Source organism: Ptychodera flava, chromosome 14, assembly GCF_041260155.1.
Source record: "Ptychodera flava strain L36383 chromosome 14, AS_Pfla_20210202, whole genome shotgun sequence".
In the NCBI taxonomy this organism is placed as follows: Eukaryota; Metazoa; Hemichordata; class Enteropneusta; family Ptychoderidae; genus Ptychodera; species Ptychodera flava.
In genome coordinates this window covers 15347301-15463966 of record NC_091941.1, presented here as the reverse complement: position 1 = coordinate 15463966, position 116666 = coordinate 15347301, and the positions used below count along the sequence as shown (strand labels likewise).

Below are 116666 nucleotides of genomic sequence, written 5' to 3'. Positions count from 1 at the left end.
ACTGCTCTTTCCAAATGATCAATGGCATTGAAAAGAGAGTTCGTCCTAAAATGAAAATAAAGTGATAAATTGATGAATTATTGACATTGTCACAAGTAGCACATTTGTGCAATAATTTTCCAGTATGGTAGTATGTTTCACAATCTTCACACGCCACGTGTGCGCCGAGGAGATTCCAGTTCTTAATATCTTGTAAAAGGCTTCTGAACTCAATAATCATGTATGCTTACAATTCTGAAATTCACAAATATTTTCGAGAACTTCATTATTGTTGAATGACCATCATCACTACTTCGGTTAAAAGATCTGTAGTGGTACATATAAAATGTGAGTGAAAATTCCTCAAATGCTATTGTGTGTTTTGAACTGAACACGGGAGGGGTGAATGAACTGTTGGCTTTCGCAATTTTGTGCTTGGCATATATTACTAAAGATCAAAAAAATCATAGATCACTCTAAATGACATCCATGATATTCCCCCACAAGTTAAGAATATTTTGTTAGTTCTTAGTTTTATAGACTGCACATACACATAAAGATGTATATACACGGTACACATTACATATCCAGAGTGCTTGGTGTAAGAACCCCGGGTGCAACAAAATGTCAAAAGAATTGACTTTTCATAATTAAGCAGTCCTATTCAAGGTCAAAAAAAAGAATGTCATATTTTGCGGAGGATCAGACCAAAACACAAAAATCTAGATGAAACAAAATACATTGGTTTGGGTCAGTGTTACATATAATGCTCCATGGAAGTACAATCATCGATAGAATCATGATCTTTTCATAGGATGAGTGTGCAGAAAAGCAATAAACTATAACGAACATCACACTGAATCCTGATATAATATATGCATATCTCTTAACCTTTTCGGGCCTAAAGCAATATATCTAGGGAAAGCTCTGGTTACAGTTGCCATGAAGTCAGGACTGAAAGGATTAAAGTAACTTACTCAAGGAAACAATAGAATAATTTTCTTCATAATCACGAAATCTGGAGTCACTGGACAGATTTAAGAAATGAATTACCTAAATTTTACTGTTTGAAATTCAAAATGGCCACCATTGTCGCGTTTGAATTCTGTCAGGAAAAATTAGGATTCCAGTTTTCACAAAACCAAGACTGAAAATTTCATGAGTCCACGGGCAGCAGACAAGAACTGTGTTGTACAAAACTCAGTGTACGAAAAACTCTCTCCCACTACGCTGTACTTATATCTGAACCCTCTCACCACCATGGGTTTGGCCCAATCCTGTGGTGACTGTGGATTGAGGCTGAACACGTCAAACAAAGTGCTTCTCACATGATAACATAAAAACAAAACAACATTATCTATGAAAAAGAGGCAGAGACAGTGTGTAACAAACACAGTGGAGTCAGATCAGAGCATATATCAATTTTATTGATAAAACAACTCAAGGCGTAGTTAACAATCCAAACAAACAGATTCTAATCTGCAGTACCCGAATAAAATTACAAAAAAACTTTTATTATAATAAATTTATCAGAGAATTGTATTCTAAAATAATTTCACAGAAGTGGAAAAGATTAAGTATACACTGATCACCAGGAGTTTCTCATGAAGAAGGTAATATTTGGCGTTTCTGAGCATTTTGCTCATTACTCCAGTTACTCATATGCACTAAAATATCAACGAACATTGACAAATCCATAATTATTTTCATTTAAAACATACAACACTGCTACATCAACGTTCGAACCTATTGAAACGCCACAGGCAATCAACTTCCACGACTAAATAACACATAACTGGCCTTACTGTATCCCAAGTAAAGAGTCTTTCAATCGACCAATCACGGCTCTAACTGCCAAAGTTCAAAGGTCACATCATATCACCTTAGGTGTTACAATGTATTTCCAACGAATCAATGTGCTGCTGCTTCTGTAGTGTAGTCTGAATTGACAAAAATCTCAGCAAGACGTTTCACACAGTTTACCAGTGAACAAATTATTGATACTGGCCGCGCTTGTGCCTGAAACCCAAAAAATATCCACTTGGTACCAGCTGTTACATATGGTTACGCCCTGAGGTGGTTATGAGTTACATTATTATCATGGTAAATTTGAGATGACTGAATTTGTGAAACATTATGATTTTCTACACATTATTATGTTTTTGTAACATATTTACAAATCTTAAAGCTTTTTTGCAAAACAACACTGATTTACTTTTTGTTTCCCGAATTCATAAGCAGCGTGTTGGCTATACGACTGGAGTAAGTCAAAGAAAAAGGCTGAGAGCTCATTTCACATTGAAAGAAACTATGGCAACATTCATGAGTATTGTACACAGAAAACAGGGGTCCATCTGTGTATCTATTTAGTTGACAAGATCGGCAGTCTAACTGCTCTGTAGGAAGTACTGCACGATAGGTTAAACCTGGAAATCGAAAGGACCCGGGTACGAACAAAACTAAGTGCATGAATGCCCATAGAAACGTGTATTTCTATATGTGTTTGTACATGTGGGTTTGTTGTACCGGCATCATGTCATCTCTTGGGCATACCAAGTCCTTTTTTATTCCCAAGTAGAATCATTACTGAATCACTACTTTCAGAGCTACACATAATTGAAGATTTACACTACAGTACTGTTATAATATATCAGTCCACCGGATCATGGATTTCATTTCACATGTAAACAAATTTCTATGTGTGGCATCATCCCTTTCGTGACCTTTTTTTTTTTTTTTGCCATTTCAATAAATATCTCCATATTATCATCTTTGGTATTATCCGTGTCCAAAGCTTGGAAAAAATACTGCAACACTGCGCAGGTTGGCAAAGGAAAATTGAAGGTAAACTTTACACGCTCTAAACCTGGTTCACAACTTTTTTTGGTCTGTTGTATCTATTCTCCGTTCTCACATCCACCTTCCAAATTATTGGCCATCGGAAATGGGCCGATAAAATACTGTTGTGACAAATTTCTTGCGATACCGCTGAGTTGAGCTGAGCACCATGACACCGTCCTGAAAAAACAATCACAGAGAAAAACAGGCGAGTTCTTCTTGAGGAAACGGGGAGCTTGGCATCAAACTGTATGGTTTTTCTTGTTATAGTCACGGGTAGCACAAGGGGGAAGAAACACGGGAATAAAAGCCAGGAACTCAATCCGTAGTTGACAAAACAAATTATGTTTATTACTTTGTGCATACCGGATGAACAATGAAAGGGTGGTATGTATATTACACAAAATAATGGGAAACTTGTTCACAGTGTTACAAATCTCAACAGAAACAAACGAACAGAAGAATGGCAACATGCTGTAGAAAATTATATCTGTAAATCTGAAAAAATGCAATACTAGTTACATGGTTTTGACAGTAAGAAAAGTGGATGCATAGGTATACTAGTTAAGTTAGAACAGAATGGACTGATACAAAAGTACAAAAAGTTAATATGAAGGAACAGGAAGGACACATGGAACAAAACGTACACACGGTCCAACTATTGAGAGTAAATAAACTGTATTTTGAATATGCAAACCACATATACATAAGTGTAGATTCTCACCAATGGCATGTTATAACAGACACACCATTCATCCAAATTATTCATTCATTTGTTAACATACTACCCCTCCCCCACTCATTACAGTGTAGCCTTGCATGTATAAAACCTATATGGCGGACGTTTCCCCTTGCACATTAGACTTGCATGATAGTAAACAACTACATACATATAGATTTATTTCCTTTTCCTCAGAATCTTTTCTATTAGAATAATCAAACTAATTCACGGTAAAACGGTATGATGTCTGATTTTAATGTTTTAAATTGTTCACATTACAATATCAAAGGGGGTGTTATTTTACATCAGAAGGGCAAACAAGTAAATTTCACCATTTTCAATCACCAGACTCATCTCAACCATGGTCCCTATATCACGTGTCTCAACATAACACTACATATGCAGTTTTTATCGTGTGATATGAAACTTTGTCAGCAACTCACTAGAAGTTAGACTTGTCATCAGATGCATGTATTTTATCTTCACATGTGAACACTCTGTGGTATATGACGTTTAAAGAGTTACCATGACAATCAAGCTAAAGGGCGATATGTTAGTCAAGAAGGAAGGTGACAAATAGTATAAATGATACAACACCAAAAAGTTGAAAAAAAGGAAAACTAAAGAAAACATCTAGAGATGGTCACAGAGCAAGCAGTACCAGTCAGTTGTTATGGTGTTAAATAACTCTCTCCTTCATTCTGCGATAAAAAAATTAAACCTGCACAGTCAGTATTTATGAATAGAAACATGTAATTTACAATAAAAATAATGAAATAAAAAGCATTACATAGCAGCCATATTAAGATTGATAAAATTAACAAAGCAGAGAGAAAAACTATTAGTAAAACTGCCGTTTATGAAAAGAAACAACAGACGCACACTGCAAAAAATAAAATACATAGCACAGGCAAGAATAAGTTAGCTATCTACTGGATAAGGATTGTCCTAAAAGAACATATTAAATAACTGGAAATCAAAGATGGCCATTCCAGAATATTGGTACATGTTCGTACTTTATCGTCATTCAGAGAGCTGTAAAGAAGAAAACTTTCTTTTAAATAAGATTGAAGACTTTCTCGACAAGTCTTGGTGTTTTGTAATCACAGCTAAATACAAGTAATTCTACTGTCCTTCACTGTTTGGTACAATAAATAAATGATATAGCGACTTTTTTAGTTATAGATGTGGGAAAGGATTACGCAAATCTCCATAGTTTCCAGGATATAGTACACTGCTTGATTTCACTCTTTAGGAATGTTAGACTTGACAATGAAATTCAATGAGACTGAATATTGGCATGGCTAGCACGCTTTAATACATAAATAACTTTAAACAGCTGAATTTTCAGCTAATGAACTCCCATTATCACAAAGCATTTTTTTTTTTTTGCTGGATTCATAAATGACTACGTCTATTTTTCTTAGTATCTTCAATAATTGTTTTTTTTTCAGATAGAGATATCATTATGTGCTAGCTGATTCTATAAAAATTATACACAAAAAATTAGAACTATTTCTTTTGCTTTGCACATTTTCCCACCGGTGGTAATTATGTAAATGTTAAGCAGATTTTTCTTGATTCCCTGAAAACTCTGATCAAATGATTTTTTCCCTCTAAAATAACTACATGAAGTCACAAATTTGGTCAATAAGACTATATATACCGGTATATTAGTAAAGTGAAGCCATTTTTAAAATCACACAATAGAAAAACGTGTGGTAGTTGTATATCTGTTATTTTATATGACATACACTCACACATTCCTGGCGACACTTATCAAGTAAACTTTGTAATGTTTACATTTACGTTGTTTGAGATTTATAAATGCCTTAAAACCTAAGGAATGTACACATTGGTGAGTCCAAAAAAGGCAAACACACTGTACGTTCAAAATTACTTTGATTGTTTGACAATTTAGATTCCACAAAACAGTGTAATATGTATAAAATTGAACGAACTTCACTGCTCTGCGAACTGCATTATTACAAATATTATAAAACACTACAATGACAGGCAAACCAGATATTTTTGCGAACATACTTTAATCAAGAGATTGCCAGTGAAAGCACTTTGAAACTTCAAATCAAATGGTTGGGCAGTGATGTTAGTATGTGTTACTGGAAAACACCTTCGAAAGGATCTGAATATAAATTTGTGTAAATTTTAGTTCTCATTTCATAAAAAAAAACCATGAGCATTCATTTCTATAAAAACATAATTCCTCAAAATCACTGATTATCAAATTCTTCGAAAAACAGTCTCTCATCGAGCAGAACATGTATTTTTTTTTCATTTGTGATCCGTTTCTCAAACTGGTCTATACAGCAAGGTGGTGGTGAATTTCTTCCGATATCGTTGCGATATACTCAGAGCCATAACACCGTCCTGAAACAGGTAAAATCACTCAACAGTTGCCATAAAAAAAAGAAAATTATCAAAAAGGTCACCAAAAAAAGCTTGTTTTTTTTTTTCTAAATATGAATGTGCAGAGATGATAAACATGATGGCACAAACCATATTTTGTAATCTTTATTTCTCTAAATTGGCTTGTAGAACAATGTGGTGACAAATTTCTTCTTAAAACGATGAGTTGCACTAAGTGCCATCACGCCATCCTGTAGAGGAGGAGAGTTGTTGGGAACAAACAAACAAATCAGGACATCGAATAATACATATCTGGCACAACATCCACAGCAGTGCTACTCAATTCATAGCTTTGGAAGTAGCGGCGGAAAGTGGGGGTGGGGCATAAGGTGACCAGAAAAAAATAGCACAGGAATAAAAGATTGCGTGCATGTGTTATATGCTTATTGAGTTGTTCTGCAAAGAACACACTAGCACAAAGCTACACTGGAACAATTCTGCAAAAAGATTTTTTTTTTTTTTTTTTTTTTATAACATGCCTCTCAGTGAACCTGACACTGCAACCACAACAACTGTTCACAACGTTCACTTCCAAGTACAAAACTCAGCTCATGAAAACTTCGCCAAGCCTAGGTCACACTGCTGTTAGGAGGAAGATTTGCTTATGACTAGATTGAACATTCTATGCAGATGCAAAGCAACAAAATTTGACAAGACAGATTTTTAACAGTCAAACACACAATTATTTCACACTTTTTAGTGAAGAAAGCTTGCACAATCAGTGTTTTCTCCAGGGTTCTCTCATAAAAAGGGGCATGTTGCCCTCTGCCTGAAATTTGGGGGGGGGTTGGGGGTTGGTTCAGATATACAGGGGGACTATAATAAATTATTACAAGTTCATTCACGTTTCATTCATATAAGTTAAATCAAAGTTTGTAATCTGGAGGCAATCTCTGTATGGGTACCAACTATGGTTTAGAATGCCACTGTCAATAGTCTATGCTGAACCCCTTTTTTTTGTTTTGGTGACATAGCACTGTTATTTTTGAGGGGGATTATTTTGAGGGGGATTTTGATTTGATAAGGGGGATTAATAAAATTGCATGTTCTGGAGAAAACACTGCACAATGACAGTATTTACTGAATAATTATGATAAAATAGTTTTTTTTTTGAATGAGGTACAAAGATGGAGATGCAAATGATTGTTATGAGAGACAGTAAGAACTATGGCATGCACGTTTAAATTTTGTTTCTTCAATAATTCCTCCGGACTTTGTCCGGGGGAATAATTGCACAACTGTACGTAAAATCATGGAAAAATTTCCCTTTACTAAAATTAACAAGTAAAATGTAAAAAAAATGTAAAAAGTTGCATTGCTGATGCTAAAAATTGCAGCCAATGTGAAAATAAAATGAAGCTTGCATCTTCTTGTCCATGGACATGTTGCGTAAAGAAATCTCCAATTTGTCACCTGTTTATTGCAGTTCAAATGTTCATTTAAATTTGAACTCTTTCCTTCTCAAACATTCAGATTCTGTCATTTGTCTCTCCATATCTGAAAGCTACCTACCTCCGGATAAAATATCACAGGAGACACACACGCAGTGTCTCAGCACACTTGACAGGAAACTGCATGAAAAGTTATTATGGCAGCACACTCTTAAACTTTCAAATTTGTCAGGGAACACTGAATTTGCCTTACCTTTATCGACAGTGCATACAAGTGATTAAGCATAACATGGTTGGGCTCTGGGAGTAGTGAAGGCTCACACTGAAAAAGGAAAGACAAAATGTAATTGCATGGAGAACGTGAAAAGTACAAGAAAGAGACTGAATCAGGAAATGAAAACGTCTGTTTCACTACATGTACCGTTAAGAATATCGGCGCATACGATGCCGTGAGTACATCTACACAACTAGTTTTTTTTTCATTTGCAAGCAAACATGATTTTCTTCAACTTGCACAGCGCAATACCGAGATTTAGATTTGTACACCATCACATTAAGAGGCTTTGGGTCTTCACAACAGGTGAATGTCCTGTACATACTATTGCGTGTAATGGTGGCCTGCCATTTAACAGCAAAAGAGAAGCCAGCAGAAGGTGCAACAGAACCTTGATGGATCAATTTGTACACATGTACATGTTCCTTTAACTGTTTGTTTCCAAAAATCATATTATTAAATACTTAGTATTTCCAGGAATGACATAATTAAAAATAACGAAAACTACTGGACTATAATGTGAAAAAACTATTTCATGCAGACACACAGACAATCCCCTATCTAATTAAACACCCCTCACCACCCCTTCAATGCGCTACATGCAAAATCTTCGATAATGTAAATAAATATTATTACAGAATGCAAAGTCTAGAAAACCAGTTTATATCGGTGACTATTGTAGCTAAAAGGGTGATAACCAATACTTTCAATGTATCTAAAGCTTGTAAAGAATTTACCACAATCACAGCAGAGCTGTCGCTGGAACCTGTAACATGCATTTGCTCATAACCCTGAGCACTTTACCTATTATTGCACCCAAACGGATTGAAAGAAATACCAGGTTCTCTCTCTCTCTCTCTTTCATTATGAACACACCGCCAAAACATACCACAACATACCTGTAATGCAATATCTTTATTCAGTATAACTTGAAGTAAATGGGGCGGTAAAATCGGCGGGCCTGTCGTCTTCTCCTGAAGCTTTCTGGAGGGCATATCTTGGTTATATTCACCAGGAGGAGATCCTGAAATATCTGTAGGGGAGTTGTCCACACCAAAACAAAGTTTCAACACACTGTCCATTGTAGTTCTTACAATGACTGAAAAAGATTAACCCTGGATGTTCTAGTTGAAAGTCAGCTACTTTTGGCTGCAACTTAGGTTTGAAACAAAGTCATATAGCAATTTGTACTCATGGCTTCCTACTTAAACAGCCCATGTGAATTTGTTCATGCTCAAAATACATGGTGTATTATTCACACACACTGCACACTCAGATCAAGCAGAGCAACCATGCTCAGCTACGCCATCTATAAAATACGCAAACAGCTAATACCCATTGCACTTCCTTATATCACTTCTCACCCTCACTACATCTTTGTCTGTATCTCCACAACACTGTCAAAACTTTTTCCTTTTTTCCACAAGTCAGCCTTAAGTGCATCCTGTCACACAATCCCAATTTTTCCATTCATCAAACAAATCAGGACAACAATCCGCCAATTCAGGAAAACATCAGGGTATAATGTTACAATGACAACAACCGAGACGACTGGTACCGACTTCACATACTGTAACCACTGAATACAGCAGCAGCCAATTGTCAACACATACTCACACCCACAAAATAGATCTACCTTATCAATACAAAATGAAAGTAACACCATCCAGCATTACAAAGTATAGGAGTTCACAATAATTATTATTTTGTCCTTGAAAGATTCAAATCACCTGCACACATCTTTCAAAATTTTCCGTCCTAACTCCCACCCGTGAACCTTACACATACAAGAAATTTTTTGTTCACTAGTGTACTTCTTGGTCACCATATGAAATTTTCGTTTTCACTGATAGTTGTTCTCCTTCCCCTTTGGATAAAAGAAGTTGGTAACTGCACTGTAGAGAAATGGCTTCAAAAATCAATAATTTGAACACTACTTTATTTGGTCTGGATTCCCTAGTATTTGTTGATTCCAAACTTGTTAAGAATTTCATTCATACATGCTTTACAATGATCTTACACCACTGTGTTGTGAAATGGTACATTTCAGAGTTGCTCTGTACAACTGGTTGCCCTCTTGGGTCAAATAACTTGGTTGTTACTCGGTTTGTTCATAATTTGATGAACAAGTCCTTGGTTTCCATGACACTGGGATATTGAGCTGACTCAGTAAATCTTTTAATTCTGTATGGATTGACTGTTTACAGGAAATGTTGCATCCCCTGTCCAATCATACAGGAACAGACAGAACAGCGTAACTGGATTAAACACACAAATAACTTGGTCACAGAGACCTATATCGTTTGTTGCTTCAGTGCAAGAATGACAAAACTGATATTTTTGTTGTAATCAGTCTTCTTCCTAAAATAGCCCTAAAATGATTTGTTACATGGGTTCAAATTCACAGACAGTATGCTATACACTTAAAATCATTATTGAATATAAATTTGAACATATTTCACACTGACATTATGACCGACATCATAAAATGACGCTTTTTTAGGCACAACTGCAAAATGAAGAAATTTGCAGATACGCCCTGACACTGTGGTATTGGACAACGTATTCCAGAGTAGATATATGAATGCTTTTATTTTCAGATAGTCTCCCATTATTCAATCATCTGTTATTCGAGGTGGCGTCGAAACTGCTTTTTGATCTAAATAAGCAGCATTTCTTGTGAGAATTTTTCTACCTTTGCCAAAAAAGCACAGCCTGAAAGTAGAGTTTTGTGATCAAGTGGAACACATACTTTTGGCCTACCAACTGCAAATTAGATGTTTATGACGATTATGTCAGGGTGATCATGACACTTCTACTGTTGCTCTATTTCATGCTTGGGCACAGCAAGGATATCAAACCTACACAGGGTCGACATGAATTTGTTATACTGTGTGGGACTTCAACTTAAGTTTCACTGTATGGGATCTCAGTTGAAGTTGCAACGTATGGGAGTTGCATTGAAGTACTGTATGGTATGTCATTGAAACTGAACTGCATGGGAACTGCACTGACATCATAATGTATGAGAATTGCATTGACATTGCACTGTTTTTAAGTTTAATATTACTGGTAGGTGTATGAACGACGGGGAAGTTTTGCAAAGTCCTCTCATAAACTGAATTGGTAGGCAGCAAAGTCCATCTCCCTGGGACTTTTCTGTCATTGCTTATCATGGAGCAAATTCCATCTTGCCATTATCAACAACTTGCACCGAGCTCCTCTCTTACCATCACATTCTCTGAGATGAGTTATGGCTATTTTAAAGTAACTTCTTTCTTGCCATTTACAATCAACCTGCCCTATTTTTGTCATTACCACTACTACATCATAACATCCAGCAGGACCATGAAAAATCTTGCCGTTTTTTCCCAAACACTACGCCCGCATTTCACATTCTTGACGCACTCCATGGGCATTAATCAACTGTAAGCAGGTCACAGGAGTGAAAGTTCATTCAGGGTAGCATCTGCTGGTACGCAAATATTGGCAACTCACTACACAACCAAATATGGTCAAGTAATCTGCATATCAAAAGAACTATCAAATAGCCTGGTATCATGCATTTTCAAGAGGTGTTGATAACATTCTACATAGCATAATACTGGTTCACTGACCTTTTTCAGAACATTCATAGTTCAGGATACTTTTTGATGCATAATATGATGTTAGCAAATAAATGAAAATTGAACGAATCTTCAAGTTGCAAATAAGTGATTTTGAACCAAGTACGCTGTCTTATTTGCAACACCACCTTTGAGGGGTTCAACCTATCTACAGCTTGTAGACACACCATAACCAAACAAAGTTCAAGTCCTTAAGTATAAGTCCTTAAATATAAATCAATCCGATGTGAAAGCTGGCAACAAGTTCACAACCAAATTTCAATAGAGGCCCAATACCACAGGAGCCCAAAACAGTCATAATTAAACTACAGGGAATAAGAGAGAACAGTTACTTGACCTTGTTATCAATTTTTTTTTAAGTGTGAATTTTTTTTGCATGACGAAAAGTTTCTTTAATTTTTCACTGAGGAATAGTGTTATGTGTATGTGATTGTTTTTGCCTTCACAATGTCTATCTGCATGCCAAGTTGCGTTTTCATATCATCTTTTGACATATTTATGACCTCCCTCAACTATGTACGGGATGTGGTGCACCCTCTGATGGTGACTTAAAAAACCCCTCTGTCTGCACAGCCATCCAACATAGTTGTACTGACATGAGCTACAGTTGGCAACCCGAGGGCGCACTATATCCTGCTTATGATTAAGGCGAGGGCGCACTATACTGTAGCCTGCTTATGATTAAGGCAGGTCGTAGGCAGGTCAAAAGATGATACAGACAGGTATTATCCGAAGGCAGACATAACACACATAACACTGTATTCTTTATTCAAAAATTTAAAAAAAATATTTGTTATTCAAACAAAAGTGTGCATTTAAAAAAAAAATTGCTCTAGTAACTGTCTTTTTCAGAGCATTTTGGAGACCCTGTGTGAGTGAGTTTATTGGGTACGCCAGTCTTTATGCTATGTAGGATGTTAAAAGACAGCGGCAGACATGCACTGTGCATTTTCATCAGCTGCTTAATACCTGTAATACTAGATTGTTAGGTGCATGTTATACTGAATATTAATCTATGACAGACAAATCTGTTAGAAGGCACAAAATACTTCATAAGGTGGACACAGGGCAGAGCAAACGAGGCAAAGAACATGAGTGACAAAAACATCCATTTCATGCTCGGGTTGATGGTGTTGAACTACAACACACTCTGACATCGTGTTCAAACATTTGAAAATATTAGTTGTAATAACCTGACAACAAACTGGATGGTGGAACTGAAAGAGAATGAAAAAAAAAGGAAAAGAAAAGAAAAAACGAAGTCCACATTTTGTGAGCTGCTTCATTAACAAAACAGTGACCCAAGAGCACGACTGGATTGATAATATCCCAGTTGCATGTTAGAATGATGAAACTTGCAAGATGCTTTCCAAGCATGAAAAAATATGAGTCATGTGACATACTACAGATACTGTACTCTAGACAGTGAGACACCACAATCTAAATAAAACACTGTTAGTGCACATATGTTGATGAACAAAGTAATGGAACAAACTTGACAAAAACAGCAACACCATAACATTCTCCTTGAACAAGCTGATAGCATTACACATGTACAGACATCTACGATTTCAAAATCAACTAGGAGGTTTAAACATCCAGCTTGCATTGTCATTTGATTTGTTCTACTACTCAATCTCACCTCTTGGGGCTGTTCCGCTGTTCACAGAGTCAATGGCTAGGGCTTCAAAGACCTCAAAGTCGGATTTCTGCACTTTGATGACGTTGTTGTAAGAGCCATACTCATTGACGCAAGTCGGCTGAAACAAGAAATGAGAGGAGTTAGCAAATTAAACTTGGTAAAATTTCTACACTTACCAATACTTAACTATTGTCATTTCCTTTTCATTGGTATATTTTTAGCCCACATGCTGTGGCTATCATAGGATATTGTTTTGAATGACAACAATAAACAGACAGACTTACTAACAGAATTCCTGAATTTGGTCAGTACTTGTAACCCATTGTTTCAATCATAAATCAATTTTAAGTGTTGAGTGAGATGCACAATGTCACAGGTTGATTTACCATGGCACTGCTCATCATAAGATGAGTGAATATGTTCAATTTTCAAAACTCAACGCAGCAGTAGAGTTCTTAATGATTTCAATTTCATTGCGGTGAAATTTGAGCAAATTTTGCACATTTAGTAAGTAATACTCATCAATATAATTTGTATATATATAAATGCTGACTTGTTACACTTTTAGCATCATACAACTTTGAAAATAGCAGCAATTTGACATCTACCAACTTGTCGATAGCAAACAGAATACAGTATAAAATCACTGTTAATCTTTGTTGAATTGCTGAAGCTAAGACCTGCATACTTACCACAGTGTGGTCATGCACCCAGTTTCCGTCTACATGAAACTTATATTGATGTTCACCTTCAGCTAGATCAAGTATAACTGTAAAATCACCTTGACTGGAAACAAAAACATGCGGTTGTTTATTACTGATCATAGATGTCTTAAGAATTATCTGACACTTGTTCATGCAACTAGATTTCATTCAAAACATTGTGATAAAGAACAGAGAACTTGTTCAACAGGGAAATATTTTTTATAACAACTCATTCTCAATTATCATATTTACTTCCCCTCTCTCTCTCTCTCTCTCTCTCTCTCTCTCTCTCCCACTAGTCATTTACCTTTTTACCATTGGTATTTTTTTCTCCCAATTGTTAAATGTTCCTGAAATGTAGACATTCTTAGCATTCCCTTCCCAATGAAAGACTGTGGGTAGTGCGTTTGGCTGCAGAGCCGGCAGTGATGACTGGGATATAGTGCTAGCTCTCGGTCGATGACCTTCCTGAAGATCAGAGCAAGAGGAAAGAGAAATATGTGTGAGTTCAATTCAGAAGTTCCACAGCCAAATGACGCAATGGGACTGACCAAAATGTACCCAACGACTTTCAATAAAAGCTACAAATGAGCGTAATGGTGTAGTTATCAATGGAAAACTCAAAATCAAGCCTGGTTGTATTAATCATCTGTCCTCAGGACAATCCTCTATTTCATTTGAGTTGAAGCTTTGGAGAAGGATGGACGCGATGTACTTCTCTGACATTTTGAAAAGTGAATATCACAGTGCTAGTTATGTTCACCGGTATGTTTCTAAATTCAATATTTTCCAGTTTGATACTGTCTCCATAGAGCAAGATTTGGAGGAAGATTGTAAAGCATAACTTTAAAAAGTGCAAGAACAGCCATGTTTGCAAAAACCAGTTGCGAAGTTAGCTATGATTCAACATTTGTGTAAACCAAGAGATATTACGCGCTGCATAAAACATATAAATAAGTGTGGCAGTTTATTAATTTGCATGAGAACAATATGACTGCAATGGATTTACACGATTGAACAACAGCGAGAGCAAAAGATCACGTGGCCAAGAGTGGTATAATCCATGTTATTTTGTTCACTGAAACCATCTGAATATGTGGTCATCATAACTAAGCTTGCATGCGAACTACTCCAATAAGCAGTTGACGGTACATGATGAAAGAACCATGATTATACAAGCTCATGAGCACTTTGTAGGTACTTACCCTTGACGGGAATTCATATTCATCATAACTACCTTGCTGTATCAGCTGAGTGCTACCTGGTTTGAACTCGAAAGTGTTTGGGGATTCCTTCGGAGATAATGGTGGTCCATCTTTTCCCTCTCTCTTTCCTGAAGTGTTTCCCATTTTCCCCGCTGTGTATTGACAATAAAAATAATATATTGATTATAATGTGCCCATCATGTCTGCTCCCTGTAATAAATTTAATGAATTAATTAATTAATTAGTGAAAGTGATGTGAAATTACAGTTTTATTGAAGAAATGGAGTCACATGGATGTGATACTGTCCAAACATGATAGAAAGATATTGAGACAGACACATGTATTGTGTAAGTATCACTGTCCTCTCACAAAATGGTCGGTGCTCCATGTTAACGTTAAAATACTTTAAGAAACGTCAATTTCACATGATCTTGGCCCCCTTTTCTACATTCACTATCGCGAACAGCTCCAGCCCAGACAAATCTTGAGGGAAAACGTGAAACATGGCAATGTAAACATTATATGGATGACAAATACTAGTCTTTTTTACTTCATCTTTAGTCAAATTCGCGGGAGTTATACTGGTATAAACCGACCCAAATACCCAGGCAAAACCTCGCGCTACTGTACTGCAGCTATACCTCGGTGTACCTGTCTGTCAAAACGCTAGCCCACCGTCATGGAACTCTTCGACAGACAAGTACATAAACACATGCATAAATAAATCGTAAAGTAAACTAAATAACGTGTTCATATCGTGATGAGCTTACCTGCGACTTATCCGCTAGTTTCGCGACTTTGACGATATCGATAAAGCAGTTTATTGCTGAAGGGTTATTTGTAAATTGTAAATAACTTCGCAACACTGTCCCAATTTGGGTCGTACGACAAGGTCACCAGTACTTCGCTAGATACTCGCGGTGGCAGTCCCCTCTTGTCCGCGATTATCTCGAAAAATGCGTCTATAAAAACAAATAAACACGTCTACGAAAGTACAATCTTCTGAAGAGGCATATTTTGGTGCAACGATAAAAAATACATACAACTGCGAGAAGAGTCAGGAAACTGCGAGCGTAAATGATTCAATATGGCGGAAGAGCTACTTAACTTACAAAATATTTGTTAGATCTCATTCGCGATCCTCATCACAATCCTGAATATTTTACGTTTTAATAATCATCATGTCTGTTCACCAAGAGTCTACTTTAATTCTCACTGAATAGTAATATACACTTCTCGTGGATGGACGACCCATTCTGAAATGTTGTTTCTACCTTCTTTTCAAATAACAAGAAAGCTAGGGAGCCTTCATGAACCCCTCCATAGCTGTAGACACTGACACTATTTGGCACAAGACCACACGAAATTAATTTCCATGAATAGGCACGTACCACAGCAGTGTTATTTTCCAATTTTAAATCAAACAGCGGCACGAATCCTCTCGACAGGTGTTAGGTCAATGTCCGCTTGACCACTGATGAATTTTTCGTGTTGGCAAATCCACGGAAATTTTGGGATCGTGGTGAAAATAAGCGCCACAGTGGTGTTTTTGCAGGTTTTTCCAGAAATTCATGCTCAATGCTATTCCATGGGCATTAGGCCTATACATGTAACTCCCTATATAACAACAGCCTGCATTTCGATTCAAGCAGAAATTATCTTTACTAAAATGTATCAAATTAAAGTTCAAATAAGCACAAAGGTCCACACCATACGTATGTGAAAGTTTAACATTTTCTCTTGAACCGATTTTTTACAAAAGAAAGTAGGCCTAGGCCTACTAGTTAGGCCTATGCCATTACATAAAAGCTTATGTTGTATGTTCGTTGATAAAAATGTTTAAACATTTAGGCCTAATGAAAACAAAACTCTTCAGCTGCAACTCAAATCTCAGTAATTAATTTTATTTTCTGATATTCATTGCACATGTAACTGCAAGTTTCACCCTAACTTATCTTCATTGGTAACAAACCAGGTAGTGAATTAATGGTCTTGTCCAATTATAGTGAACTTTAAATTGACAAAAGTTCACGATTTTAACACCAATGAAAATACTTTTTAATCTGACTCGATCTCTAGCTGACATTTTAATCGCTAGGCCTACCTCAAAACATACAGCAACAGGCCCATCACCTTGTCATTGTACTAAGCCATATGAGATAAGATCACACTCCTGTCAAACAAAATTTTGTCCCAAGCACTCATATCAGAATACTTTTGCAATTGCTTGATTGTGTACTTCTTGTGTACTTACTTTTGATAATGTTTTCCCAAATGGCAATTCCCTAAAAAAAACATCCCGGTTTCAGGCCAATTTCTTATCTAAGTTTTACTAAAATTTGAAAAATAAACGTCTCTGTAGTAATATGTTATGGATGTATTTGCACAAATATTTGATATAAAAGAAATAAATTGTACATCTAGCCTAAACGATAAAAGTACTGGTTTGACAAATTAAGTTGAATTAGGAAAATGACTGTGAGTAGCTATGCCATACCCCTATCGCCGCCACCGGGGATTTGGTTCCCAAACGCTTATCAAAATTGATACCTGATGTGGTTTTCACAACTCTTTATATTTTCAGATAACATTCGTAGAGATAGAAAGAGCGAAAACTTGTTATTTTTCACCATAAGTCATATCACAGTATTGAAACATGTGCAGCTACACGGTTTTCCTGGGGCCGTCGAATTGGTACAAGACCATTAATTAATTTCCAATAGGCTGCCACAGTAGCAATGAGCTCAACTTTCCTAATTTAATTTATTCAGCGGCACGAATCCTCTTCATAGGTGTTAGGTCAATGTCAGCTTGATTCTACTGATGATTTTGTAGTGTGGCCAATATTTTGAGTTCCGATGAAAATAGCGCCCCCAGTGGTGTTTTTGCAGAAATTTATGCTCATTGCATTGCTTGACTTCAGCGCGGCATATTAAACTCCGTATATTACCACAGAATAACTCCCTATATTACCACAAGCATCTTTCACAATAGTTTGAATATCGACTCAAGTAGACGATTTCCTCTGTAAAAATGCTTCAAATTAAAACAAACAAGCATCAAAACTCAAAGGTCCGCACTATTTTCCACCCGAACTATCTTCATGAGATGAAACTAGTCTTGTGACATAGCCATCCATTACAGCAAGTTGTGCAAGTTATCAGCTTCAGATTTCGAAGGTAACACGAATCTCATCCAGGCGTACAAAGTCGACTCCAGAATCAGAGTAAGACTCAGAAGTTCCTCTCCCGTTCCGTTCATGAGACTGGCGTGACACGCGCACGCGACAGCATCAGAGACTAACATTTATCTACTAGGCGAATTAAAATGGAATTGCTTAAAGTATGCCACAAAATACTTGTCACAAGTCATTATGTTGATTAATCTCAGTTGTCGGTAGATGAGACGATGATGAGACCCTGTTCATAGCGAGAATCCCAATCAGAATACTTTGTAAACGAAGAAGAAAATTAGCATCTCTAAGTCTTCATCAAAGGGTTTCAGTAATTTGAGAAACGATAGAAGGGAACAAAATTAGATGAAGTGGTGGGAAACATCAAGGAAACGAAAATTTGCCTTTTCTACGTCTAATTACTTTAATTAGACCCGAGGATGGATAAAAGTCTTAAATTTACATTTGTAATTTATTTAATATTTTATTTCTGGGATTGTTTAATTATTGTAAGGGAGGTGAGGTTTGAACAAAATATAAAGCACTATATACTAATACGGAAAGATTTTGTTTAAAACTTGCCAAAGTCGTTAATATGGACAGGGCTATACTGCACGTGTCACTATGAATTAATACAAACTTAGGTTTGTATGCTTCACATTTGAACATTTGCACTCGTGCAGATGTGTTAGATGTTCCCCTCTGTATTTCTTGAAGAAAACTTGACAACTTAACTTGATACGGTGTAAAGTGTAATGCTGTATATTTTTCAAACGAATCTAACATTTAGATCGGTAAAACTACTTTTGACAGTATTGTTTATTATGGTGGCTAATAGTGCTGTTCGTATTCATCTTGAAGTTTGTAGTCCCTCTTCTTCGATTGAAAGATAGAATGAAGCCATTAAGTGGGGAGGGGGTCAATTAGCGGTCGACGCAACAATTTTGTGTGTTCTGCTGTAAGAATACATCTTGCGCTTTTCGTTTCAAAGAAATTGACTTTCATACACTTTCTTCAATTTAATGTTCAATTTTCTCTTGTATTTATACAAATACATTTATGAGTATTTTTCGAAAATGTGGGCAGTAGGCCTACGCCACAAAAAATTATGATAACGACGATGATGATAAGGCCAAAGATAAAAAATTGTGCTGTTCCGATAATCCGACCTACCCTATTTTTTCCCGCCGACCCTAAACTCTTTAGAGCTACAGTAAATTAGGCATTAAAAAAAAAAAAAAAAAACCGTAAAATCACGTGTTCGTTACCTGGCATTTTTTATTCCTTTTATATGTATGATACGTTTTTCTGAAAATGTAGTGGCCAGTGTTTGATCACCCTGAACCCCGGAAAAATGCATATTTAAAAATAATAATATTTTGGAAAAAAATCCCTGCCGACATATACCTACCCTATTTTCGAAAACCATGTTATCGGAACAGCCCAATTTTATTTATTTATTTATTTTTATTTTCTTTTCCTAAAACAATGATAATCTGCACAATCATTATCTCACGCTAAGAGACAGCAAGGCGGCCACAAAGATATACTATCTCTATGCTCATCTTCCAAACTTTCATCCACATTCATGATAGTAAAACACATGTGTGCGGACTATTCAAAATGTCCTTTTTTATTTAAAAATATAAATTCCAGAAATTACTAGTTTTCTTGTGGATTGAGAATCCAAGATTGAAAAACTGTCATTAACTTAAAATATGTGAGTGGCCTGTTTAGCGGTTAGCAGAAAATCGTTGATCTGAACTCGATCCCTCCACAAAGGGACCGTGGTCTTGATTAACTTCTCACCTAGAACACAGTCCATGCAATATAACGATATACGCCTAAAGGCAAAATGCATAGTTTCATGACAATAAAACAAAGGACGACATGGCGTTGTGAGAAAACTTTTACATGCTAGTACGAGAAAGATGTCAACGGCAAAGTTATTAGAATCATTGCTTCTCGGCCTTAAACTGATAGCTCGGCCGAGGCGTTATTGGTTTGACAACAATGTGTATTCGACGAAAATTGGACACAGAAGAAAGTTGCGGATAAAATAACTGTGATAATTAGACTTTTTACATTAAATATACATGACGTGTCATCATTACCAAAACTCAATTGTTATTGCTATCAATGATCATAACTGTTAATAACAAAACAACGCTACAACGGTATAGGGGAAAACAAGTTTTGGCGCTTTTGTGATTCATAAGATTTGAACATTAATTTTATAAAGTTATGAAGACTTCACGATTTATAAAGGTTTTTGCTAATTCTTAAAAGATTCAAAGGATCGCTTGAAGTGTTGGAAATTCTCGCTACCAGCATTGAATAAAAATTTAGAAAGTCTGTATGAACAAAGGAATGACTTGTAATCTGTATCAGTTAGAAAAAAAAACCACGGGCTACAACACTATTGCAGAGAGTACCATATAACGATGACTGCCACGTTGATATTATCTTCTGTAGTAGGAACTGACAATCCATCGAAGCACATCGAAAAAGTCGACTTGTGATGTCACTATATCATTGCTGAAAGAACAACAGAGGAAATGATGCTCATTGAACCTTTGAAGGGTAAACAGTCAAATATTAATATTTGTTCTTGCACTTTCATTAGTGAACTCTCGTTTCCTATATGTTGTTAATTTCAATATTACGGTGATCGACTTCAGGACGTTGTAATTAATTGTAATCCCATGGCAAGCTGTGTTGTTTGGGTGATGGCCGCGATGGATGAACACGCATTTGTATGTGTATCTTCACAGTTGAGCTGGCATGTACGAGAACTTCCATTATCTACGTTGATTTATTACTGATTTCCACAAAAAAAACCTGAAAAGTGACATATTACTTACCTTCCTCCATGATCTCATTCTGTACCCACTACCATTTACCCTATCATTCCCTGCAGCGTTCGATGTTTCAATCCCATAAGCCACGGTATTTGGAGACCGGGCTTCGACTGCTGTAGGACTCTCGTCGATTCTCTGCCTCGCTGAATAACCGCTGTGGGACCCTGTGAGAAATATTTGCCCAATTATCATAGAAAGAAAGTGCAGTTAACACAGTGTTAGGGCAATGGATTGTAGGACTGACGTACGTGAACCGTAATTTCTGCGTTTTGATGCTGAAACATCCCACTCTTCCCCGAAAATCCATACCAAGAAATGCTGTGCCATTATTGATGATGACAAGTGATGTCAGTTTGTTTTGCGCAAATAACAGCGCTGACTTCATATATAAATTGAACACGATCTTCTGTTGTCGAATCGTTTTATTATAGGTATACTGTCACTTGTTCCAATTTTGCCACAGCTACCATGGTAAAAGAAAATCTCACCAATCGAAGATTTTAAGCGGGTGGCCTCTTTTTATAAACAGCGCCCTCACACGGGCATTTTGAATACCAAGGAACGCCCCTTTGACCATATATGGGCATATTTAGATTACAGGTGACTGTATACCTTTAAAGCAGCGTGCTTTGTCACCATTTGTGCTGCATGGTATGTATGCTATGGCGATTTTGATAGACAGGTCTACCCTCTCTACAGAAAATTCGAAGGAATCACGTTTCGCATGTCCCCTGAGCTTCACAAAGGGCGGAAGGATACCTGTAAAACTTAATAACCCGGCCATAATTGAATTTAAAACGATAATAGTGTCGTGACAAAATACAGAGTTTCTCGAGGTGCCGTTACTTTTACCGTTGGAGATTTCACCACAGAGATTTTGCCTGTTTAATCTTCACACGACTTCTGAGATATGATATACTCACGTGATTGCCTTTCTTTCGCATGAAGTGGTTGGTGTCCAGACGACGATTTTGTGTCGTCCTCTGGAGTGTTTATCCCTACCTGTCTCACAGGGACACCCAACCTGTCGGGAGATGACAAACGATACGGTCCATGCATTTGATTTAATTTTACTGTCGCATCACTCGCAGACCAAGTCTCGGAGTTACCGCGGCTTGATAAGCCCCTGTTAATACTTTGGTCACTTTGCAACCAGCTGCGTGCTGCAGATCTAGTCCTTGGATCCGACATCGTCGATCCCGAGGACAATCTCTCCTGATTTGGCGGTTGCAGGTCCGGAGCATTGTCTTTCGACTGGTTGTTCAGGTATGTAGCACTACCGAGCATCGTGTAGTGTGGTCTGTTGCCGTAACGTAGTTCAAATGTTCCTTCGTTCGTTGGAGGCAAGGTATCGGACGGAATCGTCATCGGTCGCTTGACGGCCTTTCCTTCCCACGCAACCGGCAATGTGACTCTAGTTGACAGGAGAGAAATGTAAAAATTTCCTCTGAATGGGGGATTGAAAGTAGAACCATTCGCTATAAAATTCGTACTTATGACTCATAAATTAATATTGTTAAGTCAACGAAAACTTTCGGATCGATGGACAAACCCTCAAGGAGGCCTCAGGGAAGATCATGAGGGGAAGGTTTACAGACAAAATGCTTGCAGTGATGCTGGGTGTTATGAAAAAGAGTAAATGCACACCAGTTTTTGGAACCTGCCACAGGCTGCCATTAAATTGTGCATCAGAAAAGTATGACTTTGGTTCTGAATAAACCTTGCTGGAAAAAGTTGACAAAGTATAACAGCATTGTCAGCCTCATTAGCCCACTGACATGGATCTAAATCAACGCTGCATCAACTCACTGTACAACATGTTGACAAGGAAGTGTTGTGTCACATTTTACGTAGACTGGAGAGGAGACTTAAAGTTGTGCATTTCAAGTTTCACAGATGAGTTACCTGTCAACAATATAGAACTTACTGTGGGATGTCCTTCTTGTTTTCGACCTTCTCCTGTTTTTTGCACAGAGAACGCAACCGCCCTGTCGTCTTCTTGCAATCACATTGGTGACAGCAGCGTTTTAACAATCTCTGCCAGGACTGACGCTTCCGAAAGCAAAGGTAGACGAGGTAGCTGAACACTAACAACGACAATAGAATGATAACGCAGATCGTAGCGATGCCTTCCTTCGTGTCCAGCCACCAGTTGATGTCGTCCTTCCCGTACGTCGGTTCGACTCTGATCACCGGGAAGTCATCGAAGGCTGGCACCGACAGGATGTCGGATGGAGTGCCGTCTGAGTGAATGGTCATCGCTGATACCAGGTCGCTGTAATACACGAACTCTTTTGCTGCAGTCACATTACTCTGATACTCCGTGTTGTTATTCGTCAGGGCGTACATTTCGACGATCACAACCCTGGAGAGACAGCACAGAGCAGGAGTTAGTCCACGTGTGCGCTCTGGGTGAACGTCCCTGAACGTTTCTAAATGTTTTCGTGAATCTTGCATAAGCGTAAAACGGATTATGGTTCATTGTAAACCAATGTCATAGAGTGAGAAGTATCGTACAATATATCCCGACGGATGCGTCCATCTAATTACGCTTTCTAAATAATTCCCAATCTCTCAAAATGACAAGCTGTTTTTGCCATATGGCTACCCGCTGGTCTCGACTGCAATTCCTTCTATGTTTTTGATGGTTTATCATATTGTTGTACCTATGTAACTGGCTTTTTGTCGAGTTTAATAGTGCTTGTTTGCGATGCTTTGAAATATTTCATAGCATCATAAGTAATATAAATATGAAAAAATAAATAAATATGAAATGCGTTTTCGACAACCATGTGGATAGTCATAAATGCTTGGTCGAGACCTCCAGAGTTTAAACTTTCAAACTTTGCCAGGTCTGTTCAGACGGCAATCATCTGTAATAGAATAAATTTTCGCCGGTTAAATAGCAAAAGCCTTCTGGGAACATTGGACAGTCACACTCAGCGATATTGATAGTGCATATACCCTCTTGTAGAAAGCCGAAACAACTCGTCCATTAACAAGACAGTTTAGGTTTCCGAAAATGTCTGACCTTCAGTTTGTGATCTACTATCCAACGTAGCGGGAAGATTTGCTCAGAAGCAGTTGCCGTTTATACATACGGACAGACGATCTTAGTATACACGTCGGTGTTTTTATCGGAATAAAAATCGAAATGATTATATCACTTCTTATAACCACTAAGACTTATGAATTACATCGGATATAGAATCCAATTATGAGCTCTACGTATAGCTATTTATTGTAAGAGAAATATGATGAATATGGTTGAACAATATTTCAATCTCCGATACGATAACCACGTACTGAGAAATTTTTCAAACAGAATCTTTAGCAGGAACTCAGTAAATTATCGCAAGTCACTCACTCTTGTAGCAGACGCCTTGTTGGTGGATTTTGGTCACTCATGGATCTGACAGAAGAGATGCGGAAAAACCAAGGCTGATAGATGGAGTTTAAGGCTTCGATGAGCTCCTGGCGTCTAGTTGATGTGAGATCGTTCAAATTTGTCCCGATATAGACGTCAACCAGTACAAACCATGGAATGTATGTGTCGATACGAATCATAGTAACGCTGAAACGTGAATTGAATGACTAATTATAATGTGAACATTTCAACTATACTCAAGTCTCCTCTGTTACCTACTTTGTTCTTAATTTGAAGACATCCATGATATTATATTTTGTTTACCATAGGGTGGTGATTTTATCAAGTTATTTTTGAAAGTATAGTCGTAATACTTACTTCCATATAACAAATGGTAAACCACAACTATTTCAGGATATCCTAATATCTAGGTTCCTTAAGTATGAGTATTTCATTTTCCGCTGTTGAGATAGAATGCGCCTCGTGGACAGATGGTATTCGGAATCTCATATGTTTACAATACTGTCTTAGCCTACTGCTTTCGAGGTCTCATTTTGAAGCTCACTCAGTGAATATAATTTTCATCGGCCTTTTTTTATTTTGGTGAAATCGAAAATTCCCCTTTTAGAGTTAACCAAGGGATGGCGGCCATTTTGATTTTCAAGTGTCGGGATTTTGGATAATTTTGTCTTTGTCTGGTACCAAGTTTTGAACTGTGACCCTTGATTTTCATTCCTGATTTCGAAAGGGAATGGTTTAAAGTTCCCATATGGAAAGTTTCAGCAAAAGTTTAAGTCTTTCAAGTTCGAGGCGTGTGCTACCTTGACAACCTCGATTCGATTAATAGCAACAATTTGGACCTAATTTTAATCTAAGACTGTTGCTACCGTTTACTCACTGCGACACCTGTACAGGATTTCCATTGTCATGAGCATTGCATACCAGTGTATACTGATGGCTAGGTCTGAGATCCCTTTCAGTGTATACTTTACCGTCTTTATCTATGGCGAAGTCAAGATTTACCAGATACATCTTATATGTAATAGCACCATTAATACCTGTGAAAGTCAGAATTCAAATAACTTCAAAGTTAGCAGAGTAACAGGGTTTGTATGCCATATTTTCCCATTTCTCTCTCTTTTTTATTTTCAGGACGGAAACTTAGAAAGCTTCTAACCATCAGTTACTGCATGATGTTTGAGTCCACTAGACTCTAGAGCTACATGCCGCAGATCTCTACAGCTTGAACGCCTGTGTGATATCTGGGATTTGTGGCACAGTATGATGTGAACATATGCTGGATGATACTGGAAGCTTTTTCAAAGTTACTTGTAATTCACATTTGCGAACAGGATTTGCGCCTTCTGTTTTCAATCGTTCGCATTTTGTGAAAATCATTCAGGGATCATCATAATGGTAAATCATGTCGTTTGTTCGAGTCCATGATGTCGCAACGTCAAATCAAGTACTTACTTGAATCGGCATCTGTTGCCGTAACACTTTTTACATAGGAACCGGCTGTGGCGTCATACCGTATCTCCCAGTTCCAAAAATCCTTCTGGAATTTCGGAGCGTTGTCGTTGATGTCTACCACAATGACTTGGACATTTGCCGTTCGCGTCGACGGCGGTGATCGGTTATCCGAGGCAATCATGGTGAAGTGAATAACATCTCCGACTGTTTCTCTATCTATAGCCTGTTTCACTGTGACGTCACCACTTTGGGGATCGGCTGCAAAGAAAGGACTGGTTGGACTTATGTCGTACGTGACGGTGTCAGCAACATCGTCATCCGATGCGGAAACGTGAAGTACGGAAAAGCCGTAGGTTTCCATCTCGTAAACCGACCCGATGTACTGGGATTGGCTGAACACGGGAGAGTTGTCGTTAATGTCTAGGAGATAGACGTCCAGAGACAGGTAATCTCGTCCACCAGCCGGGTCAGTGACAGAGAACAGTACATTGAACGGCACTGGAAAGTTATCTTCATAATCCATGGTTCGAGCAATTTTCAGCTTAGGGTTTGAGCCTCCAATGAATCTGAAATACGGAGTGTAGGTTCCACCAATCATGTCGTACACCAAAGAGTTCAAGGGGTCATCGACGTCGATCACTGACCAATCGACAGACACTAACGTACCAGTAGCCTGAAATAACAACCAATAGGAAACCAGCTATATAATCTTCCGTCCCGTGTAGAAAATGACTGTTCTATCGTAGCCATGCAGAACTAAGAGTTAGAATTCACAGACAATATATTATAAATCATAATTTTCCTAAAAGGCCAGACTTGCTAACTTTTGATGATTTTTCATAATTTTTATTTTGTATATCAATTGCAACTTCTTATTCTACTCCCCAAAGAATGTCGAAACACCCACTATTTAGCTTGTCAACTTTGCGTCTATATGTGTAAAATGCATTGTTATTGTTTACATTTGAATAATAGTCCGGACCAGAAGTCATTTTTCAACAATAACGAATCATGCATGCAGTTTACACATGTACGGGCTCAGTTGACAAGCTGAACTCTGTGTACATATCAACATGCTTTGAGGAGTAGAATAAGGAATTTTTCACATTCAATACAAAAAAGGTGAAAATATTATCAAGTTAGCATAATTGGTCCTTTAAACATGGGCATTACAATTTACACGTGATACGTTATTATCAATTTGTATTAATAAATTAGATATGCACTATTTGTGGGGTACATAAAGGGACAGACAACAGTGACCGTGACACACCTGTTCTTCATCAAGCATTACTTCTTGATTGTTGTTAAGGAATCGAGGCGGTTCCTCTATATCCACTATGTCGACATTCAATGTTCCAGTCGCAGTCAGGGCGCCATCTGACGCTGACAGTGTGACAGTGTACTGAGTTGTGCTTTCAAAGTCGAAACCGGGATTGTCGACGATGCTAATCTGGGCATCGTTGGAGGCTTCAAATGTTAAAAATGACGAAAAGTCTGTCAAATCGGACCACGTCCTTCATGTATCATAGACATGATGGCTTCAGATTTCATTACCTATTGTAGTCACTTGTATATTGAATTTTTTGATAAATATATGTCTATCGGCCAACAAGCTTCATACAAATTTGCAAGCAACATCTCCCACTTTTAAGGGATGCCCAGTCTCCCATCGATGCGTTTATCGTTATTGTTGTTTTTAACGGAAATATTTATGATGCGAACAAATACCAGGATCATAGAAGAACATATAAACGTTTGACAACAAAGTTAACGTAAGGCAGAACCTATTGAGATGTTGCATTGCATGCAGGGAATGTTAGTACCCACACAGACTTGATTCTATCACACTACATATAGCTTACTGGACATGCATTACTGTCTTTAATAAGTTGAACCTTCTCAGGATTTTATCGACGAGACCTTTTAGACTGCTCAATGACAGCACTATTGCAAAAAGAACATGCCGCAGTGACAATGCCGACCGGCCTGTGAAACACTCTTCCAAATGATAACTCACCTGTGTTGGCTACAAAGAACTTGGCCAGACCGTGTGCAGGGGACACCGCGATGACGTAGTTGAGCTTGTCCCCATCAACGTCATAGCCGTCAGCTACGAAAATCGGCGACATGTTCACTGCGTCTTCGGGCACCGTTACCGTGGCTGGTAAATTTCGTATTTCAGGGTTTTCGTTTTCGTTGACGACCTCTACGGTGAGGTCTCTGGGTAGACCGCTGTCCACGTTGTCGTGACAGGTCACTGTCAAGGTGTAAGATGATGTCGTCTCAAAGTCTAGGGTTGGCTCATCGACAACGTAAATAACGTTTGCTGTGAGAGAATGAAATGTAAAACTTGTCATTAACAGACTATATGTAGAGTAAGAATGTGATCTTTAAGATAGAATGCGCCTCGGGGGCAGATATTCGGACTCTCAAACTTTTCCATTACTTTTCTAATCTACCACTTGTGGTGCTGATTCTGAAGCTCTTTGAGTAAGAAAGACTTTCACCGTCTTAGTTTTTTTGAAAATTGAAAATTTTATTTTTCCCCATAGAGTTAACGCAGGGATAGCGGCCATTTTGAATTTCAAATATCTACAAATCTTTGGTAATTTGTTTCTCTAGTACAAAAATTTGCACGGCGACCCCCGATTTTTATCCTTGATTTTAAAAGAGAAAGGTTGAAACTTTCCTTGAGGAAAGTTTGAGCAAAAGTTTGTCTTTCACTTTCGAGGCGCGAACTACCTTAAAGGGACAAAGTCGCCCATTTTTCATGAATTTTGCTTGATACGAGATACTACTGATATTGTTGGACATGTTGAAAGATACTGAATGAATGGGTGACCATTCATATATTTGAAGCCATACATGAAACGATCGCAAAAATGAATTAATGGTGATGACCATTAATTCATTTTCGCGCTGGTTTCATTTAATTTGTTTAAAACAGGGGTCGAATATATGCATGGTCACCCATTCATTCAGTATCTTTCAACATGTCCAACAATATCAGTAGTATCTCGTATCAAGCAAAATTCATGAAAAATGGGCGACTTTGTCCCTTTAATGTGTCACTAACTATCCCCCACAGTGACGTCCCGCTAGGGGTACAGTTGAAAGAAAAGTTCGCTCAAATCATAGACCCTCGAGAAAAACGTTTTTTCTCGAGGGTCTATGCTCAAATCAAGTTTGACCCTAAGGAATTTATGTTTCAGGAGAAAAGAGCAATATCTTACTTCATTTCACTTGAACTGATAGAAAAATAATGAAATCCTTACATGAAGAGTTTATAGCAAAGTTGCCATCGCTAGGATTGGTGAAGAGTGCACAGAAATATTCATCGGCGTCTTCATCGAATGCTTCTACGTTGAAGATGTCACTGCCAGCCGAGCTGAATTCTCCCACTTGGACGGTGATCCCAGCTGGCATGTTGATGATCTCAGGACCCATGTTCACATCGATGACTTGGACCTGAAGCTGGCCGCTGTCAGTCAGACCATCCGGGTCTTCGATGTAAACGTTCACCGTCCAATGGTTATTTGACAAATAGTCAAGCCCTGGAGTAACCATTTGTATGTTTCCTAAACAAACAAACAAGCAGAACAACAGAAATCAAATTAAAACCAAACAAACTTATTTTGTAAAACAACCGAAAGGTCTAGGTACAATCTAGTTTTGAGGTCAAACGACGTCTACAGCTTTCCAAAACCTGAAATATTGTAGATGGAATATTAATTAGTCAACACCAAAACTTTTCATATCAAATTAACGTATGACGGAATTTAACTGGATGTCTGTTGTTCTTCCGATTCTGCGATCTCCAAAGATTTTAAAGATCAATTTACTTTGTCATAAATCACAAAATATTAACGAATACATTCCCCTCTCCGTAATTATCCCATAAAATGTGTTCTGCCTACCTGATACGTCGACGCTGAACGGGCCGTTTGACGGCACGGTTGAGATCGAGAAGGTCGGAGTGCCGGCATCAAAAATATCTTCGTCATCCCACTCGACCTGAAAGAAATTACCAACGATGTTTTCCGACACGCTGGTGGTATCTGGCAGATTGGTGATTCGCACCGGCTCATTCTCATCGAAGATGGACACGGTCAAGGTTGAGGTCATCGCCAATGTACCGTCTGATACTGCAATGTACAGCTCGTACAGATCATTGAATTGGGTTTCATAGTCGAAGCCTGGATAGGGAGCATTTTGTATTTCCGCCACTGTCGATAAAAATTTAACGTAAGAGTTACAAATATGAACGGATTATATATATATATATATATATTATTATATATATATATATATATATATATATATAAGGCTCTGAAACTTTGCGTTCGTTTTCTTGATGACGTACTTCGTCTGAAACTCAAGGTCTATGTCAAGGTGTTCATGTACAGCTTAAGCACACGTTTCACGTAAGTTGTGACAAAGAGAAAGAGAAAACGACTAAATATAACGAGAAGTATATATAATTAAATCGTGTCGACCTGCATCTCCGGGACTGTAGATGACATTTCCGATCTGGAAAGGCGCACCAAAAGGATTTGTCCCCGCGATGCTGAAGCTTATTTCCGTCGGAGGGGAATCGTCGTCCATCGCAGTTACCAGTTTGAATGTATCCGGGACGGTGACAGATTCACCTATGCTGCATTGGCTTGGTAAATTGGTGAAGTACGGTCTTTCGGGATCGTCTGTCACGTCAACTGTCAGAGTTCCCGAGACAGTACCTGCCGGAGCATCGTTTAGGTCTACCACAGTGATGGTCAATTCGTATCGGCTTTCGACTTCGTAGTTCAGCCCAGGCGGAACGACGGCACGAACTTCAGCGGTGTTTGTATCGCTTGGTATCCCTGTAGAATGATTTAAAACAGCTGATGACAGAGGAAATCAATAAAAATGTTCGCGTATAAAGATGTTCGCGTATAAAGATGTTCCCATACTGTCTCTAGGTGGACGGGCGGACAGTTTTGCCCATCAGCACAATTTTTAATCAACAGCGGGAGTGGAACTTTAAGTCTTGTGCTAAGTAGGTTACTTTTAAAAAACCGAGGTTCTTGATTTGTTCGGAGAGGTTAGTCGAGAAGAAGGACAACACCGTCCGTTTAAAATAGGGTATTTTACGTTCTTTTAAAGGGGAGGGTCAAAGGGAGTATTCCTGGTTTGGAATGGGAGGGCAAAAACTAGCGGGGGTAATTTTCAAGGACTAACACCAGGGGTGTTACGAGCAGCTATCATTATCCTCAAAAATTTAACTTTGTTAAGAATGCATGAGGATGCATGAGGATAGTAAATTCACTACAGGTGAAAATTTGTCAGCTGGTGTGCGGATGACTAGGTAAAAGCTACAAGAGTGAGCTCGAGGGCCATGATGTGGGGCCCGATATCCAAGAACAATTGTCCCAGCTGGATTGATCGAAACAGGTGATAGTGTCTTTGGTAAACTGAGAAAAATTAGAGTAAGAGTAGAGATTTTGGGGTTGATATCCAAGCGCAGTTGTCTATGTAATGATATTATGAAGGTATGTCTCTTCAAATGTACGGTCAGTAGACAGAATATGACCATGTAACCATAGTAATATTGTTCCGTTTGATAACACAGATATCTCTCCTTATTTCTTGCAATGGCATATGTAACACGCTCTGTCAAAGGATAACAGGAGATGCCTACCTTGAACTAGTTCAAACGGGGACGTGAGTCCGGGGTCCGGCAGTACGGCAGTCAAGGCAAAGAAATACTGAGCACCGGCTCCTTGTCCGCTTGCACCGATGTTTGGGCAAATTGTTCCGCCGTGTAAAATTCCTTCATTCACAACCTCGACCGCTGGTATTGGTAAATCTAAATTGATAACTGAAATACAACAGAGATATTAAACAGTGGAGGAAAAGCTATATCTAGTCATTATTTTTTTATAAATTCTCACTGTGAAAGTAAACAACTCTTCCAGAACGATGTCTTCATGGTAAGTGCATGCACTGGTCGGTCTTTTTTTTCTACAAATTCTCAGTAAACAGTGACTTCTCATGCGTTTGACCAGAGATCTCGAGGTGAATGGGCAGTCATCTCAAAGTCAGAGAGATTCTAATGATCCCTCAATCCATTCGACATGAATTGAAGTAAAACCGTTCTTGGCTATGAATAGTTTGATAGTCAACAAGAGTATACTGACATGCTCATATAGAAGAAATAGTCTACGGTTTGACCTATATCTCGCGTTGTTTTGAAAAATGATATATTTTCAAGAACTATTTTGCGTGTGATTAGAATATGTAGAATTTGCCATTTAATGTTATAAGTAAACATGGTAACGAAACACGTGGTGACAATTGATTCGATCGATGCTGTCACCTATGCATCACTACTCATGGCTATTATAGATGTTGCAGTCTCTAAGGAAAAAAAAAAAAAAATTGTCAGGCATCAGATAGTGAGGTGCAAATGCACGCTCCATTAAAATATCCAAGCATTGTTTATTTCAATTTTTAGATCATTCATTTCTGAAATATCAGCAATCTGTGGGTAAGAGATACATTCTTTGCATGTCACGTTGCATGCATCGCAGTGAAATCAAAAGTGATATCTCCGTCTGTCGAAAAGGGCTTTCAAACGAACAAAAAGAGTTACGTCAGTTGGAAGCGAACTGACAAGATGAAATGCCAGCTCCTGACACTTCCGATAATAACAAAATGCTTTCACTTTTAAGTGCAAAGTATTGTCGTCTCTGGGAAACATTAGCCAGCAACAAAGATAATGGCTTCCTATCTCCAGTCTATCGAGAGTGTTTTAAATTTTGAAATTCGAAAACGTTCAAGAATTGGTTTCCCTATTTCCATCAAAGCGTAAAAGGCCTTTCTGTTAAATTTGTCTCCCGCTTCAGAAAACTAATCAAGCATGAAAGAAAGTCGGTTTGTTTCGTCTCTTTACAACTGAAAAGGTCTCAGCGTGAGGGCCTTGTCCACGGCTAGGCACTGCAAACTTTGTTCATGTATCTATTTAATACAAACATTTTGACGACACTGAAGGCGAGCCTGATTTCCAAAGTGTTTTTTGAACGAAAACTTGTCGATATGTTAGTACTTTCAGTCACCTCTTCTATTTAAAGAGCACAATGATAAATCTTCATTAAGATTGCTAATGAACTGCAGGAAGGCGGGGGATTTTTTTATAAATTTGTCTAAAGGTGTGGGCGTAAGGCATTAAGTCGTACTGAAAACATGCTATCGACTCTAAATTGGTTCTGTCCAGTTTATGAATTAGTCTGGTCTTTAACAATGATGTACGCTGACTGCTGTATATAAACTCATTCGTATTCATTTGCCAAACTTTATAAAGAAATGTTCTACTTTTGGAGCGAGATAAACAAATCATTTGGAATAATAAAGTGATTCCTGTAAAAAGAAGTAGGTCTTTAATAATGTTCTTTTCAAGAAAGGTATTGTATGTATTGTAATTTTCTTTTCAAGAAAGGTATTGTATGTATTGCAGACATATTTAATAAAGATAGCAAGTTTAAAAAAGAGAATGACTTATTAACAATGGGTTATAACTTGGACCTGAATTACCTAGGGGTATTGCTATCAACAATAAAATAGTACCACTTAAAAATGTAAGGTAGAGAGTACTAGAAAAGGTTTTACATCAGATTATTTTATTAGACCGAAATGTAAACTGTACTTTTCACACTTTCTTGATACAAATGAAAAGGATTACCGGTAGGCCGACATCTTTTCCTCGCCATTTAAGGTAACCATGGAAACAAAACAGTAAGCTTTTCAATGAAAAATTGTTCACAATGCTCCCTTGCAAGTTTTGTAATCATTATTTTGTATATCCCGAAATGAAATTTTCAATATGTGAATAAAACAAAAAAACACCTGGCCCTCTTGTAAAATAACTTCAGTGATTGCTGGGAAAAGATACCTTTGAAATGTGATTACTTGCTATATTTTTTTCTAATTTCGACTCGGTGTGTATTTTACGTGTGCCTGATATCTGTAGGAGCAGATTGTGTGTTTTAGTCGCTGTACGGTACAGTCATAATTTGATCGGTGCGATAGGGCTTCAGATTGTTGTGGATGTGAATGAGAAATCAATACAGATTATCAAACATGACAGTATACTCTACCGCAAAGTCGGATTACATCTATTGTTATCGTCGACTGCGTTTTATTGCCAATCAATCAGTGGATTCACACGATCTATGTGTTCCAATCCAATCATATTCACGTCGACGATGCTCGTGGAGTTAGAAGCAACTAGTACGCCAAACGGGGTCAACCAAGCAAAGAAAACTACGCACGCAAACGAATTCGCATCGTTCAATAGAATGCTGGTGGCGTATGGCGAACTCACCGAAAATAATGAAAGAAGTTCAACAATTTTTTTGAGTAGGAACATGTCTTCATGACGACGAATCTGACAAGATTCGTATCAAGCAGGAATATAATTATGCAGTGTCATTAGATGAATCACACCATGATCCGTCTGTATCTTTTTGTCCTTTCAATGCAAGAAGCTTGGTCGCTTAAAATGTGATTTATCAATAATTGCCTTGTTATTGATAAATCTCATTTTAAGCGACCAAGCTTCTAGCATTGAAGGGACAACAAGATACAGACGGAAGCTCATCGTGTCAGCATTTACTAAGCAATTGAACCTCAGAGGGGTTTTTCTACAGTTACAGTGTTTTAAGGTAGCATGTGCCTCGGAGACAGATAGTCGAACAGTCAAGATTTTGTCAATTCTTTTCTAAACTACCGCTTTTGCCGGCCAACTTTGAAGCTCTCGATCGGAGTCAGTAAAGGTTTGCAATCTTTGTTTAGTGAAAATAATAATATTATTATTTTTCCCCATGACTTTTAACAGAGGCGGGGGGGGGGGAGCATTCAAAGTTTTGCTGTTGAAAGTTTGGGCAAAAGTTTAAGTCTCCCATTTCGAGGCGCGTTATCGTAAAAAGAAAAGAACTGGGAAAATTCAAGTCGAAATCACAATAAACGTAAATGATGAATTAACACTATTAGTTCGGTTTCGATGCCATTCTGTTCTAATGCTTTCGAAATACACTGGAAAAATTTAAGTCGTCCGTCAAATTGCTATGGTAATGGAGAGACCGACACAGTTTATAGATTATTTTCTTGAAATGATTAGCTTCCACACTCCATCTGCGTCCTCCAGATATTGGTCAAAGAACATCAATCAAGATGAAATGTGGCGCTCTATAAATACGACATTTTATTGGCATTTAGCGTCATCAGTTGATGTTCGATAAACAACTAAAAAGGAAAAAAAAATATCCACATCAGCGCTTTAATAGACCATCACGAATGCCTCGTATATCAAGAGTTCGAAAGCCATCATCGCGAGCGTGAAAGTGTCCTTCACTGCCGCTGATAGATATGAATGAATACAGTTCTCCGATAAATACTAAATTTTGGTGTCTTATATCGTATATGTATAGTCACGGGGATGGAAGTTCATGTAGTCTGCGATATCACGAAGCGACAAGTAATTGGTTTATGTTACTCAAATAAATCGTCTGTTTTATGATTGGTATACCAAAGAGTCGAAAATGAAATCAATACAAAAATGACTTAAAATGTTGGAATTGATGAAAAAATCGGAGTACCACGTTTGTGATGCATGCATGAATCAATGTATGTATGTATGTATGTATGTATGTATGTATGTATGTATGTATGTATGTATGTATGTATGTATGTATGTAGGCATGTATGTAGGCATGTATGTAGGTATGTACTACGTATGTATGTGTCTGTCTGTATTATGTTTACGCATTATCAATGAATGCGTAAGATAGCCATCATGATTACTAACTAAATAGCTTCATTCGATTGTCTTACCTTATTTCATAATTTGGACTCTTCAGATCATTTTATGTTTAAAGTAATAATTCTTCTTGAAGTTTGTATGCAGCTACAGTACCTGCAGTGTTCATAACCTAACCATAGATTGCAATAATTTGGGAGAGCTTTGCCTGTGTTTGTTTGTTGTTTGTTTGTTTGCTTGTTTAAAAATTGAAAATTTCGGCAATGCTCAAACAAATAGCATTTTGGACTATTCGAAATAAAAAGTAGGTTAGAAAACATAAAATAATGAGACGGAACGAAACATAATCCATGTTGATGCAGTTGATGGTACACCTATTTTGATGAATTCGCAAGTGATCGCCTATTGCAGGGTGGAATTATCAACGTGCCCAACGTCCGTTTGATTGACAGGGCGTGTTTGTTCGACTCACTGGGAATGACGTAGTCGAGGACAATTCAAATCTGGGGCGACCTATTCACAGGACGGCTTTCACCATCAGATGGCACGGAGTGAGGTGATTGCACAAAGAGAAACACAATTACAAGGGTGACTTTCGTTGCCACCTTAAAATTGTACTCAATCCAACTTTGGCGATAATGGCTTCCAGCTGCTGCTAAAATGAGTGGTCGCCATGGCAACTGCGTCAATCGCATTCCCCGCGGGCCGGAGGGAAAAAAAAATTCCTTGAATGTACGTAATCACGCTGTATAACTCTTGTCGAGTGAGTCCTCAATACATATAATGGGATTCCTTCGCATATCGAGCTGTGTTTCCGATAACCATTGATGCTTGTGTGTAAGTATTCCAAAGGGTTGAGTTTCATTTTCTGTAGCTGACTAGAGAATCTTTTGTTTGTTTAAGAATGATAAAAGTGTGATTGATGTCAAAATTATTGGATTCAGTAGAGAGGAAAATTTATTTATTTTCATTAATAAAATGGTCGACGCTAGCGAAGATTAAACAATCAAGCAGTATAAGACGGAGGCTGGTTAAAATCCGAGATGACTGGATAATCGCTGTTGACCCGGATGTTGGATCTATGTCAATGTAGGGAACTAAATTAAAGCGGAACGGGACGTTTAGATATATTTGCTTTAGTATATGAGATGTAATAAATCCTTAATTCGGCAGCTTTATGAATTTGCATGTTGAAAGCAGGGACCGCGAAATTCTCGGAATAGTCAAATGCATCTCACAATATGGGGCAATAGTACAACTGTTCATGATATTTTCAGTGTTTTCGTCATAGAAAAAACAGATACATTTCATCTCACTTAAGTATGATAAGAAATTGGCCTAGTCAACACAACGCGATGTTCACAACATGCCTTTTTACTGTTGGCAAATGAGCTCTGGTTCGGGCTAAAATTCAGTTATCATCACTTACATAGGCTATCACTGATCTGATCGGCTATTACAATCATGCAGTATGTTCTCACTGTCTCCGAGTCAAATGAAGACCAACTTGAGGTGACAGGAATTACCTTGTGTGTTAATGTAGAAAGTGCCTTGGGGAAAGATATTTGGACTCTCAAATTTTTACAATGCTTTTCTGATCTACTTCTTCTTGGTGCTCATTGTAAAGCTCTTTAAGTAAGAAAACTTTTCATTGTCTTAGGGACTGGACATAAATTACAGGGGGGGGGGTGGGCGGTGTTTTTCGAAAAACCGCTGCGTAAAAAATAGTGACCCTTCAAAAGTTCATGCACAAAAATTAGTGACCCTCCCCCTTATCCGTGCATGAAAATAAGTGACCCTCCCTGTTACTCAATACCCCCAAAAAGACCCGCAATGTGTTAAAGACCCCCTTCTGACTTGCTATACTTTTTAAGTCGCCCTCCCGAAAGGAAGGAAAAATGTGGCCGATATAACACGTTGGCCAAGAAATATCAAATCATATGTGTGTGATAATTCATGTAAATGTACTTTGCTTGAAGTGGCAGGTAAAAAGTGCATGCCTGTACAAAAAATGTAATTTTTAGATTTTATCGATAATGTTGATTCACTATACATGTAGTCGACTATAAGAAAACTATGAACGTGTATTTTCCAGTATAAAACTAGCTATATCTGTTCATATACAGATGTTTAATAACTGATATAGATATACTTGATTAGCATGGGTTGTTTACAAGTGCACATGTGAACAAGATATTTGATTTTGGAATTTCTGTCAAAATGTTGATCCACTATACATGGGAGTCTATGACAAAACTATACATGGGAGTCTATGACAAACACTGTCAAAAAATTTCAGAATTAAAAATTTGCACTATTTGTGCATATATGGACCCTCAATAATTGACATAATTGTGCTTGATTAGAAGAGGGTGGTAAAATGTGTATCTGTGTACAATAACTTTGTTTTTAGAATTTCGCATAAAATGTTGATCCACTATACATGGGAGTCTATGACAAAACTGTAAAAAAAAATTTTCAGAATTAAAAATATGCACTATTTGTGTATATATGACCCTGAATAATTGACATAATTGTGCTTGATTAGAAGAGGGTGGTAACACGTGCATCTGTGTACAATAACTTTGTTTTTGGAATTTCGCATGAAATGTGGATCCATTATACATTGTAGTCTATGAAGAAGCTATGAATAATTTTTTTTAAATACAAAACTTGGCAAATCTGTGTATTTATGTATGCTTGATTATTGATATTTATGTTCTTGATTAGACTAGAGTGGTTACAAGTCCATGTGTGTGAAAGAAATTTGATTTTGGAATTTCACCGAAATGTTGATTCACTATACATGGCAGTCTATGGTGAAACCCTATGAATAATTTTTTCCAATACAAAAATAGGTAAATCTGTGCATTTATGTACACTGAATTATTGGTACTAATGTTCATGATAGACTAGAGTGGTTTCAAGTCAATGGTTGTGCAAGAAATTTGATTTTGGCATATCACTTAAATGTCGATTCACTATACATGGCAGTCTATGATGAAACTATGAATAATTTTTTTCCGACAAAAAAATAGGAAAATCTGTGCATTTATGTACACTTGATTATTGGTATTAATGTTCATGATAAGACTAGAGTAGTTTCAAGTCAATGGGTGTGCAAGAAATTTGATTTTGGAATTTCACTGAAATGTCCATTCACTATACATGGCAGTCTATGATGAAACTATGAATAATTTTTTTCCAATACAAAACTTGGTAAACCTGTGCATTTATGTACACCTATTTATTAGTATTAATATTCATGATTAGACTACAGTGGTTTCAAGTCAATGGTTGTGGAAGAAATTTGATTTTGGAATTTCACCAAAATGTTGATTCACTATACATTGTAGGCTATGAGGAAACTACAAATAACTCATAGGTTATCTGATCCTAAATTGTTATTCAAAAGTTGTTCGACCTGAAGCTTCCAGTTGTTATTGATGACACTATGCACTATTCTGAACAGTTTGTATTCTGTCAATGTCCTCAAAAATTAAAAAATGTACATACAGCGACATGAACGTTTGACACCGACCTATACCCAATGTATTGTCAATGGGAGAATGATGTCAAATAAGTAATCTCCCAAACTGTTATTGAAAGAGTTATTATAGGGGACAGTTATGCACAATAGTGTTGAATAAGTAGAAATCATGACAACTTAAATCAATGTGGCTGCTTGGATCATCAATACATTGTTTATTATACCTGAAATTTGCGCCCGAAGGGCGCACCGAAAATGGTAATGGCAGAAAATGAAAGTGCCAGGAGGTATTTTTTCTTTTTCCAGTATTCCATAATGTGCACATGCAATTTCAGCTTTGATGCATGAAAAAAGGTGACCCTCCCCCATAGGCTTGCACAAAATTTTATGACCCTTCAAAAATGCTTGCGCGAAAAATGGCGACCCACCCCCAAAAACACCGGCCCACCCCCCCCTGTAATTTGTGTCCAGTCCCTTAGTTTTTCGAAAATCGAAAAATTTATTTTCTCCAATAGAGTTAACATAGGCATGGCGGCCATTTTGAATTTCAAATATCAGTAAATGTTAAGTAATTTGTTTTTTCTAGCACCAAACTTTTGACGGCGATCCCTGATTTTTGTTCTTCATTTGGCAAGAGAATGGTTGAAAGATTCATTGAGTAAAATTTGAGCAAAAGTTTAAGACTTTCAATATCGAGGCTTATGCTACATTAAATTACACAGTCTTAATCAAAGAGTTACTTCTTGGATGATGCAAGGAAGGCGTCAGTGTATTCAACTGCAAACCTCACATACTCTTTGGCATTATTACAATATTAAGGCAATATGCATAGTCTATGCACAGTAGTTAAATTAGTTTCAAAGGATTTTCAAGCGGAAGAGATACTTGTTTGTTGCTTGGATAATTATTAAGATGTGTTATTTCGGCACGTGGTCTCCGCGTCATGAATTTGTTGTCAAGGATGATTATTGAACAACAAAATGTAAATATGTGCAGCGAATGTCAAAGTATCGCTAATTCCATCCCATTCTCGAACTTCTATGGATGATCCACAACTCTAGAGAGTGCTACGAAAAATTCTTCGTAATAAAAAGAACACGTGCACTTTTTCTTTATATTCGACACGATCCGGTATGACTTGACTTGGTAACTAGGCGTTTCTTATTATCGTCATACGTCCTTGAATCATTTTGATGCGTCGTCACAAACATAGCAGCGACATAAATAGGTCAGTCATTTCTGATTTGCGCGGGAACCATATTGCGTACCAATATCTCGGGGTAAAAATAGGACGACAGAAATGCGCCAATCAGTCATCTTATCGCTATCGCCCGAAGATTAAAGGGAGGTGGTGGTCTGAACTGCGCCTGTGCGAGTGTCTTGTTTACGAACAATTTATTTTACTACGCGCGATGTATAACTTCGACTAGCTGCAAACTTTGAATATTACGATGTACATTATGACAAATAAAATAATATGTGTTCGTCAAAGTACCTTAGATACATTGTTCACATTGGTTGTGTGGGTCCCATACGACGTTTGAGCGCAGTTTCAACGACCACTTCCCTATTATATCATAAAAATTTTCAACCATTCACTGACAGAGAAACGACAATAAATTCGGAAAAAGATATTTGCGCCTATTTGCTACGTTTCATGACTAGTTTTCGTCTTTCGTTGATGAAATGTTTATTTTTGTCCTGAAACGGTAATATGGAATCACAGTGGCATAATGAAGGTGTGATGGTGACGCGGAAATTCATCCGGGCAAGAAGAAGTCCGATTGTTAAAAACAGACAGGTATCACTCTGCGAACCTCTGACCTCAATCTTCCCGTTAGAAATATTAAACGAATTTTTTTGTAAGGCCGAAACGTAATCATGCGAATTTCTGCCTTCACTCTCGCAACTTGTGGGTTTGACATCAGACACATCGTTTGAAAAACCAGTACTTGCATATGACTAGCGGGAGAAAGCACTCTATAGTAGTCAATCTGCAGCGTGATGTTGCGAGACATTACTGTAAAATAAGGTCGTTAAAAACATTCGTTACCGAGAGAATGTGTTAGAAGCATCTTTCTTTACGCGGCCGAGAGGGCATTTCAGTTTTCGTTTTAATCTTTAGTGCACTGAGATTGCAAGACTTGACGAAAGTGGGTCGACATGCTGACTATATACAGAACGAGTGCAGATTATTCTCCTCCTTTCGTTTTTGGGCTAGCGATTGTCATCATTAAAATTGTAGTTTGTCCTGTCAGGTCAGATAAATCTTGCGAGCCTAAGGTCAGGAAACGTTGTGCGGGATAATTGATTAATATAGACCCTGACTGTCTTGCCCAATTTTTGGATTATTTTTGGATGGCTTGGAAAGTAACGTATAGATGATCGTGCAGAGGGAATAACAGCGTTGAACGAAGAACCGTTAGCAACTGAAGCGCGACATGCAATTTCGACAATAATGAACGACAGAAGATAATAAAATACTAAAGCGCGACTTTTCATATTGAACTTGAAAAATATAGCATAAACGTAGTAGTGATCATGCCTTTGTTACGAATTAAAATGAACATATGAAACGAATTTTATCCCCTGTGGTCTACCATAGAGTCAAAAATGGAAGAGCTGTTACACGCTGAGTGACAAGGCAGGGAACAACACTGTGACATTTGGGGAGCGATATTCAATTAGCTTCTGTAAAATTGAAGCAAAGGATTAAGACGCGCTCGTAAATCTTTAGTGTCATTGAAATGAGATAAGCTAGTAATGTTGAGATAAATTTTGTTGTGCTCACCAATTTAACAGAATGGGGTATGTGAACAAGCTAGAGATATGAACTTACTGGCTTCAGTTCCGCTCATCAAAGTAAGTATCACCGCCAAAAATATTGATGATGATGTAAGCCTAGGAAAGGCGTATCTTCCTGGCAATCCTGGCGGTACGATAACGGTTTCCCTCTTCATTGTCGTGAAATCAATGATAACATGTCAGAGACATCATCATTAGGGCATTGTTTCTTGGCAGTGAACGCTGTCAAGTATTCGTCAAATCAACATCAATACCACACCATCACCGGAGTTCCTCAACACGTATCCAAGTTCAATATTGCATTGACACGGTACCCTTGTCTCCTTCCTCTGCAGATCAAACAGCAATTTGCTCGTTCACTCCGAATTTGACAAAATGTTGGGGAGAAGGTTGGAGAACAACGACTCAAAAGTTTCCCAGGCCGCACTGACAATACATCGGCCCTGTGGTTACAAATCTCGCAGTGGTTAGGGAGGCCTGATTAATTTTCCTTGGACGTCACACAGTCAAATGACGTCATCATTCGAAAGTCTCCGACGATTGGACCGAAAAAGATAGATATTACTACATAAAGGTAATGCAAAGCATTGAGCGAAAAAACCATTAGCCATCAATTCCCTTTGGCATTGTCGTGATCAACAACATTATGTGTGTATATCTATGTTCACAACGGAGGTTAAACGACGAGAATGAAACTTGAGCATTGTGCAAGATTTTAGTATTATACAGTACTTGAAATGCTCATTATTTGCAACTTTACGAATATAACAAAATAGTTTATATCGTTCCCGTACACTTTTCTCTTCTCAGCGTTCGACAAACCATCGCCTAGATCCTTGAACAATGCAGGGAAGTGAACGATTGAAAGCGCAATGGAGATTTTTGTACTGACTGATTAATACCAAACTAATGCGTTGCTGTCCCATTTGAGTTGTAGACTTATCTTTTATCAAGAATCCAGTGATTCAACTAACTGTCATAGCTATGTATTACTCGGTATTGAGTGATTTCTGAACAACATTAAAATGGAACGGTTTTGGGGACAATTTATACGACGTTTACATATTTCTGGTTTGTGTTATTTTATCAAATGTATTATATTCGCACATATATGATAATTAATCGCCAATTGAATTTTGTCTCAATCATGAATATTCAACATATATAAAATAATAAAATTCCTCAATATCTCATGTCTTGTACTTATGCGTTTTCAATTTGGTATTAGCCTAAGCAATAAGTAACACAAGTGCCAATGAGTCACTGTTATCACTTATGTTCGTACGTTATTGACTGTTCGTGCAATATCAGTCTAAGACTATTAGGGACGTTCTTATACATTTCTGCAAAGTTTAACAAACCTTTTAGTGGTAGCTATTTCTCTCCGAGAGAGTGTTAACCCAATATGTCAAAGTTGAAACTAAAACAAACTCGTTCAACACAAACGTGTTTGTTTCCTACCAACGGCCTGAAACGCGATAACTGAACACTGTGTAGTTCCCATCGGCTGTTTCCCACTAAATCACTCAGCGGTGTCTCATTTGTTGCCATGGTACGATTCGTCTCAAAAGGCCAATAGCTGTAATGTTTGATGATTTTTTTCCACAATTTTTTATATCAACCACAATTCTTGTTCTAATCCCCAAAGCATGTTGAGATACACAGTAACTGAGCTTGTCAATTCAGCCTGTAAGCTTACATGTGTCGACAGCAGTGTTACTGTTTACAAGTGAATTCAGGTCCGGACAAGAATTCAAAGGTAAACAATAATAGTACATTTCGAGCGTACATATACGCTGTGTTTCAACTTGCTTTGTGTTAAAAGTACTGGGAAAATCATCAGAAGTTGCCGCTGCTGGCCCTCTTCTCGGCATATTCTACATCCAACTTCGTTAAATTGGCCGAGGTTTTCGTTTTTGCGAAGTGTTTTACCTAAACCATCTCTATAAACGTTTCCAAATATCCAACATGGGCTATGTTAATACACCCCTAGGAAAGACATATTTAAGGAGTTCATCAGTTATTTAGGGTACGCTTCACTTTGTTACCATCAATCATCATGACAGGCCAATAAAAAAAGTACCCGATCCTCATTACATTTGTCACGCTTGCGGAAGCACATGTTGTGTTCAGTGTATCTCTTCAATTGGACAAGGCCGCAAGGTTTACGTTCATGGTGCATTATCGTAGATTTACAGTTATAGTGAATGGTTTATTCAATCCCGTTGCCATAGCAAAATGGGCAGGACACACACATGGGGCACATTGTAGGTGGAAAATGGGAAACATGCGTACACATTATGTTCACATGTCAAATGATACGGAAGCAGTCAGCATTACTACAATTTACTGGCAAAGACTGTGCACGGAATGGGCATTACATGTTACAGCATGAGTCTTCCATGTTACGGCCGATGGAAATATCAGTATTTTCGGGATGTTATTCGTACAACTCCTTGTCTTTGCTATCCAATATATTATCGACCAAGTTCAAGGTGACCGGGCAATTTACGCTCTGCCCTTGTTTTTCGTTTGTTCATAATATCGTGTTTCAGCTGTTGATAAATCACCTGCAGCCATTAAGAGATATACACTTTCGAACAAAACATAGCCAACCGTTTAACGGACTATAAAAGTGCATCATGCCAACAATTTTTGCGCAAACTCAATAAGTCCCATTCGGAACTCAGGCCTTACAGGTGATTTCAATGGTAAAATACATTTTATTTTTAAGCAAGTAACCTACAATATCTCAAAGTTATCTAACATATTGTCTTATACAGATATTGACATCTTTATATGATTGATTCGAAAACTATGACAAATGCCAAGTTTTGTTTCGTGATATCGGGTGTAAATTTTGTTGATACAATATTTCCACAACTATCATTTGACAAGAATAAATTATGGAAATATATTGAACACTAGAAGTCATGACAGTGATTTATCTATCTATATTTTTCGACATTTATCTTCAGAATGTGTTGTTCTACAATTTGCAAATTATATATATATATATATATATATATATATATATATATATATATATATACATATACATATATATATATATATATATATATATATATATATATATATATATATATATATATATATATATATATCCTGTGTACTTTTATTTTATTGGTCCTAATCATTTTCTCTCATTTGATTTCCTTGTTCCGTTTTTCTCAGATCAGACAACAGCGTTGTTTAGAAGATCATTTGGCGTAGGCACCGTGTTGGACCGGTTGTATAGTGGATGAAAACACCCAGTACTGACACATTTAATACAGTCGATGGATAAGCATTCGATTCCTAACCATGCAACGGCTACAATGTCGCCATATTCCGACCAACGGGAAGCAAACGCGGTAGACATTTGCCTCCACAGTTCGGTTCTATATGTTCCCTTGCCGCTTTCTCTTCTTAGTACTGTAGCGGAAAAAATCCTATTAGTTTAGAGTGACACCTAGTTTAGACAAGGGGAAAACAGATGGTGTTTCCGTCGATACTAAGGCCATTTTGAATTTCAAATATCGGTAAATTGTGGGTATTTTGTTTCTCTATTACCAAAATTTGCACCATGACCCCCGATTTTTATTTTCGATTTTGAAAGAGTGTGGTTGAAAGATTACTTGAGGAAAATTTGAGCAAAAGTTTAAGTCTTTCACTTTCGAGGCGAATACCACCTTAAATCATTCAGCAAGTCATTACAGGTTTGTTATTTTTATCCGAAACGCTTAGCACTGATGTCGATTGGGTGGTTGTTTTAGTCTTCCCACTAACTAGTTCCCGGAACAGATCCGATGACGCTCTTCCGTTATCAGTGTCGTGCTACATGGGTGCAGTCTTGACTCACACTCTCACGCTTCGAGGAAACGAAGATCACCGCTCTCCAAGTCGATCCCTATAGGATACGGATGATAAGACGTGGTCTCTGTATCTTAAAAGGTAGGTCGTCGGGTTATTTTTTTCTTTCACAGTGTAAACCTTTGTCACGTTTGTTTAATGCAAATCACCCTAATTCATTAAGATCTGAAATGGGCGCAAGTGCCACACAGCTATAGGCATGTACATTAGAAGACTATACACTAGAATAGAGGTGAACTGATATCGTAAAAGTTTATTCAAAATCAATCTTGAAATGTCATGTTGACCACACATCTTATGAAAGGAAACTGAAAGCTATAGCTGTAACTCTTGAAATTTGTTGACCTGAAAAAGGCTTTCTATTCTCTCTGGTTTTCTTTAAATTCTACAAATTTAAAAGATATAGTCTTTTACTTCTAAAAAATTGGACAAGTAAATTTAAATTTTAACCATTGTTTTGATTTCCCGCCATTTTTAAAAACTGGCAATATTACAAAAAATATAGTGACAATGTCAATGTTCGCAAAACAAGCCAAAAATTGTATGAAACATGGACATACATACATACAGACAGACATACACAGACTGGCACAGAGTGATGACATTGGCCCTCAAGTGTGCCTTGGCCCATGGAGAGTGATAAAGATATAACAAACAGCTGAATGTAATGATAAAATAGTTAAATATAGGCCTACAGGCACTCAGGGTGAATATGTTACAGCAATTTAATTAGTTTCTTTTCCTTTTCTACTTCTGTTATAATTTTCAAGACAATCAATCTGAAGGCAGTTTATGTATTGGCAAATATGTTATCTTTTATACAAGCACACAGCAAACTGTTCTTGATTTTTCATTTACAATATTTGACATAGACTGAAAGTGAAATACATAACATGCAACCAATGTTTACATTTTGCCCATACACCAGATAGATGGAGAGATTTCAACATACAATCATTAACTCAGAAACCCTATAGGGAAAAGTAAACATTGTTTTCTTCCAGAACAACTGGTGCATCCACATCTGGAACAACTTACAAACTTAACCAATTACACAAGGACGATGACACAAGAGATAAAGTTCAGAAATTCAACTGTGGTGAACTTGACTATTCCTTTCCAATCCTTACCTAACCTGACCTCTTAAACTAATATAAACTGCATGGTTAATTGCGGGCAAAAATACATCAGGGGATGGACCATTTGATATCGGGGGGGGGCTATCTCGAAAATTGATGAGGTACATTATCTTTTTTATCCGATCCATTGTACATTCTTGTTTTCCCACTCTTCCACCTTTTCTTTTTGTCACACCTTCTCTGGCTGAGTTTTTATTGACATTTGTTTGGTATTTTTTTCAAAGTCTGTCAGGACCCCCCCCCCCCACGATATCAAATGGTCCACCCCTTTGTATTGACCGTCTTTGCATGAGATATACAATGACCAGACGGCAGGAAGTGTATAAACTATTTACAACCTTGATACTCTCAAACATTGAAAAAAAATTGGAATATATTTGTTGGAAACTAAACCTGCTAAAATCGCCTCAGTATATTTTCTAATAATTTATTTACTAAAATTTTACCAAAACACACAATTTTAGATATTTCTCTGAAAATTTAAAATAAGCAACCTAGCAGTTGATAGAGCTTGGTTTATGTTATGTAGAGAATAACCTTTTGTGACGTATGTGTTGATGAAGGAGGAATCATTGCATGCCCATCGCAAGCCTTACCGACCTGACCTAAATGGCAAACTTAGCTGCAAAAGTACCTACGGTAATTAAAAGATTTTATCATAATGTGAACATATTTAATTAAAATCATCTGTATTAACATGTCTACTAAACATCAAAGCTATCAGACAAGTGGTTTTTGAGAAACAAATTTTTGACCAAAAATGGCAAAAATTGCCCCCAAAATTCAAAATTCCAGATTTCAACCTAATTTCAATATATCATATTAACATAAACCCTAGCAACCTGTTTACTAAATATCAAAGCAATCAGACGTGTAAATTTTGAGAAACAAATTTTTTGACCAAAAATGAGAAAAATTGCCCCCCAAAATACAAAATTGCAGATTTCATCCTAATTTCAATATATCTTATTAACATAAAACCTATAAACCTGTACACCAAATATCAAAGCTACCAGATCAGTAGTTTTAGGAGAAAAATATTTCGACCAAAAAAGGCAAAAATTGCCAGGTTCAACCTAACTTCAATATATTATATCAAGATAAATCTTAGATACCTGTATACCAAATATCAAAACTTTCAGATCAAAACTTCCAGATCAATAGTTTTTGGATAAAAAAAATTTTGACGAAAAATGAGGAAAATTGCCCCAAAATCACAAATATGATAATATCAATACAATTCGAACAAACTTGACTGAGGTCATCCTGAGGAACATAAATATTAACTTTCAGAGCGATCAGACGAGCGATTTCAGAGGACAAGATTTTTTGACTAAAAACGGAAAAAAAATACCCTAAAAATACAAACATGATGAAAATTTCACCCAAATTTGTGCACACATAATTTAGAATACCTAAGTTTCAACCCAATCTGACCACTTCTTACTGAATTTAAGCCATTTGCAGGAGTTTTCCTTTTCCCCCCCCTAATTTGCATAATTTTGACACTGACATGTTCATTTGAACAAATCACATTTCCACCCCTAGGTGCAACTGCACACCAAATACTAAGACGGCAGCCATTGCGGTTTAGGAGTTTTTGATTTAATCAGGCATGATGGTAGCTATAGTAGACCGTTCTGTGGGCAAAAGTCAAAGATTTCGATTTCCTAAATGATACAAATTTACCCAAACAATACAAAAAGACAGAACCTTTGTTCCTTTAGATGTTACTACGCAGCGAATACTTACCGTACAGCATTTGAAAAGACCATAATATATATATATATATATCTATATATATATATATAAATAATATACATATACATATACATATAGATTATCCGCACATTTTTTCAACTTCATCACGTATTCCTCATCCATGGCCAGTAGTCAAGAATTCTGCACGTTTTACATTTTTTACATTTATCCATGCACGAAATACATTCTTTACATTTAATACATTTTTTACATGAAAGGTCTGCACGAAATACATTCATTACATTTAATACATTTTACATGAAAGGTCTGCACGAAATACATTCATTACATTTAATACATTTTTTACACGAAAGGTCTGCACGAAATACATTCATTACATTTAATACATTTTTTACATGAAAGGTCTGCATGAAATACATTCTTTACATTTAATACATTTTTTACATTTAATACATGAAAGGTCTGCACGAAATACATTCTTTACATTTAATACATTTTTTACATGAAAGATCTGCACGAAAAACATTCTTTACATTTAATACATTTTTTACATTTATTACATGAAAGGTCTGCACGAAATACATTCTTACATTTAATACATTTTTCAACAAATGTCTGTACGAAATACACCGAACTCTCGGGCCTTTCTCGGGAGTTATCGGACATCATCGGGAGTTTGGTCCGGTCTTGCACGACGCGTGGTCTTGCACGAAATGCATTTTTTACATTTAATACATTCTTTACATTTTTTACATCTAGTACATGAAATGTCTTCACGAAATGATTTTTTTACATTTAATACATTTTTTACATTTATAACATGAAAGGTCTGCACGAAATACATTCTAAGGTCGGGTCGGGTCTAGCTGTGCTTGCGGGAAATACATTCTTTACATTTAATACATTCTTTACATTTAATACATTCTTTACATGAAAGGTTTGCACGAATTACATTCTTTACATTAAATGTTTTTTTTCATAACATGTCCGCAAAAACTATCAGGACTTGGTTAGGAGAGACGGTCCGACCTTATGGTGACTTTAGGCGGGCCTTGCCTGAAATACATTCTGTACAATTAATACGTTTTGTCGTAAAAATGTCCGCACATAAGGCACGTTACAGGGGCCGTGGTTTAACTATCTGGACTTCGAAGTGGCCATAGGTGTGAATGGGTGCTGAATAACAATAGATTATGTAACACTTTGTCGTGTCAAACTTGTTCTAAGCGTCGCTCAGTGGTAATGTACGTTGTGCTAGGACAATTTTCGCCAATTTTGAACTTTCACAAGCCACAACTTACAACCTGCCCCGAGCTTATGATGCATTTCGTGCAGAACTTTCATGTCATCAATGTAAAACATGTAAAAGTGTATTAATTGTAAAGAATGTATTAAATGTAAAGAATGTATTTCTACTGTGTTACTGTAAATGGACAATGTGGGGGCCATACCCGTCCGAAGATGGTCCCTTTCATATCACATTATGCAAGCTCTAAGTTTGGAGCTTTTTTCCCATGATTCAAATTACATGGGCAACTTCCTGTACTATTTTATCGTTTTTTGTAAAAAATCCTGAGAGTTATAAATGGTGAAAATAGTTTTCCTGGGTAAATGACCACAGAGCTACCACATATGTAAAAATCATCCTTGGTGAACTTCCCCTTTAATTTCTATTCAAGTTTAGTCGCTATATATTCACAGCTGCAAGATTCAATGACAATGAACGCCTGAAACATGGTAAAATTATGGGATTCAGTGACCAAACACGGCACATTCGATCAGTAGCGTGGCTTTTTAACATTTGCATAGATTTATGATAATCTGGCTTTTATAGGGGAAGTTCCTGTGGAAGAAGAGCAGTTTATTTACCTAAAATATGGTAATTTGGGCGAAAAATGTCCCGCGTACGTGTAATTAGCCATTTTTTTTGTCAATTGACTGTCGCTTGTCAATAGACACTCCATAAAAAGATATCGGCATACCATATCAATGACGTTCGTTCGGCCGAAGCAGAGGGAGATTGCCGCTTGATCTGCAATAATACAAATATGAATATGCATGATTTACTGCTTGTTCATATAGGCCTACGATCTTTACAGTATCACCAGACCGACATTATTCGACTACAAGGGTTTGAACGATCCAAAGCACATCCGTTATTCCACTAAAAGGTAAAAATATTTTATTTTATGAATAGGTTCTTTTCTGTCCATTGCAGGCAGTAGCACAAGGCCTGTCATGGGTTACATTTCTGACGGAAATATTTTATATGATTGTTTTACTAGAAATAGTTGACCTCATTTTTCCGTCATGGTCAAGTTGGCGCAAGTATGGTATTTGGTATCATTGAATGCGCAGCTCACGGAAGAGAAACGAGTTTCGTATGTTAGGAAACACGTTGACTCAATGAATCAACCATGGGCACTGATAAAATCACCAACAGTTTCAACGTACAAAAATTACAAAATCATGATTGATGATTCGTTTCGAAGGTTAAATACATAGGAATTGTAAAATTAATGTTATCCAAGTAAATCAGGATGCGAATGGCGGGACAAAATACCCAGTCACAGCTGTCGGCTCCAAAGTAAATGTTTAAATATACAAGATGGCAAAACGTTAAATATTGAGTTCATACTTATAGCGCTCTAGAGGGTTTTCCAGGGGGAAAACATTTGCCACTACACTTTTTTATTTTCCCCATTCATATTGTTTCACTACATTGTAATGGTTATTTCGATAATTGAATCAATTTGCTAGCCTTCCTGAGTTAATCCCATAGGGAGGTTTAGAATTTCAATTCATGAGATCAACGGTCCTGTACTGTCTAAATACATAATGCAAGACTTAGTTAATTATTAACCCGTACATGACAAGAAATGTTCACAGATTAGATAATGTTCACATATGACACAGGTACTTCAGGATGTCAAATAACCGATGTGCAAACACACATCAATTGATAGAATCATATTAAAGTCTTAAATAATACAGAGAATTCGAAGCAAATTAATGTCGGATAGGTAAGTGCACCCACTCACTTTTTAAAGTAGTCATAGTTAATGATGATAATCCGGTGATAGCGTCCACAGATTAGTAACTTGTCCATTCTTTCCCTTCTTTCCTTGGCACATGTTGCAATCGAACGCATCGGATAATAGATGCAACACAATGATAAAAACCAAGTGTACGGTTATCACGGAACAAGTAAAATACACAGTGCAGGAGAAAAAGAAATCTTTGCAAAACCAGTGCTTATTACAAGACCAAGACACGCACGGTTGGTATTGTAAATCTTTATTGAAAATATCACAGTCCAACCTGTTAAATAAAATAAACAATAGCAACACGAAACCTGTGCTGAGACCAAGACACCCCTACCCCCGCTCCATCCCTGGGGAAGGACATATACGCTATCCCCTATGATGTAACTTTGCAAAGTTACTCACAATGCCGCATTCTGTTCTGTCGGAACGCCCTCGGCGACATCAACGCCGTAACTGGTTCGATTACATTCTCTGCCCCATAGCGAGAATGCCCTGATATTCTCTTCTTCTATTAATATACTTATGCTTGTAGGACAACGCAGAATTTACACTGTAAATGGCTATACGGATTGATTAAGTCGCTTACGCGGAAAGCTAAACTGAGCTGTTGCCATTCGAGAATGCCAGGAATGACGAGTGAGCTTGAGGGCGTCAGCTTGTTCGGAGGTTCCTTATGCCTATTGTACACTTGAAAAGCGGCTTTGACGAGCTGTACCATGAGACTTGAACGAGACCAGAGTTGCCGGTGAAGAGGGCAGTTTCAACTACCTTATCAAGTGATTCGACACCTGACAATCTTAATAGTAGCTTGATCGCTGTGCCTTTGCTGTACTTGGTAAGCTTGTCCATAAAGTCGTGACAGGATACTGTATTCGTCTCCTCTCAGATCAAACGGCACCTCCAAAACCCAAACCGGTGGGTCGATCCTCTCCTCGACGGGAACGTATTCGCTTCCTTGTATTTCACATGTTCAAGGTATTTACCATTTGCAAGCAAGTTGCCCACTATTGCATCAAAACATCACAGACTCTTCCTATACATTTTGTAGACTACATGTGCCACTTTCATAGAAGTTATTCTCCCTTCGCTTTGGAATGTAGAAGCCACTCCGCTGTGTAAGTTATTCTCAACAAAGGGTACATGTTACATCATGGATAGAGATGGTTACACGTGGATCTTGACCATAGTCTTTGTCCCTGTCTTTGTATAACGAGTACGTACATGTCTAGTACCTCCATAATGACTACGATTGCTGATGTATGGAAACGTAAAAAGCGGCTTTATTGCTGATGACCACAATGTGATTGTCGGAATGTGTGTCTTCGTTACAATATCGATTATAAAGCAGCAATTAAATCTTTCTGGTCAGCCTGGTGAGTGCCATAAATGCCCAAAAAAGTCGCTGTCAACTTATTATCTCCACCAAGGGTTTACAATGAAATAAATACCTAGGCGATTTAAAGTACTTAACTTAAATATCATCTGCCATGTCCTGTTACAATCATAAAGTGCGTTTTGTTCTTATCCCAGAAGCTATGGAATTCGATATCAAAACAGTAATGTTTTAAAAGGCCGGTATTGCTGTGACTTTTGATGACGCTGTTACTATTTTTATTTTGCGCTTAAATTGCAAGGTTTTGGTCTACACTCAAGAGCCTGTTGAAAAACTCACTATTCAGCTTGCCAACACAGCGTGCACACCGTGTATTGTATATTGTTATTGTTGCCATTTGAATTGTAGTCCTGACTGAGTTCACTCGTCAACAAATACAATGCAGTTCATGTAGTTGGTACGTTGATGAGCTATAAATACTGCCAGTAAAGGGTATACATTGTCTTGCCACATGCTTTTGGGAGTAGAACTAGAAACATAGCTGTACAGTTGACTCACAAAACCGAACTTAAAGGGACAAAGTCAGCCATTTTTCATGAATTTTGTTTGATACAGGATACTAATTATATTGCTTGATATGTTGAAAGATACTGAATATATGGGTAACCATTCGACCCCAGTTTTAGACACGATACATGAAACCATCGTGATAATGAATTAATGGTCATGACCATTAATTCATTTTTGCGATGGTTTCATTTAATTTGTCTAAAACCGGGGTCGAATACACGTATGGTCAACCATCCATTCAGTATTTTACAACATGTCAAATGATATAAGTAGTATCTCGTATCAAACAAAATTCATGAAAAATGGCCGACTTTGTCCCTTTAAGAGTTTCAGCTACTGGTCCGCTATATGCGAGTCTCAGTCACAGATACAATAATCATTTACTTTACCAATAGGTCTAATTTCTCACTCTATTTATTTTTACACATTAAATTTTACCGGTAGAAACAAAGAAGGCTGTATACCGATTTGTAGATTCGTTTTCTTATTGATTACACCAGTTTAAGACGCAGCGGTTAGTGACCAAATAGCAAATGATTTTAGCGGCAGCATCGGAAGCATTATGTTGTTCCTCGCCATACCAATCACCATCACCATCGGATACTTCCCATCCCGGTTTCCCACCATACAATAGAGACTAGGGTCAGAGATAGTGTTAGGGTGAATGTCCAATGGGTAAGCGGCCAAGTGTTAACTATCCTGGAACCTTTCAATGGTCTAGATTCTTGGAGACAAAGAACGGCAGTCTACAGAGTTTACCACAAACTGTCTCATCCGTGAAACCTTGTTTCAAACATAGATCAGGTTCAAAGTTTCTATCTCTCTCTTTCTAAGTTGAAATATATATTCCGCAACTGTTATTTGATATTCTAGGAATGGGTTTTGCTGCTTTACCATTCTATATATAGACAAGAAATCATCTCAAATATGCAGGGTCAATATCTATTCCATATCCAACTTCCTTGCCTTGCATCATGCATACCGCAGCACTTGCTGCGTACTACTGAATATTGGCACAGCAAGCAAGTAAACTGAAGGCAGTAATTTATAGATGACAGTTGTACAATCTTTGTAACTTATTATGTGCGCCATGTCTTAATTTTATCCATCGATTCCAAGTAATATTACACACGGTGAGATGAAATGTAAAGCGGTTCATTGCGTTCTCACGACGCATGTGTGATTTGGGAAAACATTCATGTCCTGTGAGGGGTTAATAATCTTGAGGATGTAGATTTTACCTGATTTGCTCTGCGACTGGGGATGCAAATCAGTCTTTTTGTGACTTGTTAGATTGATCATGACTGAGTCTTCTCGATATAAAACTAACGATTCCGAGAAGTTGGTTTGCGAAGCTCGCCTCAGTTTGATGTGGAAATTTTTGATCACTGCGGCGATTCAGGGGACTTCGTCACCGTGACAAGTAAATGCACACTCCTTCTCAATATTGTGAGATCCCAGATCTTTCCAAGAAGATTTCCTGGAGAATTTCTCAACAAAGCGGTCCATTTGCTGATCGATGGGGAATAGTTGAACCGATTAAGAATGGCCATCACAAATCAAGGATGCGGGCAAGCAACTTAAGGTAGAATGCGCCTCGGGGACAGATATTTGGACTCTCAAACTTTTGCGATTGTTTTCTGATCTCCCACTTGAGGGGGCTCATTTTAAAGGTCTTGGAGTAAGAACACTTTTATAGATTAATTACTTCACAAATAAGAGAACCCTTCACCATTTCTAAAATCTGTGAGAAACAAGCGTGATAAAATCACCTCATGCAGCCACATCAAAACCACATTTAAGTTAATGTTTTTTTACTTTAGGTTATGTCGGCTTCAGCGGTGTAAGTTTTAATGCAACAGGTGAATTACTCCCAGTCCTAAACTCATGTAAAATTTGAAAGTCTGTGGAGAAAATGAGAAGTGTTGAGTAGCACTGTGTATAGAAAGAATGAGATTTGAAAGCTGCAATTTTGTATGCAAAGCAAGGTAACCTAAAAGCACAGCGACCTCATGACTCCCTTTCATTGTAGTCTCCTACCAGTGACATGTACAATCGTCTTTTGTTTTTTTTTAGAATACGGACACAATACAGTAATTGACAGTACAGAAGCTCTTTGACGAAGGAGAACGACTATGTTAAAGGTATTGTGAAAATATCCTGTGTATTACAATTATAAGCTTACTATTGAATTTTCATTGTTCCAATTGAAGGAATTTCACTTCCTTCGAATTTTTCAGAAAAGAAACAATAATGACAAACAGCGTTTTTTATGAATCATGACAAATAATATAAATAATATGATAAATATTTTTCACCGGACAGAAACAAAGAATAAATACAGCTTTCGATGAGATTATTCTCTCTGCAATGAAACCGAACCATGGCCAATGAATTTTTTTTCTGAATATAAGTGCAGTTAAAATAATGTTGTTCCTCAACTTCCTGAAGGGAGACTTTATGTTTATTTCTTTATGTTTACTTTGATTCCATGTTTTAGCCACTACACAAGTGTCCACACACATTTATAATACAAAGGTCTGACAACACTGTACTTTAAAGGTATACCGTCACCTGTTCCAATTTTGCCACAGTTACCATGGAAAGAGAAAATCTAACCAATCACAGATTTTAAGCGGGTGGCCGCTTTTTAAAAACAGCGCCCTCACATGGGCATTTTGAATACCAAGGAACGCCCCTTTGACCATATATGGGCATTTTTAGATTACAGGTGACTGTATACCTTAAAGGTAGAGCGCGCCTCGGGGACAGATATTCCGATATTCAAATTACTACGATTCTTCTCTGATCTACCGCTTGTGGGGGCTAATTTTAAAGCTCTTGACGAAAGGAAAACTTTCACCTGCTTAGTTTTTCAAAAATCCAAAATTTAATTTTTACTCCATTGAGTTAACACAGGGATGGCGGCCAATTTAAATTTCAAATATCGCAAATTGTTGGGAAATTTGTTTCGCTAGTTACAATCTGTGTACGGTGACACCCCCCCCCCCATTTTTTGTTGTTGATTTGGAAAGAGGAGGGTTGAAAGTTTCATTCAGGAAAAATTGAGCAACAGTGTAAGTCTTTCACTTTCGAGGCGCATACTACCTTAATCTGAATGAGTGTGTACAGACATCATCAATGAGGTTGCCTTGCACTGTGAATTAAAAAACATGCTTCAAATGACACAGTCGTTGCAACGGAGTAAAGTTAACTTCATTGAACTCGTGCAAGTCGCAGCTTAAGCAAATGATGTAAACAAATTTATAAATTGTTAGAAAATCATCATCGAAAAGACACCAGTAGCAACATAAGGTTTCGGAGCGAGGGAGGAATTCTTGCTTGGTAGTATTCGCTCTTGATCTTCAGTTTTAATTTTCAATCGTTCTTTCTTTCTCTCTTTTTCTCTACGTTTAATGTATAACTCACCTCTAGGACAGATATTCGGACTCTCAAATTTGTACAATTCTTTTCTGATCTGCACCTGTTTGGGGCTCATGTTAAAGCTCCGTGTTACTCATAGAACACTATGGCAGGTTACACCCTGACCGATATTTTCGTCACCGATGGACACAAAATACACGAGGCATTTTTTGAAATTGCCAATTTGTGTCTTTCTTGCATATCAATCTGTTGTACGACAAAAACTCTATATACATGGTACGGTGTTTGATACAATCACAGCAATGCATTGTGGGATAACCGGGAAAGGTCTAGTCAGTCTATTCACACACGCGCGCACATATACTTGTATGCGCGTTTCATCTCACGCCTAAGATTGTCTTTAAAGACGAATTTCATTCTGAAATCAGCTCTCAAAATCAAACAATTTGGAAAATCAATTTTGGGGGCAGCATTTGCCTGCAAGGAGAGTTCTGATGGCTTACTATTATTCTTTTGATGTAGACCCTTTTAAGATTACAAGAGCACTTCGCAAATCGAATGCCAACCATACACAGACTTGATTCCATGAACAACGTTATCTGTTTTTACTCTCAAGAATAGAAGGAAACCACCCATTTGCTCTCAAAGTGACTCCAGCAAGCTTTGAAATGAAAATATTTTTAGAACTTGGAATTTGCAGAAATTATATTCCGATACAACCAGTACTTTTACGTGAAACTGTACACATACCGTTCCCTCATAATGACATTATTACTTATTTCCTCTTCTCAGACCTTCGTCTCCTCAGGAGGCAACTGTGGACATCTTTTGAGAAACTTCACGAGGAGGGCGTTCAGAAAACAGCTAGTGGCACTTGTACTTATCTGCCTTACCATTGGAGTGTCGTTCGTCAACTTCGCCGACAAACCAATCGAGTATAGTTATCACACAAGTAAGAGACCTTTCTTAACCGATGAAGCAACGACACCGCTTAATTCATACCACGCTGGACTGAACAGAGACGGTGAAAATTCTTCGGCCGCCGAATTATCAAATGTAAGTCTGAATGGAACAAACGAGGCGGAAGTCAGGTCTGTTCAGAACACGACGTCTGAAATCACCAGGATATTCAACAGTATAAAACCCGATTGGAAATTGAATATGACGGCTGCAGAAAGTTTCAGGTTTGTACCCCTCAGTGCTAATCTCATGCTTGCAGCATTTTGCAAAGTCGCAAGGTGACTTTAACGTTCTGCTACTGTCTTTTATACTCAAGAGTGATGGGATGGTCGCATTGCAAAGTTTTGAACATGGTAAAATAAATTTAGAATGGACTGCCAGTCTCAGTCTTAATTCTTTTCCAAAAATCAAATGAAATAAAAAACCAAAAACCTAACTAGAGTGTGGAATTATTGTTTTATCGGCAGACAACAAGTTTAAAATTGTGCCCGCAAGAAATTGTAAAATGGTGAGGGTCTCTCCAAGGGGTGTGTTCGATCTGTTCTTTTAGTGCTGATAATTTTCTAGATGCCGAGGTCATGGTCATGATCAGTTGTCGGCCCAGTGTTTTGCAGTGAAACATGTAGTGGCGCTCTTCGAGAGCACCTCGGTTGGTAATTTTTAAAAAAGGGAAATTCTGTATTCCCTTCGTGGCTGCGAAACCAACGACTCGTTTTTCTTAAACGCCAAAATACCGTCGTATATCTTTTCACAAATTGATCATAATTGTTTCCGAGACAAAATATGTAAACAATTTGTTTATTTCTTTTCGTATAGTTGATAGTAATAACTGATAGCTGATGCTGTGTATTTTATTTCCTTGTTTGAATAGATCGGTGTTCGAGGCAATAAGTGATCCATCGAAACTGTTCCTGGCATCTCGGAATTCCGTCAGATTGAATGAAACTCTCAGGTACTCGGGAGAAAGGGCGAGTCTGAATATATCGCCAGAGATCCACAATCGTTTTCCAGAGGTTAGTATGCTAATCAAAAAAACATAGCAAGTTTCAACAACTGCAATCAAGTTAATTCAGATATATATCCCTAATTAGGAAAGTTCATGAAATATGCACATTAGGAATTGGCTGAAGTAAGGACTTTCAATCATTTTAAATCATAGTATCTTCAATATACATACCAAGTTTGGTCAATTTTGATCGAGTCAATCAGATATATATCCCTGATTAGGAAAGTTTTTACATAATACCTTTTAATGTACCATGCAGACAGCTGCGTAATAGCTACATTTTCCGCATCAGTGCCTCTAGAAATAATCTCAGGAAACACTCTCCAATTTTAAGATGTTTAAATACTATCGATGGAATTTTAAAAGATCATCCAAATATTGATTTATTTAGTTCTACTTCCACCTTTCGGCATGCGCCGCAGGGTGCACGTTTTTATTAGTTTCCTTGATTGTTGTTTTTAACTTTGTGTTAGTTATGATTGTAATGTCATTTTTTTATTTTTTTGCGTATAGTTTTCTTTTTTATATGTTAAGTTTAATATATTTCCAAGGTGCCTGTAAATAGGCTTTATGCCCGTTGGTCTACCAAAATAAATAAATAAATAAATAAATAAATAAATAAAGTTCATAAATATGCAAATTAGCAATTATCTTTCATGTCACCCCTTAATGGTTCCCACTGCTAATATATCTTGGTGTGATTAACATTTGTAGCAAGTCTCATCAAATTGTGTGCATTCGTTCTCAATGTATAGGCGTTTTTTTCTAAAATCATTAATTATGCAAATGAGCAAAAAGTAAGCAAGCCACACCCACCAATAACTAATCAGTTCTTGTCATTTACAAACTCAATCTATGTACCATATTTGATTCTGATCTGATAAGCCGTTTTAGAGATATCGAGCGCACAGACAGACGGACGGACAGACAGACAGACAGACAGACAGACAGACAGACATACAGAAATCGCTGTGACATATGCTCACGTGTGTGAACACGTAATCAAACAAGGCGAGTAAATCCCGCACAGTACTCTGTCGTCTGAACAGACCCCTCGCATCCGTACATAAACTCTTCTGAATGTTCTAATCCTGCAAAACTATATGCGGATTTTCATTTCAAACAGATAATTAAAGCTAACAAATGGCGTCAAAGTAGGAAACTAAAAAGAAACCAGAAAGAAAGCTGGGTTAAAAGTAGTCCCGGTTACTAAGACTGCTGTGAGGGGCTCTCATCCGAAACCCGCCCCCATTCGGTCGGGGTGGCTTGATGAGAGCCCCGAAGTGCAGTCTTGGTAACTGAGACTAGGTCGGATTTCGAAAGCTTAGAAACTGACGGTCAGAAAAGTCGTCGGACAAAGCTTCCTTGTAGGTCTGATGCGAATGTTCAAAATTCACTAGCCGGCATGCGTATTTAGAAAAACAACCCAGACCAAGTTTGCAAAGCCTTGACGTTTCTTATCGTTATCTATATAAACTCCAAATTTCAGGAAGGTCCGTTCAAGAAGTCATCGTTTAGAAGATGTAGCATCGTTGCCAGTAGTGGAATTTTACTTAGAAGCAACTGTGGAAGATCAATAGACTCGTCTGACTTTGTTATAAGGTAAAGTTACCGACTTCACCCTTCATTTTTACTTTAAAAAATGCTTTATTTCTCATTTTCGTCAAAATGCCATCGACGAGACAGAAATTTACTTTGAAACAAAGCTTCGTGAGCACAGCGCAGCCAGCGACAGTAATGGGACAGGGAACCAGACAAGATGATGAGACAGCAGTTTCACTGTGATCAGGGCAGTAGGAAGCATTACACTCGATAGGCCTATAAATTGCAAAGAAACAAAAAACAAACAATCAATGTATGTAATTCGTGGAAGATATCGCGTATTTTTGTTCCTGTTCTCTCACATGTTTCGGTAACAATATGAAACTCGCCCTGGCCAACGGCTTGTGCAAGTGCATGCCAATGTAGGCCTATTTTATACAAGAATGACACATCTTAATGTCATCATGCAAAATATTGATTAATACAAACAAAGATTCTTCTTCTTTACAGATTCAACCTTGCCGGTGTCAGAAACTATTCTGGAGATGTTGGCGAAAAAACAAATTTAGTCACGTGTAATCCAAGTATAATAAGAGATAGGTAAGACCCGCAAAGTGTAATCGAATCATGATAGCACGTAATCACTTTCTGCGCGTCTTCTGCCCTTTTGATGACGTCACATTTTCTACCGTCTGATCAGTTGTTTTGTACGAATCGGAAAAATTGTAGCTTATGCACCTTCTTTGTCGTGTATTTTCAGTCATGTGGGCAGATTTTGCGGGTCATTTATGGCTATACTCAAGATAATTCACTACCTATTAAAACTCGTCAACAGAAAATTGTCGTATAGCGCCTGTGTCATGATGCACTGCCGACCAGGACCGTACTCCTCAGCAGCGTAGACAACATGAACACCGTACTGGACCGTGAACGATGAAATTTGTCGGTCGCAATATATGCAAATTTTCAATGCGTGCGTTTGGGTTTTTTGGTAAAACTGTGCTTGTACTTCAGAGCTATGCCCAAAAACTGAAACCAAACAACAAAATTTGGACCATAATTTTAATGACTTTTCGATGTGTTAGCTGTTTTTTAGCCGTTCCTGTAGCCTATATGAACATACCGACGCGTACGCCTAGATGTATAAAAGTAGTTCCGGCTACAGTGAAAATGTGATTCATATTTTGACATGTTAAAATACGGGTTCATATTATAACTCTCTAAACAATAGGAGATGGTAACACAGGCATAGCATGTATGATGATACACAATATGACAGTATTCTTATGTATTCGCACTCATCCGTAGTTGGTAAACAGTGGAAATGGAACAAGAAAAAGATAGCCATAGAAGGCAAATTCCTTTATTGAAGTGAACGATTGAGAAGCCGTTCTGATAGATTAAAGGACCCCAGTGAATTGTTATCCGGAGAGTGCTGCTAAACATTAAAATGAAAAATTGTCCATAACTCCCATTAATTTGGGGTGACTGATAACGGACCTGTACCAAGTGTGTATGAAAATTTTAAACAAACTTCTTGACCCAACAAATGTTCCGTACATAGGCATACAACGCCAGTACATAAGCACATACAGACAAACACACAGGCTCTGACGAAAGCCATAGCATCCCAGAGTGCTTCATACAGCACCCTGGCGCCAAAACTTTACAACAGTAAAGTTATTGAACGCGTAAGCGAAAGAGCACCGCGATTTGTTTAATCGTGGAGGTGACGACGTTATTTCAAAGACGTGAATTACTCAGCAAATTGAGTTTAATGCACTTCGTGCTTTCTATATTTGTAGATATGGAAGTCTCGGTGACAACAATAAAAGACGGAGATTCAAGAAAGACTTGATGGCGGAGTACGGCAATGCTACGGTATACGTTTCTGCTTTCACTCACAGGTTCTGCACAAAACTGGCATTCAAAGCTCAGGACGCCCTCAAGGAAAACACGAGCGTCGTATTCGGTCATCCTCGATATTTTGTTTCGGTACAAAAAATCTGGAAAGACTGGGGAGTAGACGCCATGCATCTTTCATCCGGTAAGCGAACTATCCAATCCCTGTATTCATTTCGCAGTTCCGGATTTTGTAGCTTGGTAGTGTATCGTAGAGCCACTGTTAGCAAGCCTTTACAGAATGTCATTATTGTATACTTACACACGAACCCTACACTGTAAAGTTAAGTGTTAAAGGATAGAACACCAATTAAACGCCTTTTTGTAACACTTTTTGAACGCGTCTAGACGTTCAGAAATTTAACACTACGTGTTCAACCAACATTCAATTTTTGAACACACGTGTGCAGATACGTGTTCATCAGACATTATATTGAACACCATGGTGTTCCATATCAGAACACTCGTTGCACATGTAATGTGTTCAAAAAATTGAACGCATTTACGCGTTCAAAGGGCTGTAACACTTTTTGAACGCATGGACGCCGTTCAACGATAAATGTGTTAAAGGCTAGAACACATGATGCGCGCTTGTTGAACACCTTTAATTTTGGGCGTTCAGGGGGTGTTCAAGTCTTGAAATAAATTACAGACCACTGATATTCAGTAAAATTATTTTATTCTAAAAATACACAAAACATTTCTAGAATAAAATACAATAATTTACTGTAAAATTGGCAAATAAACATTGCTACTTTGTATGTAAACTTTGTCAGAGGAAACTACCAACGTTGTAAACACCCTCCTATCAAAAATATAAGCAATAAAAATCCCCATAAACACTGTAGATCGTTTTAAAAAATATGAACAAGTAATGACAAAACTGGTTTTACTTAAATATTGTGGATTACGTTTTATGTTCATACTTGTTTAAAACGTACAAAACTCATCTGAAAAAGGTCACAATTTGGCTTACTTATTGTGTTGAAAACACGTATATGTATGAAATACATACTCCATTTTTGTAAGATGGCTTCATAAAGACATTTCCTATTGTGTAGATAATTGTAAATTTTGAAGAAAAAAAAGTTAGTCAAGGCTTCTCTAGTGCACATGGTATATAGTTGTCCACACTAAAGTAAACACAACATGTGAAGTTGTCAAATTGTCACGGTAAGGCACAACATGCAGAAAGCGGGGAAAGTGGGTCCTTGGCAGGATAAAACCTATTTCCTTGTCCAACGAAGTCCTTCATAAACAAAAAGCTTCGTTTGTTTGTAATATCTTTAAATGAACCCTGAAATAAATCGGTGACATTTCAAATATCTACTTTTCAGAAATTAAAAACATATTCGTAAAGACCTTTCAAATTCTGGTGTACCCTGCTATTGATTTTTATACAATATTTTTTACCAAAAATGGTAAAAATCGCCCTTAAAATAAAAGAAAACGTAGATTTCATCATACCTTGAAAATATCACATTGTGGTAATCCCTAATATCTTAAAAATATCTGAAATGTTTTTAATGTCTTAAAATACAAAGTAATGATGCAAATTTCTCCATAATTTGAACAATCTAAAAAAGGCTATCAGTAGAGATCTATGTCCTAAATATCAAAGCTGTTAAATTAGCAGTTTGAAGAAGATTTTTTAAAGATTTGTTGACCAAAAATGACAAAAATTGCCATGAAATATAAAAATTTGAATATTTCATCACAATTAGCACAAATTTGACCAAGGTCATCATTAGGGACATGTTTACCAAATAATGAAGACGTCAGTAAAAGACGATTTTTAACCAAAAAAAGCAAAATCAGCCTCAAAAACATAAATTTGCATATTTCATCATAATTTAAACATATCTGATAAGGGTAATCCCTGGGAACCTGTAATCTAAATATTAAACGATTCGTACAGGCTGTTTTTAAGAAAAACCTTGTTATGTACAAATTTGAGTACAATGCTACACATCCACTTATTTAGCTGACAGCAAAGCTAAAAACCAGTTGAAGAACAAGAAACGCGTTGAGCTACAATACAAAATAATCTTAGGTTTGATAGCAGGCTACGATCAACTAAATGTTACAGGGGCATAAGCTTTCAAAAACGTGAAGTCTCTTTCATCAGATGCAAGGGGGAATGAAAAATTGAAGCAAAAAGTGACAGAAAATTCAGAGTGAAAATTTAAGAAAATTCAGTAATTCAGAGTGGACATTTTAACTCTGAATTTTCTTTTGCTTTCAGCTTTAATTTTTCATTCCACCCTTGCATCCGATGAGGGAGACTACACGTCTGTGAAAGCTTATTCTCCGGCAACATATAGTTGATCATAGCATGCTACCAAAGCTTAGATTAATTCAGAACACAAATACAGAAACTTATCAAAATTCAGTTACTGACCCTTGAAAGTTGAAATCTACATTAGAGATGAATTGGGGTTCTCAAGCTTGGTTCCAGACAGCAACCTCTTCTGTTACAACTCTTCGATTTTCAGTTAAGTCCATTGTTTTATATCCTGAAAATAATGCCATAATAGGTAATATGCCGAGATGAGACTTTCTATGAAAGACAAGGGGCTGATTAGGTTAAGGAAAAGGGGAGCCTCTTTTCAATACTGTTACAAAATATTTGCTTATTCTAGTCATCAACTGATCAAAATAAAAAAGCCAAACTCTCATATGCTGAAACAATACATTGTATAATCTACGATGTTTAATTGATGTTTTACATGCGATTGTCTCTACTAAAAGACATGTGTTAGCTGTGATTACGCAGCGGTACTATGCAAGGCTTATCGATCGCGCTCAGGTCAAGGGTCATCGCTACAGTGTGTTCAGATGATCCTTGACCCGAGAGAGATCGATCGATAGGCCATGGCCAAAAGTACCACTGCGTATTCACAGCTAGTTGTTGGTATACCAGCCACTGAAAGAAAAAAGGTTTCTTCACGTAGTTAAGCTATTTCAAAGTACAATACAATTAATTTCAAAGGATCATAATACAGATGCTTCAAAATATAAAATCTTTAACTATTTTGGAGAGAAAACGTACCCTTTCTGGTCTTGTTTCCGCACGATAACGACTTCAGCGTGTGCTTACAAGAAAAATGTCGCAACTTCCGTTTTGATGCATCATGGGATAAGAAAAGGCACCAAACTTGAACACCAAGTGTTTAGTAGTAGAACGCCTGTTGCACGCCGATGTTAAAATTTAAACGTTCATGGTGGTTTTCTGATTGTCTTTTCAAATTTTCAAAATTTCAACCCGAAATAAACGTGTAAAATTATTTTTTATACTTCCTTTTTTAGAAAAAACATGCTTTCGGCAATTGTTGACCGGAAATATTTTTCACTTAGTGTGAAATTTGTCATACCAAAATCCGTGTACGTATGCCGGACAGCGAGGCAGTAGTAAAGTTAATATAGCCATTGTAAAGTAAAAAACACAAAAGATTGTTAACTGTTTCAGAGTATTGTAAAATTTCTGTGATGCTGAGTTTTTGAACACTTGAAGGAGATGGTTGTTAACACATCGTGTTCAGGCTTAGAACATCATTGTTAATGATATGAACACTAGTGTTAACAATGTGAACACTAGCCATTCAAATTTGAACACCGACATGTACATTTTGAACGCGTAAAGACGCGTCTAGCGTCCGCTATTTTTACAGTGTACACAGCACTCGAATCTTGAATGATGATCAGTTTCCGTGCCAAATTCGCGCATTTTTATTACACTCTTATTAATAACTTTATGATTACTAATATTCTCGATGAAAAATTCTGTTATTATTGTATACCTTCAAAAGTACCCTACAGAACTCAAATCCTAAATGATGATCAGTATTTATGCCAAATTCACTCAGCTGTAGCACAGACATTCAGATATATGGTCAATGTAGTTACACTGCAACAGCATTGCTCAGTAATTTGATGCGCGGTTACAGTACTGCCTGGGCAGACTCTCTAAACAGTAACCTATTATTTACTGTTTAGAGAGTCTGCCAGTAGGGTCAGTAGGGTATACAATAATGACAGAAATATTTAATATTTATCAAAAGTATTTGTACTCATAAATTTAGGCTGCGTTCACAAAAAACGGTTAGGGGGGGCTGGAGGAATTCAGGGGGGGGATTCGAAAATTTTTGGGGTAGTAGAGGGGGGGGACTTGAAAATTTTGCTCTACCTATAGGGGGGGACTTGAAAATTTTTTGTTCCCTTTTGTGTTTTACATTTGCCAATTCCAAGCTTTTGTAGATAATTCAATGAAAAATGAATACCATTTTTAATGTCATCAAAATGTTTTAATGTTAGAAATAATTTAACAAAATTTAGAACCATTTTGTCACATTTCATGACTTTTATCTCGAAAAAATCTAAATGTGTGATTTGTGTTAAAAAAACAAACTTGAGCCTCGTAACAGGGCAGAAGTTGCAACTGTTAATGGTTTCTGCAATATTTCTATGCAATATAACAACTACAGTTTCTTGCTATCTCCCTACAGCATGCTCAAACATACAATATTTAGTTTGTCGACAAAGCCTGTATATATAAATATAAATATGTATTTAGTGATAATTTAATTTGAGTCCAGACTGACAGTCAGTTGTCAGTGATACAAATGCATGGTACACATAAATAGGCTGTGATAGCAAACTGAATACTAGACATTTCAACAGGCTGTAGGGAGTAGAACTAGAACAAATTTGTAAAACTGAACAAAAATATTGCCAAAATTATCAAAGTTAATACAGCTACTGCCTACGGATAGTGTCACTATCATTAAAGCTCTGCTCCTGCAGTTTCACTGTCACTGCATACCTGATCAGTGACAGAGATAGCTCTGACTCTGATGTACATGGTAGTTGAAGAAGAATTTAGGTCAAATGATGCTCATGACAGTGAAACATAATTGTACACAAGATCAGGCCAGAGAGCAACACATGCAAGAACACATAGTAATGTTTGAATTCTAGCATATAAGAATAATCAAATATTACAGAAAAAAGATAGGGTCACCATGCTTGGTTTTCTAAATTTTCATATTCTTGTTATAAAATGATACAGATGTAAACTTTGAACAGTAAAGACTAAAAGTAAAATATTTGACCAATGGAATTATTTATTTTTTAATCAAATTTGAAATTATTACACCCAAAATTTCAGAGATTAAAACATTTATTTGGTGGAACATTTTAACCTTCCAGTATTGTCAATTTAGAGTAGCATCTAATTCATAGATGTCTTGTAGTTTTGGAAAAATTTTTGGTAGGTCACAGTGCAATATGGCAATTAGCCAGAATTCACAATTTGCCTACTCTCTCATGATTGTCATTTTGTGTGCTCCTCAGCAGGAGCAATTGACCTGGCCAGAGTTGGATTAACTCAAGTTGGCTTTTAGACCAATAAATCTAAAAAATCACTGATGCATTTAAAGAACTTGCCTTGAGAATATGACTATAGAAAGTGCTAATACAGGTAGTGTTGAACACCTGTGAGCGGAACGGCGCAATATGTTTATTTTTTCTGCGCTCACATCCTTTACAAATATGCGGGCCTGTGATAGTTGGGGGGGGGGGACTTGAAAAATTTTGACCATACAGAGGGGGGGCATTTGAAATTTTTTTGGGGTACTTAGGGGGGGGATCTTAAAAAAAATAAGATTTCAATCGAAATTCCTCCAGCCCCCCCCCCTAATCGTTATTTGTGAACGCAGCCTTATTACTTTTTTAAACTCTTGTTATAACAGATGATGCCTGATGGCCCTGTGGTTCAATCTGATATAAGTTGTCAATAGTTGCATTTGACATTACACACACAAATGTGACTAAATTGAACACATGGCATTTAAATATTGAACACTGGGCATTTAAAATGTTTGGAATATAGTGATCGAACTGTACCTTTATATGGGGAAGAGAGATTATGGAAAATAGAGAAAAGAATAGAGTTTATGGCGCTTGGCCTCTTTAGAGTATTTTGGGTACAATACGCCTCGGGGACAGATATTCGGACTCTTAAAATCTTGCAATTCCTCTTGGTTCAAATCTTGTCCGGGCTTATTTTGCAGTTTTCTGAGTAAGTAAAGTTTTCAGTCTTGAATTTGTGAAATGAAATTCGCCACACAGTTAACACAGATATGGCGGCCATTTTGCATTTCAACATATCGGTAAATGTTTGTTTCTTTGGTACCGAAATTCACGTGACAGTCCCTGTTTTTTATTCTTGGTTGTTAAGAGAATGGTGTGTGAAAATTTCGTTGAGGAAAGTTTGTGCAAAATTTTTACGTCTTTCAATTTCAAGTTGCGTACTACTTTAACCTTATTCGTATTTTTCTAGGCGCCGTTCTGTTGCCGGGCATTTTTCATTTCTGCCAGGAGGTTCATCTTTACGGATACTGGCCATTCTCAGAAGACAACGATGGAAATCCTGTCCAGTACCACTACTTCGACGCTAATGCCGTTATGCAGTCTGCACAAAAGATTAAACAGAACTATCACAACATGCCTTCAGAGTTCCAGCAGATTGTTGATCTCCATAACGCTGGCGTACTCCAACTGCACGTTGGCAAGTGTTCGTCATGATGCTATGGACACAATGAACGATGGATGTATGAGGTTCTCGAATGCCACGTGACAAATACACGTTAGTTCATGTGCTAATGGCCTTTTCACTCTTCCTTCAGTTCATATTCCTGGCCACTCTCTTCAATTGTTGCGTTTTTTACAGTTCGGTTCAGTTCATCACGTGACACCGGGTGGAACTTTTACAAGCTCTTAACGTTCTTACTTTTGTTCTCACATTTTTGTGTGTAATGTCAAATGCAACTATTGACAACTTACTTTCAGCAAATGTTGCGATGGATTTTTGAAGTTTTGGTCAATACTACTCTGTTATGTAAATAAAGAATGTACATATGTGAATTACCAGTATGTGGCTGGAGAGCTGTGGATGTATATAACTTGTCTGTAGTGAGGTATAATAATAATAGAACTTCCATCGGAGGAAGTCTCTACGTACAAACCAATTGATGGAGCCTCCTTTGAAACAAAATTCAGCGTTCCTGGTCACGCAGAAAATTCTCGTCGGCAAGGTGGGGTTGTTGAAATTTGCGTGTGAAAAAGTGGGATGGGGGATGCTACTCAAAATTTCGGAATACCCAAGGCAATTCAATAATGATGGCTCCCTTAAGCCCGCCCAATTTGATAAATTAAGAGCAATGCATGGCATGTTTGGTGGAGAACTGGCTGTCTTTAGGGAATGCTAGCGTATAAAAAATATCGCATTTTTGTCCTTCAAAGTATCATGGATTTTTATTTACTAGCGTTATAAGGTACTTCCCATAATTTTTTTCGGACACTTGAAGAAAAATGCAGACTTTCGGACTTTTGGCCTTGCACTTATCTAGCTTTTTGACAGGACACTCTTCACTCTGATTGATTTCCAATATCGACGACTTCGTAATTGGAAGTAATGGGAAATTATGCCTCGATGTCAATGACTGGGTTCCTAAGGCCCTTTCAAGAGGCCCACTTAGGTAGATTACCAAATTAGTCTGAAAAAATGCCACTTGACTCATCAGAGGAACCTATAGGCATCGACCATCGTGTCAGAAGCAAATTACGGGAAGTAAGTCGCGTTTGTACACGTGTACTTGTTCGGCCAACTTTAGAATGCATTAACGTTCATGTTATCTGGCTTTGTGATAGAATCCGTAACTCAGATACTGTCAAGGTTTCCACAGAGGTAGTTCCTGGTGTAGCTTTAACTATGACACACACTCTCTCGTTTGTATAAAATGTCCGCACTATTTCTGTCCCGGGACCTTTTTCGATCATGTATCATTACGCCGATTTATTTCATGTGTTAGCGGCTGCTTTTAGGCGTTACTGACGTCGACTACATGAAATAGATTGAAATTAATAAAATTGTGTCATCAAGACATGGTCATACCTCGCAAGAAAGTTATTGCTACGATCATAACGCTTTAAGGCTTTTACATGAAAACCATGTTGGCCTTTACATGAGTTCCAACCTCTAGTCACCATGTAAGCTTTACTACTCAAATTTCAGCACAGGGGAGCAGCCGCGGCCGGGACAAATGGAACGCCCTATAACAAAGATGAACTTTAAGATGCCCTGGTGCTGTCACCTAATGTTCTATTGTATTTCAAAACAAAGTTAGTAATATCATTTTGTAGTGGTCCTGAAAATGCTAAATTGACATAGGAGACAACTCAGGTAAAAATCTGAAGTGAAATGTGCAAGTGTCAGATGGTAGTTCATACGTTAGATAGAAGTTGCTCAAACTCTCCGATATATAATCTGACCTTTCTGTAGAATGTTTTTGCCATGTAGCCTCAACTCTTGATAGTAAGGTCGCATTGTACAGCCGAGAGGAGTTTTCTTACTCTTGCATTACCCTGTACATACAGTCATATGCATTATAAAGAGTCCCTGTTGGGTGACAATAAAAGTTACAGCACTAATTTTGCTCTAATTTGCTATATTTTTTTATTCGAACCGAATCATAGAAAATTTCTGTGTCATTGAAAATCTATGCGTAGCATTTGAGTCAAATATTAACACCGGTATGACAGCTGGCGAATTTTTTTTGGCACTAGTTAAAATGTAGCATAAATTTTGAAGAGTTTGTCGTCATTTTCAAATCAGATATTTGTTTGTTTATTTGTTTGTACTCAGCACAATTTTAAAGTCAGTGTGTTTTTTATAATCGACGTATAGATACACATATAATTGGTAGTATGCGATGCCAATGGTACAGAAATATTTCGACTGTTCATAGTAACCATATGTACAGTAACTTCGTTGGTTGCTCAAGTAAAAATATTGCTTGACAATGACGTGTATTAGAATGTTAAACCTTTGTAAAATAATAGGTTATTATGAGGTATTTTGCCATCTATTGTGTTCAGTTTCTCTCTGGACGTCAATTTCCGTATTGCGAATTTTGAATGTAGCGCATTTGAAGAATTGATATTTTCATCCGCAACTGAATGATGTAAATGTGAAGGATCTGCCCCTAGAAAACAACATTCGCGGCATACGTACACGCTTTAAAGGCACTTTTGGCGATCCCTGGGATCGCCTTTGTTCTAGTATGTAAGATGATTGTGGAGGTGTGATAGCCTTTTGTTTTCCATTGAAATTGTAATCTAGTAAGTAAATTTTCTGCTGAAACAATCTGTCTCCAACACGGACCTTTAAAACGTTGCATGATCACCACTTTCATGAATTTTTTGTTATAATTCTGCATGCATTTTTGTTATAATTCTGCATGATTATTTTCAATTTCACTCATTTCAGACAAAAGCTGAAATCCTGACCCTTGAATGGTAGCAAGGCAAGTGCATAGGAAGGAATGTATATTCTCCTGCGTGACGAATTCTGTCGAATTAGACACGTTCGTGAAATTTCAAACTCAGTGGTTTGTCGCCAACTAAGATAAACCTCAAACGTGGTTGGAGTGGCTGGTCATTGTCTGGTTCCAGTACAAAGTTCTGTATGATCTGCAGGTGGAATAGATAAAATAATGTCATCAACATGGTTGAATACTTCAGGAAAAAAGATTGGCCTATTGATGGACTTACATACATTAAAATTCAGTTTAAAAAAACAAATTCAAGTTTTTCACGATAAAAACAGTCACAAGGTGACACTTCCATTGTTTCTTTTTGATTGGAAGTCCATGAATTGAATTGACGTGAGATGATGCTGTGTTTGTAAAAGAGGCAAAGTCACTCTTTTCTTACGGCTTTCCTTCTATATATTGAAAGCTCTGCCAATTAGAAGTGCATTACTAAAGCTTGCATGCGGTCCAAACTCTAAGTAAAATGTTCGGCCATGCGTGATGAAAGATGTGCACGGAATTGATTTTTTTGGTACGGACCGTAAAATGTTCGACTGAATGTTTTAATCGTCTGGCTGCAAGCAGAGTTGAGATTGTGAACAGCTGAGCAGTATTTCACCATGTTTCAAGAAGTCACACAACAATCCCTGCTTTACCTATCTCATGCTCAAAATGCATGAAAAACGCTAAACAATAGCGCGGCTTCCCTTAAGCAAAATTGCATCGCCCTTTGTATTATATTGCACAAGCTATTGTATTGCACAAGCTGGGCAAACTAAATTTACAATTTGTTGGTTTTGAACGTAAACAAATATGAGTGACACTGTCCGGGTTTCTGAAATGATACAGAGGATGGTTGCTCTCCTGAATTCCAAAAACAGATACTATGCGTACTCTTGATCTCAATAAGGAATAGGTCTCAAAGTACCTTCATGATGACCATAAGTTTCAGCTTTTCAATAATGAAGAACCGTACTCTGTACTGCTATTATGTAAATGATACATGCAAAAATATATATTTTAGTACCTTTTAGGAAACTATGGAGAAAAAACTGGGCGGTCACGTTTCAATAAATATTGCATTTTGGTCACCCTTGGCCAGTCTCACCTTTGCTATGCCCAGGTACATTTCAAGTTCTGCCAGTCTCCTACCGATACACTGCCGTGGACCCATGGCGAATGGTTGGGCAGCATACTGATTAACTCTTGGTATTTGCTGCTCAGATCTCATCCATCTCTCCGGCAGAAACTTGTCAGGATCTTCAAATAACTCTGGATCCCGAGACATCAATCCTGTGTGGACCACTACTACAGTCTTGAGTAGGCATAAACAAGCATCATTCAAAATGTTTATGCTCCCATTTTTGCAAATGCCGAGCTTAACTATCAAATCATGATTAAACTGTCATTTAGACCTAATTGACGTTCCGCCATTGTTTCCTTCTGCCACATGTGGCTGAAAGACTTTGCACTTAATACAGTGGATCGGCTGCATTTCAGGATAAAATATCTTGTCGGGTATTAAACCTTTCGGACAGAGTTGTCTTCAAATTCAAACAATCTTACCAACATTTTTTAAGTGAGTAACCGTGATAAAATTTATAACTCACCTCGGCCGGAACATGGTATCCACAGAGGACTGTATCAGATGCCAGAATACGAATGAAGCCTGCGACTACAGGAAACAGTCTGTTGGAATAAAGTGTCCCTTGGGTTATTGAGCATTAACATGCGTACAAAGTCTCGTCGATTAACACGGGTGTTTGACGACAAGAAACGCATCTGACGAGACAGATTATTTCAACGTATACACTATTTCTTGTCAAATCAATAGTTATGCTACAAAAGTGTTCTTTACATGACCTAATGGCATCACGTAAATCGTACTCTCGCAAACCATAATCTTTGAGTGTATTGTAAGTCGTCTCATGTTTTTAAATTCTCCTTTCCAGTCTTTCAACACAAAAGGGTTAAAACGAGTAAATGCAAAGTAAGAATTTCTTACAGAATGAACCTCATTTCATCGTGAATGGTATCTTTGATTTCGAGCATATCTTGCAATTATCAAAGTATGATTTGTATCCTTTTATTCAACATACTGGCGTAAATTCACGAGACAAAATGCAACTGTGTGTTGATATTTTATGAATTAATTTTTACCTCATGCTCTCTCTTACCACGGCTTTAAGATAGTGAAAGTTTCTCAAGTGTTCTTGTGTAATTTCCTGTCCCTTGGGGACCACTGAACTAATTTCTTGATAGAGTTTCTGCTGCACATCCTCGTTCCAGGCCAACAAGTCCAAGGTCCATATCATCGTAGACGATGTCTGCTCGAAGAAAAAGATCATTGCTTTCCTCACAGTAATGTAACTACCTGTTTGCCAAACATACACACATATACCTACCTGCCTACATACCTACTTACATACCCACATACGTACATACATACAGACCACAGCTCCTTGTCTTCCATACATACATACATACATACATACATACATACATACATACATACATACATACATACCAGTGCACATATGCAGATTATATATAATGATTAATTGCACTTAAATAGTTATTAACAGACGTGTTATCGGGAGTTCAAAAGATCACCAAACTAGGTAATACTCTTGAGTGACATACTGTATCAACTGCACCGCCGAATAACTCTGAAGCATCAGCCAGTATTTCACCGTCAGAAAGTTTTCCAGTTGAATAGAGATACGAAATTATCTCCTTGCTGTACCCGTCACCAGCTGCACCCGAACTGCCGTCACCTCGTCCCTTGGAAGCAATCGTGTCTTTCATGTGAAATTCGGCTGGAAGGAAAAAACACTTGAGTCGATTAATAGACTGAAAGATCCGTCACTCAAAAACGCTCTCTACGATCCTGCCCTCTTATAGGGGGGTGGGGGTGGGGTGGGGTGGGGGTGGTAAAGAGCGCCCTCGAGCGACGGATCTTTCAGTCTAGTCGATTACCTGTCTCAGCAACAAAAGTATGACATGTGTGTTTTGTAATTACTGAGATATTTGTAGTCACCATCTTCTGATACTAATCCGTTACTCGTTGCTGTGTCAGGACGTTATAAAGTGAAATAAATTGAAACTTACTGACGTCAAACATTGTTTTTCCGGCACGTCTCAAGCCTTTCCATGCGGGCAGGTTCAACTTAACTTGAAGTTTCAAGGGCAGGAACATCAAAGACTCCGAGTGCTTGGAAAAATCCTTGACAGCTTGGATGAATTCTTCCGACCGGGGATCCACGGTATCACCGAGTAATCCCAGCCGTCGTTTAAACAAAGTCGCCGCTATACCTATGGATTAGAAATTAGATTTTGCACTGTATTTATAATGGTCTCAGATGTACCAGTCGTTGCTACGATATAATTCTGGGTTCATCATTTTTTTTGTATGCTTCATCTCATTCTCACTGTACCAATCCGTATCAGGCCTAAAAGTATTGTAGTTAGCAATATCGTTTATTTGGCATATCGGCATCATTTCGGTCCTACATCTGCATAGTTATAGCCTAAATATTTGACTACTAGTAGCGTAAAAGAATTTAATACTTCTTCATACCTTCCATGGACCAGCGGTATACATCATCATTTAAACTAGTTTTATCGGACTTGGCGTGAACACGGCGGATCTTGGCTACCAGATCATCGGCGACGTCATTCAATATGCCTGTGTGTGACGCAACTTCCTTGGGTCGCAGTAAGGGCTTGTTTAACACAGTCCGATGACGTTGCCACTCCTCGCCCTCGCTGTGAGTAAAGGAAAATGAAAATGAAACCATTCCTAATTTCCAAGAAAACAAAGCATAAATTGATCAATTTGCATACATGATTTTGATGACCGGGCCAAGATTTGAGCAAAGTGTGGTCAAAAATTTGTGTTAAGGGAGGCAAAATTCATTCACTTATTGCTATTAAAGCACGAATATAATTCATAACGTACTTATAACTATCGAAAGTCCAAAGTACGACATTAAACTTGCAATTTTGGAGTCCAACAAATAGTTAAATTTTTGCTTGTCAAGTTTGGCTCCACATAAACATGACTGATAGAAAATTGACCTGCAACTGTGAGTGCTTTTGGGGAATAGATGAATTTCGGTGAAGTTTGAATCTTTCACGTCTGCTATGTTCAATCAACTGTAAATAATCACCTGGGTGATGAGGAAGGTTCCCATTATACAGATAAAACAAACAAACAAAACAAAACAAAAACAAATTAAAACAAAACAAAAAACTTCCTGTTTTGTCATGAAGCTTATATAATATATATTATATATATATATATAATATATATATATATATATATATATATATATATATATATATATATATCGAGAATACAGAGTTCCTTCAACACTGGAGAAGACGGATGCTGAAGCCAGAAAAGGCAGTTTGCTGCTTGGAATTTTCTTCCAAAATGATCTTGATGTGAGTTTGGATTAGAAAAATAATCTTTTGAGGGACATACACACTAGGGACAAACAGCTTTTGGCAATGACAGCCAATCTACCTTTGATTCCGCACATCGTGTACCTAAAAGAAACTCAAGGGAGAGGGGGGGGGGGTCGTTGAAACTGCGCGTGTGCGACTCTCTTGTTTACAAAAAACGCATTTCATACATGATATCTAGATGCATCACGTCAACAGAGCTGCAACATTTAAATTTTACGATATTCATTGTTAAAAACATATTTTAACTTTCATCAATCGCCAGCGCACCCTAGAAACAGTGACGTCGATTGCAGGGGTTCCTGGCAACCTTTGAGCATAAATGAACACGCAAAGTTTTTGGGTTGTTCAGACTAACCAAAACTGCGATTTGTTCATAGGGGCTTGCTTATTTCGGTTTCGCGCATTTAATTTTTGCTGGGTCATTCAAAGTTAAAGTTCGCATGAATATATAGTATAGTTTACAATTACGATCACAGAGAGTTCTTCAAGATTCAAAATACAAAATGGACTTCAATGCTTGATTTTGTCAATGCAGCGTATTCGATTCGTACCTTCCAGTGGACGGCTATTAAACTGCGCAGGAAAGAAAAACATTGCAACACAGAGGAAGGGCGACGGTATCCAATTTCGCCATGGCTGGTGCGCCCTCAGTAGGTTTTCTCAGTCAACTGCATGTTCATGCTGCGGTGTATATAGTGTATATTCAACACCTGAGTGGCATACACTCGTTTACTTTCGTATGTTTTAAAGTTCAGAAGAGAAATTGTTAATCCTACTTACGCCATAAACACTCCAACTGAATATCCTTCCAATTTTCTGAACAGCAGCCAAGGCTCCATCGGCTGCCGACGGGGATACTTGCCCTCGGCCCGAGTGACAGCTTCGGCGGCTACGGGGTCAGCCACTAGAACGCTATTGAATATCCCGAAATTTTCTCTCCAGACTGGACCAAGAGTTTGTCGACGCCCCAAGAAGTATTTATCTATCCTTGATAGACCTCCATGACGGAAGAAGTCGATGTAAGTAGCAAGTTTACTCTTTGAACCAGGAATGTCTTCGAACGGCTTGACGTTGTTGATATTACTGGTCTGTCCATCACTGTCGACGTCATGTGATTGCTGAGCTGCCGTTGATCGCTGTCGGTGTTGAACATTGAAGGCAAGACCGGCACATTGCCTGATTCGGAAATGCCTGATAGACGTCAGCACAGATATCGTTTGTGTTGCCATTGAAAAATGTAGAGGAAGAAGAGAGACCGCACTTTGTACTGTAAACGCCAATTGTTTGAAATAAACCTTGTACTCTTTACACTCTGACCTCACCACACAATGCAGAGAAATTTAGGTCACCGACTTTATATGCGTGCCAAGCAAAAGCTGAAAAGTGATTGAGTGAGCGGGAACGACAGTCCCAAATGGAGTAAATATATGTATCGTAACATTTTGATTTCAGCAGAATTTTTTATTTAATTTCCCGTCTGGACATCAAGAAACCCGGAGTAGTAAAACGATTTAAGTAGCCGCATTCTATCTCATTGGCAATGTACCAGAAATTGTGGTCCTCTCGTGTAGAAAATACTATGACTTTTGTGGTCCTCTCTCGTGTAGAAAATACCATGACTTTTGCCATAGGCCTTGATACGAAATGTACAAACAACTCCAGAAATACGAGGTAAAGAAATTATCAATATGTACTTTTCTCGACTTCTAATTCTTTTCGAGGGTTGAAAGTATCGTCACCGAAAGCACCAATTTAACGCAAATATACACTATTTCTTTGTAAAGACCACGTTAATTACATCACAGCTTAGACTTGGTTCAAGTCGGTGAATTTAAAAAAAATAAAATCATTTATAGTCGCGCCAGCGGCTTACTGACTACGCATGCGCTTATTCATAATATACTATGCGAGTAACCGGAAGTGTACCCTTCTTTCATGGGCGCCGCCATGTTTTTTTTGTTTTTTTTGAGTACTCGTAAATAAACAAATACGAAACAAATTACTATTATATAACATGCCTTTTATAAAATATACCTCTTTTATTAGCCAGTAAATGTTATTATGCACCTTGTCGCTCATACAAAATATCGTTAATATAGATAAAGGGAGAAAACTGTCGTGCATATGAACGTAGGCATGCGCAAAGAATGCTGGGATTGAATTATAGAAGAGCGCCCCCTGTGTCAATAATTAGATTCAAAAATTGCCAGTTTTTAGACGGCAGCTTGCAAGTGGAAGGTGGGCAGTGCGGTTACCGTTGCAATGATAATGATTGCATAATACGTCCCTTGTTTAACGCAATAGGCTGTTATCAGTGTAAAAATTGCCAATTTTTGTCCAAAATGTTTACACGCTACAGAAAATATATACCTGCCCTGCTGCAGGTTTTGACGTCGTGTACGTACGTGAACTGCTTTCATCAGAGGGAAACTGGGCATAGTTGTCATATAAACGTTTATGAAGAAACAAATATCATGAATCAATACAAATAACATTGCCAATCTTAACCCCTGGCGTGACACCAAGGGCTGAGCCCTATATAATATTAATAGTTTCTCTTGTGTCTCTCCTATTTCGTACAAACCTATCCGGAATTTGGCAGCTCACGCCAGGTTTTCCCAGCGATTGAATGCGTCACGTTTGAGTCTGCGCAGTAGTTAGTTATGGCCAAAACGGAGTCAGCGTGGACTCTCTCTCGTGCCGCGTAACAAAATAAACGCAGCCACTGACGTTTATTACAGACAAAACATACAGACAATGTAACAAATATCATGAAATCTTTTTTGTTGAAAAGGCGTGCTGGCGTTACCAGGACTGTTTTGAATAGTCAGGTAGCTTAACAAAAATATCGTTACACGGATGACAAAAGTGCCAAATTTGCTACAGGTGTTCGCATATATGTGTAGATCAATATTAGCTATTGCTCCAAAAATTTTGGTCACCGGAAAGGCTCGATGACGTCATAAATTCAAAATGGCCGCCATTATCAGGCTTAAAAATGGTAAAAAACGTCTAATTCAGGCAGTTTCCAATGTTTTTTGAATGAACCAACACAAACATCCCAAATTACAAATACAACATAAAATTGATGCAAATCAATTATTATGATGACGTCATAAAGCCAAAATGGCTGACCAAATTCAAAACATCCCCCACATTATCATCTGATAATGTTCAAATACTGTTAATTAAGCCTGTTTCAAGCATTTTATCCCCTATACTGAAATTAACACCCCAAATTATAGACAAAACATATAATTGATACAAATTCATTATTGTGATGACGTCATAAAAGCAAATTGCGACCGAAAATTACAAAATGACCTATTATGAAGTTCACTGTGCTTAGCAAAATAGCAAATTTACGTGACAAAATAATACTTTAAAGGTAATCTACAATTTGTCTTGATAATCCATAAACTCAAAATAAATGATAAATGTACTAAAACTTAACCAATAAGCCCAACACAAATTACAAACTATTATAAAATTATTTATTTTTAACAATGACCTCTGTCTGAAAAACTGAACCAATATTAAGAAAATAAAGTTATCTTTACCCATAGGTTCTACCTTTGAAAGTGTTACGTTATAGTGAGTAGATCAATAGTGATGTGTTTTCATGATAACGAAAAACATGGCGAGAAACCGGTAAATAAATCATGCCTTGACCCTGGTCATGTGACGTTGGTCCCTGAAAAAACGTTTTATGTTTGTGATTTTGGTCTAGACTTTTGCTTCCTTTGTTTCAGAAACCTTTTTCGTTTGAATTTTCTTGGATTTTTATGTCTCGATGTGTGGTGACATAGTTTTGTGCTACAGTTACTGTAGTTCTCTTTTTGGAGGATGTGCCGGCCTGAAAAAGATCGTTCGGTCAGGGTTTTATGAACCAAAAGAAGACTATTTTTTGCTTCTTGAATCTAGCTTAGCTTACGTTTTTGCAGCTTTCGTGAATTTTATGAAAAGCGTCTTTGCCTTTCGTTGTTCTGGTTAGGAATTCAAAGGTGAAGGAAACTGCAAAAAACGTGACCAGACGAGTTTTGCTGTTTGGAAACCCAAACATAAAAAACATAAAAAAATCACCAGGAAGAACATAAGCAGAAATGGAAGGTTAAACAAAGATAAGAACTCAGAAAGATTCTCAGATTCATCAACAATCTTGCAAATCAAACCTTAATCAAAGCATTAAGTAAAGGCTTGATATTTATTCCCTCTCCGGAGTGTCTAGAAAAATTGTCGTATGAGATATCAACAAATTTATTCGCATCATAAGATTATGCGATATCATGAGAAACAATCAATCAATCAATCAGACATCTGTTCTAAGATAAGTACATGCTCAACACTAGTAACCGCGGAAAACCCAAAAATTGTAAAACTGTCTCGAAGCAACTTAGATCGATAGAGGAAATTCCATTCGCAACCCACTTCAGAAAGAATATGACTCTGGCAGAAAAGACTGCCCTGAACAATCTATCTAAAAACAAACAAATCTTATGAAACCCATCAATAAAGGATGAGGCATAGCAATTATGAATAAGATAAATGACATTAAAGAAAGTTATAGACACCTGTGAATTGAAAAATGTTCACTAATACACTTGGCGACATTGACTATACAGTGGATATTGTATACGAAATCATTTATCTGCGACAAGAAGATCATTGACGAGGTGATTTACAGTTTCCCCATTTCCATAAGTAGAATAATTTGTACACCATGATGGTATCTCCTGCCAAAAATACACAAAACCAAAGCAGAAGAAACAATCATCACCAAAAGTCTCAATAGAAATGGCTGCTTAACCCCAATAAAACAAATGTCGGAATTTCTTGACCTTGTCATAAAACCAATCGTCCAAAACGACTTATATATGCCAGGGACACAAAAAACTTCATTCTCTAGTTAGAACCAATTAAAAAAACAAGCAAACTCTATTCTTGTAACATAAGACGTGGTATCAATGTAGGAAAACATGCCAAAAATGAAGCCATAAATGCAGCGATCGTAGCGTTGGACTCTGAAACAGTACTGCCAACTGGTATGATTGGTTTTTGTTTATTTACCCGATTTGAAAAAAAAGAAAGAAAAAAGGTCAATTACATGACACATGAACTCAAGAGCAACCATCAATGTACATGAAAGCCTTAACTGTCGATTATTCTGAAACGCAACATATTTAATTCAACTTAGAAAAATACAAACGAATCTATGGATGCAGTATGGGCTCACCAGAAATAGCTGATATCATATACCATGAAAAGGAGAAAGTTATATTAAATCCCAAATCTGGTCAAATATTCGTATGGAAATTTAAAAGGTGACATGTTCATGGTTTACACAGGAATTGAACATCAACTTTTAACATTCAGAACATTTGTCGAGGAGTGCAACACCCTGTACTCTACGTTCAACTTGGGAATTCATAATTGAACATTCTATCGACAAAATCTCATACCTTGACGCAATTGACAGAGATGGCTCGATTTTAAAACCCACAAAAAACCATCTGACGATATTTATCTGCCACTGACTTTCAAATGCTTCATTGAAGGTGAATTACTCAGATATGTACATGCAACAACAATGTGGACTTCATAAAAAGGTAAATTTCTCAACGCAAAATCTTCAACAAAGAGATTACAAAAAGAAAGACATAGCTTGTATAAAAAAGAATGTAACAAAACGTCAGCCATCCTTCATCAACGAAAGTAAGAGTAATGATGTAACAAAATACTAGTCAGCACAACCTCATCAAAACCAGCCTAATCAAACAATGTGATAAGAATCTGGAAAATTATGAAGGGCGATTAAACGCTGGCCATGGTTTTCCAGAAAACCTATAATACGTATAAAAGGAAGAAAAACATACAATATATCCTCCTTCAAGCAAAATTCAAACACAAGGAGAGTACAAAAGAACGGTTTGAGCAACAGTTCACGCAAAATTCTGACCAAAACATAATGATTTTAGCATCTCTCTTTGATGAACAATGGCTACCATTAAAATGAGCATGTGGGAATACAAAACCATTCAAGTGACTGAAGAAGGGACCCCACTTTGGCCCGAAACGCCGCTAGGAGGAATAACCAACATAAAACCTTATTTCCGAGACCAAGGTCACATTACGAGGGTCAAAGCACTATCGATCATCATTTTCCCTTATCACGAAACCACATTGATCTACCCACTATACCGTATCACTGACAAGCAAAGGTAGAATCAGTGTGTGAAGTTGCCTTCATTTCCTTTATATCGATTCGATTTTTCAAACACAAACCATTTTTAGTAATCAATAATCTCATAAGAGTTTTTTACATGTGTTGGACTTATTGGCTAAGTTTTGATACATTTATCTTTTATTTTAAGTTAATGCAAATTGTACATTACCTTATACTATCATTTTGTCACGTAAATGGGCTATTGTACCAAGCAAAGTAAACTTCATAATCGTCCATTTTGTAACGTTCGGTTGCCATTTTGGTTTTATGACGTCATCTTAATAATTAATTTGCATCAATTACCTGTTTTGTGTGTTATTTGGGGTGTTCATTTCAGTTCAGGTGATAAAATGCTGAAAGCAGGCTTCATTAACAGTGTTTTAACATTTTTAGACAATGTTATGGCGGACATTTTGAATTTGGTCGGCCATTTTGGCTTTATGACGTCATCATAAAAACTAATTTGCATTAATTCAATGCTTTATTTACGATCGAGAAAGTTTGAGTCACTTTATTTACAAGAATAGTGAAAACTGGCTGAATAAACTGTATTTTACCATTTTTAAGCGTTATAATGGCGGCCATTTTGAATTTATGACGTCATCGAGCCTTTCCGGTGACCAAAATTTTTGGAGCAATAGCTAATTTTGATCTACACACATATGTAAACCTCTGTAGCAAATTTGGCACTTTTGTCATTCGTGTAACGATCTTGCTGTTTTTTGTTGCTAAGCCACCTGACTAGAACGTGCTGATTTCATCATGGATGTTAGATAAACATCATATCCATGTCTGGAGCAAAAACTAATGAAAAAAGTTAAATTTCAATATTCCAACGATTTTATCCAACTCAGAAACGAAGGCTTTCCGTTTTTGGGGAAAAATTGACCCTAAAAGCATGGATAGAGTCTATGGAAACACTAAAATTTTAAAACAAGAACATGCAAGAAAATATCAAGAAGTTCGTAAGCCTGGCAATACCAGTCGTGTTCCTTGCCATTCAAGGTGTTTGTGGATACGATGGTGGAGGTTCTTTGGGAATGGGTGGGAACCATTCATTGGTATGGATACTAGTCGCTGATGTGTTTAGCGGGAGAGGGGTGGAGGAGTCGGTCACAGTCACAGTCGCTGACGGGACGCGGTCTGCTCGCTGTTGTTGGAATTTCACCTGGACATTGATAATGGACGTACTGTGATGAAGGTGGCATCGCATAATACGGATAAGGTGTGTAGCACTGGCAATACGAAGGCAGCAATCTAAATTGAGCTGCGTGCTGCACAGGCGCTTGGCACATTGCTGGGATAATAATCGTATTTAATATGTAGAGTTGATTATTTAGTAAAAGAATCACCGTACGTGAGATATTAGTGTAGGCCTATAGGCCTACATGTTGACTGGCATTATACCGAGTGGCTATGGCTGCCTGGCTCGGGCCAGGCGAACGCACTGCATAATCATCAATGTGTAGAATGTCTACATGACTTGATTATTTAATAAAGAATAACGGTACGTGATATTACTGTACCTGTCGGCTAGCTTAACCGAGCAGCTGTAGCTGCAGGGCTTTGGCCCGGCTTGGGCCCGCTGTCCACTGCTGCACAGACATAAACTCAAGGCGTGAAAGCTTTTCACTGCCCGATTTCATAAATCAGCGAAATTCAGGATCTCTGAGCGTATTCGGTGATAAAAACTGGTCAACGGTCAGGTGGTTGCATAAACAATCGGTCGACTGGCCCTTTTGCCTAAAATCATACCTTACCCTATGCTACTGGCGAGAAATCGTCCTAAAATCGGCTGGGCACACCAACCCAGCGCCGGCCATTTTGAATAAGCTGCATGCAATGTATGCGCCTGTGCATACAACCCTTGGCAGATGACGTATTGTCTTTCAATTGCTCTTCTCTCATTGGACGCGTACGTTGCAGGAAGCTTATTCAAAATGGCCGCGCTGGGTTGGTGTGCCCAGCTGATTTCAGGACGATTTCTTGCCAGTAGCATAGGGTAAGGTATGATTTTAGGCAAAAGGGCCAGTCGATCGATTGTTTATGCAACCACCTGACCGATGACCAGTTTTTATCACCGAAAACGCTCAGAGATCCTGAATTTCGCTGATTTATGAAATCGGGCAGTGAAAAGCTTTCACGCCTTGAGTTTATGTCTGTGCAGCAGTGGACAACGGGCCCAAGCCGGGCCAAAGCCCTGCAGCTACAGCTGCTCGGTTAAGCTAGCCGACAGGTACAGTAATATCACGTACCGTTATTCTTTATTAAATAATCAAGTCATGTAGACATTCTACACATTGATGATTATGCAGTGCGTTCGCCTGGCCCGAGCCAGGCAGCCATAGCCACTCGGTATAATGCCAGTCAACATGTAGGCCTATAGGCCTACACTAATATCTCACGTACGGTGATTCTTTTACTAAATAATCAACTCTACATATTAAATACGATTATTATCCAAGCAATGTGCCAAGCGCCTGTGGCGTGCTGCGGAGATTGTTCGGTTGACGCTATCCCACTTTCGCTGAAGCTAACACCACCTCCTCGATCGGGCGTTTATGTAGATTCGGGCGCAGGAAACGTGATACCGCGCCGTTCAAGCTCTTTCTGTACAGGATTTACCGTATTTTTTGTTTTCAAACCCATCGTATTTTTTCACCATCGACTCAATAATTGAATGCCATCTCTTACTCTCTCTTTTTGACGAATCAGGATTTAGTTATCCGGGAGTTTGTAATAGCCTGTACGGACATGCAGCTATCGGCACTCGCTGTGTTGAAATACAGCGGTACGCTAAACAACTAAATGTAACGCTGAATTTACTTGTCAGCGCCCATGCGGGCATTTGTCATGCAAACGTAGTGGATGGGGCGTCTGACACTGATTCGTTTCTAGGCAGCAAATTCGGTAATGGACGATGGTACTCCTTCGCTCATGGTTGGCGACGTCGTCATTGTTGACAATTGCCCAACTCATCACAATCGTGGAGATGAACTTTTTGCACAATTCTTAGATCACATGGTAATACAGTACATTTTCACGCCAACTAACTCGCCTGACTTCAACGCAGCTGAGTATGTTTTCGGACACCTAAAGACACTATGTAAAAGACCGATATTCAGGCATTTGTTTGACGACAATAAACAATATGCTGTCCTTCGCGCAGTAATGGAAATTACGCCTGGTGATTGCCGCGGCTTTTATCGCAAAGTTGGCTATGTGACCATGTAGTTTTTCCTTGGAAATAGGTCCTTTTCCTGAGAACGAACCAGGTAACCCTAAAAAGACGGTTGCGGTTTTTCTGTCATTTCATTTTACAGTCTGCAGTATACATGTATATCTCGCTGGAATGATGAATGTTTTCAGTATGTTTCCAATAAATCCGTCTGTAGAGAAATTCTGCACACGTAATTATTTGTTACAGAACGGATACAAATTGAATCTTTTGTTTGATTTGTGCGATTGTTTGATGGCGTTTGATGGGTGTTCTGTCTGAAAAAAACGTCAGTGAATGCGTTTACTTTGTTGCGCGGCACAACAGAGAGTCCAAGCTGACTTCGTCTTGGCTATAGTTTCTGCCGGATTCTCCGCTGTATAGCGTTCAGCTCCACTCATCGCGTCCACCCTACTCATCGCGTCCACTCACGCGCGCGTTTCACATGAAAGCAGAATACAAATCATTGCGTTCACTCCACTCAAACATTCACAAATCACAGACTTGAACCAAGTCTAATCACAGCTTTAAAATAGGCCAAATTGGACTTCATTTGCATATATTTTAATCATCAGTGCTTTGATGAGGGGGCCATGCTCTGTTAGTTCACAGGTCACATCGTTATTCCCTTATACTGACTTTGCGTAGTTAAATGAACTATTGAATAGTATAGGAGACGGGGAGTAATGATCCTTGATGCCTTATATTTGTGTTGTTCGGCAACGTCGGGTGTACCAGAGAATCCAACGTGGGTTTATTACATAATGAGATCGATGACCTCCCTCTTAAGAGTTCACAGGAATTCACTACCTTTTGCGAACGATTGGAAACTTGCGCCAAGATTCACAATAATAATGATTGTCGTGATTGGAAATTCTTATTGGAAATTTCCCCTCAATATTCATGAGTGGAATCCAATAGCTCTTTCCCTTAAAAAGAGTCTATTATGGTCGGCGAGCAAAGGGTCAATGAAAAAATCTCCCGCTGCTGACCTCAACAGAAGGGCGTGAAGCACGATGCTAGAATTTTAACACGGTCCCCCTATCACCGTGGCAAGAAGTAAATCTCACATACAGTGTTTCTGCTCTCTCAAGTGTAATTCCGTCACATTTTAACACACTTCTATTCGTTTTAGCGCAGGGTACCAATCCATCGTCTCAAATTTATCAAGGGAGGTTTTTGACACATTTCCCGTCTTAAATTTGTACAGAAATAATATCGACACATTTCAGGACTCGACGCAAACTTTAAGAAGTTGCTGTTTTGTCTTTGTCAGTGTGATTCCTGTGTCTACGTCTGTTCTTGCCATCTTTTGAGCATGTTATTTTTCATATAAATTATTTTCGTGGTTGTTGATATAGGTAAATTTTTATACTAAGTGACTTGCCTGTTAGAGGCTGCCTTTTGATGATTTCAACGAAGACAAAATAAAGCATAAATAAATAAATGAAAGAGACAAATAACAACGCTCTTCTCGGGAACTATACCAAGGTAGACAGATAAGTTGGTTACGATCATAGGCTCTAGGCGACTACCTTTAAACATGCCCAAGTGCTCTGACTTAGTGTTCCGCGTATTTGATGGCTAATGTAATAATTAAGCAATAAAGCACACCCAGCGATGGTATACCACGAGATTTTGACCAGTTCACGACATATATGCACGAGCGATAGCGAGTGAAAAATATGAAGTGAACTGGTCAAAATCGAGTGGTATACCGTCTCTGGGTGTGATTTATTGCTGTTATATCATACCAGTATATTGAAATTCTGGTTTGGAACTTCTTCATAAAAGGCATTTTCCTCAAGCTGAGAGCTAGCGCGTATGCCAGCCGTGGTATATCGCCAATGTACCACGGTTCTTTTCGCGTCTCGACCAATCAGATCGCTGTCTTTGCACCATCAACATACTGGTATGATATAATACAAATTTGAGAAGTCCTGGAATGCTATATTGATAAAGAAAACGATCCAATTTAAAAGCAGAATTGAAACTGATGTACACGCTTCGAATGATCGAAATAAAACTGGCTCTCGTACTCGGCCTCTTCTTGCATGTAATACCCTAACCCTTGGTATAATGTCATGCCCTGCGTCCTCACCTCTAGTCAAGTCGGGTTTTGCATTGAAAAGTTCTTTGGAAGATCGTATTCAGGCTTTTTCCTGTACTTCTCAATGGTCATAGGCATAGCCACAAAATCCTTGTCGAGAAACAAAATTTGGCAACGGTACGAATTTTACTCTGAAATGATTTGCAAATAAATTTTTATTGAAACTTGTGTCGTGGAAGTATAAAAACATAATTATGTGTATGGCATTTTAACTATTCTTGGTATATGATAGCTGTCTAACCTTTCCCAGAAACCATTAAGAATGAATTCTCAGTTAAAGTCTGTGGTCTTTTCCAAATCAGAATGTTTCTGTTTGTTTACACTGATCAAAATGTTCAGAATTGGTTTTCTAAATGTTGTGTATAATTTACCTATAATTACCAGAGTATACGATGGGAATAGTAAAGAATATTTTGATTCTTTATGGTAACCTTACAGAAACTTTGTTGACTACTTTTTGCAAGGAAAAATATTGCATTGTATTCTAATAAATTGTATTTTAGTTCAATATCTCTATGGACGTCCATTTTAGCAGTTTGAAATTTGAGTGTAGTGCATTCGAAGAACTGCTATTTCTGTCTCCAACTGTAAACATGGTTGTTGTCTTTAGAATACTACTTCTCATCCTACAGCCTCTTTCGTATGCTTGGTTAAGCCTCGCTGCTTTTAAGCAATTTGAAAGTTCAGCACTAAGAAACAAGGTATTTACTGCATAGTTGTTTTGAAAACTCTCTCTCTCTCTCTCTCTCTCTCTCTCTCTCTCTCTCTCTCTCTCTCTGATTGGACTGACATTCTCCCCGCGTAATCATGCAGTAATGTAATCACTGTTTTTTGTATTCATCGAGACATGATTTTCAAATTCCCTTTTTTCAAAGAGGCTTACAATCTAAAATCTCTCTAACCCTTAGATGGAAACTCGGTAAGTGAACATGTCAGGAATACATCGTCTCCGATGTGATTAATGCTAATTCATTAGATACGATCAAGAAATTTTAAACGCAGTGGTTTGTCACCGATCTGGAGAAACCTCAATCGTGGTTGGAGTGGCTGGTCATTGTTTGGTTCCAATACAAAGTTCTGAATGATCTGCAGGTTGAAAAAAACCGAGGTGGTATCGATGTTATGAACATTGTTACGCGCTCCTGTAAAAGCATGCATTGACGTGTGTTGTACATTTCAAATTACTTTAAAAAATATGAAGTTTGCATTTGAGGTATAAATCCTTAAAATGATGACTGTCCTCAATCCCTGGTTCTTGTATTAGTTCTTGTTGACAATGAGTATTTACATGATCTTCGTCCTTTGTTTTCATTTGAAATTTATATCAGGTTTGATGATTTGCCTTTCGATAAAACTGATAAATGACTTGCCCCTTTAAGTCAAAGTGTGTACTCTGCTTGTTCAACTTAACGTATGAAAAAGTACATGAAAGCTTATTACTAGCACATCCCTTGCTCCGATGGCTTCGAACTAAAAGACTGATCACGGTCTCCTTTTTCCAAAACAAATGCTGTTCCGTACAAAAGTAGGTAACCGTGACAATTACCGCCCCTTGGAATTCCAAATATAAGTGTTTTTAGTACATCCTGATCTTAATAAGCAACGGGTCTCAAAGTCCCTTTATGCAAAGACTGGGATCAAGATTTAGCTTCACAATTATCAGGAAACATACTTTATACCCAAACTTATGGAAAAAACATCACCTGAATATATTTTGGTAAGTTCTAGGGAAATAAGCTAGGAAAGCTTCTGTGACACAGAAACTTGGCACATCGAACGGATGGTCACGTATCAATAAATATTACATTTTGGTCACTCTTGGCCAGTCTCACCTTTGCTGTGCACAGGTACATTTCAAGTTCTGCCAGTCTCCTACCGATACACTGCCGTGGACCCATGGCGAATGGTTGGGCAGCATACTGATTAACTCTTGGTATTTGCTGCTCAGACCTCATCCATCTCTCCGGCAGAAACTTGTCAGGATCTTCAAATAACTCTGGATCCCGAGACATCAATCCTGTGTGGACCACTACTACAGTGTTAAAATTACATATTAAGCATTATTACATCTAGACCTGTCACATGTCGACTTTCATTCTATGGTAAATTTCGGTACAAGTGGGGTGTTAAATTACGTCCCATCCTTTACCGTTTTATGTAGAAAATGGGAAAATCTGACAAGATAAGATGTTAAAAGGCTAGTAGCTGTAACTTGTGATGTCTTGTTTGCACTATTTCTGTTTTTAATGTCAACCGCTGTTATCATTGTACTCCAAAAAGCACTTTGATAGCTGGTTCAGAGACACAGTGTCCAGCCTGTCAACTCAGCCTGTGTATGTGTAAATGACATTATTTTGTTGACAAGTGAATTTAAGAATTCAAATGTCACTGATAACCATGCATTTTTCAGGTTTAGGCGCTATGTCGACGAGAAGAATATTTTGTGTTTCAACTTTCTTTGGGGAGAAGAACAAGAACTTGCAATTGACATACAAAACAAAAATAGCGAAAATATCATCAAAGTTACAGCTACCGATCCTTTAAGTTTTCATAAGATACGAAAGTCAATCAACCAATCAATCACTGTAAAAACTAACATTTATTGACAGTCCACAATTCATTCATTCCTTCTACCCCAGTTTCAGAGTAAATAGCCCTAGCGGGAACAGCCCCTTTTAGGGGCCAAAGCACACTGGCTCCTATTGTTATTGTTGGACTTTTACTTCTTAGGGACTCAAGTTCACTTGGGCGTGGGGCCCCTAATGTTATTGCTCGAGTTCTACTTGTTCTCCTGCCATTTATTTGTCGACCTAGAACTCAAAAACCGCTCAATCGAAACTTTTCAAATGCGCAGGGCAAATAGGAACATATGAGTACACCTGACCTACAAATCTCGATTGTCACATGACTTGGTGGCAATATTGGATATGGCTTCTTCTGATGACCTCGGGGTGTGGTCAATTTTCAATTTGGCACATAGGAAGTATGTTGTCTGTTCTTGAAAAAAAAAAAATAAAACTTTGAACGGTTACATAACCTTGGCAGCCATATTAGATTTTCCAAAAATTATAAATTGATTTTTAAAAATCTTCTCCTTCAGAACCAGCAGACTATTTGAGCTGACATTTTGGTCGTATCATACTCAGAATGAATACTTTAGGCTGCATTCACAAATAATGGTGACGGGTAGAGGAATCGCGATTGAAGTCTTCTTTTTTCAGATCCCCTCCCTGAATACCCTAAAATAATTTAAGTCCCCCTTGTATATGATCAAAATTTTTCAAGTCCCCCAAATAATTATATAGCCGCATATTTAAGGATGCACGCACAGAAAAAATAAACATGTATTGCACAGTTCTGCTAACAGATGTTCGACACTATCTGTTATCACAAGGTTGTAGCACAATATTCCTAAGGCAAGTTCTTAAATTGATTCATTTTAAATGCATCAGTAGACTTTTTGGATTTATCAGTCTAAGCCGACTTGAGTCAATCCAACAATGGCACCTGCTGAAGAGCACACAAAATGTCGATCATAAGAGAGTGCAAATTGTGAATTCATTGCTAGATTTTGCCAAATTGTGAGAAAACTGAGCACAGTGACCTACAGAAAAAACATTTTTTTTAAAAGTAAAAAACATATCTGACTAAGATGCTTCTTAAAAACGTTTTTACAAAATTGCAATATTTGAAGGTTAAAATACTCCAACAGTTAAACGTTTTAAACGCTAAAGTTTGGGTGTAATAATGGCAAGTTTGGTAAAAAATAAATAATTCCATTTAGTCGCACATTTTTTTATTTAAATTAGAGTCTTTAGTGTTCAAACTTTTATTTTTGTATTATTGTATACGATGAGAATGTGAAAATTTCATTCACTGCATGAATGAATGGTTTTATATAGTGATTTTAAGTGATGTTCATGCAAAACTGTGACTTTTCATCGTACAATTGTTGAAAATCAAGCATGGTGACCCCATCTTTTTTCTTTGATATTTGATTATTCCCGTATGCCAGAATTCAAAAATCCCTGATAACTGTACAGTCTCCTGGTCTTCGATGTGTTGCTTTCTGGCCGTCCTCTGACCCAAACTCTTTTTCAACTACATCAGAGTCAGAGCTATCAGTATCACTGCCGATATGCAGTGACAGTGGCACTGATGCAGTAGCAGAACGTAGTTGAATTAACTTAGATAACTTTGACAACGTTCTTGTTCTACTCCCTACAGTGTTTTGAACTGTCCAGTATTCAGCTTGCCAACACAGCCTATCGTGTATCGTCACGGTGCATTTGTATCATTGACAAATGACTTCCAGTCTTGACTCTTATTCAATTATCACCAATATTTATTTGATATATTGCGTAGAAATATTGAAAAAAAATTATAAACAGTTGCAGCTTCTACACCGATACAAGGTCAACTCTTTGGTTTTTTTACGAAAATTCAATAGTATTCACACATTTTTAGATTTTTTCGAGATAAAAGTAATGAAATGCGACGAAATGGTTCTAGATTTTGTACAATCATCACTAACACTAGAACAATTGGATGACACTAAAATATTTGGAACCAAAATATTTTCAGGCCACAATAGGCAGAGCACAACTTTCAAGTCCCCCTATCTACTACCCCCAAAAATTTTCGAATCCCTCCTGAATTCCTCCAGTGGAGAACACTTGTGTACATTTATTACTCGTATCAGCGATAATAAAATTATTCACAAAAAACCTTGTCCATATGAGGCAGTATATGGAGTTTGAAACCCATTTGAGCACGACCATCTTCATCAGGGGTTTCTCAAGTGTGCTGGGTAAGTGCTCAGATGATGATGTAGAAGCTTCGTGCTTCATTGGGTTTGCTGGGGAGTATCAGCACCAGGGAGTCCCAGTAGCCTCGTCCCCTGACGTAAACATGCCAAGCAGTAAATAGAATTTGGATGTCACAATGATCTCGATATTTTCAGGGCATTTTTATGATTCCAAATCCGAACGGAAAACTAGTGCTAAACAGTGGTTGACAAATGTCGGTAAAGACATTGTCTCAAAATGTCAACACAATGTCAGTTTACTAAACATTGCCATCAGTCCACTCTGTGCGCTGAATGACTGATTGAACATCGCATTGTTTTAGTCATCCGTGTTTATGAACCGTCTAAGGATGTCGCATAAGTTCATGAAACGAAATTTCTTCGTTTAGATCAAAACCCCCTTCCCTCCCCCTAAAAGAAAGTTCAAATGTGCAAAATGTGGATGTCTGTCTGAGTTACAATGTAGCATTTTGCTATAACTACTGAAGAATATGTTTCCCTTGACCACCTTACATCGTAACTTGATCGATCAAATTTGAGTACTAACCACTGTCAGCATGACGCGAACGAGTCGGAAAAAGTTACGGCAAAATGTTTTGGAACGAGTGTGCAGTTTTTGTCATACACAACTTGTTATCACAAATTAAACTGCAAAAGTGAAGTTCACTAATTGAATGGAGGCCATGGAGGCCAAACCCCCTCCAATGTAAACAAATGCATTTTGCTTTTTGAACTTATGCGACAATCTGAGACGGCCCCTTAATGTGCATGTGTGGATGTCAAGTAATTGTCGGTTCAAAGTTGCATTTTTTTAAAACTTACATGTAATTTTCGTTAAGCAAATCTGTTTGTTCGTGTTGTTTGATTTATCAATGCTACGTAGACACTATTTCAAGGTCATTAGCCAAGTCGATTTTGAGAAGATTTTTAAAATATTATTTTTCAGAATTTTCTATGACCTTTGGCCTGCTCTATACCCCTGCAGCTAAGCTATGGCCATACCTTATTCTATCCTATATAACAGTCTGCGAGGTCGTGTGTCTGTTGAAAAATGATCGGTATGGGACCAAATTGCACATCAAAATTTGTGGTTGTCATCTGACCTGTGACCGTACATCATCCTATACCTCATTGATTATGCACATATCTAATTTTAGGCAAGTCAATAGAGGTAGAGGTCTAATTTTTAGTGAACAGGGATCAGTATGGCAGCAATGTTTTTACAAAATGTCTCGTGGCAAGAATGACCTTTGCCCTCGATTGCACATGTGGGCCTATAAATCAGTAACCACAACTGCTACACCCTTCATATTTGGTAGGATGGAGGACCTTATAATGCCACACCCTGTAAATTTTTAATTATGCACATATCTAGTTCTAGGCTCACCTATAAAGCTAGAGGTCTGATTTTTGGTACACAGGGATAAGTATGGGAGCAAAGCTTTTGACAAACTTTTATGTGACCAGGACGACCTTTGACCTCGATTTCACAGTTAAGCCTACCAATAAGTAACAACAAGTGCTACACCCTTCATATTCGGTAGACTGGGGGACTTTTATATGGTGCTAAATCCTGTACTTCATTAATTATACACATATCTAATTCTGGGCTTCCCAATATAGTCACAGGTGTAATTTTTGGTACATAGGGATGAGTATGGAAGCAAAGATTTTTGCCAGAATGTCCATGACAAGGATTAATTTTGAACCACTCTTTTTTGGGAGTGGAGATTTAGCCGAGCGGTTCTCTCTGTGACCTCTCCGCTAGGCGACTGATGCTGTATGTTGTGGGTTCAAACCCGATTGAAAACTAGCCGTATTTTCTACTCTGGGTTGGTAGCTCTGCTTGTGGACAGAATTGTCCCCGAGGTTATCGTTCGCCCGGTTAAAGCGATGTATTCGTTGCTTCGCTTCGATAAAGTTTGTATGTGCGATGTGTGATAGTGAGCATGCGTGCGTGAGTGCTTCACGAACTCTACAAGGTGTGGAGCGGTCTCAGTCAGTAAAATGTAACAACTTAGCCGGCTATTGAACCACTCTTTTTTGGGAGTGGAGATTTAGCCGAGCGGTTCTCTCTGTGACCTCTCCGCTAGGCGACTGATGCCGTATGTTGTGGGTTCGAACCCGATTGAAAACTAGCCGTATGTTTGGCCTCTATAATGATGTTTTATTCCTTTAACACACTTAGATTGCTTGGGCCCCGTCATTACTGTTCAGCTATATTTTTGGTTTGCATTGCTAGTTGCAGCGATATGAAAAGCAAAAGAGTGTAATATGCAAATAATAATAACAATCAAGAAAAACTCCATCTTTTCTCGGGAAGCAGCGTTGCCTTTTGTTTTGCATGAAATCGTTTGTTTCTTATCAAAATGTATAATTTCCTACTGTTCTGAAAAATACCACTCAATTTGTTTTTCGATTTTCATTGTAATACTATTGTTATTTTAAATTCTGATGGAACAATATCGTCCTATCGAATGGAATATACTTGTGCTTTCTACTGACATTGATTTTTTATACTATTTCCATTTCTAATCCAATTTCCGTTTCTATTTTGTGGCTTAAAGACACAAAAACTTGTTGGGAATGACAGTGAAAGCCTTGGCACGATTAGGCTGATAATGACGCATTTTAAACTAGGCTTAGTAGTATACAAAGTGGGGGTTCTGGACCACTGCCGCGCTGTGGGACTCTTAAATACACAAATAGAGGCTCCAATCCCCCAAAAAGTCTAAAATCCAGGGTCACTTGAGAAGCCTTAAGTTACTCATTAAAAAAAATTGGCTTGTTTGTCGTCTGCTCCTTGCACACTGTGTTGGTCGGTCACGCACAGGATTGTAACACCTAAGTCGGTTGCTGTGACCAACACTTTTGGGTTGGAAACAGTAGCCGACTGGTTTTGTGTGAGGCCTAGCAGCTAGGCGATGTTGCCGTGAGTGTGTGGGGGTTCGAACAGGTGCAGCCAACGGAGCTATTCATCAAAAAAGCTATTCCGGAACCAATTTTTGAGGGCAGGGGAAATTTTAATTTTGCTAGGGCAGGGGACATATTTTTAGGTGGCAGGGGAGCAAATTTTAGGGGTTTTTTGTCGGGCAGGGCAGATAAAGGTTGATTGTCCCAGGGACAGGGCTTGGCGAAAAACGAGGAGAGGGGAAGCTACTTTTAAAACGGGGACAGGGAAATTTCAGCCATGGTTTTTCGGGGGATGGGGACACAGTGCAAGTACTTATACCTTTTAAAGGTAACTTATCGACTTATCGATTGACCCCACATCTCACTCTATGTAGTGCGAGATGGAAACCATATACAAGGCCACTGCAGTATGTGTTTGCCTGGGAATGTTAATTTTCAGGGGAATTTTTTTTCTCAGGACAGGGGAAAATCGACATTTTTTCTTCATCACAGGGTAGGGTAGCTTCATGTCTGCAGGGGAAATTGAATGACAAAATTTTGAGGGGAATTTTTTCCACGGCAGGGGGAATCAGCAAGTTTTTTTTTCGCCACGGGGCTGGGGAGCTTCAAGCATTCAAAGTGGGGAGGGGAAACAGGCAAAAATATGTGCGGAGCGGGTAAAAATGAAGTTTGAGTGCGGCAGGGTGAGTCAAAAAATTTTCAGTGGGAGGGCAAATTATGAACAGCTAATCAATTACCCTCATGACTTAAAATTAGTCAGTGCACATTAATTGTCATGTACAATATATCTCATCATAGTAAGGACCCCTTTAAAAGTGCATTGTTCATTGGCTGCACCTGTTCGAATCCCGTTTGGGTTATAGTAAAAAATATATTTCTTTAACCTGAGTGGACAGTTTCTGCTGGTGGATATTTACTTGTCCCTGCGTCTGTCTGATAGCTCAGTAAAAAGCTTCGTGCTTTTCCGATTACTATATGTGTGTTTGTACTGTGTCTGTGTGTCGTCTGCTCCATGCACACTGTGTTGCTCGGTCGCGCACAGGATTGTAACATCTAAGTCGGTTGCTGTGACCAACTCTTTTGGTTTGGAAACGGTAGCCAACTGGTTTTGTGTGAGGCCTAGCAGCTAGGCGATGTTGCCGTGAGTGTGTGGGGTTCGAATCCCGTTTGGGTTATAGTGAAAAATATATATATTAAAAAGGTGCCTATCCCCCTAATTGGTAAATGGAAGCTCCTAACCCCCCTAAAAACAGGGGGTTCTGGACCACTTTAGGGGATGAGTGCATTGTTTCCGTGGTTTAAAGGCCCCAGACCCATTTGAGCGCGTGTATGCATTAAGCCTTGGTTGACGGTATTGAGCCCTTGGCATTCGTTGTTGTGTTTGGCGCCCAAATCGCACCCAAAGTAACAATTTGTGCCCTGTTCTTTCCAATAAAATACCCGGCGGTAATGGGGTATTCAAAAAAGCACAGCAATGAGGATAGGAAAAAACACATGCCAGTGTCTTAAACTCAGCTCTGTAAAGCTCTGTGGCCGAATATGTATGGCATGTAAATTTAAAAGACAAACTCAGGAAAGGATTGTGCACGGAGCCTTGCTATGTATGTGGTAACAGGGTGAAAAATCAGTCATCTCTCTGTGGAGGGTATGGTTAGAAAAATGAGGTGTCCAAACAATGGCACAGAGAGCAGAGGGTATTTGAGAAGGAATACGCCCGGCTGGCGGAAATTAATTGGCCAGTGATGTGAGTGAGGTTCTCAGAGAGAACTGCCCAGCAGGTATTGAACATCCATTTAGAGAATAGCAGCAAAGGAGGTACCCACTCATTACTTAGAGGAACCGCCCAGCAGGTATTGAACAACTATTTAAAGAGTAGCAGTATTATCACTTCCTCTACAGCCAAGAGAACCAGAAGGTGCTTGACAAGATGAAGGACGAGTGCGCAGGGCGCCCCATTGCCGAGTATGTGGGCCTGCATTGCAAGATGTACTCAATCAAAGGGGCCAAGAGAGCAGTAATCTAGAGGGCCAAGGGTGTGAAAAAAAGTGTGCTGACGGGGTTCATCCGCCATGAGCTGTTCAAAGAGGACTCTTCAGCAGGACGAACTTCCACCATGGCATTAACGTGCTGTGTTGCGTTGGGCACCATATCTGTGGACAGCAACTTGAACAAGGTCTCACTGTCTTCCTTCGACAGCAAGTGCTGGATCACCGAAAATGGGGTTGACACCCTCGCCCATAGTAACATGAGAGCTGACCAAGCAGCTGCCCCTCCCAAAGGAGGCCGCAGCAAATCAGACCCGAAAAAATGAGGGGCACGCCTAAGAGGCTGTGCTGCACCAACAACGGCTACTATATATTTTAGTCTAACAGGGGAGGGTTGAGCTATAGCTACATCCCATGGGCAAGCTTGCTCAACTGTCGGCTATCCAGCTACAAACAACACGGCAGATGTGGAGGATCACCGCACTGCTGGGGATATGGTCCCAAGAGGATTGAATGTAATCGCAATCATACCTATCCATAATCCACAACACTAGGTCAAAATTCGTAATACACTAGTTAGAAACATAGTCACAAAACTTGGTGTACCGGTATATAATAGCGTTAAGCTGTATTTATCTACCAGCCTGCGATACCTGCCAAAAAGTGTTTGAATGTAGAGACAAGTCTTTGGTGTAACCTTGATTTCACAGTTTGTAAGAGAGATGGCTCTGACTGTCTACAAAATCACCATATGAACTGCATGCTCTTGCATATTGAATAAGCTGGGAAATGTATACCCCATAAGCTGGTGAGAGCGGAATATTACTGATGAGGTGTGGGAAATTGATAATACTAAAGTGGAAATCATCTCGCTTGTCATATAGCCTAGCAGAAAGGTGACCATTAGAGTCAAATTCAAGGAAAATATCCATATATGAAGCAGGAGAGGCCGTTTCTGCAGTTTCTTTAATCTCAAATTCTGGAGGATAAATCATAGCAATATAGTCACAGGTGCCTGTGTTCTCGAGGATGACAGGCTTCTCCTCCCAAAATTGAGATATGGCGGGTGCCACATGTGGGCAGGATGCGCTTACTATTTTTGAAATACCTGACATCACTTCTTAGTCTTTTGGCCAGAGGTCCATATTTCTTTCTTTCATGAATTTGACTTTGTTGTTTGTGCCGGTGATTTAATGTCTGTTATGTGCTGTTTTGTGTCCATGTTCATAACTATTGTATTGCAAATTTTGACCTAGTGTTATCGGATTATGGATTGGAATGATTGTGATTATTTTTCCTAGTTTTTGTTGCCCATGTCAGCAATAGTTTCCAGGTGTTCTCCCTACAGAATGTTGAATTACCCAGTAGTCAGGTTGTTGACATTGACAATATATCTGTATCCTGGATTGTTAGTGTTGATAATTAAGTGAAAGTCCAGACTTCAAGTTTGGTTTTAAACCATAGCAATCAATGCAGATGAGACACAGACAAGTTGGAATTAAGAATCTGGGGTATTACAAAATATTATAGGAAGTGGAAAAAATCTGCATGGAGCAAAGCACCAAAACAACTGTGAATGGTTACAATTACTGAAGCTTTTACACAATAACGAAATATTGCAATATCGAAAAATCAAAATTTCCTCAAACGATAGCAGGAGAGGGGATCATGAAATTTTCATTACCTTCTAACGGGTGTCATCAAATATTTCGAGTGAGTATCTGGAGTTCAGTTGCACAGAGGTGCAGGAAGAATTTGCAACCCAAACCCTGGGTGTATTGACTAAACGCTCCCTCACTGTAATACAGCTTTAATTTATTACAGCTGTTTACAGCTGTGCTTTTTAAAAGTATTTAGGGGCCTAAGTCAACAAGCCTTGGGTCCCTATTGTGTTTACTGTAGTGCAATATTCTTCTTCTTCCTCTTCAACTTAAACTTCCTCTTCTCCCGTAACCTTTTTGTCGACCTAGAACTCAAAAAAACGCTAATCGCATATATCTCAAACTTATAGGGCTAATAGGTACATATGAGTATTCGATCATGTGACCCTTCAAATTTCAATTTGTCACGTGACCTGGTGGCCATATGGGATTTGCCCAACACATAAATGTTTTTTTCTGCTGATTTCGGGCTCTGGTTGATTTCAAATTTGGTGTATAGCAAGCATGTCCTCCTCTCTTAAAAATTTGCCAATAAAATCTTGAGCGGTCAAGTAACCTTGCCCGCCATATTGAATTTTCAAAAACTTTCGAAAATCTTCTTCTCCAGAACCAACACACATTCAACTTGAAACTTTCTTGGTATCATCCCTTGTGTTAATACTTTCAAGTTTATGAAAAACATTTGGATTGGGCATGTGGTTTGGAAGCGTACTGGTTTTTTGTGAAAAACCTATTATTACAAGCGAATAAAATTCAGAAATCTGCTTCTCCAATAACAATTCAACACACAATTTGTACTGACATTTAGCTCGTATTATCCTGAGTATGGGTACTTTCAAGTTTGTGAAAAGCATGTGGACCAGCCCATTGGTTGGGTGGCCATATTGGTTTTTGTGAAAAAATTGCAATGTAGTCTTAAAAAATCTTCTTCTTCTTCTGAACCAACACACCATTAGAACTGAAATTTTACTTGTGTCATCCTTATGTTATTACTATTAACTTTGTGAAATACAATTGGATAAGTCACATGGTTTGGCTGATATATCGGGATTCACAAAAAAATTCCATTTTAATATATAACAGTCTTCTCCTCCACAACCAACACGCCATTTGAAGTGAAATGTTACTTATAACATCCTTAGTGTCAGTACTATTAAGTTTAAGAAGCACATTTGGATAAGTCAAGTTGTTTGGTGGCCATATTGGTTTTCGCAAAACAACGTACAATAATCGTGAGACTATATTCGAAATTCTGTTTGACAAAGCCAAAGGATCATCTAATTAAATTTTGCACATAACATCATCAGTGAAGTACTTTCAACCATGGCAACTGCTTGGGCCCCGCCAATGCTGCTTGCAGCCTTAATCTCCTTCTTCCTCTTCTTCTTCTTCTTCTGTGAAGCGCATTTAGGTCGTCGTGTGGTTTGCCGGCCATATTGCCATTTGCCAAAAAACCTACGATGACCATGGAATAATATTCAAAAATCTTCCTGTCTAAAAACCAATGCACCATTTAAACTGATTTGTTAAATATACCATTATTAGTATGTGCACTTTTTATTTTGTGAAAGGCGTGTTAATTGATCATCTGGTTTAGCAGCCATATTGCCATTTGCGAAAAAACCTACGATAACCATGGAATAATATACCAGCCAGGACTACATCAATAGCATAGCAAAACTTACATTTTCACAAAAATTCAACATGTTAAAGGTTTCTTGCATATCAAAGCGCACATTTATTAAACTATGTTCATTAGCTTATCCTGGCAAACATAGCAACCGCTTGGGCCCAAGCAACGCTACTTGCAACTTTAATCAGATATACGGCATTTGTGTTCTAAAACAAACTTGCCACCATTTCTGAGTATTATTGCATATAATATGCTTCTCACCTCGGCTGGAACATGATATCCACACAGAACTACATCAGATGCCAGAATACGACTGAACCCTGGGGCTACAGGATGCAATCTGTGGCAATAAATTACCTCGTTGGTTAAGCATATTAATGGTTATACTGTGAAAATAACACCACAAAGTGTTTTATTTTTAATTGGCAAAAAACGTTTAATCATGCTTTTTCCAATCGTGATCGCGGAATTCACCGGAAGTCTTCTCAATTTTTGTAATTTTCTTTGCTCAATGACTATGTTCTATCAATACACTATCTAGAAGCAAAGAGGGTATGTCTAGTAACTACCGCGATCATTTTATTCGAAAGGAAAACTCATTCTTCACTTGGTGACAGTCTTTCAAGCAAATTATATAGTTTCTTTATAATTTTCTCATCACCTTGAACGATCATAAATACTGAGTGCAAATATCCATCTCTCCAATAATAACTAACTGTTCAAAATTGTATACAAAAAGGTCACAAAGAGTATTTGCCGCGAAAAGATTTCTTTCCAAAATATTAAGATACATATGGCTCTGTCTCAAGTACAAGGCTTGAGTTAATGCATATCTTTCAAATTTTCGTGTTTGGTTGACTTTCCTCTAAGTTCAACTTTACAATGTAAATTTACGAAAAAACTGCAGCACATGTAGGGAAATCATTTTATCAAATCAATGTTTACCTCATGCTCTCCCTAACCACGGCTTTAAGATAGCGCAAGTTTCTCAAGTGTTCTTTGGTAATTTCCTGTCCCTTTGGAACCACTGAACTAATTTCTTGATAAAGCTTCTGCTGCACATCGGTGTTCCAGGCCAACAAGTCTAAGGTCCATATCATCGTATTCGATGTCTGCTCGAAATAAAAGGTGACATAAATACATAGATGCATAGCTACATAGCTACATACGTACGTACGTACGTACATACATACGTACGTACGTGCGTGCATGCATGCATGCATACATACATACATACATACATACATACATACATACATACATACATACATACATACATACATACATACATACACACATACATACATACATACATCACACACACACACACATACATACATACATACATACATACATACATACATACATACATACATACATACACACACACATACATACATACATACATACATACATACATACATACATACATACATACATACATACATACATACATACATACATACATACATACATACATACATACATACATACACACATACGTTTTATGTACAAAACATTCAAAACATCTTCCCTGCTGATGTGCAGCAGGCTTTGAAGGTCATATCTGATTGGTCGATTGTCACTATTCACAGCAATTTAGGGAGTCTGGTGTTTATAATTCAATGATTACAGTAAGATTCAGCCAATCATTTCACCCGTCAATGTATATCTCTTGAATGACATACAGTGTCAACTGCAGCGCTGCATAACTCTGTAGCATCAGCCAGTACTTCACCGTAAGAAAGCTTCCCAGTAGAAAACAGATAGGAAAGAATCTCCCTGCTGTGCCCATCGCCAGTTGCATCTGAGCTGCTGTCACCTTTTCCTTTTGAAGCAATGGTTTCTCGGACGTGAAATTCGGCTACAAACACAAACAAACAAAAATAAACAGCTTCGGTCGATTTACTAACTCTGGCAACAATGCAACCACCATTGTGTGACTTAGGCTGCGTTCACAAATATCGATTGGGGGCTGCAGGAATCGCCATTGAAATCTCATTTTCTTCAGATCCCCCTCAATACCAACAATAAATGTCAAATCACCCCTCTATATGATCAAATTTTTTCAAGTCTATCCCCCCCCCAACTATCATAAGCCCGCATTTTTGTAAGGGATTTGCGCGCAGGAAAAAAACATGTATTGGCAGTTCTGCTCACAGATGTTCAACACTGCCTGTTATAAGCAGTTTGTAGAGTCATATGCCTAGGGCAAGTTCTTAAATTGATTCATTTAAAAGCATAAGTGAACTTTCTGGATTTACCAGTCGAGGCCGACTTTAGTCAATAATTGAACTCTGGTCAGGGCAATGGCACCTGCTGAAGAGCACACAAAATGACATGAATGACATGAAGTCCTCCCTGAATTCTAATACATGTAGATGGATTAGAATGTATATGATAGTGTAAAGACGTGGTCGTTAGTGTTGGCAATGTCTGTTTTCCAGAGTTAAGGCTTACCAATATTTAAAATTTAGCTTCGGATAAGATGAATGTTATCTTCTCTACCTTCCATGTATGTGACTTGTCTGAACACTATTATATACCAGTACACCAAAAAAAAATTCAGGTCCCCACCTATAGGGACAGCAAAACTTTCGATTTCCCGCTCTACTGAATCCCCCTCCCTGAATTCCTCCAGGCCCCCTCATCGTTTCAGTGAATGCAGCCTTATATAGGCCTATGTGAAACATCGATATACTTGAAGGGACCATATCCTTGCTACTTCATAAGTGAACTCGCTTATCTGTAATTCGATCCCATTTCTGAATTTACGCAAAAAGAAACACCAAAACTTAAACTTACTGATGTCTATCAGTGTTTTTCCAGCACGCCTCAAACCTTTCCATGCGGGTAAGTTCAACTGCACTTGAAGTTTCAAGGGTAACTTCACCAAAGATTCAGTGTAATTGAAGAAGTCCTTTACGGCTTGGATGAACTCCTCCGACCGGGGATCCACAGTATCACAGAGTAATCCAAGCCGTCGTCCAAATAAGATCGCCACTATACCTGCCGATGAAAAATCACATTTATACTGCATTTGTGTGAAAGCCGCGGATGCATCAGACACCAATACTAAGGATAATAGAGCGATGATAAAGCTGCATTCACAAACGCCTCTGGAAGGGTAGGGAGAATTTACGGGAGGGTATGACTTCGAGGGGGCTGGATGAATTTAGGGGGATTTGAAAATTTGGGAATATTAGAGGGGGACTTGAAAGTTTTGCTCTGCCTTTAGGTTGGACCTGAATTTTTTTGGTTCCCTTTTACTTTTTACATTTCTGATACCAAGGTATGTTGGGTAATTCAATTAAAAATGAATCGCATTTTAATATCATCCAATTGTTCTGATGTGAGTAATAAACAAATGAATCATGGGCCAGTGGCTAGAGCAGTGGACTCACGATCATAGGATGGTGAGCTCGAGCCTCGGCATGACTATGGTGATGTGTCCTTGAGCAAGGCACTTTATTCCTCATTGCTTCTCCCTATCTAGGAGTGATTGGTACCTGGTAGGACAGTGGTTGTAATGTGTGCGTTTAGCTCTGCTGCCCTGATTGGCTGCACATATATGTGAGCTGTTGTTTGCTCCCAGGGGAGTTGAATGGTATCAAAATTAGGTCCAGTGACCAGGGGTAATAATAATTGTAAAGTGCCTTGAGCACAATTTTTGGATATGTGCGCTATATAAGAATCCATTGTTATTATTATTATTATTATTATTATTATTATTATTATTAACCATTTCGTCACATTTCATGACTATTGTCTCAAAAAAATCTAAAAATGTATGAATTTTCGTAAAATACCCAAACAAGTAGGCCTAGAATCGGGGCAGAAGCTGCAATTACTGTAGATAATTTTTTGTCAATATTTCTATGCAATATATCAAATACAGTTTCTTGCTTTCTTCCTATAGCATACAGAAACACATAATATTCAGTAGGTCAACAACTCCTGTATATATATAAATATAAGATGATAATTGAATTAGAGTCTAGACTGAAAGTCATTTGTTAATGATACAAATGCACAGTACCATAGGCTGTGATGGCAAGCTGAATACCGGACAGTTCAAAATGATGTAGGGAGTAGAACAAGAACGCAGTTGTATAAACTGAACAAAAATATCGTCAAAATTTTCAAAGTTAATACAGCTACTGCCCTGCTACTGCAAACAAAATGGGGTCACCATGCTTGATTTTCAAAATTTTCACATTCTCATCGTAAAATAAAACAAAAGTAAAAATTTGAAAGAAAGGCTATTTTAAATTGTAAAATGTGTTACTAAATGGAATTATGTTTTACCAAGAGATCAAACGTTTATTTGATGGAATATTTTAACCTTCCAGTATTGTCAATTTTGTAAATAATTTATAAGTAGCATCTAAGTCATATGACTTGTACTTCTCAAAAAGTATTTTTTGGTAGGTCACTGTGCTAGGTTTTTCACAAATTGACAAACTGTAGCCAGGAATTCACAATTTGCATACTCTCTCATAATCGTCATTGTGTGTGCTCTTCAGTAGGTGCCATTGACCTGGCCAGGGTTCAATTATTAACTAAAGTCGGCTTACACTGATCAGGGCTCGAAATACTTTTTTCAACCACCTGTCCACTGGAAACGTCAAAATAAAAAGTACCTGTCCCAGTGAGAAAAGTACCTGTCCAAAATGGCATAATTCAATCTAAGAAACTATACCAATTTCAACTCAGCTGAGACATAATGTCCAGAAAAATTGAGTTTTAATTAGTTTGATAGGAAGTATTTGACAGAACACAACGAGTGAATCCGGGAAAATTCAACAAACTCATGTCTGTACCATATGCGAATTGGCGTAACAGTGAAATTCTCCCACTCTAAGAGATTTGAGACATGACCTTAGATAAATCAAAATGGCTGCCTCCTGTAAACAGTGATTATATATTATCGAACTTTCTTTTAGTTTTTTCTGACAGGTAAATATCCAAATAATGATTTTCAAAATTTTCAAAATAAAAGGTACATAAATTTAAACTTGTGAATATTTTGCTGTAGTCAATAAGTTGAAATACTGGTTGCAGGCTGAAAAAACCTACCTGTCCACTTGGACAAGTACTTTTCAAAACTGCTTGTCCCAGGCCAAATTTTACTTGTCTGGGACAGGCAGACATGTATTATTTCGAGCCCTGCTGATAAATCCAAAAAGTCCACTTATGCTTATCAATAAAAGAACTTGCCTTAGAAGTATGACTCTACAAATTGCTAACACAGGTAGTGACGAACATCTGCGACCAGAACTGCCCAATACATGTTTATTTTTTTCTTTGCGTACAGCCCTAACAAATATGCGGCAATATGATAATTGGGGGGGGACTTGAAAAATTTTGATTATATAGACGGGGGACTTAAAATGTTTTTAGGGTATAGAGGGGGGTCTGAAAAAAAAAGATTACGATCCCGATTTCTCCAGCCCCCCCCACCGTTATTTGTGAACAAAGCCTACAGAAAAGTTAAACACAGCCATATATGTACAGTCGGCATTGTTATTCTTAAAATTGAATTCAAGTCTGCACTATAATCCATTTATTATAAATTACAATGATTACGGTCATTTCAAATGCATATACAGAGTATTTGTCAATCAGACCTTTATTATTCTAGCATGCTGTGGGGAGTAGAACAAGAAACTGCAGTCGATACACAGAACAAAACATATATGATTGGCCAAAAGCTACACCTAATGTCCCTTTCATACAAATATATTAATTGTGTCATATTTTCCTGACGGGTGAAGGAAGTCATCCTGTTTCAAAACCTTTTTATTTGATCAAGCTTGTAATTGTACAAAGAATACTATTATTCTCTATCAAGAAACTTAACAAAGTTTTAAAGTCAATATTTAACTGCAATGAAATACACATGGACAGATACATTGATACATACATGCATACGTACACACACACACACACAGACACACACTGTTATTTAAGTGTCCTGCACCCTGCAATCTTCAGATGATACTTAAAGGATTCTTAGCTCTACACTCTCATAAATATAGTTGAAAAGTCCCATTATATTTCAAGGTGGTGTTAAAATTATGAATAATATTTTTTTTGTGTCGACATTTTGAAACCAACTCACAACGTTTGTTTAACAGCATAGATTTGTTAGCATTGATAATGTGTAGCTTTTCTTATACAACGTTTACATCGCTCGCTTATGTTAGAGTAACTAGATGCTTTGTCAGTAATTGACCATGAGAATTTAAAGACCTGGTCTTTGTCTTTTAGAGATCAAACACATGTTGACATTTCCGTGCTGTTCTCATATTTTGTGTCATTGAACGATTGAATGTGATTAGCGAATCGCGTCTTGAAGGTGTTATCCATGTGGCCGATGTAAACCTTCTCCTTATTGACGCCCATTGGTACCTTGGCCTTGTTAAAGACACCTTTGACTTGACAGCCACCTTTAAGTGGCCATGTAGACTTGTCCTGGCAATTGCAAACATCTTTACGCTCTCCGCTCCCCCCCCCCCCACTAGAGGTGTTTTTGAATGCAGCCCAAAAGGGGATCGTTGGCCCATGAAGATTTTGTAGCCTGTATTTCAGGCACAGTACTAATAGCGACGTAAAAATTGCAAGAATTATAGTTAAAGTTATTGATACGAGAATATCATTTCCTTCTTCTTCATACCTTCCATAGACCAGCGGTAGACATCATCATTTAACATAGTTTGATCAGGCTTTGCGTGAACGCGACGGATCTTTGCTACCAAATCATCAGCGACGTCATTCACTGTGCTTGTGTGTGAAGCAACTTCCTTAGGTCGCAGTAAGGGCTTGTTTAACACAGTCCGATGACGTTGCCACTCCTCGCCTTCGCTGTGAGTAAAATAAAACAATTTCTAATTTCCAAGAAAAAAGCATAAATCCATCGATTTATACATTAATTTTAATTACCGCTTCTAGATTTGAGAAACATGAAGACAAAAGATTGTGTTTTGGAAGAAAATTTCATTCATTTATTGCCGTTAAAGCTAGAAGAATAAATTGTACACAAATTACTTGTAACTATCCAAAGTCGAAAGTACGACACTGAACTGGCAAATCTGGCGTCAAAAAGATAGCTTCTTGCAAGTCAACTTTGGTTTCACCGAACAATACTAGCAAATTGACCTGCAGCTGTGAGTATTTCCGGAATAGATAACTTTTGATGAAGTTTGAATTTTGTTTGCAGTATGTCTGATATGTTCAATCAACTGTAAAAGTAACTTAGGTGATGAGGAAGGTTTCCATTGTACAGATCAAAAAAAAACTTCCCGTGCTAAATGTATGAAGCCTATATACATTGAGAACACCAAATTCCTTAACCTATAGAGAATAAGGGTCTCTGAAGCCAGAAAAGGTCATTTTCTGCTTGGAATTTTCTTCCAAAATAATCGCAATCATACCAATCCATAATCCAATAACACTAGGTCAAAATTTGTAAGACAATAGTTGTAAACATAGACACAAAACAGCACAGAACAGACAGTAAATAGACGGTACACAAACAAAGTCAAATTCATGAAAGAAAGATATATGGACCTCTGGCCAAAAGACCAAGAAGTGATGTCAGATGTTTCAAAAATAGTAAGCGCATCCTGCCCCACATGTGGCACCCGCCATATATCAATCTGTAAGTCAGATAGGTAGTGGTCACTAACTAAGGCCCCATGTCACCGATGCCATCAGTGATCATTTGTCGAAGAGAGATGTCGTATTTATCAACCAGCTTGCGATACCTGCCAAAAAAGCGTTTGAATTTAGAGACAAGTCTTGCTCTGGTGTAACCTTGATTTAACAGTTTGAAAGAGAGATGGCCATGTCTCTCTACAAAATCACCATATGAACTGCATGCTCTTGCATATCGGATAAGCTTGGAAATGTATACCCCATAAGCAGGTGAGAGTGGAATATTACTGATGAGGTGTGGAAAATTAATTATACTAAAGTTGAAATCATCTCTCTTGTCATATAGCCTAGTAGAAAGGTGACCATTAGAGTCAAATTCAAGTAAAATGTCCAGATATGAAGCAGAAGAGGCCGTTTCTGTAGTCTCTTTAATCTCCAATTCTGGAGGATAAATCATAGCGAGATATTTACTGAATTCAGAGTTATTCAAAGAAATAACACCGTCTATGTATCTAAATGTAAGGTTGAAAGTACGAGCTACAGAGACCTTTTTCTGCTTGATAAGGTTCTGGATAAATTCTGCTTCGTATGAGAACAGAAATAAGTCGGCAAGTAAGGGAGCACAGTTAGTGCCCATGGGAATTCCTATACACTGTTGGAAAATGTGTCCTCCAAATTCAACAAATATGTTGTCAATGAGGAAATCAAGCATACTGATAATGTCTTTCTCGGTATAAAACACTTTAGCGTTAGTAATATTTTTAACAAAATATGTAGAATTATACCCTAATACCACATATTTGTAACGGCGTGAACCGTTTTTGTAGAAAAATGCTTGGTTGATGATGTTTTTCAAGCGTTCTTTCAATTTGTATTGTGGTATAAAACGTGGAAAAATCGAAAGTTTTAATAGATGTTATTTTTGAAACAGATCTTGATTTCAAATTTTCCAAGAGTTCCTTCGAATTTTTTAATATCCACATTTGATTTATACCACTCCGAGAAAAGACAACATCACAGTATGATTGAAGTCCCCGTTTAACAGTACAAAGAACAGAAGTCAGTATCTTCGATAACTCTGTTGTTGAACATTTTGAAGATCCTGCGATAAACCTAGCTTTGTAAGGTGTTTTGTGGAGCTTTGGTATCCAGTATAAGCTAGGCAACTTATTATGGTCATCCTTTGTTGTAATATTAAAATTATCCATGAATGACTTATGGTTTGCCAAAATTTCAGATTTGTTGAACATTGATTGTCTGTAAGTGGAGTTGGTGGAGGTCTTAGTTACACCAAGTTCGTCTATACGACATTCAAAATAATACTTCTTACAGACAAATACAATGTTATTGGCAGCTTTATCAGCAGGGACGACAACATATTTGTCATGGATATCATTCAAACACTTAACAGCATCAGAATCTTTAAATACAGAATAGGGTCTTCTGCAAACATGTGATCTTAGTCGACCAATACGGCCACGCACTATTTTCCTCACAGATTTGACCCATTCTGACAGTGTGTCCAGCTCTACATCCTCCCTTTTAGCCCATTTCCTGCATATTCTTCAACTGAGTCCATAATGATCTTAAAATTATGGTTCCAGTTGATCCTGCGAGGTTCTCTGAACTTGGGTCCACAAGATAATATCTTACGAAGGTGGTGATGTTCAACCAAGTTCAGATCACCAGTGATGACATGGCCAACTGGAGTATATTTGAAGGGAGATGTAGAGCAGTCACAGGATGCTGGTGTTTGAAGGAATTCATCAATTTTTAAGTGCCGCAATGCCTTATTGTAATTGAATATTTTATTGGAGATTGTCTTGGTGTATTGATATGACAGAATAGGTACAGACTGGTTCTTAAAGTATACAGGTATAGTTGATGTAACCTTTTTGTCGTGTAGTATATTGCTAATATTAATGGCATCAATTCCTTTGTTAGTAAATGGAAGATGTATGAAATGACGATGATCATCAGTCATAGGTTCAGCACGAACAGACTTGTATAGTCTGTATAGTGCAATGTCAGCAATAATACTGACCAGTCTGTACGGTTGTTTGTTCGGATCTGTCAAAGACAATCCCAATGCATAGACATGCAACCTTCTCAAGTCCTTCATGGAAAGAGCAAATAATGAAGTACGAATGTGATGGAGACCTAAAGGCTTCTGCAATAAAAGAAGCAGTTCATGAAATTTGTCATGGCAATTGGAGGTAGCTGATGTATCCAATTTAGGCCGATGGTAACGCCTATGTCCATGACTACGTCTTCTACGGACAGAAGACTCAAATAGGCCCATCACATTCACTTCTGAACAATCAGGACTTGAGAGATTGCCTATATCTTTGATGCTGTCATTACAACCATAAGGCATTGCGGTACCTAACTGTCTAATCCAGTGGTATTCTCTCTGTCTACGGAATGGTGAACTAAGTGTGAGGCTGTTGGTTGGATGGTATATTTTTTCAAGAATACGGACACGCATAGACAAAGTGGAGTGATCGTCCTGGTTAAAATGCTTATAAAGTTGCACATCCAAAGATCGATTCACTCCACTGCGATATCCGTTCATTCTAGATCGTAAGCTGTTTCCTGTTTCACCAACATAAATGAGCCCACACAATGAACACTCAATTCCATAGAATACGTTTTTTGTTGTGCAATTCAGAGGTTCCAGACATTTGGTAGAATAGGTCTTCCCTGTCAAACTACTACTGAACTGTTCTGTAGTGATGAGCATACTACAAGTTTTGCAGTTTTTAATACCACACTTTGTGATAGAACCTGTATAATCACAAGCTGGAGATGACTTTAAACAGTCCGTCAGTAGCAATTTGCATGGTTTAATTGTCTGGTAGCTTTCTCCATTTCTGTGATAAAAATTGCCCTCTGATTGCACGTATGATGTCTTAGTAACATCCCGAAGGATAATCCGAGGGACACACGGATTTTGAGCTACTGTGCCCCGAGCCAAATATGATTTTCAAGTGAGTGGGACTAGAAAATTAGCCTATGGAGGGACTTGCACAGCAAGGACAAACAGCTTCCGACAAAGACAACCATTAACCTTTGATTGCGCCCTGACATCCTGTACCTAGAAGAAACTTAAACTTTGTTACCGATTTTAGTCCCTGGGGCAGCTGATGATATCTAACACTGAAAGTGTCAGTTAACATCATTGTAATTCGAATCCGAGTAGTGGTAGGACCGGTGGCCCGCTAACCTTGTGTATAATATTAACTACAACGTTCAAAAGGGTGCAAGGGCCCCGAACAGGTAAGTACATACTCTACCAACACAGTACAAAACAATACCAGACAATATTATTGTGTCGTACAATCCAAATAATGTTTATTCATCACACGAAGTTTTCGTGCAGTTATTTTTTATGAATAACAATTCCCATTTCTTGGTTTTAAACTCTTGCTCAAAAACCTCAACTTTTCATTCCTTGCAAACTAATCTCACTGTGTTCACTCATAGACACTCTACATAATGTGGTTAACTAGATTGGCTAGTGCTCACATTGAGAGATGTTGTGAATGTACCTTCGATGTTTATGTTACATCTATTGGTGCAACACCATAGAATGTATTCTGAGATAATTGACTGGTGACTGAAAATTGTGTACGTTTACGTTTTCCTTTCTGAATGTTAACGTCTTCCAAAGCTCAACGAATAAAAAAAATGTGATCTTCATAACAGCTCGCTTATTATGGGTAAGGCGCATGTAAGTTTTGCCGAGTCATTTACAGTAAAAGTTCATCATGAGAGAAAGAAAGTTAAACATAAACATATAGTATAGTCTACAGTAGATATTACGGTAGAACATAACTTTTGTTATCGTTTTGTTTTTCTTATGTAATAAAATTTTGATCCTGATGCCTGAGCCGAACTTAGGCATGTGAACTTCAACTTCATAATATGCCTATTGTCGAACGCTATCGTTTAAAAGTCAGCTGGATTTTCTCGATGCAGTTTATTCGATTCGCACCTTCTTAGCGGCCGACGGCTACAAGTTAATGTAATAACTGCCAAGAAAAAAATTGAGACAGAGTGGAAGGACGCCTGTGTCAAATGACTTCATGGCTGGTGCGCCCTCCATCAGTAGCCTGGGTTCTTAAATCAGCAGCAATATCGCTTCTACCTTCATGCTGCTTCCTAGATCCTGCTGACTTATTTATGGAAAAGAGTCAGCCTGCGACTGCTGGCGCGCTTTGCTTGCGTACGAACATTAAACTTCGCAAGTCTCCAGACAAACAGCCAGAAAAAATTCCCAAAAAAGATGTGTGCAAGTCATTTTATACTAATTTCAAATAATGAATCGGGTCATTCCTGCATACAGCAATCACATGATGAGATTCAAGAACGCTGATGGTTTTTGTAACTTTTTGACCAAGAACAGCAACAATTGCCGGAAACATACAGTTTTGCAGATTTTTTCACGATTTCTAAAAAAATGATATAGATCATGGCAATGGAACTTGATATAAAATATTCAAAAAATCTGATGGATGGTTTCAGATTTTAAAAAGCTTTGAAAAATTTCAAAAATATCGATTAGTAAATATAAGCGTGGTTTTAACAACCATACTGAAGTCATCATAAGGAACCTCGTTACTAAGTTTAAAGACAAACAGACATGCAGTTTCAGAGAAAAAGATTTTTTACCAAAAGTTGCCCCAAAAATTACAAATACGCGTCCTTCACAACGGCGCTAACAATAACATAAGCTGGACCAGAAATTATCTCACTTACTTTGGTGGTCTGTTCAGACATGTTGCCATGAATATTGGTTTCTGGATATTTCAAGACCAAACATAAAAAAAAGGAGGACAGACATGAGATGTTCACAAGGGCCCATGGCCATTACATATTGTAGACAAAATCATTGTTTTAATCTACTCATGATAGCCTTAGGATATAACAATTATGCAAGGGTTCAAATTTTCAAAAATTGAACAAATTGTGCCTTAAGTGACTGCTCAGTATATAGCTAAAACATGCAAATACAAGTACATGTAAGATTTATGTCTAACTACTTGTGTATCATTTGCCATGTACTTTTGTGTACTGTTTTATATTGTTGACTTTAATATCAAAGAAATTACATGTTTTCCTTTTATCCAATTGGTCACAAATGTAAGGCAAAAGTTAGCTGTTTTGTATTTCAATCAAAATTAGTACATTCAACACAATTGGAACTATTTTGGGATAATTGGATGGTGAAGTAATGTCGATTTAATCTACAAATGTTATCTCATCTGCTTTTCTTTTTATATTACACACTTGTTTTTATGAGTAATTTGTAATATTGCAACATTCAGCTATATAGAACCCAACACTTTTGAGAAATTTGAAAAATATGAAAATCCTATTATCCCAAATTAGTTCCAATAGTGTTATTCTTATTTGCCGTTGGGTTTCGAAGTGCAAATACAGCTTGACAATAAAAATGGTTATGGTGACAGTTATTAAGTGTAACCCACTTCATTTTTTACCAAATCCTGGGCCGTTGGGTACACCAAATTTCATGCGATTTTACAACAGGTGTTCTCAATACATTTTTACATGTATCCGCAACTTAAAAATTCCTTCACATCCTTCAGCCCGTTGAAACGCCAAAGTGGCATGAGTGGGTGGGGTGGGGGTGGGGGCGGACTAATCCGCAACTTAAGAATTCCTTCACATCCTTCAGCCCTTTGAAACGCCAAAGTGGCATGAGTGGGGGTGGTGGGTGGGGGCGGACTAAATCTGCAGAGCTGCAGAGCGTAGCTAAAATCTGATGAAGGAAATTCCTGTCTGGAAAGCGTAGGAAAAATCTAAAAAGCACCACTGACAGGAATATAGAAACTCATTTATCAGTATAATTCTAAGACGCACTCACTTTCAAGAACAAGCTGATATGTTTATTCTCCAAACACTGTGACCTTTCAAAATTTGTTGCAAAACGTTTACTCCAGTACTTCCGGCTTATTCTCAAAACAGAACTAGGAACTGAAAAGCCCAGGTCAGAACACAATGAAAAACATTACAATCTGAAGAGCGCAGATCAAACAGAACAATGAAATTGTAATCTGAAAAGTGTAGGTCAGAAGAAATTACAATCTGAAGAGCGCAGATCAAAGTAGAACGATGACATTACATTCTGAAGAGCCCAGGTCAAAATAGACCAGGGAAATTAAAGTCTGAAGAGTGCAGATCGAAAATTCTGAAGAGCCCAGATCAAAACAGAAAAAATCACGATCTAGAGGGCTGATGTCGTTTTCGGCCACGGTACTTCTGCTTTTATGCCGCAGTACATAGTGTATATGGCACACCTGTGTGGCATACACTCATTTACTTTCGTATATTTAAAGTTGAGAAGAGTAAGCGTTAATTCTATTTACGCTAAAAACACTCCAACTGAATATCTTTCCAATTTTCTGCACAACACCCACGGCTCCATCGGCTGTCGGCGGGGATGCTTGCCCTCGGCCCGAGTGACAGCTTCGGCCGCAACGGGATCGGCCACTACAATGCTATTGAAAATCCCAAAATTTTCTCTCCAGATTGGACCAAGAGTTTGTCGGCGCGTCAAGAAGTACTTGTCTATCCTTGATAAACCCCCATGACGGAAGAAGTCGGTGTAGGTAGTAAGCTTACTCTTTGAACCAGGGATGTCTTCGAATGGCTTGACGTTGTTGATGTCGCTGGTTTGTCCATCACTGTCGACGTCATGTGGTCTCTTAACTGAAACTGACAGTTGTCGGTGGCGATTGAAGAAAACACCGGTGCATTGCCTGACTGGGAAATTTTGAATGGAATTCAGCAGCGATACCGTTTGTGTTGCCATTTACAACCCTAGAGAAAGCAGAGACTGTAGAGATAATGGAGTTTGTGCTATAAAAGCCAATTATTCTAAGGAAACACACCTTGTGCTCCTTGCACTTTGTGGTCATCTTACCATACAGAGAAATGTAGGTCATTTAGGCTGCATTCACAAATACATCTCGAGGGGAACGGGAGAATCCAAAAAACAGTTCGCTACTCAAAAGCATTGAAGTACCCCCTTCAATAATTTTGAAATCCCCCTCAAAATAAAACTAGCCTGATTTTGAAATTGACAGTCTTTTCGGTGTGTGTGTGTGTTTTTTGTTTTGTTTTTATTTCAGGGAAGGAGGGTGTGCTGTTGTTACATATTTTCTCTTACTGGAAAACTTCATCTTGTAAAACAGAGAAACAGCGATCACATAAAAAAAGATTTGGAAACAGGGTGACTAATCCGTGGCACAATCCGGCCAACCAATAAACCAATTTGCATTTTCAAGAAAGAAAATCGAAATGGAGCTAATTTTCAATTTTCAAATGGTTTTATCATCTTGATTATTAACTTTTAGGCCTATTTCTAAATTTAAAATCTTTGGGCTGAGATTGCAATATAGGAAACAGGTGTATACTGCTGTGAGGATGGCACTTTACGGCCATTCAAATTTCCCTCTGACAAACTCTATTTCCCACAATTCGTATTTCCGTTTTTTCAATTTCCAATGTACCAAATGTCCGATTTTTCCATTTCATTTGGGGCGTGGCCCAGTATCTTTTCATGCTATGGCGGAAATAACGATATCGAATTAGAATTAAGGTGTAACATTTATCTCAGTGTGACCAAATGTACATGGGCGGGGCTTGGTTACGATAATTAGCAAAATATACTTTTAAAAATTAGCGGGAATGAGGGACTGGTCAGTTTCTTCGGCCTTGGAGGACGGTGGATTCATGGTACCCTGTTTTTCACTTTGGCTATGGGGTCACCTATTTTGAAATGCCCAATTAGGGGGTCAGTGTGTTTTTAAATTTCGACATGGGCTCATACTTGCCTATAATGCATCGTGCAAGCCATGGATTTCATCATTCAGTTTCATTTTTCGGCGCGTAACTTTACTTATATGAGGTTATTACGAAAATACCGCAAAGGATGCACGAGGACATTGGGGTAGCGTATCGCTCGACGCGAAGCGTAGGGTGATGCTCGGCGCCGATGTCATAGTGCATCCTTTGCGGTATTTTCGTGATAATCTTATTATTATACATCTTACATTCTTCACTGGGACATCAGATTGTCTAGCTGTGGAAACGCAGCTATCTGTTTCCGGGGTAGGGTGCGTGGCTACGTGTTTCCACAGCTACAAATTGTCAGAGTAGTGACCGTTTTAGTGCAATGTCAACATATTTTCTTCCGATTTATAGAAATAATTCAAAAGTAGAACGCTATCTCAGACGGCTTCTGCAAGCTCTTGAGTGTGTGTACTAGCTGCTATACACGTACGTACAGAGCGCGCAAGGCTGAACAAACTGGCCAGTCCCTAACATCGTCTCACA

General features: G+C 37.9%; 4 protein-coding genes across 10 annotated transcripts; 1 reads left to right on the top strand and 3 right to left on the bottom strand.

Moving 5' to 3' along the window:
- Positions 1-1380: 1380 nt before the first annotated feature.
- On the bottom strand, positions 1381-15913 carry LOC139149518 (5'-AMP-activated protein kinase subunit beta-2-like). Of its 3 annotated transcripts, XM_070721309.1 has the most exons (9): positions 15579-15913; positions 14808-14959; positions 13910-14070; positions 13591-13684; positions 12899-13016; positions 8530-8663; positions 7610-7678; positions 6056-6156; positions 1381-2997 (listed from the first exon to the last, which is right to left on the bottom strand). In XM_070721309.1, the coding sequence occupies exons 2-8, from the start codon at positions 14949-14951 to the stop codon at positions 6079-6081; spliced, it is 798 nt and encodes a 265-aa protein (XP_070577410.1). In that variant the 5' UTR covers positions 14952-14959; positions 15579-15913; the 3' UTR covers positions 1381-2997; positions 6056-6078. The 3 variants fall into 3 exon arrangements, with proteins under 3 accessions (XP_070577410.1, XP_070577408.1, XP_070577409.1); XM_070721307.1 differs by lacking the exon at positions 6056-6156; XM_070721308.1 differs by lacking the exons at positions 1381-2997; positions 6056-6156 and adding an exon at positions 3144-5926 and having other exon boundaries at positions 15579-15909.
- A 3676-nt stretch (positions 15914-19589) lies between these two features.
- On the bottom strand, positions 19590-42237 carry LOC139149516 (cadherin EGF LAG seven-pass G-type receptor 2-like). The gene is made up of 14 exons (XM_070721306.1): positions 41807-42237; positions 31362-31541; positions 30181-30543; positions 29602-29910; positions 28960-29262; positions 27702-28010; positions 26955-27151; positions 25682-26354; positions 25107-25266; positions 24209-24415; positions 22769-23206; positions 21765-22255; positions 20845-21005; positions 19590-20518 (listed from the first exon to the last, which is right to left on the bottom strand). The coding sequence occupies exons 1-14, from the start codon at positions 41925-41927 to the stop codon at positions 20513-20515; spliced, it is 3918 nt and encodes a 1305-aa protein (XP_070577407.1). The 5' UTR covers positions 41928-42237; the 3' UTR covers positions 19590-20512.
- Positions 42238-50545: 8308 nt separating this feature from the next.
- LOC139149515 (alpha-N-acetylneuraminide alpha-2,8-sialyltransferase-like) lies at positions 50546-69174 on the top strand. Of its 3 annotated transcripts, none has more exons than XM_070721305.1 (8): positions 50546-50677; positions 55533-55600; positions 57633-58024; positions 58672-58813; positions 60296-60408; positions 60859-60948; positions 62154-62395; positions 68591-69174. In XM_070721305.1, the coding sequence occupies exons 2-8, from the start codon at positions 55592-55594 to the stop codon at positions 68833-68835; spliced, it is 1233 nt and encodes a 410-aa protein (XP_070577406.1). In that variant the 5' UTR covers positions 50546-50677; positions 55533-55591; the 3' UTR covers positions 68836-69174. The 3 variants fall into 3 exon arrangements, with proteins under 3 accessions (XP_070577406.1, XP_070577405.1, XP_070577404.1); XM_070721304.1 differs by lacking the exon at positions 50546-50677 and adding an exon at positions 52001-52388; XM_070721303.1 differs by lacking the exon at positions 50546-50677 and adding an exon at positions 52001-52528.
- A 1566-nt stretch (positions 69175-70740) lies between these two features.
- LOC139149514 (25-hydroxyvitamin D-1 alpha hydroxylase, mitochondrial-like) lies at positions 70741-115140 on the bottom strand. 3 transcript variants are annotated; one of them, XM_070721302.1, is made up of 8 exons: positions 114695-115140; positions 107323-107510; positions 103449-103652; positions 102332-102507; positions 101589-101755; positions 100905-100983; positions 72730-72936; positions 70741-71781 (listed from the first exon to the last, which is right to left on the bottom strand). In XM_070721302.1, the coding sequence occupies exons 1-8, from the start codon at positions 115138-115140 to the stop codon at positions 71668-71670; spliced, it is 1581 nt and encodes a 526-aa protein (XP_070577403.1). In that variant the 3' UTR covers positions 70741-71667. The 3 variants fall into 3 exon arrangements, with proteins under 3 accessions (XP_070577403.1, XP_070577402.1, XP_070577401.1); XM_070721301.1 differs by lacking the exon at positions 100905-100983 and adding an exon at positions 73232-73310; XM_070721300.1 differs by lacking the exons at positions 100905-100983; positions 101589-101755; positions 102332-102507; ... (1 more) ...; positions 107323-107510; positions 114695-115140 and adding exons at positions 73232-73310; positions 73782-73948; positions 74265-74440; ... (1 more) ...; positions 75202-75389; positions 76875-77421.
- Between the last annotated feature and the right edge of the window lie 1526 nt (positions 115141-116666).

Coding starts and splice junctions, on each gene's coding strand:
- LOC139149518 (XM_070721307.1), bottom strand. CDS start 14,951: ATGGGAAACACTTCAGGAAAGAGAGAGGGAAAAGATGGACCACCATTA. Junction 14,071..14,807: donor AATATGAATTCCCGTCAAGG/GTAAGTACCTAC, acceptor TCTGATCTTCAG/GAAGGTCATCGACCGAGAGC. Junction 13,685..13,909: donor AAAATACCAATGGTAAAAAG/GTAAATGACTAG, acceptor TTTTGTTTCCAG/TCAAGGTGATTTTACAGTTA.
- LOC139149516 (XM_070721306.1), bottom strand. CDS start 41,927: ATGAAGAGGGAAACCGTTATCGTACCGCCAGGATTGCCAGGAAGATAC. Junction 30,544..31,361: donor CCCGTTTGAACTAGTTCAAG/GTAGGCATCTCC, acceptor ATCATTCTACAG/GGATACCAAGCGATACAAAC. Junction 29,263..29,601: donor GTTCAGCGTCGACGTATCAG/GTAGGCAGAACA, acceptor TTGTTTGTTTAG/GAAACATACAAATGGTTACT.
- LOC139149515 (XM_070721305.1), top strand. Junction 60,949..62,153: donor CCAAGTATAATAAGAGATAG/GTAAGACCCGCA, acceptor CTATATTTGTAG/ATATGGAAGTCTCGGTGACA. Junction 62,396..68,590: donor CGCCATGCATCTTTCATCCG/GTAAGCGAACTA, acceptor GTATTTTTCTAG/GCGCCGTTCTGTTGCCGGGC.
- LOC139149514 (XM_070721300.1), bottom strand. CDS start 77,323: ATGGCAACACAAACGATATCTGTGCTGACGTCTATCAGGCATTTCCGA. Junction 74,937..75,201: donor ATACCGCTGGTCCATGGAAG/GTATGAAGAAGT, acceptor TCTAATCCATAG/GTATAGCGGCGACTTTGTTT. Junction 71,782..72,729: donor TGTACCTGGGCATAGCAAAG/GTGAGACTGGCC, acceptor TTCCACCTGCAG/ATCATACAGAACTTTGTACT.